This window comes from Bos taurus, chromosome 17, assembly GCF_002263795.3.
Source record: "Bos taurus isolate L1 Dominette 01449 registration number 42190680 breed Hereford chromosome 17, ARS-UCD2.0, whole genome shotgun sequence".
Classification (NCBI taxonomy): Eukaryota; Metazoa; Chordata; class Mammalia; order Artiodactyla; family Bovidae; genus Bos; species Bos taurus.
Genome location: NC_037344.1, coordinates 54,201,549 through 54,312,605, shown reverse-complemented (window position 1 = coordinate 54,312,605; position 111,057 = coordinate 54,201,549). Strand labels below are relative to the sequence as shown.

The following is a 111,057-nucleotide window of genomic DNA, read 5'->3' as shown; positions in this document are numbered from 1 at the left end:
CCGGACTCCCGCAGGTACTACACACACACACATACACACACCCCCCTGAGAGGAGGGGGCGTGGCACTTAGAGCTCGGGCGAGACCATTAAAGCAGTTAGGACTGTCCCTGGCGCCTGATTAAGATATTTAATTCCAACTGTTGGGGATTTTCCCTCCGCACCCTACTAGAATATTAATTTTTATTTATGATAAATGTTAATACATTTTAATTAATTTTTAAGTCTAATTTCAGTTGATCCTGAAGTGCCTTTTGTCCCCAGCCCGCTGTAAGCCCTCAGGAAAGGTTGCAACTTAAAATGATGTAACTTTTGCTAAAAACAAACAAAAACCCCAAACTAAACGGTACCACCTCACAGGGAACTTGGCAGGGAAGGAACGGAGGTTTTTGTTGTTGTTGTCGCTCCTCAGGCATTTCAGTAGTTGCCTATCACCCTGGGGGCGGGGCCGCGTGTAGACCCGATGGACCCGGGTGAGGCCGCCATTTTGGACTCTTCCCCAAGGAGCTTCAGCCGGCTTTTCGCGCTGCCGCCGCCGCTGTCTGCGGCCTTCCTGGGCAGAATGAATGTGATAGACCATGTGCGAGACATGGCGGCCGCGGGGCTGCACTCCAACGTGCGGCTCCTCAGCAGCTTGTTACTTACAATGAGTAATAACAACCCGTGAGTTGAGGCTGGGAGCGGCCTGGGGCTCGGGAGAAAGCGGCGCCGGTTTGGGAGCGGGGAATGTGGGGGCCTGGGCATTGGCGGGAAGGAGCGGATGCGGGCTCCCGGCTGAGGTTCCGAGGTCAGCAAGGGCCTCGTCGGGCGCAGCAGACTTAGGAAAGCAAGTTGAGTTCGCCGGGTCCCCGCGTTGTACACGGCGCTGGGACGCGCTCCCTGCGGGAGATGCGGCGAGCGGCTGCTTGGAGAAATGAAGGCGGAGGCTCTGAGAATGACCCTGGCTAAGATTTCCAGAAAGTTGGGAGCAGAGGGTTCGCTAAGGCACTGTCGCCGGTCATAGCGGCAGTCACATCTCTGGGCTGACTCCTCTCTTCCCGAAGAACGTCTTTTCTGTCGCCCAGGCTCAAAGAAGCCTTGTCCCCTGGCGCTTGATTAAGATACTTAGTTCTTAGTTTTACGTCCTCGTCCCACGTCTGAGGTTGATTTTTCTTTCCCCTTGAGTGTTATCAGTAGCGTTTGCTTTCTCGTTCCCGCAAACACGTAGACGGAAGACTTCCTGGGTGGGTGGGAGTGGCGCGTTTTTAAGGACCCGCAGTGACCCTTTGACGTTTTCTGATAGACCATAGGATTGCAAAGAGTCGGACACGAGTAAAGCGACTTAGCACACGTTGCGGATGAAGCGGTGGTTTATTTCTTGCCCCTTTGCTTAAATTTCTTCGTTGTGTTTAAATGAAAATTTCTTCCCACGGCCTGTGAAGCCAAAGAGCTCTCTCCCACTCAGTCTCACCTATTCTGCTCTCTGTACTCGCTTCCCTGGTTATGCTCTTCTGTTACTTGAACACCCCAAGGTCGTTCTCAGCTCAGGGTTTTTGCATTTACCATTCTGCTTGGAGTCCAACTCAGAGCTCCCTCCTTTAAGTTTCAACTCAGATATCCTTCCTAGAGAACTCTTGTTTGGCCATCAGAATTGTCCCTGGCCCTCAGCATTCTATCCCTTTACCCTGTTATATATTATACATCACTTTTTGTTTGTTTGAGATATCTTTGACTTACTAGTCTGAGATGTGCAACATGATGATTTGTTATTTGTATATACTGTGAAATGATCACCATAGTAAGTCTAGCTAACATCTAACAACCCCACATAGTTACAGAAAAATATTTTTCTTGTGATGGGAACTTTTCTATATTCTTTTTTCTGTATTCTTCCTCTTAACACCTAATGAAGTCTGCAGCGTGCCTGTTGATATGCAAACGAAAGTGCGTGCAACCTCAGAAAGTTGAAACATGGTGTTCAAGTTCACACATCTAGTAAGTGGAGGAGCCACAATGTCTGGATTTTGGTCCTTCTGACTTTAAAGTCTCATTCTGACCCTCCGTAGTCTACTGTGTCAAGTGGCATTACAGTCTACTCAGTGTGGACCCATTTGCATTTGGGCTGCTCTGGAAGCTGTCTGGGCCACTTAACTGTGTTGCAGCTGTTTTTCCCTGTTTCATTCCCACTAGTGTGCTTTTAGACCTCACTATGTGAGGCCCATCATTTTACCACCGTCCACTTAGTGTTGACAGTGAGGAGCCCTGGTCTCTGTCAGCCTACTTTGTTTATTCTGGAGCTTTTCACCTGGTTCTTAGTGATCTGTCAAAGTATACAGTGTCTGCCATTGGGAATTTATACACTGGTCAGTCATTATTCTTGGTTTTTCAGATGTTACAGGATAATTAGGAGGTTGGTCTTCTGATTAGATTTAGCCCATTCTTCTTTATATTAGGCTGAACTGGCAGTTTCCTTTCTACTTTCAGGAGGTGTTTAAATTCTGACCTTTATCATTTCTATTTTAAAGTTTATTACTTAATCTCCAGTATATACCATTAAAAAAAAAAAGCAGTACTGAAGGGGTATGCAGATAAGTGTCTGCTTAGGAGTCTTGAACTTCACCCCACCTTTTCCCTTCTCTGGAGGCAACAAATTAAGTTTTTCATGTATCATTTCAGAAATAACTTGTGGATGCAGTAAGTAGGCCTGTAAGTTACAATATATAAACATCTGAATGCTTTCTCTGAGGGTAATATCAAATCAGCTGTTTTCTTTCATATCTTCAGTTCAGTTCAGTCGCTCAGTCGTGTCCGACTCTGCAACCCCATGAATCACAGCACGCCAGGCCTCCTTGTCCATCACCAACTCCCGGAGTTCACTCAAGCTCATGTCCATCAAGTTGGTGATGCCATCCAGCCATCTCATCCTCTGTCGTCCCCTTCTCCTGCCCCCAATCCCTCCCAGCATCAGGGTCTTTTCCAATGAGTCAGTTCTTCACATGAGGTGGCCAAAGTATTGGAGTTTCAGCTTTAGCATCAGTCCTTCCAGTGAACACCCAGGACTGATCTCCTTAAGGATGGACTGGTTGGACCTCCTTGCAGTCCAAGGGACTCTCAAGAGTCTCTCCAACACCACAGTTCAAAAGCATCAATTCTTCGGTGCTCATCTTTCTTCACAGTACAGCTCTCACATCCATACACGACCACTGGAAAAACCATAGCCTTGACTAGAGGGACCTTTGTTGGCAAAGTAATATCTCTGCTTTTGAATATGCTACCTAGGTTGGTCATAACTTTCCTTCCAAGGAGCAAGCGTCTTTTAATTTCATGGCTGCAATCACCATCTGCAGTGATTTGGGAGCCCCCAGAAATAAAGTCTGACACAGTTTCCACTGTTTCCCCGTCTATTTGCCATGAAGTGATGGGACCAGATGCCATGATCTTAGTTTCTGAATGTTGAGCTTTAAGCCAACTTTTCCACTCTCCACTTTCACTTTCATCAAGAGACTTTTTAGTTCCTGTTCACTTTCTGTCATAAGGGTTGTATCATCTGCATATCTGAGGTTATTGATATTTCTCCCTGCAATCTTGATTCCAGCTTGTGCTTCTTCCAGCCCAGCGTTTCTCATGATGTACTCTGCATAGAAGTTAAATAAGCAGGGTGACAATATACAGCCTTGACGTACTCCTTTTCCTATTTGGAACCAGTCTGTTATTCCATGTCCAGTTCTAACTGTTGCTTCCTGATCTGCATACAGGTTTCTCAAGAGGCAGGTCAGGTGGTCTGGTATTCCCATCTCTTGAAGAATTTTCCACAGTTTATTGTGATCCACACAGTAAAGGCTGGAACTCTCTTGCTTTTTCCATGATCCAGCATGTCTCCCTAAATAGAATGTCAGAGCTGGAATAGATCTCAACTGTCTGAACTGTACCTTTCAATCCTTAACTTTTCTTTGTCACTTTATATCCAGTGTTTAGCCTATCTATCCTTTTTTTAAAATTATTTTTTATTAAGATAAGATTTGCATACCATCAGATTCATGCTTTTAAAGAATACATTTCTGTGGTTTTAAGTATATTCACAGAGTTGTACAACCATCACCAATGTTTGTTGTAAAGCATTTGTATTATCCCCAAAGAAACCCCAAATCAGTTAGTAGTCACAAATCCCACTTGCCCAGCCTTTGGCCGTTACTAATCCGTGGTACCTATTCTTGAGTATCCTTCATTTGCTGAGCAGTTAACCATCTACAGAGTTCTTGGACTATTCTTTCTTTTTAAGTGACAGTAGCTTGTCACTGGCACCCCACTCCAGTACTCCTGCCTGGAAAATCCCATGGAAGGCTGCAGTCCATGGGGTTGCTGAGGGTCGGACATGAAGTTGCTGAGTGACTTCACTTTCACTTTTCACTTTCATGCATTGGAGAAGGAAATGGCAACCCATTCCAGTGTTCTTGCCTGGAGACTCCCAGGGACGGGGGAACCTGGTGGGCTGCCGTCTATGGGGTCGCACAGAATGGACACGACTGAGGTGACTTAGCAGCAGTAGCTTGTCCCTGTCAAAGAAAAAATGTAAATTTTAACTAGATGAGGGATGAGATTGGGGATTAAAAATACAAGTTTCCCATTAAGATTGGTGGACACTTCTAGGCACCTATAACACTTGCAAGCAATATTCAAGATTGAAGGGAACATTCTGCAATGTATTTCTTCTGTTACTATGTCCTTTAACCCCTGAGACTCAAGGAAGTAATCTTCTAGTGCTAGTGAAGTTTACTTGCTGCTGCTGTTTACTTACTTGGTCGTGTCCAACTCTTTGCTACCCCATGGTTGTATCCTGTCAGGCTCCTGTGTCCATGGGGTTTCCCAGGCAAGAATACTGAAGTGGGTTGCCATTTCCTCCTCTAGGGATCTTCCAGACCCAGGGATTGAACCTGTGTCTCCTGCTTGGCAGGTGGACTCTTTACTACTGAGCCACCTGGGAAGCCCCGGTAAGATTTACTTACATATGGAGAGAAAAACAACTTCTGTCAAACACGGCTAATCCTCTCATCTGTTCCATTCTGTCCCATTGGCTTGTCCTAGTCTTTTCCTGTATTTCAGTATTCCCATTTTCTTCAGTATTTAAAGAGTTTCAAATTCCCTCCAAACCTCTTTTTGTTAACACTTAAATAAAAAAGATTCAGAGTGGTGAGTTTCTCTTTTCCAGTTTTTTAACCCTTCGGCAGTATTTGGTAATATTAAGTCATGATTACTCTCCTTTGTATTACCCTGAGAACTTGATGTTACTGTGGGAGTATTAACTCTTAAGGGGGCTTGGGTTAAAGAGGGGGAGGAAAAGATATACACCTGACCCTTGAGCAAGTTTCAGAGGAGGGTAGGAGGCTCACAGTCAAAAATCAGTATATAACTTATATTTGGCTCTTTATGTATGCATTTCCTTTGAGTTTGCAGTTCCGCATACACAGATTCAACCAAGATGGTGTATAGTACTGTAGTGTGTGCTGTTGAAAAAAGAAATCTATGTATTGGTGGACCCTGTAATTCAAGCCTGGTTTGTTCAAGGGTCAGCTGTATTAATATTTCTCTTTGTATATCTCTATATTACTGAATTTGATTTAGAAGTATCATTGTTTTCATAGTAAGTAAAGGAAAACAACAATTTAAGGTAATTTCCTACATATGTTGACAGTATTAACATGGAGTATGAGTCTTGGCTCTTTTTTTAGGGACTAGCAATTAAAGTACATTGCCTATGTTTTTCGGCTTATGTAGACACTAAGGAGGGCATTCTTTCTGACATTTCAAAGTAACCCATGTAGGGGGTATACTTTCTTTGTTTTTCTAGTGAGTTATTCTCCCCATCTCAGAAGTACCAGCTTTTGGTGTATCATGCAGATTCTCTCTTTCATGATAAGGAGTATCGGAATGCTGTGAGTAAGTATACTATGGCTTTACAGCAGAAGAAAGCCCTAAGTAAAACTTCAAAAGTGAGACCTTCAACTGGAAATTCTGCATCCACTCCACAGAGTCAGGTAATTGGAGATAGATATGTGATATGTTTTTAGTTTGTTTGTATTGAGAGCAGGAGAGGTGGAAGGAATTTAAGACTGCTTATTAGATGTAGAAGATGTAAAATAAAAAGTAATTTTAAGAAAAAAAAAAAAAAGTAATTTTAAGGACTTCCCTGGTGGCTCAGTGGTAAAGAATCTGCCTGTCAGTGCAGGAGAAATGGGTTCAATCCCTGATCTGGAAAGATCCCACATGCCTCGGAGCAACTGAGCCCATGTACCATAACTATAGAGCCTGTGCTCTTGAGCCCAGGAACAGTGGTTGACAAGATAAGCCACCACAGTAAGAAGCTTGTGCACTGCAACTAGAGACCAGCCCTGCTCGCCCCCCGCTCACTGCAACTAGAGAAAAGCCTGCACAACAGTGAAGATTCAGCACAGCCAAAAATAAATTAAAAAAATTTTAAAGTAATTTTAAAGGGGAGCTGACTGGAGAAACAAAGGTTAAAAACCACTTAGGTACAAGAATTCATCCAACCAAGCACAAAGGGCTAAAAACAAAATTCACTCTGGATGAATTGAAAAACAGAATTATCTGGGCTCTAACCAAAGTCATGTATTAGTCCTCCTTTTTATACAAACAATTAAGAAATCGAAAGTTTTATTTATTTTTTAATTTAATGAAAGTACACTTTCAAGATGTCACTCAGTTTTAGGATTGCGAATACCTGGGGAAATTCATATGAAATTATCTTTCGAGTTCTTGCTAGTTTTGGTTGCTTGATGATTAAATAAATGAAGGGTAAAAAACTAATTTCACCACTTGACAGTTATACCATTGCTAGATATTTACTGTAATAGTTGATTTGCAAAAGGTTTACAAGGGTATATAAGTAAGCTGCTTACTATAGCACTGTTTATAATGGTAAGAAACTACAAGCAAAAGTGTTTATCAGTAGGATCTAGTTACAGTGTAGCCCTAGGATGGGGTATTGAGGAAGTGAAATATAGCGTTGTATGTGCTGATTTGGAAAGGCCTGTATATATTAGTAAATAAGCTTTTAAGTAGTATGTTCACTACTCTTTCTGTTTAAAGGTGATAGTTATTTTAATTTTGTGGCCACACTGTGCTACTTGTGGGATCTTGGTTCCCCAACCAGGGATTGAACCTGAACCCACCTTGGCCCTCTTGGCAGTGAAAGTGTGGAGTCCTAACCACTGGACTGCCAGGGAATTCCCTAAAGGGGATAGTTTATAGACATATATCCTGGTATATGCCTAAAATATATATGGATAATATACATGGAAAATTTAGCATATGTGTGTGAAGAAAATTAACAAAACTTTAGAGGAGGGGAACCTTGACTTTCAGTTTGAACCTGTCTTTAAATTATACATGCAGTTTACATTTAAAAGGAATGTCAGAATGAACTGAAGTGAAATTATGAATCACATTCTGTATTTTTCCACATTAAAAAAAGACAAAGTAATATAATTGCTTTTTTTTTTTTTTTTTTAGCACCTGTACATTTTTCTCTTGTTTTATTTCTCTTTATGTAGAGCCTTTGTGTTTTGTTACTAAAGAGCTGATTGCCAGGAATTGTTTTCCGGCCCTGAATGGAAGTCATGTGTATTATCCACACAGAATAATTCATAGAAGTAATATTTGGGGGCATTCTGTATGCTAAGCACTATGCTTATTTAATCTTGAAGGAGTTTTTTTAAAAATTGAGATACAGTTTACAACATAATATTCACAGTTCAGGGTAGGATATTGAATAATTCCAGAATGTTTACATCCCTCTAGAAGAGCCTTGTGTTTTTTATTTCTGTAGCCCCTGGAAATCACTGACCTTTCTGCCTCTGTGGGTTCGCCTGTTCTGGACCTTTTATGTGAATGGAATCATGCAATGTGGCCTTTTGTGGCTGGCTGCTTTTACTTAGTATGTTTTCAAGGTTGATCCATATTATGGCACATAATAAAGAAGCAATTGTTTATTCCTTTTTGTTGCAGAATAATATTCCATTGTGTGGATGTGCCATATTTTAACTGTTCATTAGTTGGTGGGCATTTGTGTTTCTGCTTTTTATCATTAATGATGCTATGAACATTTTTGTGCAGGTTTTTGTGTGGACATATGTTTTCAGTTTTCTTGGCTGTATACACAGAAGCAGAATTACTGGGTCATATGGTAATCATGTTTAACATTTTGAAGAACTGCCATACTGCTGAAGTAATATTTTGAAGAGATGTTTTCATTTCCTCTTAAGTGTCTTCCATCTGAAATTGAAGTAAAATACAAAATGGCTGAATGTTACACAATGCTAAAACAAGATAAAGATGCCATCGCTATACTTGATGGGATCCCTTCAAGACAAAGAACTCCCAAAGTAAGTCGAATTAACAATTTGGTTACATATTTTTCTCTTCCCCAGTCCTTCCAGCTGTCTTCCTCTGTGTTTTCAGGGACTACATCTGAACATTTTACAAACCTTGTCTCTGATTCCCACTTTGTTCCCCTGTTCTCCCTGTTTAGAGAGAGGAGTGACTTTCTTATAAGACCCTGAAAATTCTGCTGAGGAAAATGGTAGCTGGAGAGTACTACATGTGTTTAATTATTTTGTTTTTCTTATTGTAGGAAACATGATTTGCAATATATTTCCAGGTAGCAACAGTACTTTTTAAGAATCTCATTTTTTGCATTCTGTAGGTATGCCCATTTGATAATGTGTATTCCTTTTATTTTCAGAATTAAAACTTCAAGATTCTTTGTACGTATTTGTGTATAGGATAGTATTTGTGTTTTATTTGGCAATAATAGTATATAGAACACCTTCAACTGAAATCGAAAGATCTAGTTTCTTGTCTTTGCATTTAGGGCATATAAGCAGTGTGTAGTGTGAACTTGGGCAAGTTAAAAATCTGGCTTTACTTTTTTCCTTATTGAGGATGATAATACTTTCTCCGGTATAAACTAAGTTTATGGATGTGAGAATACTTTTTAAAATACTATTCTATAAGGAGTATTATATTAGGCATCTGAATACAGGTTTTCTTTGAAGTCCAGTTTAGAAAAACAATGAAAATCTTAGCTCTTAGGAGTGAATTCACATCATTATTTAATATTCTAACACATACTTTCATGTCACCTACTTTCCTCTCTTCATTGAAAAACTGCAGTGTAGTTAACAATAGGAACTTGTGCACATCTTCCTGCCATTAAAAGAAAAGGAATTATAAGCAGTAGGAACCAGGTGTATTTAGTGTTTTTTCACCCAAGTGTTACTGAGTTTTAAAAGTAATCACACTTGATGAGAACATGTTTAAGCATGTCATGTTGAAGATTTATTTACTATTTTCTGAATTTTAAAAATTAAGCTATTTCTTCATATTTTATGGTGATAATTGTTATTTAAAACATTTGTAAGTGTATTATAGACTAACCTGTCTCACAACAAGCTGGGCACTGTATACTTAATTATATTCTGGTACGCTATGAAAGTCTTACCCTAAGAATAATTTTTTTGTATATATGAGGGTGTCTTCATTTGGAAAATGCTGCTTTGATTGTAAGCTTTGAAGGATACCTAGTCCTTATTGGAAACGTTCCATAATTTCTTCTTAATGACTTGAGGGATTTTGGGGGCATTTTTAAAAATGAGTAATGGCCAAGAAAGTGAGCCTTGTGGTATCCAACACTTTGGTGTTTACAGCTGTCGTTTTAGGAAGAACTAGAGGAGTCCACATACGTTAGGAGTACATATCCTTCATAGAGCTGTTGTAGCCAGGAGCAAACAAAGATGTGTGCCTCAAACATAAACCTATAATATTTACAGTTTTTCTTTCTTGTCCGTTAGGGAGTTAACTGGCTTCTCAGTCTGTGTAAAGGACAAGGAAGTGAGTCAAAAAACGTCTAAATGAACGTCTGTTAATGTATGGTAAACACCGCCACACATTCCTTCACATTTTAAAGGAAAATTCCAGTGTGAGATTATTATGTCTTGGAAAATCTTCAACTTTTAAGAGAAACATACCAAGAAACAATTTGTCACTCAGTTTTTAGAAAATGATGACTGCTTATATTTATAACTGGTGGAATGCAACTTTAATGATGTCCCCAAGTAAGGATCTGTTTTTAAAAAGAATTGACTTTCTAACTAGGTAGTTCTCAAAACTCAAAGTGTCAGGTAGTTTAAACGGAATATTTAATATTTGTTGAGATAGAAGGCCCGTCAGTCATAGTTCGTTAATAACAAGCAGTCAAGAAAGGATTTTAAATTTAATTCTTTTATTTTTTTCAAGTATTGACACCAATACTGGAGTTTTCCTTTAAGTACCTTTTTTTTTGCATTTCAACATAGCCTAAAATGGAAAACCTGAGGCCAAATAAAAAATAGTTTAATTTCTAGTATTTCATTATTTCATTGAATCAGTATGGATTAATGCCATACTAGATTGTTTTATATACTGTGAGTTCATAATTGGAACAGGTGTTTTTCATCTTCAGAGTAATTTTTTGAGTAAATACCTGGCATACCAAGTTACAGATGATTGAAGAGATCGGGGATTGGCTCTTTTTCTTTTGTGCCCTTGTGTTGACTGCTTTCTTAGGTTAATGATCTGGCAAACATTGTGTTCCATTTAAGATCTATTAATTTTAAATTGGAATATTGTGTACTCTTTGTACTATTAAGATCATTTATCTCTTCTCTGTAACATCTGTATTCTTTGGAAGTTTTAGGTTTTGTCAAATTTTCCCTGTTGCGTTTTTAGGAAATTGTCCTGCCCCCACCTCTCGCCTCCAAACTGAGTTACATATTTGAGTTGTGCTAAAAATGCATTCACTAGATTTAAATAATAAAGCTAATCTCTGGATCACTGTCACCTCTGGAGATCAGTTAGAGTTTGATTCTTGTAGCATTTTTTTGAGTCAGACAATACCTGTGAGTCAAAGCTTTAAGCATTAGAAAAGCTAAGAGTCTAGCTGCTAGACTAATTGTTAAAGAGGAGCCAAATGTTTTACTTTTGTGTCCATCATTTCCTTTTTGGGGAAAATTCATCTGATCTTTTTAAGCTAGCTTTGTTAAGACTTCCTCACTTTATTTTACTGTGATATTAAGCTTAAAAAATAAAATATGTAAACAAACATTTTTAACATAGTTCATCCTCTGTTTTAAAAATCAAGGTAATTAGAATCCTGTAACATTTCTCAAATGAATGTTACTTCCATTTCCAGAGGCAGCATCTTTGGTCCAGATATTATTGGGCCTTTTGGTTGGGTAAGTGTGAGGAATTTGGGAGGTAATGGGAGGACATAGAAAAGCAAAGGTAGTAATTTCCTCTTTGTTTGAAGAGTGGGGTTGCACTTTGTTTCCACAGGGCCTTGGGTAGATTTTTCAGTAAAAAGTAGAATAGCTAATAATGAAAATCGGAACTTATCAATGGTAAGATTGTATTTTTAAATACTTACCTTATTATCTTTTGTTTTCACTGCAGATAAACATGATGTTGGCAAACCTGTACAAGAAGGCTGGTCAGGAGCGACCTTCCGTCACCAGCTATAAGGAAGTGCTGAGGCAGTGCCCATTAGCCCTTGATGCGATTCTAGGTAAGGTCATTCTTCCCCTATTTTCATGGAGTGTTTACTCTCTAAGATAGTGATTCTTAATCTTGGCTGTACATTAGAATAATTTAGGTTACCACTGCTGTGTATTCTTTCACCGCTGAAAAACTACTGTAGTTGTTCTGTCATATGTGTCTTGCTTAAAATAGGGAAAAGGTTGCCTTACAGCCTTGGAGAAGTGTAGCCTATTGCTTCTTGCATTGTAGAAGGATGCTATGCCTCACCTTCTTTCTCCTACTTTCTGTTGGATTAGGTTTGCTGTCTCTTTCTGTAAAAGGTGCAGAGGTGGCATCAATGACGATGAATGTGATCCAGACTGTGCCTAACTTGGATTGGCTTTCTGTGTGGATCAAAGCCTATGCTTTTGTGCATGTTGGTGACAATTCGAGAGCAATCAATACCATTTGGTGAGAACCACAAAGTTAATTGAATATTCTTAGGACTCTTATATGGAAGTTGATGTATCTAAATTAGCAAAATGGAAAAATGAGATGCTTATCTCTTGTTGTAAAGCCTGTTGTCCCTGGGCTTTGTTAATCTCTTAATGTACTCAGTGGCCCCAGATGTAATAATCTTTGTTAAATGTAAACTTGGACCAAGTTTGACTCTGTGTGTCGTACTTGAACCTGAAAGAACATCTTTTTGGATGTCCTAGAAGCATGGTTTTTGCACCATCTGACCTGGGTTGCCTCGGTACTGGGGTTTTTCTTTCTAGTTAGGTAAAGTCCAGGGTCATCAGAGTGGGATTTGTATTAGGCAGAGTCATTTGGTTGAGTAATAAATAGCTGTTACTTTGAATGATATTATATTTAACACATACAGTATATATTATCTTTTGGAAAACTGTAACCAAAAAGTTCTTTCTAGGTAATGAGAGAGATTTCTGCTTTATTCTGTGTATTTACTATCTTATCTTGTATAACTTTAAATTACAAGCTCAGAATTAAGAAAATTAGTTACATGGTTTGTTTTTGAAGTCTTTCATTATGAAAAATGAAAAATCTTACATAAAATAGTACCCTTATGCCCATCACCCAGGTTCAACAACTAAGAGACTTAAGATATATTTTAAGGTTCATGTTTAATATTTTGAAGTTCACTAGAGAAAAAGTCCTTGTTGAGAGATAACGTGGACCTACTGGGAAGCTTAGCAGATCTGTACTTCAGAGCTGGAGACAATAAGAACTCTGTCCTCAAGTTTGAACAGGCACAGATGTTGGATCCATATCTAATAAAAGGTAAGTAATTCTTGGGACAGGATGGAGGTGACTGTATAGGGTCAAATCAGAAGATAGGGAGAAGATGTAGCATGGTCTTCTGATAACAGCTTTTCATAAAATATATGAGTAGCCTTTTTTTAAGGTCCTGACAATGTCTCTTAACACTGGGTAATTCCGTTTTGAGTAGTTGTTTTTGCTTGGATTCAAGTGTCATATCCCCACAGATCATTACTTGACTTTTTTTCTTTGGGGAGGGATCACAGCCCGTTCTTACGGTTTATAAATTTATGGTGTGTCTGACTGAGAATTTGGATGGCATCCCCAGAATCATAATATCCTTTTAGGGAATTTAGGTTCACTATGTCCTTAAATTTAGTTTAAAAAGGAGTAAGTGAACAGATACTAAGAAAGTGATAAGATGATTAAAAGAAGTAATTAGAAGTGAACAACAGTGTTTTAAAAAGTCACTGATGTAAAAGAAGATTGGTGCTAAAGAGGTGAGCCACAGGTCCACAGAGATAGCGTGGACCTACTGGGAAGCTCAGCAGGTCTGTACTTCCAAAGGATGGCTGTCTGGTGACTGGCAGTGAGTGAAGGAAATGTGTGCAGCAATAGTGATGGGAAATAATGTTGCATAAATAGGCAGAAGTCTGCTTGCAAAGGCCCAAAAATGGCCATCAGAAACATACGGCCTTGTGACAATAAACATGTAGACTCTTAAGCTACAAGAATGACAGAGCAGGGAGGGGACCTTCACAAGCATGTAGATAGGGAAACAGATTCAGAAAGATGAATTTGTTTGCTCAGAGTCCCTCCTGCCCAGTGTTTCTCCTCTTTACCAAACTGCCTTGTGCCCATGGTGAAAATGGCGTTTTAAAAGTACTAGCCTGACGGTAGTCAGCTACTTAAGATTGGAAGCTCAGAGCCGAGTCCAGGGAACAGCAGGGAATGTTGCAGTAATTTGATTTAAGAGACATTTTCATGTATAGTAAGGAATGGAGGAGAATGGTGGTAAGAGATGGGTGACAGTGAGCTAAGGCCCTTTTTTTTTTTTTTTAATAGAACATAAATGAGAATAAAGGGGATCGGGGGGCAGGGGAATGATTTTAAATGAAATAGACTCCAGAAAGAACTGGATGGCTTTTTCTAGAATAGACTAGCTTTTTTCTGAGACTAACTGGCATATGAAGTGTATACTCCTGATTGTGTCTAGACTTCTTGGAAGAGAGAACTTAATTTGATGCTTTTTTTGGGCCTTTTCTGGTTATGTGTTAGGATAACTATGGCTGTATTATCACGCCACAGGATGTAGGGACAAATAGTTCCTGAAAATTACAGGCTTTCAAATTGTGAGGTAGGTCCTTCTACTCCTTTGCTTTTTATTTTTATTTATTTGTTTTTACTTTTATATGTGTTTTGTCTTTTTAATAGTCATTCTGTAGGAAAATGGGAATGCTGGTGGGAGGAGCTTATGATATTGGAGAGGGCTCAGACCCTGCAGAAGCCCTTTTGTGGGCTCTGATGAAGGTTGTAGCTCTGTTAGAAAAGACCCCTGCTGCTTTAATGAGCCTCTTCCTCTGTAGGAATGGATGTGTATGGCTATCTCCTGGCACGAGAAGGGCGGCTGGAGGATGTGGAGAACCTTGGCTGCCGCCTTTTTAATATATCTGACCAACATGCAGAACCGTGGGTGGTCTCTGGGTATGTTTATGCATTCTCTTTTCTCTCTAGTTTTAGTAGATTCTTTAGGAAATTGTGGTTTCACCTAAATAGAACATAGATTTGAAAGCACTGGTTTAAAGAATCATCAGACTTGAATTCAAGTCATGGTCTGTCTGTGACTCTGAATGCATCATTTCTCTCAGTCTGTTTTCTCATTTGGAAAATGAGGATACTGCCCCTGCTTTGTGGGATAAGTGTTTACTGAGTGAATACATCATGCTCAGCTCTGGACCTGCTCACAAGAAGCCATCGGTGAGCAGGCCAGGAGCTGTGCTACTTTGTTATTGACCTGGCTTAACAAATTCTCTGAATATCTCTGATCTGATAACATATCCAGATCATCAGATTTCTTTTTGTAGTTTTCCCTTCCATATCAAGATTTTACCCTTAAAAATAAATATTCAGTAGATTTTTGTTGTTCTGTTGTTTTTCACTAATACCTTACGCTAAAGTTTTAAGGGGTGTGTAGTAAGGATCATGTAGAAGGCTGTCTCTTTGATTTTTCCTTTTGAATGAAATTTATTTATGGTCTTCTTTCAGATAACTTTGATTGTGTTTTCCTCCAGGTGTCATAGCTTCTATAGCAAACGCTATTCTCGAGCCCTCTATTTAGGAGCCAAGGCAATTCAGCTGAACAGTAACAGTGTTCAAGCTTTGCTACTTAAGGGAGCAGCGCTTAGAAACATGGGCAGAGTCCAGGAAGCAATAATCCACTTTCGGGAGGCTATACGTCTTGCGCCTTGTCGCTTAGATTGTTATGAAGGTAAGATAATTATAGATGGTGTGGCTCTATAGCTGTGGCACTCAGATGGAAGGTTTTGTTGGGCCAGCAATTTCCAAACCCTGTTGCACATTGGAGTCCTCTGTGGGTACTTTTAAAAATCCTGATGCTACGTCATTTCAGTACTGTGTAAGTCAGAATATTTGCTGTTGGGCTAGAGACGTCAGTACTTTTTTATGATCACAGGAAATGCCAACATGCAAACATATTTGCGAACCACTTCATTAGGCATTACACATTTATTTAGGGCTGGACTTTTCACTCCATACTTTCGTAATTCATTTTTCTTATTTTTTTGTTTTGGGTATAGTTTTGGTGTTTTTTTTGTTCTGTTTTGTTTCTCAGATGTGGCTCACTTGTTAATGTGAATCTCTCTGTGCCGGCACTATGCTGGATTGGTTGGTATGTCTTTATTGTTTGTTTGTTTGTTTTTACAGTTGTCTTACCTTGGGCTACTACTCATAGGATAACTCTACATCCATATGTCAGTGTTGGTTGTGGGAACTGGTCAGTTCATTGTGACCTCCAGAGTAGGCCTCATCAGGGTCAAGCTTTGTTTTGTTACATACTATTTTAGGTTCGTGTGAACTGACCCTAGGAGTTCAAAGCTGTGCCAGCTTCAGCAGCATTTGGTGACTCAGTCACAGACGTTAAAATAGATCTTACAAAATGCAGTTCCTCCAAAGCATATTTTTATAAGAATTTAAAAATAAACCCAGGAGTCTAGGAGTGATTTGCTCTTAACAGAAAGATGAGTTCAAATTTGAGAAATAAAAATTACAGTTTGGGGACTTCCCTGGTAGTCCAGTGGTTAAGACTGCCCTGCCAATGCAGGGGGCGTGGGTTCGATCCTTGGTCAGGGAAGTAGGATTCCGCATGCCTTGCAGCATGGCCAAAAGATTAAAAAAAGAAAGAAAATTGGAAGTTGGAGTGAAAAACAAATCTGCTTAGATACCCAGAGATCTATGCCTCTTTTGGATTTGTTCTTAAAGAAACTGCAGCAAGCCAAGCTTTTGGTTTCTGATTAAATTCTTGATCCTGAAAGTAGTTTCCCTATCCTCCAATTGCTTTTATCACACTAATTCCCTTCTGCTGTGTGCCTGTCTCACAAGAGCCCAGGAATGCAGTCGAGTATTTCCATTACCCAGATGAGTGGTTGGACACAGGATAGTTAGAGTTTTTCCCCAGTTGGCCTGTGAAGCTTTATGAGATGACTTCACTCAAGTTCCCATTTGGAGATTTGGATCAGGGTGACTTGGTAATGCCCTCCGATGTATCTTGCAGCCTTTAGCTGAGCTTCCTTTACTGATCGGGGCCCTGGATTAAGGGTAAAGTGTGTTCTTAACATTTCCCTTTGAATTTCCTATGGGGTTTTAGCAGGAAAGTAAAACTATTCAAGTAATTACAAACAACCATATTCCAAAGTCCACCATGTTGCCCTTAAGAGTTAGGTAATTTCTAGTTAAGTAACTGTAGTGTGTGGTAGAATGTGCACAAATGTTATAAATGCCACTAGGGTGGAGGAGTGTATATAGAGAAAATCTGCCAGGGAGTGTGTGGGTTTGGGGTTTAAGCTGTTTTTCTGTTTTGATGAGTGCTTTGTACCAAAGAGTACTTCCTCTGTTCTCTTCGATTTCTTGGCACGAAGATTTGAGAGTTAGAAATGTCCCCATGGAGCATCAGCCTCTTGCTGTGGGTTTAAAGGCAGAGCTGCCAGTCTCAGTATGTTTGATCTCTGTGATAAGCCCTTTTCATCCAGTTTAGGGAGACCCTAGGTTGCCCCCTAGTTCGGTGAACAGTAGGAACCTTCCCCCTTAAATTTAGGACTAAAGGTGACTGAGCAGTACTGGAAATTAACAGCTTGTTAAAAGGCAGCAAGACCTTGGGTTTTGTTGGAAATTTCATCTTTTCACAGTATCAATTAATGAGTTTGTTCTTCTAACAGAGAGCTGAGCTGGCTACATGCTTTGATTTACTTCTGCATATCTGTTAAAGGTGTCTTTGCACTACAGGCTTTTTCCACATTCATCAGGTGCTCTTGGGAAGAGCACCTCTTAGCTGTTTCAATAACATGCCCTTCAGTCTGATCTCACCATCAGAGTCTTCCCCTGACCTGCCTGTTGTTTGAAACTTTGAAGGTTTGCTGTTTAGAAGGCTGTCAGAATGGAAGCATGGCTTGGAATGGTAATGTGGTTGAACTTTTTGTGTTATATTTTTTCAGGTCTCATCGAATGTTACTTAGCCTCCAACAGTATTCGTGAAGCAATGGTAATGGCTAACAATGTTTACAAAACTCTAGGAGCAAATGCACAGACCCTTACCCTTTTAGCCACCGTTTGTCTTGAAGACCCAGTGACACAGGAGAAAGCCAAAACCTTATTAGATAAAGCCCTGACCCAAAGGCCGGATTACATTAAGGCTGTGGTGAAAAAAGCAGAACTACTTAGTAAGTATCTTGCTTACTTGCCTGTTCCTAGTTAATTGTGTAAAACCTGAGTCCAGTTGAATTCTCTAGTCCCAGTTGGTTACAGATGACCAAACAGGTGTGTGCTTTTGCAGTAGGTCTGAGCCTATTTGAATTGGTTTATATTTAGCATAACCAAACTTAATTGGCTTAGACCTTCTTGGATTGGCAGTGAATTACTTGTAGAGTGGCTCAAGCCAGCTATGCTCGGTTAGTACCTATTCAGCTCACTTTGTCCTGAACTAATTTGGGCCGAATACAACTGGTTTTAACCCATCATGATTCTCCTGTGACTTCCCTTTCAGCCTTGGTTTTTTTAAATCCTGATTTGTGAGGAACTGAGTTTGACCTAGTTTGGCAAATAAAATCCATTTTGGCTTTTTATATGAACTTTGGTTTAGAATAAGTTTTTAAAAATCATTTTTATATGAGCTTTGGTTAAGAATAAGTTTTTAAAAATCAGAACTCAAACTGCTGACTTCCTAATGGAATAGGGATTCAAATGAGCTTGGTCTTACTTCCTGCCACACCAGTGTTCTCTTGACATCTATAAATAGATATTTGGATTGTGATCATTTTTGTGGTTACATGTATGTGACCTGCAGTGGGAATATATTTTGAAATGTGTAAGGAGGAAAATGAGGGTCTTTTTCTTTTCAGGCAGAGAACAGAAATATGAAGATGGAATTGCTTTGTTGAGGAACGCACTGGCTAATCAGAGTGACTGTGTCCTGCATCGGATCCTAGGAGATTTCCTTGTAGCTGTCAATGAGTATCAGGAAGCAATGGACCAGTATAGTATAGCACTAAGGTAGGCACTTAGCCTCCCGTGGGGGGAAGCTCATGAGGGGTAGAGGAGGCAGGGATCAGTGTAACAGGAGTTCTGGAAACACACACACTATGTGCCCACAGTTGAAAACACAGTAACAATAGTAATGATAGTGTTCGTTAATTTATGACTTCTAAAGTCTTAAGTGATATTAACAACATTAAAGAACTGTTTCACTCATAACCAGCCGCACCACTATAACATCTGTTTTCATTTGTGTAGATCATCTTCCTGGCCTTGCCAACACATATACATATTTTTATAGGGTTATACGTAGTATATATTTTATATTCTGCTTTTTCAAATCAGCGTATTGTAAGTACTTTCCCATGTTTCTATCTACTGTAGTTAAGAACTTAAGCTCTGAAGAATACTACCTTTACCACCTGTTACCTTGGGAAGTTACTAACAAATTTCCTTGTCTATATCTATCTACCTTATTAGGTATTAAATGATTAAATGAGGATTAAATGATTATTTCATGTAAAGCTCTTAGCACTGTGCCTGGTACATAGTAAATACTAAATAAATAGTGGTATTCTTACTGCTTAATACAGAAGTGATTTCTTTGAGGATTGTCTGTGTGTCTATAAAGTTATGGTGAAGGCCTGTCTTTAATGGAGTCTGATCACATCCATTTACTTGTTCAGCAGTTGAGCACCACTCATGTGCTTGGCATCTCAGTAACCACTGGGGATGCTGTGATTCTGGGAGCTCACAGTCTCAGATGTGCAGGCTAATAGATACCATGTGCTAAGTGCTTTCAAAGCAATCTCTAGAAGGCAAGGTGGGAGTGCAGTGGGTGGGAATCCATGGATGTGGGTGAGAGCTGTATGGAAGGTTTCAGAGAAGAGATGATACAGATCATCTACAGTTACATAAGTAGGAACAGGATTCCAACGTGGGTTTCATCTCCTTTTTGAAAGCCCAGAAGCAAATAAATGAGAAAATAAGATAAAATATAGAGGTGGGATTTGCTTGAGATTGGACACCAGCTGGCCTTAGTGATGGTCACAGAGGCAAGCGGAAAGATTGTTTAGGAACCAAGTAAATAAATGTTCTGGACCCTCTGAACTTTGAGGGTTTAGATATGTGCGATCCTCCTAGCTCCTACAGTCAAATGCCCAGGTAGGGGTAACTTTGGGTCCTGGGGTCTAACCTAGGAGTTGACAAATCTGATTCATGGTAAGCATGATGGTTTTGGTTGCCTTCTGAAATGCTGATATGCTTAATTGTATTGTAAGAACATGGAACAATTCTAACGCACAGAAAAATAAGTATTTTTTGTAACCTTGTAACTTAGAAATCCCATACTCTTAAATTATATTTGAATTTTTCTGCTAATGATTGCTTGCTGCTTTTTCATTTATCTAGTATCTTCCTCTGGCAGAATGCTAGGGGTTTTAGGTGTGAAAAAATTTAAGAACTATATACGGAGAAAATTCAAATTGAGAATTCTAAAACTTAGGACAAGACGCCTTTTTCACTTCTAGTGGTGGACTCCCTCAATCCTGCCTATGGAACTGGAGTTGTTTGGAGAGGCCAGGCATTAGCAGATTCTCTGTGACTGGGTGGTCATTTCACTGCCGTACCAGGGAGATGACACATCAGCCAGCAAGAAGCAAGGCAGAGATTCAGGCCTCTCCTCTGTTTTGTTGTCCCCTAGTTTGGACCCCAATGACCAGAAGTCTCTAGAGGGGATGCAGAAGATGGAGAAGGAGGAGAGTCCCACGGATGCCACTCAGGAGGAGGATGTGGACGACATGGAAGGGAGTGGGGAAGAAGGGGACCTGGAGGGCAGCGACAGTGAGGCGGCCCAGTGGGCTGACCAGGAGCAGTGGTTCGGCATGCAGTGAGGCAGGCAGCAGCTCCGAGGCCACACTGGCCTGCCCTGCTCTGAGCACTTCCGTGGACTGAAGGAACCTGTAGGAGCCTGCTCTCTGGGAGGACAATGATTCAGCATGTGATTGCAGCAGGGGTCCCTGCCCCTTACTCCATATTTCTAGTAGTGACTTCATTTTTAAAAACCGAGCCTGACCAACCCTGCATCCTCCCCTGCTCCTGCCAGGGAGGCCCAAGTGAGTGCTCTGAGAGGCCCATGGACGTGTTGGGGCTTCTGGGACAGAGTGCTTTTTGTTTCAGAATCTGAAAGCTCGAGGACTAGACAGTGTTTTGTCTGTGATACTGTGGATGGGTTTAAAGGGGCGACCTGTCGTCCAGAGCAAGAGTCATCTCCCGGCGGCAGCATGGGCTGGCCCTTTCAGAGAGGGTTTCCTGTCCCAGAAATCATCATCCTGAGTTGTCCCAACTTCCCTAGTAACCTTGCTTCCTTCTGCAATGTTAGTAATGCCTTAAGCTGACAGTTGCTGTTTTGCAGAACAGTTTTCCGATTTGCTAACCTGGTAACTTGCCTATGAGCCTGGGCTGAGTCTGAGAAACAAGTGTGACCGAGAGCATGAACAGAAGCGCAGTTGGGGTAATTAATAAAACTGTTTTTTGTACAGTAATGGTGTTGGGTTGATCAGAATGGGAGCCCTTTATAGATTTTTTTTGGTGTCTTGTTTACAGTGCATTGATTCAGACGTAGAATTATTTGCCATAAATAGACTCCCTTTCTTCCCAGAGTGTTGGGAGCCAGAAGGAATGGGAACCTCAGATATACTGAGTTGGTTCATCTATTTGCATTTTCAACTGGTAAATTCCTGGGAAGAGTCTGGCTGGATTTTAGATTGATTTTGCCAGTCTCTGTCGGGTGCTGAGGTCGATGTCTGATTTCAACATTCTTTTGTGGGATCAGCAGGGGTCTCATTCCTGGGCTCGTGTGTTGGGAGACTTCACCCACCCTCTCCTCGTTTTAAAATGTGATGCTTTTAGAGGTCAAGGTAGTAAGGGGTGGTGCAGCTAATCTCAAATTCTCATTAAAATTAGTCAAAGGTAGTACAGAGTATTAATTTGACATAAATGGGAAGTTCTGTCTTAAACAGAACTATTGTACATGTCTAGGGTACAATCAGAGAAGGCAATGGCACCCCACTCCAGCACTCTTGCCTGGAAAATCCCATGGATGGAGGAGCCTGGTGGGCTGCAGTCCACAGGGTCTCGAAGAGTTGGACGCGACTGACCGACTTCCCTTTCACTTTTCACTTCCTGCATTGGAGAAGGAAATGGCAACCCACTCCAGTGTTCTTGCCTGGAGAATCCTAGGGACGGTGGAGCCTGGTGGGCTGCCGTCTATGGGGTCACACAGAGTTGGACATGACTGAAGCGACTTAGCAGCAGCAGCAGCAGCAGGGTACAATAGTTTAGGAGCTCAGAACATTTGGTTACTGCAATCTAAAGTGGGCAAAAAGTTACTGTTAGAGTATCAGTATGAGAACAAAAGCTTGAGTAGCATCATTTGACAGAGCAGTTTTTAAAGAGTCCAGCAGGCAGTTGGAGTCACACCAGGTGAATGTGCGGCCCAGAAAAGAAACTGCAGGCTCATGTCCTTCCTCAGCTTACCATGAGCAGCCATGATCAGTCAGTGCTTTGAGAGAAAAGGTGAAACCTCTTCTGGGGAGGAAGCCCAGCCCTACCTTCCTGATCTTGTTTCTGCATGTCAGGCTCATCACCGTGAACCCTGAGATTCTCTCAGGATCAGAATGTGCCTTGGAACCCAGGCCTGTACATTGCCTTCAGTCAGCAGCTTCACGAAGTTCCTCCCCTTTCATCTCTGCTGGAGGCCCCTGGACTAGCCTGGCCTGTCCACCCCAGGCCCCTCCACCCCAGCAATACCCTGCGCTGGATCCCTCAGGCCCTTCGCGCCTGCAGCTCCAATATATCCATCACACAGTGTTGGGGTGACAGTACCGTACCTTTAGAGCACCTGACGTAGGGTTGAAAACACCCTTGATCCACTTCAGAGAATGGGAAGAGTTTCACTTGGCATGAAGCGCTCTCTGCCACTGTTACTTGTTCTCCTAAACAAAAAACCTTACGAGAATGAGGAGCCCCAGGAAGCAGGGGCGGAATCAGGCCGCTCAGTTCTGACCATCTCACTGAGCCACCTGCGGGAGACCAAGCAGCCTGCTAAGGGATGGCCTTCCATGTGCCTGCAGTCTCCTGCTGCTGTCGGGATCTCCACACAGCCGACATGGGGATGTTTTAACCTGATGCGTGGTGTTCCTCCTGACTCCTTCCAGATTGTTTGATGCATGTGTGTGGAGCAGGCTGGGCTGGGTTCTTAGTCTCACCTCATTTCAACTCACCTGTCAGTGCTGTGGGTTAGGAGCCAGGTTGTTAGCCCACACACTCTGGGCTGCCTTATCTACCCCTGGACTGAGGACTGAATAATCCTGTGAGGAGTTCAGCATTGTCCCCATTATGAACATCATCGTGATCACCAGGGTAATGGAAATTCTAGAATGCCAGTTCTTTTCTGGGGAACTGGGGATTGGTGGACTCACCCTGAAACCTTGCTCTTCTCTCCTGGAGGTCCTGCTGAGCAGGGAGGCAGGGTCCTAAGGAAGGGTGTTCCGTACCCCTGGGCTTGGGCCATCACTCTTCACTTGTGAACTCATGCCGTGTGCCAGGAGTCGGGGATGTGGTCCATATAGGACTGTGTCAGGTGCTCTCCTTGCCAGCCTTATTAGAGGCCACACACCTGGCTCTGAACTCTTCCTCAGAGAATGAGGCCAGCTTTTGCCTGAATCTGTAATTCTGGAACTTGATTATGTGTCTCTTATTCAGATTTATGGGCTCAACACCAAACCTTAATCCAAGTCTGGGACCTGGACCGAAGAGTCTGCATCTTCAATCTCATCCCAGTTTACTATTCTGATACAGGTGTTTCTGTCCAAATACTGAGAAACCTGGGAGAAGGGAGTTAGAGGGCCCCAGAAGCTACAGGCCCGACTTTAGAGGGCCCCTGGGGGGCCTCACCGTGTAGTTGCTTGTGGGTGGGGGCATCTCCCATAACCAGGTCTCTGGAGCCCATGCCTAGGCCTGCTTGCTGACCCAGAAGCTGTGGGCACTGCCTGCCGCATAGTGACTGCATTATCTCTGCCGACAACAGGCGGTGAAGCCTGACTCAAGAAGAACCTCACCTCTGCCTCTGGGGACAGCAGCCACAACCAGGCCTGCCAGGAATCCCTGGCACTGGGAGGGCCTATTGAGGTAAGTGCCTTACTAAGGTTTTCCATTTCCCCCAGGAGCCTCCCTGCCCTAGGGTAGTGGAAGGGGGTGCCAGTCATGGGCTACAGAGGGCAGGCTTCTATTGTCTAGAAGTTCTGACCTGCCCTGCCTACACCTTTGGGGCCTGGGTGTGTGCAGGATATCAGTTGCCATCACAGAACATGTTACTTATTTCACAAACTACAGGGTACCAGCAACACCAAGAAAAGCCAGAAGATAACGTCAGTCTCCTTAGCAGCCATTAGAAGAAAACAGTTTAAAAATAACCACATACCCTCATGCATTGCTGGTAGGAATATAATACAGATGCTATGGAAAACAGTCTGACTGTTTCAAAAATTAAAAAAAAAAAACCATTTACTTATATGAGCCAGCAATTCCATTTCTCCTGGTGTATACCCAAAAGAATTGATGCAGCGTCTCAATTGCATACACACATTCATAGCAACATTATTCACAGTGAAAATAACCCAAGTGTCCATTGTTATATGAATAGAATAACAAAACCTAGTATATTTTGTTACTCAATGTTAAAAAGGAAGGAAGTCCTGCCACATGGTAAAACATGGATAAACCTTAAGGACATTATTCTAAGTGAAATAAGCTGGCTGCTAAAGGATGGTAGAATGATTCTGCTTCTTTGAGATCCTAGAAGAATCAGATTAATCGAGACGGAGTGATGCTTACCAGGGCCTAGAGGAAAACATTGAATGGGGAGTTTAATGAGTGTGAGTTTGGAATGTGGAGAAAACTCAAGATGGATGATGGTTGCATAACAAACTACTTAAAACTGGTTTAAAAAATACATATATCTTAAAGAAATGGCCTATAATTCTGCCATTCAGATAACCCTATTAACACGTGTTTGTATTATGTGTTACATAAATATACACTTGGTTAAAACTTCAGAGAGAGAGGTATAAAATTAAAAATACATCTACTTCCCAGTCTCTACTGAATCCCGATATCTCCACAAAATAATTTTCCAGTACTACACTTAGAAAAATAGTTCTAAAAGGAAAAATAGTTCTGTGCTTTTACCTAATGATACGTATATGGAAGTTCAACTGGTCATGCTGTAAACACAGAAATTGCCAGCATTATCACTCTGCTCTTCCTTGTCTTAACAGTTCCAAGAATCCCATTCTGTTCCTGAACCACTTCTGTAGCCCTTCTGTGGTTTGTAGACACCTGGTTCCAGCTTTGTATGTAATTATTACAGTCCGCACTGTCATGAGTGCAATTGTGCAGGAGTTTGAACATTCTTTGGTTTTGCCTTTATTTGGGACTGGAATGAAAGCTGACCTTTTTCAGTCCTGTAGCCACTGCTGAGTTTTCTAAATTTGCTGCACATTGAGTGCAGCACTTCAGCAGCAGCATCTTTTAGGATTTGAAATAGCTCAGCCAGAATTCAGCCATCATCTCTATTAGCTTTGTTTGTGGTGATACTTCCTAAGGACCACTTGACTTCACATTCCAGGGTGTCTGTCTCTAGGTGAGTGACCACACCATCATGGTTATCCAGGTCATTAAGACCTTCTTTGTGTAGTTCTGTATATTCTTGTCACCCTAATCTTTTCTGCTGTTTCTGTCCTTTATTGTGCCCATCTTTGCATGAAATGTTCCCTTGGTATCTCCAATTTTCTTGAGATCTCTGGTCTTTCTCCTAATGTTTTCCTCTGTTTCTTTGCATTTCCTTTATTTCTTTGCACTTAAGAAGGCTTTCTTATCTTTGCTTGCTGTTCTCTGAAACTCTGCATTCAGTTGGGTATATCTTTCCCTTTCTCTCTTGCATTTCCTTTTCTTGGGGGTGGTTTTGGTCACCACCTCCTGTACAGTACTATGAACCTCCATCCATAGTTCTTCAGGCACTCTGTCTACCAGATCTAATCCCTTGAATCTATTCGTCACTTCCACTGTATAATCATAAGGGATTTGAACATGTCTTGACGTAATATGCCAAAGACTTGCAGAGGCCAAGTCCTTGTAGTGAAATTTCTGGTCTCAGAGTATGTGCATTTAAGGCTTTCATAGATGCTGTCAGATTGCACTCCAACAATAGATTTTCCCCCTTATGGGGGACTCTGGTGAAGTCTGCTGAGGCCTTTGGATTGGGATCCCTTCCCCCATGAGACAGCTGTTGCTGGCTCTGGGTTGGGGGGTGTTTCCTGGACTGAGGTCGTATCTGTACTTTAGGACTGAGGGAGGCTGCTTGACAAGGCTTATTGTGTGTGTGTGTGTGTGTGTGTGTTGGGGATGGTGATTGCTAGCTACTTGTGTCCTCTCTGAGCCTCCATCCTTTCATTGCCTCCTCGGAGGAATTCCACTGTCCCTAGTAGGAAGCCTGAGCCTCTCAAAGGGAGGATGTCTCCCTGCCACCAGGAAGAAGGCTCAGGTCAATGGCTATGTGGCCCTTAATCTCTCAGGGGTCAGGATCCCTCTCTGGATTGTCTGGTTTGTGGGGTTTTGTGGTAGGGCTGTTACCTACCACAGGGAGTGCTTATTTCCTGAACCCTCACCAACACTTGTTGGTGTCATCAAGTGATTTTTTTTTTTTTTTTTTTACTGGTCTTGGGGGTGATAAAAGCTGTATCATTTTGATTTGCTGTTTCTTGAGCACTAGTCTGGCCTGAGGTATGAGGCAAGCCCTGTCTGTTCTTGTGTTATCACATCTTAGCCTCACACTTGTGAGGCATCATCACTAAATTGGCCACATTTCATAGATGAGCAAACAGTCTTCATCTGTCCAGAATTTCTCACCCTAGAGTTTTTGTGTGTTTTTGACTGTGATCTCTGTAGCTGTTAGGAGAAAATTGGCTCTAAGCGCTTCTTGCTGTCCATCCAGGCTTACTGGATTTAAGAGCTGCCAAACTGGCAGGGACAGTGCCATCACAATACAGCTCTCACTGCCACTTAAATCTTCCAGTGCCTGTCTCTTTATGTAAACAACACTGGTGACCTCCTCTGTGCTCACAACTTTTTCCTTCTTTGGGTAAATTCCCAGGAGGGGGATTTCAGCGCGAAAGGATACAATGACCTTTTTTTGAACTTTCGGGGAGGCTAACTAGCTGGACCTCTTTCTGTGAAGTGAATCTGTAAGCTCAGGCCAGCCCTGCAGCCTCCCTGTCTCTGGTTGGTGTGCCCCAGCTGCCCCAGTCTGCCTCAGGAGTCCATCCATGGGCTGCAAGTTAGGGGTGAACCAGGAACTTCCCAGTCTCTGAAACTCCCATCTCACTTCGCTTTGCTGGAGTGGGAGCTTATGGGGGACACTGGTGAGGTCTGCTGAGGCCTTTGGATTGGGACCCCTTCCCCCATAAGACAGCCGTTGCTGGCTCTGGGTTGGGGGGTGTTTCCTGGACTGAGGTCGTATCTCTACTCTAGGACTGAGGGAGGCTGCTTGACAAGGCTTATTGTGTATGTGTGTGTGTGTGTGTGTGTGATGGTGATTGCTGGAAGGCTTATTGTGTGTGTGTGTGTGTGATGGTGATTGCTGGAAGGCTTATTGTGTGTGTGTTTGTGTGTGTGTGTGATGCTGATTGCTGGAAGGCTTATTGTGTGTGTGCGTGATGGTGATTGCTGGAAGGCTTATTATGTGTGTGTGTGTGTGATGGTGATTGCTGGAAGGCTTATTGTGTGTGTGTGTGTGATGGTGATTGCTGGAAGGCTTATTGTGTGTGTGTTTGTGTGTGTGTGTGATGCTGATTGCTGGAAGGCTTATTGTGTGTGTGCGTGATGGTGATTGCTGGAAGGCTTATTGTGTGTGTGTGTGTGTGTGATGGTGATTGCTGGAAGGCTTATTGTGTGTGTGTGTGTGTGTGTGATGGTGATTGCTGGAAGGCTTATTTGTGTGTGTGTGTGAGTGAGTGAGTGAGTGATGGTGATTGCTGGCTACTTGTGTCCTCTCTGAGCCTCCATCCTATCATTGCCTCCTTGGAGGAATTCCACTCTCCCTAGTAGGAAGCCTGAGCCTCTCAAAGGGAGGATGTCTCCCTGCCACCAGGAAGAAGGCTCAGGTCAATAGCTATGTGGCCCTTAATCTCTCAGGGGTCAGGACCCCTCTCTGGATTGTCTGGTGTGTGGGGTTTTGTGGTAGGGCTGTTAGCATTGGAGTCTTGGAGTGGGTCTTGTGGGAGAAGACTGGACTCCCAGGGCTAAATTTTGGTCCTTTTGGGGTCAGCATCCCTGTGGACATGAGCCATTGCCTTCTGGCTCACAGTCTGTGCCCCTTTGGTGCAAGATCAACAGATTTGTCCTGAGCTCCTCTCAGTGCCAGGTCTAGTCCTATGTAGATCTGTGGCTCTGGGGAAATTAATTTTTAGATCATCATCCACTTACGACTTCAGTCCACTCTCCTCACTGGCCTATCTCCCTTGTCAATCCCCAGGGACAGTGAAGATTCTGTCCAGGAATTGAGAAGGAATGGTAGCAAAGCAGGAACCTTTCCTGAGAGAGGCCTCTGTCCTTCAGCCTGGGTGGTACCCAGACTGAAGCCCTGTCCTTGATGGACTAAAACAAGCTGATCCCCAAAGCGCCCACAGGTCCCCACTACTCCCCAGCCCATGCTGCTGCTTAGCTTAGCTTGATGCTGTTTGACAGGAAGGGACAGAGATGACCTCTGTCTGGAGCTACTCTAGCCAGCTGTGTGCTAATCAGGCAGGCAGCTTCTGTCAGCTTAGGGGAGGCCGGGTGAGCCACCTCAGAGGACAAGGCTGTGTGAAGACCCCTAAACAGATCTTGGAGAGCAGCTTCCCATGAAGAAGAACAAAATTGTGCCAGGGCACTAGGGCTAGAGCCTGCCCAGGGCCAGGTAAAAATTTCCTTTCTTTTTTTAAATAAGCATAAAAAATTTAAAATAAAAAAATTTTAAATATAGCATACATATAGAGGAAAAGATGTAGAAACATACATATATACTTTAACCAGGATAAGAACAGTCTCAGAAGACCCCTTGTGCTCAAACCTGATCACATCCCCATTCTCTCCCTCCTCCTGCCCTCTTCTCCCCGCTAGCCCTGCCAGAGGTAACCACTATTGCATATCTTGTTTTTGTACTATACTTTCTGTGAACCTTGAACAAAAAGCTCATTTTTCTCACCTGTAATACTGGTTTTCTATTGTTTTTATTTTCAGTTTTATCAAGTTTTTATCCTAAATAACATTTATTTGTTACTCTTGAACTTAAAGTCATGTTTTAATATTTTACCATGATACATTTACTTAACATTTTTTAAGTTGATTCATATTAATACTCCTATAAATTCATATTTTAATTACTAGACTTTTTTTTAGAACAGTTTTAGATTTGTATAGAAATTGAGTAGGTAGTACAGAGAATTCCCATATACCCTGCACAGTTTTCCCTTCTAAAAATCTTAGCTTTTTTTTTTTGGTTGCGCGGTTGCTAAGTCATGTCCAGTTCTTTGCAACTCCGTAACTGCAGCATGCCAGGCTTCCCTGTCCTTCACTAGCTGCCAGAGTTTGCTCAAATTCTTATCCATTGAGTCAGTGATGCTTTCTAACCATCTTATCCTCTGCTGCCCTCTTCTTTTGCGTTCAGTCTTTCCCAGCATTGAGGTTTTTTCCAATGAGTCGGCTCTCAAGTATTGTAGCTTCAGGTTCAGAATCAGTCCTTCCAATGAATATTCAGGCTTGACTTCTTTAGGATTGACTGGTTTGATTTCCTTGCAGTCCAGGGGACTCTCAAGAGTCTTCTCCAGCACCACAATTCAAAAGCATCAGTTCTTCAGCACTCAGCCTTCCTTATGGTCCAGCTCTCACATCCGTACATGACACAGAGTACAGGATGTGCTCTGTGCGTTCAGTTGTGTCTGACTTCATGACCCCTGGGCTGTAGCCTGCCAGGCTCCTCTGTCTGTGGGATTTTCCAGGCAAGAATACTGGAATGGGTTGCCATTTCGTATTCCAGAGGATCTTCCCAGCCCCAGGGACTGAGGCAGTTTCTTTAGCACTGAGCCACCTGGGAAGTCCATTGTGTAGGATGCTATGCTCACTCTCATTGCTATATAATATCCCACTGTGTGCATCTACCACTCCCGAATTAATTCTGCCAATGATGGATTCTGCCATTTTGGTTATTTCTAGTTTTTTTCAAGCAGTGCTGCTTTGTTATATTTTCATGTGTAATTCTGAGAATAAAAGCACAGAGTTGTATAGAGTTACACTTAGAGATAGAATTGAGGTATGTAGGGTATGTGCATGCTCACTTTTACCAGATATGGTGGAAAAGTGTTTTCCAAGAAGTTGTTCAAATTCATGAGCACACCTGCAGCCCTCTGTCCCAATTCCTCACTGACATTTGATATTGTCAAACCATAATTTTCTCCTGGAAGTAGGATGATGTGATTTTAACTTAAAAGTTTCTGTTTTTTTTTTTTTTTTAATATGTTTATTTTTGGCTGTGCTGGGCCTTCATTGCTGCACTCGGGTTTTTTCTAGTTGCAGCGAGCAGGACTGTGCTCTTGTTGAGGTGCTCGGTCTTCCTGTTGTGGTGGCTTCTCTTATTGTACAGCATGGGCTCTAGAGCGCTGGCTCAGTAGTTACGGTACTCAGGCTTAGTTGCCCTGTGGGCATGTGGGATCTTAGTTCCCAAACTAAGGATAGAATCCATATCCCTTGTATTGGCAAGCAGATTCTTAGCTGTTGGACCACCAGGGAATTCTCACAAGTTTCTGTAACAAGGTTGACCATCATTTCATATATTTAGGAATTATTTGTGCTTCCTCTTCTTTGAAAGTTTTTTTGACCTATTTTTCTATTGCATTGTTTATATTTTTCACAGAATTTCTTTTTGAAAAATATTCTGGATATAATTCAGAATATTAGTTGCATTTGCATCTTCTTCCAGTTTGTGACTTGCTTTGTCATTCTCTTTAATAGTATGTTTTGATTAACAGAGGTTCTTAATTTTAATGTACTTGAATTTACCACTGTTTCTTTCTTCAAGGTTGTATTTTCTTCCTTTTTATGTGTCTGTTGTTGTTTTTTTCTCAGTCACAGCCTGCAGGTTGCCAGATCTCAGTTCCCTGACCAGGGATTGCACCTGGGCCGTGGCAGTGGAAGTCCAGGGTCCCAACCAAGAGGCTGCCAGGGAACTCTCTGTGGCTATATTTCCTAATTCTTATGAAATCTTTCCTCATCACAAGGTCAAAGATAGATTCACCAGTATATACAGTGCAAGATAGAGATCCAGGTTTATTGATTTTTGAAAATTTATGTTTAAATGTGGATAACCACATATTATTTAAACGTTACTTGTTTTCCCACTGATCTATAATGCCAGCTGGGTTGCAGATCAGATGTTCATAGAGGAGCACCTCTGTTTTTAAGATCTCTTTTCCATACCATTGGTCAGTTTTTCTATCCGAGCGCCTATACCTCACTGTCTTAATTTTACTGCAGCTTTATATAAAGTATTGATATTTGGAAGAGCATGACCTCCTGATCTTATTCTTAGCAGTATTCTGGCTATTCTTAGTTCTTTGTACTTCCATGAAAATTTTTTAATTTAATTTTTATTTTTTTGACACCAAAAACATTTTCTATTGTGGTATAGCCAACTAAAAATCTTGTGATACTTTCAGGTGAACAGTGAAGGGACTCCTCCATACATATACGTGTATCCATTCCATTAAATTGTTAATATTAGATAGTCTGATATATCTATTAAGTTAGATTCATAATTTTCAAAAGGGTGTGAGGTGAAACTTCCCCGTCTTCTTTCTTCTAATTCCCTTCTCAGAAGCAATCATAATTACTAGTTCTTCGTGTACTTTTTCAGAAATAATTTTAAATTGCCTGAGTTTGTATATACACTACTGCCCCTCTTTTTGTACTTGGATGATACATCAGTAGAGTATATTTTAAAAAGTAAACTTTGCATATTCAGTGGGATCTTTCTTAATAGGTCAAATGTATAAATATCAGACATATAAATATTAAACTTTTTGTATTCTTAGTCCTGAATTAAAAGATTTCTGATTAGTTTCCAGACTTAAAAACATATTTTATAATTTCTACTGATTTTGGTTAGTCTTACCTCTATTTCTGTCAGTTCAGTTCAGTCACTCATTCGTGTCTGACTCTTTGCAACCCCATAAACTGCAGCACACCAGGCCTCCCTGTCCATCACCAACTCCCAGAGTCCACCCAAACTCACGTCCATTGTGTCCATGATGCCATCCAACCATCTCATCCTCTGTCGTCCCCTGCTCCTCCTACCCTCAATCTTGCCCAGCATCAGGGTGTTTTCAAATGAGTCAGCTCGCTGCATCAGGTGGCCAAAGTATTGGAGTTTCAGCTTCAACATCAGTCCTTCCAATGAACACCCAGGACTGATCTCCTTTAGGAGATCCAAGGGACTCTCAAGAGTCTTCTCCAACACCATAGTTCAAAAGCCTCAATTCTTAGGTGCTCAGCTTTCTTCACAGTCCAACTCTCACATCCATACACGATCACTGGAAAAACCATAGCCTTGACTAGATGGACCTTTGTTGGCAAAGTAATGTCTCTGCTTTTGAATATGCTATCCAGGTTGGTCATAACTTTCCTTCCAAGGAGCAAGCGTCTTTTAATTTCATGGCTGCAATCACCATCCGCAGTGATTTTGGAGCCCAGAAAAATAAAGTCAGCCACTGTTTCCATTGTTTCCCCATCTATTTGCCATGAAGTGGTGGGACCGGATGCCATGATCTTAGTTTTCTGAATGTTGAGCTTTAAGCCAACTTTTTCACTCTCCTCTTTTCACTTTCATCAAGAGGCTCTTTAGTTCTTCACTTTCTGCCATAAGGGTGGTGTCATCTGCATATCTGAGGTTATTGATATCTCTCCCTGCAATCTTGATTCCAGCTTGTGCTTCTTCCAGCCCAGCGTTTCTCATGATGTACTCTGCATAGAAGTTAAATAAGCAGGGTGACAATATACAGCCTTGACGTACTCCTTTTCCTATTTGGAACCAGTCTGTTGTTCCATGTCCAGTTCTAACTGTTGCTTCCTGACCTGCATACAGGTTTCTCAAGAAGCAGGTCAGGTGGTCTGGTATCCCCATCTCTTGAAGAGTTTTCCACAGTTTATTGTGATCCACACAGTCAAAAGCTTTGGCATAGTCAATAAAGCAGAAATAGATGTTTTTCTGGAACTCTTGCTTTTTCCATGATCCAGTGGATGTTGGCAATTTGATCTCTGGTTCCTCTGCCTTTTCTAAAACCAGCTTGAACATCTGGAAGTTCACGGTTCACGTATTGCTGAAGCCTGGCTTGGAGAATTTTGAGCATTACTTTACTAGCGTGTGAGATGAGTGCAATTGTGCGGTAGTTTGAGCATTCTTTGACATTGCCTTTCTTTGGGATTGGAATGAAAACTAATCTTTTCCAGTCCTGTGGCCACTGGTGAGTTTTTCAAATTTGCTGGCATATTGAGTGGAGCACTTTCACAGCATCATTTTTTAAGGTTTCAAATAGCTCCACTGGAATGCCATCACCTCCACTAGCTTTATTCATAGTGATGCTTCCTAAGGCCCACCTGACTTCACATTCCAGGATGTCTGGCTCTAGGCGAGTGTGAATGATCACACCTTCTTGATTATCTGGGTCGTGAAGATCTTTTTTGTACAGTTCTGTATATTCTTGCCACCTCTTAATATCTTCTGGTTCTGTTAGGTACATACCATTTGTGTCCTTTATTGAGCCCATTCTTTGCATGAAATGTTCCCTTGGTATCTCTAATTTTCTTGAAGAGATCTCTAGTCTTTCCCATTCTGTTGTTTTCCTCTATTTCTTTGCAATGATCCCTGAGGAAGGCTTTCTTATCTCTCCTTGCTATTCTTTGGAATTCTGCATTCAAATGGGTGTATCTTTCCTTTTCTCATTTGCTTTTCGCTTCACTTCTGTCTACAGCTATCTGTCATTTAGTGTTTAGGAAATAGCAAGTATCTACCTCTGGAGCTAGCCAGTGACTTTGCCATGCCCCTGGGTGACAGAGGCCTGCGCTGCTTACCCCTGCCCCCATCTAGAGTTTCACTTAGTGTGAGTCTGCTGGTGAAGAACTCTGTCAGAAAATATCTTTATTTGAGTTTGATTCTTTAATTACTGTATCTTTTCTTCAGGTTTAGATCTAGGCTGCCAGTGATTTCAGCACACGTGGCTGTCATCTTGCTGTTTTCTGGCCTCCACTAACTGTTGAGAAGTCAGCAGTGTGCTCTCACTCCGTAAAGGCAGTGCCTTTCCCCGAGCTCCCGTCCCCCACCCCACCATTGGGATTTTCTCTGTCTTTGGTTCTCTACAATTCAGTATTTAACTGTATTGAACTGGCTGTTTTGTTATTTACCCTTTTGGGAATTTGTTGGGATTCTCTCATCTATGGATTACCAGTTCTAGAAAATCCTCAGCCATTCTGTCTTCAAATGCCTCTCATAGGCTCTTCTTCTGAGACTATGGTAAAATGTGCATTCACTTTGTCACCTTTCTCTGTCTGTTTTCCAGGTATTTTAACCTTTCTTCTATATTTTCTAGCTTTTTTTCCCCTTTGTCTGCTGCACTCTGGGTATTTTTTTCTCATCTATCTTCCACTTTGTTATTTTGCAGTGTCCACCCTGATACCATGTCCATCCATTAAGTTTTTAATTTTGGTGATTGTACTTTTCATTTCTAGGGTTCCATGTAATTTTCCTCTGCTATGTACACCTTTTTAAAAATTTAGTTTGAGCTTCTCTCTTTTTTAAAAAATGTTTAAGTATTTATTTATTTTTTGCTGCACTGGGTCTTCGCTGCTGCCCAGAGGGTTTCTCTGGTTGTGGAGAGCAGGGGCTGTTCTGTAGTTGGGGCGCTCAGGCTTGTCATTGCAGTGGTTTCTCTTGTTGCTGAGCATGGACAATGACTTTCTTTGGCCTTCAGTAGTAACAGCACGTGGGTTTTAGTAGTGGCAGCTCTTGGGCTCCAGAGCAAAGGCTCAGTGGTTGTGCTCAGGGTTAGTTGCCACGTGGCATGTGGGATCTTCCCCAATCAGGGATCAAACCAATGTCCCCTGAATTGCAAGGTGGATTCTTAACCACTGGACCTCCAGGGGAGCCCTGCTGTGTTCACTTTTAATAATTTCCTGTGTCCTGCAGATTTTCGTCTATTTTTCTTTAAGCAAAGTAAATGTGGCTGTTTCGTATCTAATACTTCCCATATGTGAAGTCTAGATGGATCTGTAATGTGCATTTCTCCAGGCTCTCATGGTACCTTGTTTTATTATGTACTTGGTTGCTTTCTACTGTGTGCTGCTTTGAAAAATAATTGTGCAGTTATCTAAGGCATAAAATGAAGGTGCCTTCCACAGGATAGGATTTACATTTATTTCTGCTTGGTGCTTAGGATTACTGCCTGTGACTAAACGCATTGAGGCTTCATAGATCACTGCCAGGACAGAGTCTGGGCCGCGGAGCCGCAAGAGTGAGTGTTTACTCTCTCAGGGGTGTACATGTGGTTTCGGCTCTGCTGAGCACCAAGGCACTGCTGCATACAGTCCTTTGAGTTTGGGGAGGGTGTGCTTATGCCCTGAGATGTCAGCTCTTCAGGGGTCACAGCTGAATGTCCTTTGGGATTTCTCACTTTTGGTGGGCCCTGGACTTGACTTTCTCTTTTTCTGTGAGCCCTCAGAATCCCTGCTTGCTTTCACAGCTCAGTTTATTTGCATAGGTAGATGCCACTAGGAGAAACAGGTAAAATTTTCTCCTGGTGGGTGTTCTGTTATCTGTTTCGCTTTCTTTTAGATTTTTGCCTGGAAATTCAGGACTATCTTACAGTTCTTTGATTCTTCTATGAGGATTTTTTTTAAAGTTTGAGGAGTGGCCAAGATGGTGGAATAGGAAGACCCTGAGCCCATCTCCTCTCATGGGCACACCAAAACTACAACTGTTTACATAGCAGCTATTGCTGGGAATGACCCCAAGAATAGCAGAAAAGATCTACAATTAAAGATAAAAAGGAACCATGAGACAGGAAGGGTTGAGATGCAGTATACTCAAGACTTACAGAACCATATATGGGAGGACAGTCACAGAGATATTTCTCCCAAGGAGGAAGGGGTCTGAGCCCCACATAGGGCTCCCTAGCTCAGATCCCACAGTAGGAAAGTGAATCTCCCAAACATCTGGCTTCGAAGATCAGTGGGACTTCCTTTTGGGAGAGTCAGAGGGCTGTGGGAAATAAGAGACTCCACTGTTACAGGCCACACACAAAATCACGAAACCAGCTTTACAGTGGATGAATGGATAAAGATGTGCTGTGTGTATATTATGTTTCTGTGTGTGTGTGTTATTCAACCATCAAAAAGAGTGAAATCTTGCCATTTGCAACAACATGGATGGATCTAGCAGCTAATTATGCTAAGTGAAGTAAGGCAGAGAAAGACAAATACAGTATAGTTTCATTTATATGCGAAATCTGAAAAACAAACGAAACGTAACAAGAACAGAGTCAGAGACACACGTGGTTACAAGAGGGTACGGATGTGTTGTGAGGAGAGAACTAGGTGAGGGAGGTTAAGAGGTATGAACTTACAGTTACAAAATATTGAGTCACAGGTATGAAGTATACAGTGTGAGGAATATGGGCAGTACTAATAATCTCTTTGTACAGTGACAGATGGTGACGAGACTTACCGTGGTGATCCTTTTGAAATACATAGAAGTACTGAATCACTATGTTGTGTACCAAGAACTAATAAAGTGTTTTGGGTCAATTGTGCTTAAAAAACAAATTCATAGAGAAAAAGATTGGATTTGTGGTTACCTGAGTTGAGGGATGAGGACTGGTGTGATTGGACTGTTTAGTCACTCAGTTGTGTCCACTGCTTTGTTATCCTGTGGACTGTAGCACGCCAGGGCTCCACTGTCCTTCACTATCTCCTGGAGTTGGCTCAAATTCATGCCCGTTGAATTGGTGATGCTGTCTAACCATCTCATCCTCCGCCCCCTTCTCCTTTTCCCGTCAATCTTTCCCAGCATCAGGGTCTTTTCCAATGAGTCAACTCTTCGCATCAGGTGGCCAGAGTTGGAACTTCAGCATCAGTCCTTTCAGTGAATATTCAGGGTCGATCTCCTTTTGTATTGACTGGTTTCATCTCCTTGCTGTCCAAGGGACTCTCAAGAGTCTTCTCCAGCACCACAATCAGAAAGCATCAATTCTTTGACGATTAGCCTTCTTTATGGTCCAGCTCTCACAGCTGTACGTGACTACTGGAAAAACCATACCTTTGACTACATGGACCTTTGTCAGCAAAGTGATGTCTCTGCTTTTTAATACATTGTCTAGGTTTGTCATAGCTTTCCTTCCAAGGAACAAGCCTCTTAATTTCATGGCTGCAGTCACTGTCTGCAGTGATTTTGGAGCCCAAGAGAATAAAAACTGTCACTGCTTCCATTTTTTCCCCTTCTGTTTGCCATGAAGTGGTGGGATTGGATGCCGTGATCTTAGGGACTGGTTGAAGGTGGTCAAAAGGTACAAACTTCTACTTATCTAATTAGTAAGTCCCAGGGATGTAATGTACAATGTGAAAACACTGCTGTACGATATATGTAAGTTAAGAGAGTAAATCCTCAGTTCTTACCACAAGGAAAAAATTTTTTTCTATTTCTTTAATGTTTGATCTAAATGAAATGATATTCACTAAGCTTATTGTGGTAATCATTTCATGAGGTAAATAAGTCAAATTATTATACACCTTAATATATGTATGTAAATTGCATCTGAATAGAATTGGAAGAAAAATAAAGTTATTAAAATTATCCCCAAATAAATATTTATCCCAGCATTTTTAAAATAAACTTTAAGAATGCTTTTAGATTTATGAAAAATTAAGCAGATGCTACAGTGTTCTCATAACCCCAGACCTAGTTGCCCATTAACATTTTACAACAATATGGTACATTTATCATAATGCATACATTAACTCATCTCACACGCTGGTAAAGTAAGGCTCAAAATTCTCCAAGCCAGGCTTCAGCAATACGTGAACCGTGAACTTCCAGATGTTCAAGCTGGTTTTAGAAAAGGCAGAGGAACCAGAGATCAAATTGCCAACATTCGCTGGATCATAGAAAAAGCAAGAGAGTTCCAGAAAAACATCTATTTCTGCTTTATTGACTATGCCAAAGCCTTTGACTGTGTGGATCACAATAAACTGTGGAAAACTCTTCAAGAGATGGGGATACCAGACCACCTGACCTGCCTCTTGAGAAACCTGTATGCAGGTCAGGAAGCAACAGTTAGAACTGGACATGGAACAACAGACTGGTTCCAAATAGGAAAAGGAGTACGTCAAGGCTGTATATTGTCACCCTGCTTATTTAACTTCTGTGCAGAGTACATCATGAGAAACGCTGGGCTGGAAGAAGCACAAGCTGGAATCAAGATTGCAGGGAGAAATATCAATAATCTCAGATATGCAGATGACACCACCCTTATGGCAGAAAGTGAAGAGGAACTAAAAAGCCTCTTGATGAAGGTGAAAGAGGAGAGTGAAAAAGTTGGCTTAAAGCTCAGCATTCAGAAAACGAAGATCATGGTATCTGGTCCCATCACTTCATGGCAAAATCGATGGGGAAACAGTGGAAACAGTGTCAGACTTTGTTTTTTTGGGTTCCAAAATCACTGTGGATGGTGATTGCAGCCATGAAATTAAAAGACGCTTGCTCCTTGGAAGGAAAGTTACGACCAACCTGGATAGCATAATTGAAAAGCAGAGACATTACTTTGCCAACAAAGGTCCATCTAGTCAAGGCTATGGTTTTTCCAGTGGTCGTGTATGGATGTGAGAGTTGGACTGTGAAGAAAGCTGAGCACCGAAGAATTGATGCTTCTGAACTGTGGTGTTGGAGAAGACTCTTGAGAGTCCCTTGGACTGCAGGGAGATCCAACCAGTCCATTCTGAAGATCAGCCCTGGGATTTCTTTGGAAGGAATGATGCTAAAGCTGAAACTCCAGTACTTTGGCCACCTCATGCAAAGAGTTGACTCATTGGAAAAGACCCTGATGCTGGGAGGGGTTGGGGGCATGAGAAGAAGGGGACAAGAGAGGATGAGATGGCTGGATGGCATCACTGACTCGATGGACGTGAGTCTGGGTGAACTCCGGGAGTTGGTGATGGACAGGGAGGCCTGGTGTGCTGCGATTCGTGGGGTCGCAAAGAGTCGGACACGACTGAGCGACTGAACTGAACTGAACTGATAAATTAACTAAAGTCCGTATTTATTCAGATTTCCTTAGTTTCCCTGTTTCTATCCCAGGATCCCATTCAGGATACCACGTTGCATTTAGTCATCGTGTGTTCGTAGGCTTCTCTTGGCTGTGAAAGTTTCTCAGACTTTCCTTGTTTTTGATGACCTCAATAGTTTTGAGGAGCATTGGTCAGGGATTTTACAGAATGTCTTTTGGGACTTGTCAGATGTTTTCCCTTTGACTAGACTGAGGTTATGTGTTTTGGAAGAAAGACCACATGCCATTTTCTTCATATCAAGGATACATGCTCTCAAGATGACATCACTTAGCTGAGGTAGTGTCTGCCAGCTTTCTCTACTGAGTTACTCTTTCCCCTGTCTACATTGTATGTACTCTGGAATGAAGTCACTATTTGATTTAAACGCATGCTTAAGGGATGGGGAGTTATGCTTCACCTCCTTGATGGCAGGTTTTCTATAGAAACTACCTGGACTTCTTGTACATTGGAGATTTCCATTTTTTTCCCACTTATTTATATCAATAGGAACTTATGGATATTTCATACTTTGGGTTATAATCCAATACCACTTTGTTGTTCTAATTATTTTGGCTTTGGCCATTCAAAGCTTCTTCACTTGGCTTCTATGTCCCTTTGATATAACTTCATCTTTGATCATTGTTTTTGAGCACTTCCTTACTATCTCGCACTCCAGTGTTCTCCAGGCACTTGTTCATTTTCTGCCTCAATCCTAGAGTCAGCTACTTAAGGAGCTTCAGGATCAGTCCTTTCAATGAATATTCAGGACTGATTTCCCTTAGGATTGACTGGTTTGATCTCCTTGCAGTCCAAGGAACTCTAAAGTAGTCTTCTCCAACACCACAGTTCAAAAGCATCAGTTCTTTGGCATCAGCTTTCTTTATGGTCCAACTCTCACATCTGTATGTGACTACTGGAAAAACCATAGCTTTGACTAGATGGACCTTTGTCAGCGAATGTCTCTACTTTTTAATATGCTATATGTGATCTAGGTTTGTCTTAGCTTTTCTTCCAATTTCATGTCTGCAGTCACCGTCTGCAGTGATTCTGGAGCCCAGGAAATCTGCCAGTTTCCATTTTTCCCCCATCTGATAGCCATGAAGTAATGGGACCAGATCCATGATCTTAGTTTTTTGAATGTTGAGTTTTAAGCCAGCTTTTTCACTCTCCTCTTTCACCTTCCTCAAGAGGTTCTTTAGTTGCTCTTTGCTTTCTGTCATTAGAGTGGTGCTATCTACATATCTGAGGTTGTTGAATATTTCTCCCAGCAATCTTGATTCCAGCTTGTGATTCGTCTAGCTTGGCATTATGCATGATGTACCCTGCATATAAGCCGGTGACAATATATAGCCGTGACATACTCCTTTCCCAATCTTGAACCAGTCCATTGTTCCATGTCCAGTTCTGTTGCTTCTTGACTTGCATACAGGTTTCTCAGGAGTCAGATAAGTTGTTCTGGTATTCCCATATTTTTAAGGATTTTCCACAATTTGTTGTGATCCACACAGTCAGATGCTTTTGCATAGTCAGTAAAGCAGATGTTTTTCTGGAATTCTCTTGCTTTTTCTATGATCCAACAAATGTTGGCAATTTGATCTCCGGTTCCTCTGCCTTTTCTAAATCCAGCTTGTACATCTGAAAGTTCTTGGTTCACTTAATGTTGAAGCCTAGCTTGAAGGATTTTGAGCATTTTGAGAATATTGAGTCTCCACGTTTTCCTTTTGCTGTTTTTTTCCCCCTTATAGTTGATTTCTGGTCTGATAGCATTGTGGGTCAGAAGAGATACTTGCTATGACTTGTTTTCTTAAATTTTGGGGGTTCCTTGGTAGCTCAGATGGTAAAGAATCTGCCTGCAATGTGGGAGACTGGGTTTGATCCCTGGGTTGGGAAGATCCCCTGGAGAAAGGAACAGCTACCCACTCCAGTATTCTTGCCTGGAGAATCCCATGGACAGAAGAGCCTGGTGGGCTACAGTCCATGGGGTTGCAGAGTTGGACATGATTTACCAGCAACCCTTGGTTTATTACTCTATCCTGGAGAATGTTCCATATGTACTTGAGTGTATATTTTGCTGCTCTTGGGTGGGACGTTTTTATATATGGAAGCAACCCAAATACCCATCAGTAGATAAATGTATCAAGATATGGAATATAACAGTAGAAAATTACTCAGCCATAAGAAAAGAATGAACTTTTTCCATTTGCAACAGCATGGATGGACCTATATTCATTGAGCAAACAATGTATATTGGATATCACTCCTTGTTGACTCATATATCTAACCCTGGGTTTTCTGAAGGCTGTGTAATATTCCATGGTTAACAGCTAACTTGTTTATTGATGGGCATGCCGGTTATTTCCAATCTTTTGCTAACAGTAGTGTAGCAGGATTGTGTCTGTGAACACAGGGGAGGATTTCACCAAAGTGAAGTGCTTGGTCAAAGGGTCTGGATGTTTAAGAATGTCATTGAGCATGTATGTGTTGTTGCTCCAGTTGTGTCCAACTCTTTGTGACCCTGTGAGCTACAGCCCACCAGGTGTTCTATCCATGGGATTCTCCAGGCAAGAATACTGGAGTGGGTTGCCATGTCCTCCTTCAGATCTTCCCAACTCAGGGGTCGAACCTGCATTTCTTACATCTCCTGCATTGGCAGGCAGGTTCCAGGCAGGTTCTTTACCACTAGTACCACCTGGGAAGCCCTTAAAAATGTCATAGATATTGTCAAACTGCCCTCTGGATGTTGGGCCAATTTATATTTTTACCATCAGCACGAGCTGCTTCCTAATGGCAGCTGCAGAAGAGAGAACATCAAAGTTTGATCTTTGCTAATTATATGTGAGAGACTTCCCTGGTGGCTCAGTGGGAAAGAATCCTCCTGCCAGTGCAGGAGATGTGGGTTGATCCCTAGGTTGGGAAGATCCTCTGGAGAAGGAAATGGCTACCCACTCCAGTACGCTTGCCTGGAAAATCCCATGGACAGAGGAGCCTGGCAGGCTGCAAGTCCATGGAGGTCAGAGTCAGGCATGACTTAGTGATTCAACAGTGAACTCCAGAGAGGTCTATTCTACCCCCAAAGTTTACATTTTTATGTGATCAGTTTATCACTCATCTGGGATTTTGTATTATGCTTCGAGTCTTTCCATTTCCATGTTTTCTCCTGTTTTTTTCCCCTCCTCCTTGGTACTTTTATATTTAAAAACACAACTCGGACTTGCAGACAGGCACAATGAACCCCTATGTATGTAACATCCAAGCATTACTTAAATGAAACTGCTCTCCCTCCCTCTCGGAACCACTGACTGCTCACTTCCTGTTCCTGTGGCTGTCTGTGAACTTGTAACTGACCTGTTTACTTCCAGGCCACAAAGGTGAGAAGCTTGCACTGAGTGAATCCACCACCTGGCTGTTTAGCTTTCTGTGCGCTGGACTTTATCATCAGGGAAGCTAGTGCACATGGCTTGGCATAGAGTCTGATATGGCTATGGACTTACCTGGTACTTCAGTGGTTAAGGCTGTGCTTCCAATGCAGGGGACACAGGTTTGATCCCTGGTTGGGAAACTAAGATCCTGCATGCTGGGCAGTGTGGCCAATAACAAAAAGGCTGATGTGGTTTTTGTTTTGTGTATCGTAATATACACTGTACTTGATATTAGCTCTTGATGCCGGGGTTTATTCAGTTTCATTGATGCAGAGTGATTTCAACATATCTCAAGCATGCTTCCTTATTTTCCTATTGTTGGTCATTTAGGTTGTTTCCAGTGCTTTTAGAAACATCTTAGTATGGCTCTTCCAGCACTTGTGAGGAATTCTCTAAGGTAAGGACCTGTGAGGTTATATGTTAACAGCATCTGTAAATTTACCAGATGACATCCCCAGTCTCCCCGTCCTTGGTATTAGAAGACCCATTTTTTTTTTTTGGTCAGTCGATGGGTATGAAATGGTATCTGATTGTGAATTTATGTAAGTTCTTTTGTTTATATGACTTGCCCATTTTTCTTTAGCAGTGTAACTTAATTTTTCAAATCTTTTGATCCATTTGATTGAGTCTAAGGGAGACATGGTCTTTTTCCCCCCCAGAATAAACACTGACAAAATGGATAGCCCAGCTTTCATGTACTAAGCTAGACAATGCATTTAATGATTATAGCTTTATTGCTGGGGTTTGGTACTGCTTCCTTGCTATTCTTACATTTGCTAATCATTTTCATTAGAATCAGTCTAGCATCAAAACGCATGACTTGCGTACATTCCTACATTCCTACAAGTGAGGGTTCTCATTGATCCCGGAGGACCACTGCTCCCTTTTGTTTGCCCCCAGGCGTTTTCCCTTCTCTTGTCTGACTGTAGTGACTCTCCAGGACAGCACTAAGCTGTGGGCAGTAGTAGATAGTGAGTGTGTTCTGGAAGTCAGTACTTCTGGGACATCAAAATAGATGTTAAGTCAAATATCCCCCCATCCCCCCAAAATCTTTTTTCCCCATGTATGTGGAGTTGATTTCAGTTATTTAAAAACTGAGTACAGCTGAGTTACTTAGTTCTTTTCTCTATCTAGTGGGTATGTACGAAATTTTAATTTTGATATGAGTAGTATTACAAGCATCTCTCCATCATTATAGTTCCCAAGCTGCTGACAGCTTTTAAATCATGATCATTCTCTCTGAAAACCCCACTGACGACACACATACTTCTCCTCATACTTGAGGTAGTGGAGCCAGGACAGGAATATTCTATAGCTCTCATGTCACACAAGCAGACCTTCTACCACTCTGCTGTCCTACTGGCATAGAGTCAACAGGAACTTCCTGTCCCTTTTATCTACCCAAGGGCACAGGGTGCCAGGGTTGGAGGCCCTTAGTGCCCATCACCCACCCGCGCCTCCCACAGGAGAACAGTCAACAGCACACTGTGAACTTATCGTAGAATAGATTTATTTACCTGAAACCATGTCTGTGCAATGCTTGTTACCAGCACAGAAATAAACTGATCTCTATTTACAGCCTAAAGTCAAACATGCGTTGTGATAAACTGACGTTTAGCATTTTATTGATATAAATGCATCACAATATTTGTATTGCACCAACATCTGTCTACTGCTTCTGATTTCATTAAATAAATTACATTTAATACAGTGCAAAATAGCTGTTTGCACACTCAGGAAAATAACTGAAGTTATGAACTAGAAGCCTACATTTTTAACCACTCAACACCTGCAGTGTTTTCAATAAATTTATAAATAAGCAAACTGTACAGGGCCAATTAAAAAGTAGCATGTTTCAATGACACCATAGAGAAATCTGGCTACTTACAACTGAAGGCATGCATTACAATTGAATATTGTACATTTATTTAAGCTATGATACTTTGCACAGAGAAATACGGAGACTTGGCTGATGGCTTCTAAGTTCTTGGATAAGGTTTCAGAACCTCATTCTTCTTGCAGCAAAGAAACCAGACTTCTCTGGAGAGGCTTTCTGATTCATTAAGTTAAATTGTACATTTGTTATTATTTTGATTCAAAAGCTAAAACCCCACTGGTAATACACGTTTCCTCCACATAACACACAACAAGTTGGGGACTTTTTTCTAATTTTCTTTTTCCCCCAACATCAATCATGCAGAGGGCTGGTAGATGTGTTGCTAAAAAACGCACATGCACGCAACTGAACACCCTTAAATTTCTGCAAAATGGTTTAGGAAGCGGTTACTCCAGTATTGCTGAAAAGGAAAGAGAGAGGAAATCAGCTTTATGAAATATGGGGAGGAAATGTTAGAATAACTAATTTAAGACTGGGATTAATAGTGACAGATGAAAAGGAATGTTCAGTTTGATCTTTTAAGATTTCAGACCAGCATTTCTGATTAACTCACAGGCCCCTCCTGTCATTTGGCTACAGAGTATCCCACCAGGCAGACACTTAATCGCTTCAGGTTTAACAGAAGTTGAGAAAGTCCTTGGTTAGCAGTGCAGGGGGTGAGGAAGGCCAAGCAGAGTGAGCAGTATGGTAATCAGCGCCAAGCCTCTAGCTCCTATCCCTTCCTTCCCTCGGGACCAGCCTCTGGGCTGCAGGCCCAGCCAGACCCAGTCCTTGAAGGGGAACTGCTTATCACTGTTCCCTTTCAAGAAAAAAGGCTGCAGATTACCCTCAATTGTTAACTGCCGGGTGGTGGTTTTTCAGTGTGCTGTATGCACATTGCAAACACAGCAGGCCTGGCAGACACTGAGCTAAGGCTTGTGGTCTCAGATATTCCTGAGGTCTGCCCACCACATGGACATGCAGGGGTCTGGGCCCCAGTCTGAGGTAAATGGAAGCAGCCACTTGTGAGGGAAGGTGGCAGTTGCCCTGCTTGTGTCTGAGCTCGTGCAGCTCTTCCTACCCAGCGTGCCACCTGCTCTATGGAGATGCAGAATGAGTTGCTGGCATGGCACCCCATTTAGGGAACATGTAAGAATGCTATTTCCTGGGCAAAGGAAAGAGGTCAGTCTGGGTATGGGGTGGCAAAAACCAAAACACTGAGGGGATGGGCCTTCAGCCCACTTGCTGATAGGAAAGAACCTAGAGCAAGTTTCAGGCAAGAGCTGCCTGTGAGTCCATGGGCAGGGAGGATGAGGCCGACACTGCCTTCCTTGCAGGTACCTGGTGAGGATGGCTGGACTCCTCCTGCTCCCCACAAGTTCAGGGGCCAGGGATGTGCCCACAGCAGCACCAACTACTGAGGAGGTGCCAGTGTGGACATGGTTTTTGGTGGCAAAGCCTGAAGCAGAGCAGCTAAGGGGCTCTGTAGCACCAGGTCTCCCTGACTCCCAGCTGTCTGGGTTGAGGGAAGTGGGTGCCCAAACCACCTGTGGATTGGACAGGCCTGAAGCTGAGAAACCACAGGGCAACAGCCACCCATACCATTAAACAACTTCTGTAAAGGCCAATAAATCATCAAGGAACTGAGTCAGGAAAAGTTGACCATTGAATAGCACCCCACCCAACAAGCTCAGACATCCTGGTTTGGTTTGCAGCCAAGACACACTCCTTGCATTTGATTTGCTCAACTTGTTTCTTTCTGCAATTCATAATGCTAAAGTTGGCAAAACGTACCTCCTATAGTCTCTGCCAAGCAAACCAGCTTCCCTTTCCTCTGAGGCCTCAGGGAGCCAGACCAGGACTCTGCGTTAAGAATCCGTCTCCATGTGCCCTTTCTACCCCGTACACGGAAACCTCTTAAACTTTGGCAGCACCCTGTTCTGCTTGATACCTGTTAACCTTCCTCATGCTCGCAGCATTTACATGTTATTCAGCTGGCCCTGTATCCGGGTCTTCAGGTACCCACAAGAACACGAGGGGCTTCACACGGAGGGAGCTACCAGCATGAATATGTACTGCCTAGGCCCTTCACTTTGGCTAATGCTCGGCTGTGGTCTAGTAACTGCTTTAATGTACCCTGGAGAGAAAAGATAAGTCTTAGCTACAAAGGATATGACCCAGAAGGTAGAAAAAGATGGCCTACTTAAAAATGAACCAGGGAATTCCCCAGTGACCCAGTGGTTAGGACTCTGTTCTCACTGCTGGAGCCCTAGTTCAAAATATCCTGCAAGCTGTGTGGTGTGACCGGGTGGGGAGAACAAAATGATGCATGAGTTTACTGGTTCAGTTACTTGCTTTCGCTTGCTTTTTGCTTTTTAATGATCCAGGTAGCAAGATTCTGGGACCAGTCCTTGCCGCTAACAAAGATCAAAGAAGCTGACAAGTTTTCCTGTGATCTGCATCTCAGCGTTTGTGAAGGTACCTGTCAGTCTGACCAAAGCAGAACTACTCTGTCTTCCCCCAGGTCCTCCCTGACACCTGGCTGTGCCGCTGTCCAAGGTAGTGGGTGGCATCTAGAGCAGCCACTCCAGCCCACAGGTGCCATGTATCGTGTACCCGCTCCTCTCAGGGTGCCTGACTCATCAGTGTCTTATACAGCCAGCTCATTTAGTGGCAGTCACCTTTAGGCTAAAGCATCCAAATTCCAGGGAATACTCACGTTAGTTGATGGATGTTGGAAGGCATTGGAGGAAAACACCACAGTTAGGACTGTTAATGACTTATACACTGTTGGTAAGACTGATCTCGAACATGCGCAAACATTTATCATAGTAACAATGGTGGTGGTTAGTGCCACATTCAAATAAAAATAGTTCTATACAATATGTTCATTTGGTCATGTGCTATTTACAAATTTTACAAAACACACACACACACACACACACACACACCCCCTTATGTCCTCTACACCAGGCTAAAATAGGCCAGCAGAAACTTGCATAAAAATGTATCACAAATGACAATTAGCGCCTATACACCAAAAATAAAATTCCTACAATGACCTACGCAGCAGAACAGGATCCTTCTTCCCCTCGAGCACAGTAAATAATTCTGAGCTAAGAACCTAAGAGAACTAAGCCACTTAATAGTTAAAAACAAGACGGTTATTTTTCTCTGTCCATTTAAAATGTTTTATTTTTCTTTTTAAACTAGATTGTGAAGTGCCACTGAAATAGGCAATGTTGGCAAAACAATGTCTGTTACAATAAAATACATTAGACCTTTAAATAAATAACCTTAAAAACTATGTGAGGGGACATGAACCCAGTCGATTGAATCTGGAACAATGTTTTCTGCACAAGCGAGAACAAGCATACCTCTTGTTAAGACTGATGTAAACAGAACCATCAAAACCCTACAGGAGAAGCAGCGAGCAGGGTGGGGGTGGAGGTGAACACAGGGCTGAGGGGTGGAGGGGTGGCAAACCAAAAAATACTGACTGAGGTAGCAGTACTCTGCTCAGTGCAGAAAAATTGGCTTATGAATAAAAATTAGACTGTGATCTCAGATTAAATCCAGATGATCATGCAAAAGACACAATACATGCTATTTAGTTTTAGAAAAAAACCACACACATTCACTTCCTAAAATCTGCTGCCAATTAATTTGCTGACAATGTCTGCTGGCTCAACTATTTTTTTTACAAGGATGAGTATTAAACAGAACACTGTACATGCTTTTTTTCATCTACAAAAAAATATTTGCATAAAATAGTGTTAGTTCTCTGTACATGTCAATGGACACTTTAATTATGTGTATAAAAAAGGAAAATCTTGCCCCACTGAAGTCAGAAAAAGCAAAACAAAATCTAGAATATGAAACTTCCTTCACCAGCCAATATGTTCATGTGAAAGTTCAGCAGAAATAGACAGTTGCTTTAAACAATAAAAAATTAATTGATTAAGTTAAACATCTTCTTTATGCAAAACTGTCAGTCAAGACCAGAACATATCACTAAAGTTAGTGTCTGTGCTATAGACCCAGACCACCAGGGGCATTATGAGCAGCACAAAGGGCCAGGAGATCCCATCGGTGCATGCCGAAAACGAGCAGGGTTTGGTGGCAGGCTGCACACACTCTTTACCAGGTTCTAGGTAGTTGCGGGCCACAAACTTGAGGGTCTCATCCATTAGAATCACAGGCAAGGAGATTTTCAGCACCATCAGCCATTGGGTCACATTCAGCGGTGTGATCTGGAAAATAAGCTGAAACACAAAGAAACCTCATCAAGCTCCCCAACTTGCTGGACAGGCAGACAGGCCCCAAACGGGCTCCCCACACTGCTTACTGGCAAGGGTTCCACGTAAAGGATTAGGAAGTGGAGTGACATCGACAGGCAGATGGAGCCCACGAGCCATATGTTCTCCCAAGGGGGCATCCTCAGCAAGGACTGGTTTTCAGACAAGCTGTGGAACAAGGAGAGGCAGGTGAAATATGCCCACCAAAGGGCAAAGGCATGTGCCCTCACTGACAGAGTCTGTTCGGAATCACACTTCAGTAAGGTCGACGGCGGCCTTGGCATTGCCCACTGACCTAATTGTATTAAGTTTCTACGGTGGCAAAGTTAAGGAATAACATTCAGATGTAGGACAGATTTCAACTTAAATCTAGGCTTCGGCAGAGTGATCTTATTTCAGTGGGTTCAAAGCTGCTCTCAATTGCCCTTGACACTTAGGCTATTTTGAAATTTCCATTTTTGTCACTGGCATAATTAGATGATACCGTCTGTCTTGATGCTAAAGGGCAACAGCTCCTTCCCTGTGGGCACTGAAGTCCCTATTTTTGGCCTCTGCTGTCTCTTAAGGAACATGTGGCTAAGCACTCCCACTGCTTCCTGGAGGCGATGATGACTTAAGCTCTTAAAACCGGTGCTGCTTGTTCTTCCTTTTGGGGAGGGCAGAGCTTTCCTATGACTCTAAATCAACCATGACACACACAATCCCCCGGCATGTTAACAAGAGTCACGGACCTGTTGAGGGCGTTGCACATCTCTATAGTTACTAGAACAGAGAGCGCCATTGTCATTGGATATGGGGATTCAAAGACCGCACAATCCACGCCTTCAAAGTCCGGGTTGTCCTCTTTGCACTGTAGGAAATGACTCTGCAACAAAAGCCCGACACCAAGTTCCCAATCAGCCAAAGACATTTCCAAGGTCCACACACATTCCACACTAAGCCCAGAACACAGCCCCACACACGACCTCACCCCATTTCCCAGAGAAGCCCTGGTCTTTCAGAACAATCTTAGATGCAACTGCTTATTGTTCAGTTCTTAAGAGTATTTGACAGACATCCAAACCACAGAAAGCTCAAGGACACCCTTGTACGTGAAGGCTTACAATGCATCTGCATTTAAGGTACAGAAAGAAAGATGGCTACGTACCAGCTGGTAGAAGGACACTCTTGGACCACCCTCGGCAGCAATGAACCACCACGCGGCAGCACCCACCGTAGCAGCGCCAACGTAACCTGGAACAAATATCACGACGCTAATACACATGGGGTTCACAGCTTGCAGCATCTCTGCAGGTACTGCTTCATGGGCCAACCCCCGGGACGGAGATCAGAGACGTGGAGTCACTGAGCCTGTGCCGCCACCAGCACCTGCTAACTCGCATCAGCTAAAGCAGTTAGAGGGTCTCCACAATGAGGGGATGTCTGTGGTGCAGAAGAACTAGGCAGCTTCTCCTTTGAGAATCTGTGAGGAAAGAACCTGCTAGAACTACTAGAATTGGGAGGACCTTTACACCAGTCATGCCCTCTCTAACCAGCAGCCAGTACGTTAAGGCTCGGGTACCTGTCGTCCATGTGATGCCACACTGTGCTAGAGCACCAGATCACCCCTCCATGACTGCTTGGCAAACTTAGGTTTCCAGTGACACTCTAGTGTCTTTGCTCCATCAGAGTCCTGGCAGAGCCCCCACATGGAAAGGCCACTAGAGCAGTTAGTGCAGAACACTAAGCACACGACAGTGCTCAAAGCCACTTCTGGGACTATCCCCGCCCCCAATTACTTTTGAATTCAAATTACAAAGAAGCAACAAAGGGTAGCAGAGAACACGGGGACTTGCGAATAGACTGTCCCAGTGCAGTAGTAGCCACTCAAGGTCCAAGCGTGCATACCCTCTAGCCCAGCAATCGCAACAAAACCGTGGGCAGGTGGTGTACCGACACAGAACTACCCAACAAAGAGGGAGAACAATGCAACGACAAGGCTCAGACACAGCCGCTTACAGCACAGCATCACTTGCGGAAGTAAATACGTAAGACAGATCCGTTTGCTGGGAAGCCACATGAGAGACTGCTGCTGGGGCACTGGCTGGCTGAGAGTCCTCCTGTTTTACGCTCTGAGTGTTAAGTCACGTCAATTTACTGAAAGAGTCTCCTATGGGACCCTGTGGGTGTGCGGTCACTCAGTCGTGTCTGACTCTGCGACCCTTTGGACTCTAGCCTGCCAGGCTCCTTTGTCCATGGGAGTCTCCAGACAAGAATCCTGGATTGGGTTGCCATGCCCTTCTCCAGGGGATCTTCCCAACCCGGGAATCAAACTTGCGTCTCCTGTGTCTCCTGTATTGTGGGCGGATTCTTTACCCACTGAGCCATCAGGGAAGCCCTGTGGGATCCTAGGGACGTCATTTAGCCTCTCTGGACCTCACTTTCCTAACCTACGAAAAGAGAGAGAGAGAAGCAGCATCCTGGGTCAGGATGAGGTGGACAGTGACAACACATGCAGAAGAGCCAACACTGCTGATAAATGCACAGGACCCTGCTCTCACTCAGGGAAAGGGAGTCTTGGTGAGGTAAGGCCTGAGTTGCCCCTGTTATTTCCTTTGCCCATGGGTTAAATCTGAGAACCTAATTCACAAAGGCCAAAGGAAGAACAAAAGCCCTAAAACGAGGGACTAACCTTACTGTAAACTGGATACATAGCTCATTAACCTGAAAGAGGACAGCTGCCATATTGTGCTACCCTAATATGGGGATAGAAAAAAAAAATGTGCTTTTAAGGGATGAATTTATGAAATGTTTGGACTCATAAACGTTTTGTTTAAAAGTCAATAATATAGTGGCTAAGGCTCCATGCTCCCAGTGCAGGGGCTGGGATTCGATCCCTCGTCAGGAACTAGATCCCACATGCCGCAAGAGTTTGTATGACGCAACGAAAGATCCTGTATGCCGCAAACTAAGACCCAATGCAGCCAAATAAATAGTATTTTTTAAAAAATAATATAAAAAACCATACTCACAGCCAATAGCCAGGTAACGGAAAAAGAGCCACCCACTGATCAGTGGTTCCTTTGGGTTCCGGGGTGGTTTGTTCATAATGTCCAGATCAGGAGGGTTGAACCCCAGGGCAGTGGCAGGCAGGCCATCTGTCACCAGATTGACCCAGAGCAGCTGGACAGGAATTAAAGCCTCAGGAAATCCAAGGGCTGCTGTTAGGAAAATACTGTGTCCACCCAAGGAAAGAAGAGAAAGACCCCAAATTATTTTTGCCCACTATTTAACATCAACATCCCCTCCTCTCCCATAAAAATTGGTGGACAGCAACGATTACTTGAAATAACTTTTCCCCTGAGTAATCATAAAACGTTTATTATACCCAAATTCCAAATTAACTTTTAGAAGGCCAAGAATTTGATGTCATATTATACAGTTAATTCAAACCCCTTTCTCTGTTCAAGTGTGTCCTCTGCACACTGCGGTAGTCGCAGGCAGCCCTCCTGGGGGCCAGAGGAGCACCTTTACCTCCACTAGGGCCTCACCCTCCACCTGCCGCCCACCCCTCCCACTGCACCGAGAGCAAAGCTGCTGCCACATGAACCACCAGCCGAGGGAGACGCACAGTCTGCCACGGGTACTCACCAGACAACCTCCCCGACATTAGATGAGATGAGGTAGCGGATGAACTGCTTCATGTTGTTGTATATGGCCCGTCCTTCCTCCACGGCAGCCACAATGGTGGAGAAGTTGTCATCAGCCAGGACCATCTCAGAGGCTGTTTTAGCTACGGCGGTGCCAGAGCCCATAGCAATGCCGATCTCAGATTTCTTCAGAGCAGGAGCATCATTTACACCGTCTCCAGTCTGAAAGGCCAAGAAACCCACCACTGATTTGCACACCTGTTACCTAATACACACATTGCCAACAATCACTTGGCCATCCCGAAGCCAGGGAATGAATGGAGCTGTTGGGCCTCTGGGCAGCTAAGTTTTCTGGGAGAGTTTTTGTTTTTGTAAGCTGGTGTCACAGAACACATTTTAACCTGGGAAATGTGAAACTGCCAAATGAACTTACAGGTGACACTTCAGAGGAAGTAGAACAAAGGGGTCTTCAAACTGTTATTACTTATTTTACCAAACAAAACAACAAAATACGTGTATCCATATGGATAAATCTCAAATAGAGCAAATGCAGACAAATACATAAACTATAATATGCCATTTATGGCCAAAAATACTTAAATATTGTCTACAGATAGAAAACTATCATTCCCGTGTATGTTTTCTATACTTTCACTGAACACCCAGTACTGAATCCAGAATGGTGCTTTCCTTGGAGAAAGAATGGAAGGGGAGGAAAGAGGAAGACAACTAGAACAGCTGGTTTTTAGCAACAAAATTGTTTTAAAAACTGAAAAGTTTCATAGACAAGCAGCAAACGCAAGCATGACACAATGTTAACATCTTGGTGAAAAATCAGATGCAAGGAAGACTATGGGAGATGCTTCATCAACAAGCTGTTCTCAGAGAACACATCACCAGTACCATCTCACTTCAGGCGAGGTTTTCCAAGTGTGTGATAGAGTACGGCGTAGTTAGGTCCTAAATCGGCTTTTAGAAATGTGAGATACAACACATACATTTTAACCATGGCAAATACGTCCCCTGTGACTGACGCAGGCTTCTAGGTCTTAAACTTCCCCAGAATCTTGCATGCCAATAGAATCCTTGAGAAACAGCCCAGATCATGACAAAAAAAGAATTTCCAAATATGGGACCTATTACTAAAAATTTAATGATCAGAATTAGAATCTGCTGTGTTCGTGCAGTTTGTTACCTGTACATGTCTACAGACACTCACCATAGCTGTAATCTCATCAAACGACTGAAGAAATTCTACAATTTTAGACTTGTGGGAAGGTTCAACTCGAGCAAAACAGCGAGCATTCAAGCAGGCTTCTCTCTGGGCTGAAGGACTGAGCTCATCAAACTCGCGACCTGTGAAGGCCTTGGCTGTCACGTCCTCGTCCTGCCTGAAGATGCCAATGCGGCGGCAGATGGCCACAGCAGTGCCCTTGTTGTCACCCGTGATCATGATGACTCTGATGCCTGCCTGCCGGCACAGCTTCACAGAGGAGGCCACTTCAATTCTCGGAGGGTCCAGCATGCCCACACAGCCAACGAAAGTCAGATTGGTCTATGGTGAAATAATCACCTTATGTCAATACAGGAAATTCTGTTTTTCCCCCCTTAGTGCGGAGAGCAAAGGTTTCTGCATTTTCTTATGGCAAAATTCACACCACTGATTGTTAATCAGAAGCAAAAATATCACTACATTCTTGACACCAAATAATTCTTGAGCTTTCATTAATAATATTCTTAAAGAAAAAATATACTGAAGAATAGGAACATATTGACAGCAGCCAATCAGTGACCCATAGTATCAAATTTGAACTTGAAACTTCCTTGTTCAAGACTTCAGGAAGCCACATACCCGAAAGGAAAGAATTCCAAGAGCAGAAGTAGACAGGATCTTTCCACTTGAACAATTTGAGTCACTAATTAATGAATATTTTGAAAATGTCCCCAATTTTTAAATTATCTTAAGGTACATGAGAGCAGCAAAGCAGGTTTTTAGCCTTGATTGTACTTTGAAAGTAACAGGCCTGTATTAAACTGTTAACTGTGTGTGTTTGAAGCAGCAACTTAAAATTATAAAGATGATACGTTCGGCCTGCAGGAAAACAAATAACCACACCCCTTTCTCAGCAAAATCGAAACTCATCTGACCTTTTATTGAAGGAGTGCTACCTAAACACAGTGAATGTGCAGGGTGCGGGTGAAGCTTTTCATGAGCGAACCTCGTATTTGATGAAGTTGGCAGAGTCCTCAAGGTTCATTTCTTCTCTCCTTAGTGGGTTGTCGTGAGTGGCCAAGGCCAGGCATCGCAGTGTGTCACTGCCACTGCCCCATTCCCGAATGACAGACATGATCTTCTGCTTGACTCCAGGAGTCATGGGCACTTTAGTACTTCCGACTCGAATGTGGGTACACCTGTCAATGACACCTTCAGGAGCACCCTGGAAATGTTAGAACAATAATTTTACTTACTGGCTCACTCGGGATTCTAATCCTGGTAAGAACGTTTAATTGCAGTCTGCTGTACTTGCCTTCACAAACATTTTGCTCATTGATGTCCGACTTGGTTTGTTTGGTGTACAATAAACTGACATTGATTTTCTATCACGTGAAAACTCTAGAGTAAATTCCTTTTTCATCAATTGTTTAATGACCTATAAAGAGAACATATATGGAATATTATTGGATAGCAATTTCTATAAACTTTTGACTTTTAACAGTTAAACATTCACTAAATACTTATTATGTGACAGGCAATGGAGATGTAGCAATAGACAATAAACAGACAAGTTCCCACCCTCATAAAACTTACCCTCTAGTCTGGGAAAGACGTACCAGAACGTGAAAGTAGATTATAAGTGCCATGGAGAAAAAATTTTAAAATAAGCAAGGAAGAGAAAATTATGTATGTCTAGGTTACAATTTTACATACAGTACTGAGAAGGCAATATTTGAGTAAAAACATGAACGATGTGTGAGTGTGAGCAGAGAGAACATTATGCAGACTGACGTGACCAAGCAGTTCAAGGAGCCTCCAGGGCAACATGGCTAGAAGCGAGTTTGCAAGAAAGGTTCGGGGTTAACAGCAGGGGTTGCAGAAGCAGGCTGTAGCATCCTCAAAGTCACTGTAAGGCATCTGGCTTTTTTAATAACAAGTAAAACGGGAAGACAAAGGAGAGTTTCATGCTCTGGCAGTTATGTTAAGAATTAACCGAAGGAAGGGCAAGGGACACCACACCACTTCAATATTTTAAATACTTTATAGACAGCTAGTGGCTATATTAGATGTCAGCATAGTGACAATATCTAAAGTCATAAGAAGAGAAGAGTTCAAGGGAGTATAACTGCAGACAGAAAAGCCGAGGCCTGGGCCCTGGAGCCTCTTGGAAGATACAGCCAAGGAGATGGGGTTGGGGGGAGAACAAGTAAAGGACTCGCTTAGGGAGGGAGAGACTGAGAGGATAAACTGACAGCTCAGGTTAAACAAAAACTGAGAATTAATCTTTAGATTCAGATTCCATTGGTTTATCTCTATATATAGCCATATTACCATAAAAATCAACATACTTTATTTATCCTTTCCAATTTTTTGTTGGCTTTCTTTTTCTTACCTTATTACATGAACTAGGGCTGCCAGGACTACACTGAATAGAAATGTTGAGAGTAAATTCTCTGAGCCCATTAGGAATGTTAACTTTGTGTAATTACACCATCAGCCAGAAGATGCTTGCTTAGTTTTTATCATAAACTGAGATTAAATTTTATCAGATGCCTTTTCTGAATTAAATGATCTTATGATATTCTGCCTTTATTCAATTATGTGGTGAATTACATGGATTTTCCCCTCATTCAGACAAACATTTAATAACTGTAAAAATCCCAAAGAACCTCAGCATCCAACAGAGGCAATTATGAGTAGAATAAAGCCATCCTCTCAGCCAGAGCAATAAAAGGACAATCACTAAGTTCGACATTATCTGACTATTATATATCTATATGTTTATTATTTTTTTCAGGGTGGGGCTCGTTGGTGGCACACACCACACGGCCATCTTACAGGGATCAAGCCAGTGCTCCCTGCAGAGGTAGCGCAGAGTCTTAACCACTGTGCCACCAGGGAATGCCCATGTATTTAGTTTCCATTAAGCGTTTGTACCAATGGCTCTGGGAAGACTGCAAGAATGTGAGTGACTCTGAGAGAGGTGTGACCTTGGCACCAGATACATCCTGTGTGCTCGATCACTTCAGTCTGACTCTCTGTGACCCTGTGTATTGTCTGCCCATGGACTTTCCAGGCAGGACACTGGAGTGGGTTGCCATGCCCTCCTCCAGGGGGTCTTCCCAATCCTTGGACGGAACCTGCATCTTTTACTTCTCCTGCACTGGCAGGTGGGTTCTTTACCACTAGTGCCACCTAGATACATCCTGGGTGGAGAGAACAAAGCCACTGCTTCCAGGACCAGGGCTGTGAAATCCAACAGTCCTATCCAAGGGGCCACTCGGCCTTAAAAGCTGGTCCTGCTCTATTGCTGCTAGTTGTTTCCCTTCATGGAGTAGTTACAGGTCATCAAGCAATTCCAAACTTCAGCCTTCAGGTTGCCTCTGAAGGGTTTAGTCAAACACCAACTAATAATAGAGCTATCAGACAATGTGGCTTTGCTTACTGACAAGTGTGGTGAATTCCCTAAAATAGAAACAAAGGACCCGGACTTGTTTCATGGAAACCATGAGTCTGGGCAGGATGCCACAGGAGAGGCCTGAGACCCTTGTGGCTGCGAGACTGTTGGTTGTGAAGCAGGAATCGAGTCACTGTGAAAGACTCTATACTTCAGCTGAGGCACCCTCCATTCTGGCAGAGTTTTGATTTCCCTGGAAAGTATCAAAGGGGCAAACCGACATAAAGGGAACAGAGTGCTAGAGTCTCATTCTCCCTCACACTGTGAGACGGCAAGTCACTGAGGGCCTGTTTCCCTGCCTGCAAGTGTGAGACCGGACTGGATGGCCCTAAAGTCCTTTTTACAAGCTGAGATTTGGCGTGGGACTAAATGTTTAAATAGTCGATGTCTTTAACAGGTGCACTGCTGCCCACCTTAGGCTACCTGTGCCGTGAGGTGCCACCCTACTCCCCCAAAACACTGCCTCATCTGCTCTCGATACCCAGGGAAGGATGAAAGAAAGTCACCATATATATAACTAGGAAGGCTGTATTTATAACCTCCTGTTTCTTTCTTCTACCAGAAAACCCTGACTGAAGGAAGAGTTGCACTAAAGTGCTACGACGAGGAGCCTCAAGCCCTGACTGGCTGCCCCTTGGAGATGACAGGTATATAGGTCTGACACTAAGAGCTTGTGTGTAGCAGAGCCCAACTCTGAAGAAACCTAAACTCCAAGGCTGGGAGGCAGTGGGTACTGGGAACAGGTCTGGAGGACCCACTGCAGACCGCGCTGACACCCCCCGCATGCACTGCAGGGAGACGGCGTTCACCCTGTTGCAGAGCGGCTCTGTGCTTCCAGGTCTGCAAGGGCAGGACCAGACGCAGACTCCAGGGCCTGACTTGTTTCCTCCTGGGTCTCTTCTGCTCCTGCTTGTCCTCATAGTCTCTTCAACCCCTATTCTCTGGCTTCTGCAGCTTCCATTTCTGAGCTTCCTTTGGTTGCTTCTGGGCATCTAGGCTTCTTCTCTTCCTCTTATTCTAATTTTACCTGCCGCTGCCTGTCACCCTGACCTTCGTGTATGGTAACATCTTGTTCGCATGTTGCTTACTCTGCTTCTCAGCTCAGCAACCACTCACCACTCTGGCTAGAACAGAGGTTATTGCTTAGGTCCATTCAGCGGGCATCACCATGACCACAAGCGACAAGTCGGTCAGCAAACACTAGGCCTGAGCCTGAGCAACCTGAACAAGGTCCATGTCATGGAGCTGCCAGCTCTTTCTGGGGCCACATGCTGGATCTGTCCTGCAATGAACTGTCACTGGGTTCTGTGACCTCACACACTTGGTGCAGCTAAACCTGAGTAAAACCATCTGCAACAGCTGCTGGCAGACACTGACCATCTGGTTGGCCTCCAGCACCTGGGTCTCCTCAACAGGCCAGTCCACCCTGCCTGCCACCCTGCTCAGCCTAAGAGAATCCTGGCTCTGGGGCTCCGACAGGCAAGGGAGAATAGGTGAGGGACCACACATTTGTCTAGTGTTCGCACACCTAACAAGACACACCTGCACCCCCCCGTATTGCTACTCCACTCACCATAGTTGTAGTAATTCTGCTCAAATAAATACAGCATGTCAAAGTTTTAATTACTACTAGATTTAATTTGCTAACATTATGCTGAGAATCTCTACTTCTGTATTATGAAAGTTACATCAATGTCAGGTTTTGCTATCAGGGTTATGCTGGTGATAAAGGTTTCGTTCTCTGCCATTTTTGGTGTGGCCACACTGTACAGCTTGAGGGCAAGTGTCAAGTCCTAACCACTGGACAGCCAGGAAACTTGTATTTCCTGAAAACTTGTATTTCTTCAGTTTGGCACAACTGGGCCTGAATAATTTGAGGGGAAGTGTAGATTTTGAATTATAGATCCAGTTAATTTAACAGTTTATTCCATTTTTCTTAGAAAAATGTCAGCTTAGAAAGCTGTGCTACTGAGAGGATTTGTTGATTTCTTCTATGCTGTCAAATTTACTGATATAAAAATTTTCAGAACAGCTTTCTGGTCTTGTCGTTATTATTTCCTACTTCCTTCTACTTGTATTTGTTTTTCCATTTTCTTCAGATGGAAACTTATGTATCTTTTTAATTGATTTCTAGTTTAATTCTATCATGGTCAACAACAGTCTGTACAATCCTTTGTAATTTGTTGAGTCTTGCTTCATGGACCAGCAATATTGTGTATTCTGGTAAACTGTTCCTTATGGATCTGAAAAGCATATTAGGAGCAGCACAAGAGAAATAAGGGTTAAGTATATTATAAGTGTTGCTCCATATCCTGATTTTTTTTCATCTGCTTGTTCTATCAATTTTTGAGATAGGTGTGTTAAAATCTCCAACTCTAATTGTAAATCTGTCTAGTTTACCTTTTATTTCTGTCAACTTTTGCTCTGTGAACTTTTAGTACTACACTTGCATAAACAATTAGACCATTTAACACAAGGTCATGGGCAACTTTGATAAGAAGTTTTGATAGACTGGAAGGAGGCAAAAGCGTGACTGGAGTGGACTCAAGAAAATGGGAAAAGTGAAATAATACATAAAAACGGTTCTTTGAGACATTTTACCATGAAGGAAAAGAAGCAGGGTGCTTAAGTGAAGAAGTTTTAAGATAAAAAACAACTATTATTTCTCTACTGAAGATCCAGTAGAGACAGGAGACTGATAATGCAGGAGAGATGCTGGGGCTTATTGGACAAGGAGCAGCCGGGTTTTACTGGGAGCAGAAAGAGTACATGTCACAGCACAGGTGGCTGCATATGGAAACTGTCCATTGACAACTTTTATTTTCTTAGTCAAATGGCCAGATCAATTTATCTTATAGCGAAGATGGAGGAGACACTGAGAGAGAGTTTGAGGAAATAAAGTATAGAGTAAGTTGTCTAATAAGAGAGTGAGTGGGTGGACTGAGGACAGATGGTAGGAGCGATGGGCAGCATGAACACCACCAAGCTCAAATACTGACCGAGTTGCAGGCATTTGCTCGTTCTATTTTAGAAAGACCCTTCAATTCAGTATCAAATACATTCATCTTCTCTACCAGGCAGGTGAGAGCAGTCTCTGTAGCTTCTCCAACTTTTTCATACACACCCTTTGCCTGTAATAGGTGAAAGCATACAAATTACAAAAAGGGAAAAGTAGTAAAAACAAGGAAATTTCCTTTAATAATGACTTTTTTCCAGAGAAGGACACTCTGTCCTCCATTACATCATTGTTCTTTGGGTCATTTTTATCCTATCCTGGAGCACATGATCCAAATAATTACAAATGAACTCAAAGGACAGCTGTGTGTTTGTTCTTCTTCTAATAATTAGGTCTTTCATTCCCCAGAACTAGAAGCAAATAATCACAGTATTAACTGAAACATGAGAGCCTGCAAATAGTATTTGTAATTCCATGTCATTATTTATCATTCTATAGAATTTATATTCTGTTTCTGTTGGGGACTGGCTTGTCTTTAGAAACCAAAAAATGTATCTCACTGTTTATAATTTAAAAAGGAAGGAAAGAAGGTTTTCTGTTGGTTAAATTTTACATAATAACATCATCAAAACAACCTTCTAAGCCTCAACCTGTCCTCAAGGATGCAATGATACCCATCTTAAAAAGCCAAGATCAACACCCTATACTTTCAGGAAAAAGTATCCTGGGTTTTACTCATTTATAGTAACTAAGCTACACACAGAAGAGAACATCATGTATGCTACAACTCCTAGGTGAGTAACTGCAATGCTCAGCCACAGAGAATATTATGAAAGGCTCCCAGCTTTCTTTGGGTAGATCATGCTGGCTCTGATAAGAGACAAGCTCTTAATGGAAAGGGCAAATAAAATCAGGAACTCGTACTTTCAAAAAGGGAGGAAGGAAGGCTAGATTTTCATCCCACCCACCGCACCCTTGAACTAGAAACAGCCAGGTCTAGTTTCTCATTTATGAGGAGGCTCACCTCATTGTAATCCAAAGCAGAGTCATTACAGAGAGCACAAATTGTCGCCAGTTCCACAAGACCATCATACTGATGACATTTCACTGGTTTATCATCTTTATGTCTGTCCGAAGAAAAAAAATAAAGCGGTCAACTGTGGTCATTTTATTTTTTTACTAATAAATAGAATTTTGTGTACTCTAGATTGGCAAACATTCAAAAGAATTCAAGTGATGGCTCCTAGAAATCCGATGCTGGAGACGGTAACAGAATGTGTCTCTGATATCAGTAAAGACCAGAAATTCTTAGTTACTGAAATTCCTCCACCACTGGTATCCATCCATAAGGAAAAATCAGGAATTCCCTGGTGGTCCAGTGCTTAGGACTCGGTGCTCTCACTGCCAGGGCCTGGGGTCTGATTCTTGGTTGGGGAACTAAGAGACCACAAACTGTGTGGCATGGCAAACAAACAAAAATAAAAAACCACCCCCAAAACTCACCTAAACAGAAACCCCACTTGAAAATTTAGGCTTCAAAAGATGAAAAAGGTTCACTGGCTTAAACAATCGATTTCAACTGTGTATCAATTTTCAGGTATGTGTTACCAATTTTATTTTTTTTTAAAGTAGGCCATTTTGATAACCCACATGAACTACATCAGGAAAATTATCTGAACATTTCAGAGACACTACAAGTCTGTACAGTCACCAAACTACCAAAGTGGAGCCTTTAAAAGACAAGGAAAGTTTACTCACATTTCTCCAATAGGTGCATATGTTGATCCAGTTATGGTAAACTCATTAAGGGAACAGGTATCACCTTCAACTTTGTCCAGAATGAACATCTACAGAAAAAAAAAGCCTAAGTGTTTAAAAGACATTAAAAAAAAATATGCTAGAAGCACATAACCTTTGCTAAGACAAAAGGCCCTTCTGACTTAAGCGTCGAAGCTCAGCATGATAAGTATTGTTCCTTATTCTAACTAGACACTATTAAGACTGCCTCCCCATTCATCTAACAGTCTGAAAAACAGCATCACTGAGGTGCTAAATAAATAAGCAGCAATGGCACCAAGCAGAGGAGAAAGAGAACCTACATGAAAACCAAGTTATGAGGACTCTGGGCCAGTCAGTTCCAAAGACTCAGTAGTACTTTTTAGAATACTCAGAATTCCAAATGGTAGGCTGAGAAAGTGACCTAGGTATCCCTGCTTTAGAGCTAAGAGTAAAAGCCTAGGAAGAATAAACTCACATATCAGAGTTGCATAAACATTCCCCAAGTAAAATAAGACAAATTGCTTCTCTACTCCTTTCCACTTACTTTTTATTGTGGCAATAGCTCATTTTCTATGAAGCTGCACAACCACATGGCTATAGTAATGAGCCCGCAGAGCTGAATGAACTGATGTTACCAAGACGATAACACATGGAAGCGTGCTCTAGGAAGGAATTCTTAAGTTTACAGAATAATAAAGTGACATGAGCCAGTTTTTTAAGGTGAGGGTATTTTTTCCCCCCTCTTGGTTTGCTTTTCAATTGTAATTCAGAAGTCCAGTTTGGAATCATCAAACCATTCTACAATAAAGAATTTTTAACATGTTAAACTCAAGTTAAAAAAAGAGCCATGTAATGCTTTAAAAAATCTTTTCAGAGCATTCCGACTCATACTCTGTAAGAAAATCTGATTTTGTTTTAAAATAACTTCCCTTCCCTCGTAAGATTTGTTTATCATATAGCATATACTTTTAAATTCCAGAAGCTTCATTTCAAAAGTATACTCAGAACTAAATCAACCTGGGAACTGAACTAAAGCTGTGAGATAAAAGGATTAAAAAAAAAATTATATACAATGGGATTTAAAACTGTGATGACTCCTGGTAAAAGGCTCTAGTTCAAACACATATAATTGGTGTGTCAAATGAGGAAAAGATTCATGTCCAAGGTCACACGCAGCAAGATCACCAATTCCTACAGTTTTTTTTCCTAGCAGATACAACATCTAAAAAAGGAATTTTGGCAGAAAGCTCCTTCCAAAAATGTCTGACATTTACAGAAGAGGAAAAAAAGGAATAGAGAGGTTAAAGGACGTGCTCAAGGTTACACAATTATTAGGTGGGAGAGAGAAACAGATTTTACCGATCTCTCCTATCAGAAAACTGAACTTTACCTTACTATTAAAAGTTGTGGGACCCTCAGCCATGGCACAGTTTCTCAGAGCCTAAGTTTTCTAACCTCTTGAGGAGTATACCACATGATTCAGACAAAGTCAAACGTGAAAAACTAACTGCACTAAGACTTATCAAAGCAAGTTGGCATCATTATGACTACACCATGTCACTTCTTTAATGACGCTGTTTATAAAAGTGAAGCTCTTTGGGTCTATACCACAGTACAAAATATTCTAAGACATTCAGAATTCTAACCCACACAAACTAAATCTGAATGCACACAGGCATTTTTAGACTGCAAGCCAGTAAACCATTTAGAAACTGCATGATGAAAGTACCCCTAAGTCAAGGGCAGTTATGCAACCCACTGCAAGAAACCTCCTGTGGAATACTGATTAGCATCCGCTTTCTGTCCCCAAAAGGTAGAAGAGAACAAAGAGGCAAGCTGTTTCTTTAACAGTACATTTGAAATCAGATTATTTAAGGGAAAATACAAGGAAAAAATCCAACATTTTTGGGGACCAAGGAAAGAAAATTTAGGTAGCTCAGTTACAATCTACATCTACTTAAGACAAGTTAGAAGCTTGCCACTTGAACACCTGTCCATTATTTCTTTACCAACTGGGCTATCAGAATCTGGGTTTTGGACAACACAAAGAGTTGAGGGTACATATATCAAAAAATTACCACAAATTTAAATTCGGTAAGTAAAGAGTCTGAGGGTTCAATGTATTAAAACAAGAACAATTTCTAATGCTAAAAAAACCCATTATCTAAAACCCAGAGGGCCAAGGGGATGATGGCATGTCCTTCGATGTCATTCAGAAGCATTACTTAACAGGCATTTATTTTAAGATTTAGTGTGCTGGAAAATTTTAACATTCTTTCACTGTGCTATTATAAAAAAGGCTCATGTTTTATGAAGTTGTGGCTTTTTGTCCTCTATAAAAGATAAACTTAGTTTTATTTCCCTGTGTATTATTAACCAGTTTTTATAATCTAACACACACTAAGTCCTATTCTAATACTGAGCACTTCCTCACATGTTCCTGTAACCAGTTTTACCATCTTACTGATTTTCTTTCATTGAACTAATGACCCAAACAGAATCTTTGACATGAATTTCATTCAACATTTGAGTTGTGTCTCTTTTGAAAAATTACTTTGACTTGTACAAATGATGTGACTTACAATCATCATGAAATGACTATCAGTTAGTGAATATACATCTTCTAATATAGATACAAAATAAGAAAAAATTGTTTCTTTGCGATGAGAATTCTGAAGAGTTACTCTCTTAACAACTTGCACATATAAGATACACCAGTGCTGACTACACTTATCATGTTGTACACTGACATTCCCTACTATTTAACTGGAAGTTTGTACCTTTTGTTCACCTTCATCTAATTTCTCACCCTCCAGACTAATAACCACAAATCTGCTCTTTTTCTATGTTTGTTGTTGAAGTATAATTGACCTACACTATGTTATTACTTGCTGGTACGTGGGATAATGATGTGATATTCCTATCCATTTCAAAATGATCGTTAAGTCTAGTTATCATCTGCCACCATACATAGATACTACATTATTACTATCTGTCCCGCGCTGTACATTTCATACTGATGACACATTTATTTTGTAACTGGAAGTTTATACTGTTTTTCTCATCCTTCTACCTCAAAGTTGTTTGAATAAAACCTATGGAAATTGAATTACACGAAAGAACTTCATTTAGCTGTATCTTTACATTATTTCCTTATTCTGCTTAGGGCAGGTTTAAACAGTTTATTTTATCTTAAAGTGATAGTCAAAACAACATCAGAAAAGGAAGGATGAACACAAAATGAAGCAAGTTAAACACAATTATTTACTTTTCAAGAAGAAAAACATGTTTCATTCAATGTGTTAAGGAAATACCAATTAGAATTTTATGTAGGCAGATAACTAGCTGGTTTTAGACAATTCTTACTTTGAAGCTTGTGTTAACATACATACACTTAGAAGAACAGGGAAATAAAGGAAGCATAGTCATCTAACACACTGACAGACTGCTTATAGTTACTTCCCCAATACAAGTATATCACTCATGTAGATAACCTCCAGCAGATACAATTCAATTTGCTTAAAGCACATAAAAGGTATCAAACTATAAATCAAAAGTTTTATGATCCAGCAATCCCACTTCTGGGCATATATCCAGAAATGAGAAAACTAATTTGAAAAGATACACGCACCCCAATGTTCACAGCAGCACTATTTACATCAGTTAAGACATGCAACCAAGTAATTGTCTATTGATACATGACTGGATAAAGATGATGATTAGGGTTGACATATACACACCATTATATAGAAAACAGATCAACACTCTTGTAATGCCCTATATGGGAAAAGAATCTTTTAAAGAGTGAGCATATGTTATGTGTATGTATAACCGATTCATTTTGCTGTACACCTGAAACTAGCAACACTATATAATAATTGCTTTAAAAAAAGAAAAAAATAGCAACATGGATAGACCTAGAGATCATACTAAGTAAACTAAGTAAGACAAAAACAAATGTGATACCACTTGTATGTGGAACCAAAAAAAAAAAAGATACAAATTAACTCATTTAAAAAATAAAAATAGACCCATAGACTAGAAAAGAAACTTACAGTTACCAAAGGGGAAAGGGAAGGGTTAAAATTAGGAGTTTGAGATTAACATATATACACTACTGCATACCAACAAGGACCTACTATATAGCACAGGGAACTATACTCAGTATTTTTTAATAAGCTACAATGGAAAGGAATCTAAAAAGAATATACATATATATATCTCTGAATCACTATGCTGTACACCTGAAACCAACAAATCATTGTTAACTACATTAAAAATAAAATTTAACAAAACAATAAAGCTCTTAATGATATGAGGGCATATTCTTATGATGAATCAACAACCATAACTCAGAAAAGATTTTTAAACTACTTCCACTTACCCTGCAGACTGACATCTGGTTCGTTGTCAGTGTGCCCGTCTTGTCTGAGCAGATAACAGAAGTACAACCAAGGGTTTCCACGGAAGGGAGACTTCGAACAATGGCATTTTTCTTTGCCATTCTGCGAGTTCCAAGCGCCAGGCAAGTGGTGATGACAGCAGGCAGACCTTCAGGAATGGCTGCTACAGCCAGGGCTACTGCAATCTTAAAGTAGTATATAGCACCTCTGATCCAGGAGCCCCCATGAACTGGGTCATTGAAGTGCCCAATGTTTATGATCCAGACCGCAATGCATATAAGGGAGATGACTTTGGACAGCTGTTCCCCAAACTCATCTAGTTTCTGCTGGAGGGGTGTTCTCTCCTGTTCTGTTGCTACCATCTCATCTCGGATCTTGCCAATTTCAGTGTTAACTCCAGTTGCCACCACCACTCCCATCGCTTTGCCAGCAGCAATGTTTGTACCCTAGGACAGAAGGAGAGAACTGGTTAAGAGATTAACACTATATCCTACTTAAATCCTGACTAGTAAACTCAGACTTGTGTGGATTTTGATGAGGGCACCCAGACTCTCTACTGGGCCTCTCTACGCACCACATTCTACTGGGCCTTCGAGTGGCTACTACTCAGGTAACCAGCCTTCACATTTTGATGATGAGCAATACCTCAAGGCAGGTGGTGTAGTATATCTCTCTGTGATTCTCCGTAAATGAAAATGGTACCCACTTGCCCCAGAGTCCTTTACACTGGCCCACCTGAAATCTCTACTCACTGAGTCTGGCTTGCAGAGAGCTCTGGACCGGAGCAGAGCTTAACCCCTCTGTGTTTCTGACTTTTCAAACATTATACGGCTCTCAACCCTAAGCATTCTCTACCTCTGGCTCCAACAACCCCACCTCTCCTTTCATCCCCGTAATAAGAAGGACGACCAGGACCAGGAGCTGCCCTCGAGGACCTCCACTCAAGCACCGGTATTCAAAGTGCAAGGTTTCCCTCCCCGCTCTATTGTAATTCCTAGTTCATTATTTTCATTGTAGCTCTGCAATACTTTTTAAAAATTTACTATGGGTGGTTAGATTCCCATGTTAACACACAAAAGCCTACTACTTGAAATACCACTTTAAATTCTAAACAAAAACTATAAATTTCCCAGCTTTATATTTCAAAAAAAATTTTAACACAAAAATTGGAACAGTGCAATAAACATCTATTTTACTTTTCACCCAGACTCACCAATTATTAATGATTTGCCACATTTGCTTTCTTTCTAAACACACACCTTTTAATTGTGAGCTATACACAGTTATCATCCACGTCATTTTAAAGGAAACACCCCTTTAAAGGTTAAATCTTATCCAAAGTACTTACAGAAAAGAGCATGTTCTTCTTATCTTGATTGACAGCCCGCGGGTCAGGGACAGGGTCAGTGTGCTTGATGACAGAGACAGATTCACCTAAGCAGGGGTGATACAGAAGGCTCACACTTAGAACCCTCGTACCCTCGTTCACTCGTGCCAATACCACTCTCAGGAAAAGGGAAAAAAGCCCCAATTCATTCAAAACGGTATAAACTAGTAAAATGCAGTAACAGAAACTAATACAGTATTGTAAAGTAATTAGCCTCCAATCAAAATAAATAAATAAAAAAAAAAGAAACTAATTTATCCAAGAAAAAAAAATCAAAATAAAGGAATTTAATTTTGAAGTAAAATTCGAGTCAATTACCTTTATTTTCTTAACTATTCAAATTTAGTTCATTTTCAAGTATCATTTTATACTCTAATATAGCAGGTGTAGATTTATTGTATACTTATATATACACACATATTGTGTGTATATAATAGTTAAAAAGCTGAAAGTGTATTTACTTTTAACAAAATGAATGAACTGTAGATACAGATATGAATACTGAGGCTCATCCACTGTAAAGCCTGTTTTTGTTCAATAATGCCAAAGATGAGAAATGAAAACACTGTTCTAGATAACATTTGCAGGTACTTATCAACCATTCTACTTTAATAAACCAAAATGAAAAACAGCCATCAGCAGCACTAAAAAAGACCACATGGAGTAAGAGACCACTTCTTAGAACTTTCACAATGTCTCGTTGAACCTGGTTTCAACCTAACAATCACCTATGAAATGCAGCTGGCCCTTGAACAACGCAGCAGCAGTTGGGGGGCCAACCCCTCTGCATTCATAAATCTGCACAGAACTTAGGCCTGGCCCTCTGTATACATATGATTCCTCTGGATGTGCAGTTCTGCATCTGAGGATTCAACCAACTGGTTTATTAATGAAAAAAATCTGCAGATAAGTGAACACATGCAGTTCAAACACACACTGTTCAAGGGTTAATGGTATATAAAGAGGGTGAAACATGGCCCTAGCTGTTAACTCAAATTTCAGGAAGCAAATTTCTCTCTCAGTATTTAACAGGAGACTCTGGTTCTTCAGTCTAGCCTAAAACTAGAGTATGATTTTTATTTAAAATGGAAATTATTTTTGTACGCACAATTTGAGAATTTTATATACAATCTGATCAATTCCCTACCATTTTATGGCTTAATCAGCTTCCAGGTTGTTGCTGATAACAGCAGTTTTAGTAGATAAGCTATTCATAAAGAAACAATAAAAAATACAGAGTCCAGGTTACTCATGTCCTACTTCGAAGACATTTAGTTACTTTTCAAAACTAATCATCAGATAAATCTTTGAATTTTGTATTTACTATTTAATTCAGGTTAGCATTGTTTAAGTTAATCTTCTGACCACCTTACTTCCAGTTAATATGAACCCTCCACCCTAGACTGTGCCTTTATCAAACAAAAACGGGAAAATGTTCCGAACAATCCCAAATCTAATTAGTGTTCAAATTTTAGGCAGTAGACGTTCACCATTTTGGAGGGTGCTGACTTTTGTTAATTGTACATTTTACTATTGCAAAGTATGTCAGGTGTGAGATCAGTATTCCCTGGAGTCTATTTTTCCTGCCTGGAAAAAAAACACTAGGTAATTAATTCACTTTCCACAAAACAGAGAGACGACAACACTGCTTCAACTTTATCTCAGGCTACTGAAGGAATTTTCAACCTTTAAAAAAACTTTTAAATTCAAAACTAATTTCTAATAAAATTTAAATATAAGAAGGTCTTATGAGATGAAAGCCAACTGTTTTAAAATCATAGCTTGGCATCTATTGGCAAAAAGACTGATAAAGCTTTACAAAACAAACATCTTGGAAAGATTAGGGTGGAACGCCATCAATGGACAGTGGGCAAGAGTCACTTCAGTCATCAGCATAGAATCTGAGGGGCCTCAGGAACCAAGCAGCCTGCCAATACATGATATTTACCTGTGAGAATTGACTGGTCAACTCTTAGAGTAGTAGATTTGATGGAAGTTAATCTTATATCAGCAGGAACTTTGTCACCAACTAATTGGGGAGAAAAAAAGCAGCTTAAATAAGGAACTTTTGAAATCATGTTACATAAAGAAGCTGTCTCCAAATCAAACACACCATTTAAAGAAAATAGAGAGTCTGTATACAGCACAAATTTAATGTGCTACAGGGACTGCCTTGGTGGTTCAGGGGTTCGGACTCTGTGCTTCCAGTGCAGGCGGCATGGGTTCAATCCTGGGGAACTAGGATCCCACAGGCTGCAGGGGACTCACCCCCCACCCTCAAATCTGCTACAATAAGCAATATAAGCAACTTGTCCTCAGGGTCATAAAAACTCTTCCTGGATAAATACCAGATATGAAGTACACAAGCAAGAGAATAATGATGCTTGGGCAAACAGCTCTAAGTACACATTATTTAGTCATACTCACACACACACGGCATGGCGAGGGGGACCGAATTGTAAACTGATTTTTTCCACTGGGAAAGCTAAATTTTCACAAACAGGAAACAAATACCTCTATAAAAAGATGCTCAATTACTCTCACTCATAAGAAAAAGGCAAGATAAAACAACACAGAGAGACCACTTTTTAAACTATCAAATTGACAAAGGAGTTGAGGAAAAAATGCACTAAGTTTGAAAGAATGTACAGAAACAGGGCTTCTTTATACAGAGTGACTATAAGATGTGGAAAATTTAGTTTTAATAAGCAAAAAAAAAAAAAAAAAAAAACCCAAAACCCCTAAAACAAACCAAAGCTACAAATCACTTAGAGGCAAGTGCATGAAAAGTCAAAGCCAAAGTCACTCAGTTGTGTCCAACTCTTTGCGACCCCATGAACTAAATAAACAGTCCATGGAATTCTCCACGCCAGAATACTGGAGTGGGTAGGCGTTCCCTTCTCCAGGGGATCTTCCCAACCCAGGTCTCCTGCACTGCAGACAGATCCTTTACCAGTTGAGCCACCAGGGAAACCCAAGATCCTTTTTCCAGTGGATCTTCCCGACTCAGGAATTGAACCAGGGTCTCCTGCATTACAGGCAGATTCTTTACTAGCTGAGCAAGTCCATGAGCAGGTATTAATGAAAATTCGGTGCTTAGTGCACTGCTAATAAGGACAAACTGAATGTAACGTCAATAAACATACCATATAATATTAGTATTCGTTTAATATTTTTAACTCAACTAGGCATCCAGACTTAGTGACGATCCTACATACACCGCTGAGTACAAAGAAAAAAACTTACAAAATCTCTGGAGGGCAAACTGGTAATACATATCAAAAGTGCAAAGCACAGGGGTTCCCTGGTGGTCCAGTGGACAGGACTCTGAGCTCTGCTTTTGCTTTCACAGCCAAGCGCATAGGTTCAATTCCTGGTTGGGGACCTGCGATCCCTGTAAGCCGCATGGGATGACAAAAAAGCAAACAAAAATGGACAAACACAATCTTTTTACCCCATAAATTCCACTATAAAGAATTTATTCTACAGATATGCTTGTAGTACATAGTTAAGTTTTTTTTTTTTTTTTTAATCAGCAACAGAAAGAAGAGACAAGTCTATTCATACTGCACATTAAGTGGAGAAAACACAAGTGCACAGCACTGTGCACACGGAGCTCCGCATGAGAAAATGCCTCTGGCGGGGATAACAGACTCAGAACACCAGACAGCAGGCCATGAGTGGAAGGAGACTTTTCACCTTATATGTATGTACCCTTTGGTACCTTCCGAAATTTGCATTATCAGATAAATGAAAAACCTCTTGTGTAACCTCTGGGAGATCTTTAATTCAAGTGAGTCTTCTTTTCTGGGCCAGAGCTCCTTTAACAGCTCTTAAATGGACCATGTCTTAGCCCCTTTCCTTGACAGTATTTGAAATAAATGCCACAACACAGACCAAGGAACAGGTAAAGCCTGTATTTCACCTGTACCCTGAGAACAATGCCCAGAATACTGTAGGCGTTCAAATATTGTTAGATGAGTATGTTTTAGTATCAAAGCAACTGAACAGTAAACATAAGTACAAAACAGCTTTCCCTGACTCTCTGAAAGGTACTAAGGTGTTTTTAGGAGTCTTAAGCAAGGACGGCTAACAGAACAAATAAGCACCATTTCCCCTACAAATGCATGTATTAAGTTAAATCTTAATTTTCCAGACTTACGCTACCATACAGAACTGTTAACTCTGTCACTGGTTATACATAAACTGTCTTAAGAGGTAGATGCAATGGATTCAGTCTACTTCTTAGACAGAATCCACTTCTAAGTAGTAGATTGATTTCATTTGTTAAACCTTCTATTTAGTTCTAATATTTCTGTAACTCACAGCGTTTAAACTCAGGCAGAGTATAGTTCATGACACAAACCCTACAACCTATATAAGAAATGCGGTCACACGGCGGCACAGAACAAGACTGCCAAGATCTACCCCCAGGAGGCAAAGATCACCCTCGCACTCGACTGCAGGGACACAAAGTTAAGGGGAAATTCCTGCTGGAAATGCTTATGCAGCAACCGCAATACTCAGATGGAAGACACTAGAAACTTTCATTTTATTCATAATACAATTCTGCTCATACAACAACAGTAAGTAACTGAATCTTAAAATTTAGTGGCCTTCACAACCTAAAATACCCCATCAAGATAAAACTTTAAAATAGCTTAGGGAATTCTCTGGTGGTCCAGTGCTTAGGACTGCGCATTTTCACTGCCGAGGGCATTCGATCCCTGGTGATGGAACTAAGATTCTTGCAAGCTGCTAGTGCAGCAAAAAATAAACGGACAAAAACCTCAAACAACCTAAAAAACTTTTACTGTGTTAGTTCTGGCTGTCATAATTTGACCCTACATAACCTTGAACATGAAAAGGATCCAAGTTCAATGTTGAGTGCGTGACCCTAAATGGAAAAATTACCTGACAATGTTCCTTTAACGTCTGAAGCAATTTATGCCATGACCCTACAGGAGCAGAAAACTTCTAACATGGCATAGCAGTCACCACCATCTATAGGCCCATCTGCACTGTAACAACTGAATGGAAACCGCCAGTCTAAAATCAGAATGCCAGGAATTCTCTGTGGTCCAGGGGTGAGGACTCCGTGCTTCCACTGCAAGGGGCGTGGGTTCAAAGTCTGGGAAACTAAGATCCCGCAAGCCACATGGTGCAGCCAAAAAGGAAAAAATAAAATAAAATAGCACAAGGTGTCATTTTATACTGGAGCTGAATCTCTTTTAAACAACTTCATATATTAGCTCTAGCTTGTACTCTCATATACCTGGCCACAATTTTATTAAGGTCAGCAAATCTAATATTCGAACTGAGGACCCAGAAGTTGTATCTTGCCGTTTATTTTGCTGTGTTTCAGTGGCAGCTCAGAGGATTAAAAATGAATGAAAAATGTGTTTTTGAGGCAAGAAATACTAAGATTAATTTTTTTCCTCAGTAACACAGTCAACATGTAAGTTACTAGTTTAAGGCGGGATTGATACTATACATGCAGCATTTAAAATTATGTTAAAGTTTAAACTTGCATTACAAAGAAATCAGCTTATTTTTACTCCTGCTGCTGCTACTGCTGCTAAATCACTTCAGTCGTGTCCGACTCTGTGTGACCCCATAGATGGCAGCCCACCAGGCTCCCCCGTCCCTGGGATTCTCCTAAAAGTCTGTTTTAAATATATGAAGGCTATCTCTGTTGTACAGAAATTATACTGATATACGTTTAATTATTGGTTAAATATTCAAGAACGAGTCAGATGTAAAATGCTAGTGGAAACAAGTGACTGGGAAGTCCTTAAACACTGATGTCATGCCTTTTTAAACTTTTGTTCCCTCTTGTAACCACCATTCTAAATGGGAGGCAACTACATATGTAGGAACTCAAAGATGACCTGGGGATCTAATTCCCTGACCAGGGATCGAACCTGGGTCCCCTGTGTTGGTAGCATAGCGTCTTAGCCACTGGACCACACAGGAAGTTGTTTAAAAATTGATCTTATGCTCTTATTAACTTTTCTTCCATCCTGTAACAGCCATTCTAACTGGAAGGCAATTATGTATTTAGGAACTAAAAGATGACCTGGGGACCTTTTATAAACTACAGAATCTTGGGGCTTGCTCTTTAAGAGCCTGGTTCAGTGCATTTGGGATCCAGGAATCCTTTATTTTAAAGAAATTCTCCAAGCACACTAAAAAATTAATACAAGGGGAAAAAAGGCTTAGTAACTGGTATCCCAGATCCTGTGAAGAGCCTGTTTAGAACAGTCTTTCCTGTGTGCTGTTTCTCATGTGCCTTGTATGCGAAGCTCTAGGCCAAGAAGACCCTAAGTCCCTAACACTTGGGAAATGTACTACCTTAAAAGTTTCACATTTATTTCCATTACAAAATGATCTCTCTGTGGAAAAGGTGCGCATGTGCTTAGTCGCTCAGTCGTGTCTGACTCCTTGTGACCCCATGGACTACAGCCCGCCAGACTCCCCTGTCCATGGGGATTCTCCAGGCAAGAACACTGGGGTGGGCTGCCATGCTCTTCTCCTGTGTGGAAAAGGTACTAAGAGCATAAATCCAAACTGGCCTTAAAAACCTGCCAAGTTCTAGTATTCTCTTAGCGAGAAAGACACTCCCTTGCATCATCTTGACCAGACCAACTCGTCCTCATTCTAGACAGGAAACTAAAGGTAGCAATAGGAGTCTTGCCTAAAGAACTTCAATTAATGAAAGACTTCCTTTAATTTACTGTGTGACTCTGCTTTTTGTTTGGAGGAGTCAATTCAGGATTAAATCTACGAGGAAGCTGGTTGTCTAAAGAAGCAAAAGATCCATGAAAACAAAGATTCACTTAGATTTCAACTAAGACATAATTTTCTTTTGTCTGCAGGCTTCTGTGAATTCCAGAGAGGGTTTTGTGCAAGAGGAGTAGGCAGCCTGTTCCGATGATCACATCCAGTGATATTTCCCTGATGGGGCATGTCAGTGCCCTCAGGGCAAGTGGTAGTGGAAAATTCTTACTCTTGCCAACGGGATGCTCTGCAATTTTTTCCTCTGAAAATTTTTTTGTCTCTTGAGTTCAGGCAGTGTAATAGAAGAGTAAACTCTGTTATAAACTACTTTCTGTTTAACATCTGACACTTAAAATTCAGCTCTTGGCTCCTTAAGTCTGTAGCTCTTTAAAACCCGCTATCACAACACAGATTTCCACTCTGAACAAATTCTACAATGCACACTTTATGATGAGTTACCAAGAACGCAAGTAAAAGCCATTTAAAGGAAAATACTACTTGGCCACATTTTAGAACCGAATGAACACAAGCTTTCTTAATCTTAAAATTTGGGAAAGACTATTTATAAGGCCAGGATGATTTAACATTGGTTATATTATTATGTCAAAAACACTGACAGTTAAAATCAGCACAACTCAGAAAAGGCCTTTTTTGAACTGATTATATGTAAGGAAAGAAATCTAACGTATTGTGGCAAATTCTACCAGTTTATTCAAATCTTTTTTTTTTTTTTAAAGTTCTACCAGTTTATTGCTACCAACCCGTCACCCTCCACCCTCATGCACACATGCTCAGTCATGTAACCCCATGGACTGCAGCCTGCCAGGCTCCTCTGTCCTTCGACTTTTCCAGGCAAGAATACTGGAGCAAATCTTTTTTTTTTATTTTTTAAAGAAAACTATATATAAGATCAGAAAATTACCTCTTAAATACCACTATTGTTTCTGAGTTCAAATGGCTCTGAGGAGAAGCCAGCCATAATAGAATTAACCTAAATTAGTTAAACATTTAACTGTGACTCCAACACTTTCACTCCTAATTTGAGTCATAAATATTGTAGTTAGGAAAAAGAATGAATGAAATTCTTCACTTGAGAAGCTCTACCTGCCTACTTAACACTATTTCCAGGCCTCAGGGTGAGCACGGAAGAACATTACAAACTACCATAGCTTATACTATATTTGTTCCCAGTCCAATTTGTTGGATATATTATCCATGATGAAACACATCTTTTAAAAATGCAGACGTATCATTCTCTTTAAAACCTTTCAACAGCTTCTTCCTACTAGACTTGCTTCAAACACAATGATCTTCAGTTTCTCAAAAGTTCCGAGTCTTCACAAACAGCCAGGCTTTCCTCGAACCTTCAAGATCAGGTTGGTATCCATCACAATGTGCCCACAGAATATGCCCATTTCCTGATACTCATCACATTACATGTTTGATGTGTCCTCCCCACTGGACCCACCAGCTCCAAAAGGCAGTCACTCAGTCATCACTGATTTGCCAGGCCTGGTACTGTGCTGGAACATGGTGCACACTAAATAAAATACCTGCTATGGACTGAAGTACCTGTACACACATCATTTTCTTTAAAAAAGAAAGGGGGGGGCACCAGAAACTTATGATAATTATCAAGTTGAAGACTGTCACAAAGTTAGAAACAATGAAAAGTCAGGATCAAAGAGATCTTAGCCCTGGTTGAGCTGAATGAAGTTTAACAGTGATTACTGTTTAAGATACAGACTGAAAACAAGACATGTATGCTAGCAGAGGACTAGAGATATAGTAGGGAAAGAGAAACATGAAAAAGACGCATGGGCACCAAAGAAAGCCATCAAGATGGTAAAACAGGCCATCACAGGATGAGGAATCAGACTTCTATGTGCCTCCACAGAGAAAAACTAAGGTACAGAACAGACAAGTGTGTTTTAGCTCCTTATAAGGGACTGCTGCTAAGTCACTTCAGTCGTGTCCGACTCCTAGCGACCCCATGGACTGCAGCCCACCGGACTCCTCCATCCATGGGATTTTCCAGGCAAGAGTACTGGAGTGGGTTGCCATTGCCTTCTCCCCGTTATAAGGAACATTTTATAATAAAACTGGCATAATACATAATTGCCAATAAAAAGTAGCACAGCTGTTCCTAGGCAGGGAAGTTTTTAGCTGCTAGAGGTGGAAGCTAACTGGTTCCTTAGATGCTGTGGAGGCAGCCCACAGCAAGGTTACGCAAGGTTAGAGTACACAGGATCTGGGATACCAACATGCATTTCTCTTTATTACAACAGTAAAGCATGCTCTTTACAAGATGAAAACCCATCCCTCACTTCCCTTGTCCAAACATCTATTTATCTGTTAACACTATTTACCAAACACCTTTCTCTATAGATAACACTTACTAAAATTTCATTAAAATAAAAATTACAAACCTTTAACATTGGTATGTACTTACCTGTTTCACTCTTTTTTAATGGCTACATAGTAATACCTAAAGCAATCATCTCTAAAGCGCAACTTTGGAGAATGCTTATTCTATACTAAGCACTGCTATAAGAGTTTTATGAATTCTATGATTATCTTCATTCCCTGTTTACAGATAAGGAAAACGAGGCATGTAACTTGCTTAAGGTCACAGGTATTTCACAGCCATCCTGTGATTAGTCAGTCACTATTTTCACAGCCATCTACATGTTTCCAATTTTCCTTTTGTGTACTTCAATTACTTCTGGAGAAAAGATTCACAGAAAACAGAGTTTTCCTACAAATGTATACTTCCACCAAATTAATTTTCTTGCCATTTCCCCATACTCTCAATCTTGTATTCTGACTACTGCTAACACCAAGCAGGAGAAGGAAACGGCAACCCACTCCAGTATTCTTGCCTAGAGAATCTTGTGGACAGAGGAGCCTGGTGGGCTGCTGTCCATAGGGTCGCACAGAGTCAGACACGACTGAAGTGACTTAGCAGCAGCTGCTAACATGAAGCACTTTTATCTCTTAAAATGATTTTATCATCTTCAAAGTAAGTTATTTAATATTTTTACACAGTCAAATCTGGTGATGTTGGTAGTTTTGTGTCACACTTAGGAAATGTGTTCCCTACACTATGTGGTTTCTTCTAATTTTCCCCAAATCTTAGTCACAATAATAAGGGTTGGAAAGACTGGCACCTACTGTACTTTAACTACCACTGAGTCACAGGGAGAGGGGAGGAGGTGATTACAGGAAATGAGGAAATGCCAGCTCTGTGAAATTCAGGTCAGGCTTCAAGACCAACTGGTCCTTCATGATCTGATGACTGGGAATACCTTTCTGAGTTCCTCAGAACTCATGGTTCTTAGTGTCTTAGCTGTTCTCACAGCGATGAATAAATTATTGCTCTAGGTTTCAAAACCCTCTGCTTCTAAGAGCATCCACGCTGATTTCTGTTTTAGACTGTTGATCTGCTTATATGCGAGTTAAGATTAAGAACTTACAGCTCTATAAAACAGAGATATTCCTTACAGGAAAAACTAAAATAATGATTTCTACTGTTTTTTGGTTACAGATGACTCAGATCTGCATCTCTAACTAGTTCTGTTCTCTCATCCTTCTCACTGTGAAACAACTCCGTATGGGGAAAAGACAAAAGACAACAATCCTTATTTGGTCACGTAGTTTTGCTTCTACATCTCTAGCGATGTTTATCATTTTAGGAACAGGTGAAAACTGTTTAACAATATTCCAACAACACCATGCAGACTGCTTAATCAGACAATATTTTACAATTTAACTGTAATGACTTTTCCCATTTTGTTGAGATAAAAACCAACCTGTAACACAGTGTTTAGGGTACAAAACATTTATATATATACTGTATGAAATTACTACAATCAGTTAATATCCATCAACCTCACAGAGTTACAACTGTTTCCTTATGATGAAAACTTGAGATATACTCTCAGCAACTTTCCAGTATAGACTATAACTCTGTTACCTACAGTCACCATGCTGTACATTATACTCCCTGAACACATTTGTCTCACAATTGGACTTCATACCTTCTGACCACCTTCACCTAATTCCTGCACCCCCATGCCAGAAACCACCAACATGAGTTTCTAAGTTTGCTTTGCATGTGTGTGAGAGTGAGTTTCCTTTTTTAAAGATTTACATGTAAGTGAGATTACATGGCATTTGCCTTTCTCTGACTTCTTTCACTTAAGGTGATCCATGTTGCTGCAAACAGAAGGACTTCCTTCATTTTTATGTCTCAATAATACTCGTGTGTGTGTGTGTGTGTGTAGACACATTTTCTTTGTTCATTTATCCACTGATGGATACTTAGGTAAACAGTGCTGTAATGAATGAATGCAGGGGTGCAGACCTCTTAGGGAGACTGATTTCATTTCCTTTGAATATATACCCTAGAAGTGGAAATGCTGGATCATATGCTATACAGCCATACCTTGAGAGATATTTTGGGTTCAACACCACCACAAAAGCAAAAGCAGAAACTACCCTGACTGAGAACCCACCTTCCAAACCAAGGGATGTAGGTTAGATTCTTGGTCAGGGAACTAAGATCCCACATGCCATGGGGCAGCTAAGCCCGCACCAGAACTACAGAGCCACGTGCCACAATTAAAGTGAAGCCCGTGGGCCGCAACAGAAGATCCTGTGTGCCACAACTTAGACCTGACGCAGCCAAATAGATAGATATTAAAAAAGAGAGCAAAAGCGAATACAGCAATAAACTGAGTGATACAAAGATATGTTTATACTGTACTATAGTCTATTAGTATGCAATAGCATTATGTAAAAAACAATGTACATACATTAATTTTATGAGATTTTATTGCTTAAAAAAAAAAAAAAGCTAATCACTTGAGTCCTCAGTGGGTCAGTCTTTTTGCAATAGTAACCAAAGATCACTGATCATAACAATTATAATAATGAAAAGTTGAAATATTTGTTAAAAAAATGCAATATCTGTGCAGCACAATAAAACTAGGTATACGCTTATAACTTCATTTTTTAAAACCAATAGCTAGAATCTTGGGGTGGAATTCTGGGGAGAAGGACAAAAGAATCCCCTGAAATTGCATACAAGATTTCTGCACGTGTGTATTTGGAAAGAGTCTAGATTTCATTAATTAATTAATTAATTAATGGAACTGTGTTCTAGACATGATTAAGAACTACTGCTGTAGAGTTTTGCTTCTCAAAGTGTATAGTTCACCAGGGAACTTTGTAGAAATGGAGAAGAATGAGGCCCATTCCAGACCTAAGTACTCAAAATCTACACTTTAACAAAATCTTTCTTGCACATGAAGTTAAGAGAAGCAGCTCTAAGCAGCTGGACAAACTTAAAGGCCTGTTTTTCTTTTAAAAACAGCCCTTAAGCCAAGGATGATTTTTACATTTTTTAAACTCTTGTTAAAAAAAATATTTTTTTCCCCTACAGAGACTGTTTGGGGCCACAAAACCCAAAATATTTCTAAGGTAGCTCTTTTAAAAAAGTCTTCCAAGCCTTCTGCTCTACAGCACAGAATTAACTTTCTGATATTTGTGTTAGGGAGCTCAACAGGTATGAATTAAGTGTTTGCTGACTATTCATTCAGGCTGCTCCAATTTTTTTTTTTTTCCAAAAGCAAAAGAAAAAAAGCTCACAGCCCTAGGTAAAGAAACGCCAAGGCTATGTTATCTGAATCTTACATCTCGAGCCAGAAAGCTCCTAAGAGTCTGCTTCAATCACTAGATTCTGTAGAGGTTAGGTTAACTTACTCTGTCCAGTGTCGTGTGGAATTAGGATAATAATACAGGTTCTTACATGAATCAGTCATCTGTCTATTTTACAACTTTGTCTTTCTTTTTCCTCAACTGCTTGGAAATGCCACTTCATATGTGTTACTAAATCTCATTACTGCAAGGTGACTATCAAAGTGAAACTTCTCTTCCTTAAATAGTTACCAAGTTTAAGAATTATTCTTTTTTAATAAGTCCTAAAATTGCTGGCACGACTGCTGAATATTTATCCTTCAATTTAGGAAATATAAAATCAATTTCTCCAGAAGCTAAGTAAAGCAAATACAGTTTTACGTTGAGACTGTGTCATTTCTAACACTTACATAATCTTAAAATATGATTTACTCCAGAGTATACTACAGGACAGAAGTCATCTGAGGATATTTATGTCCTTGTGCTATTCATCAACTCTGGGTTACCAAGATACAAGAAGTTTGTTTCAAACAATTTCGAAAACAGTTGCCTTAAGAAGTCAATTATACCCCTCCCATGCAAATGCTGAACGCCCCCCAAATTCTGAAGTTAAAGACTTTCATGACTTTGAAAGTTTGATTCACCTTGATATTAGCAAATAATACAGAAAACGCAAACACTGATGTTCATTTCTTATAAATTATACCCATATTTTACTACTTTTGGTTTCCATTTTTCCAGAGAAATATTTTCCTGACATTATAATAATACAAAGTTACTGTAGTTTCAGAAGATGAACACACGGGTAACCACATGTTTACCTGCCAGATCTATTCTATTTGGTCCCCGTAGTCTGGATACTCACAAGTATACACAAGGATTTGCTGTGCATGCTTACACAGTGTCTTCTTGGAAACGTTATTAGCTGGCATAGCAACATCAAAAATACAATTTCCTTAGCTCTCTCCATCTCCCCCTCAAAAAAAAGCCACCCAGACTAGACTTTAGTAAGTACAGCAGAACCATTCTGCCATGTATCTTCCAGAAGTTAGCAAAAAGTTTATCATCTCAAGTCAGATGATTCTTACATCCAAACAATGACTACAAAAAGGTCTCTTAATTTCTGCAAATACTCGCTTTGATCTTCAAAACAATTAGCAATATTCTCTAGTTTTTCAATTCATCAGAAAGAACCTTCACAGTCAATTTCATAATTTAAATAACAGTATAAAAGTTACCGTGTCTAAGAGCACAATTTACGCCATTTATCCCTTCAGGCCATGTACAGAGTAAGACTTTGACAAGAAATAATTTAGATCTATGTTTAGAATTGAAATTCATTTCTACAGTTTCACAGAACTGAATTATTGGGCTAAATGTCAAATCGCAGGGTCAACTACATTACTAATCCTAAAAGTAGAAGTTAAAATGCCTGAACTTTTATAGTCTTAGTAAGTTTGAATAAAATAAATAGCTATTTATCTGGCCCAGGTCAAGCAGTCACAAAATATTTTTCCAAAATGTTCCATCTAAATCAATTTAAATGCCTTAGGTTACATCTTTCCTGGTTCAGTGACCCATTGGTTCTAGTAATCTAACTACCATTTCTAATTTGGATCTAAATATTTAAAAACCATGAAAAGTCACCAGAACAGATCAAACAAGAGTATATTGACAACCTAAAAATTAAAACTGTGATTCAGGCTTCCCCGACATGGTAAAGGGCATCTATGGAACTCAAAGCTAACACCATACTTCATGGTTAAAGACTGAATACTATTCCCCTAGGATCAGGAACAAGACAAGGATGTTTACTCTGGCCTCTTCTTTTTAACATTCTACTGAAGAATCCAGCCAGGGCAATTAGACAAGAAAAAGAAAAGGCACCCAGGCTAGAAAAATTATTTCTGTTTTCAGATGACATGGTCTTACAGAGAGAAAAATCTTAAGGAACCCATGGAAAACTATTACAGTAAGAGTCCACCAAGATTGCAAGGCAATGTACTGGTTGTAAATCAGTACACAAAAATCAACTGTATTTCTATACACTAGAAAAGAACAATCTGAAATTGAAATTAAAAAATCAATTCCAATTACAAATAGCTCCCAAGAAAACAAAAAATACTTAGGAATAAACATAACAAAAATAGTATAAGACTTGTACACTGGAAACAGAGTGTTAAAAGAAATGAGATCTAAATAAACAAAGATACACTCTTGGTCAAGCATCAGGAGACTTAATATTGCTGTGATGGCTATATTTCCCAAATTGAGCTACAGAGTCAACATAATTCTTATCAGATCTAGGCAGGCTTTCGGGGCAGAAATTAACAAGTTAAACTTAAAATTCATATGGAAATGCAAGGGACTCTGAATAAACAAAATAAAATCTAGAAAAACAACAAAGCCAGGAGACTCAAATTTTAATGATTTCATAACTTACTACAAAGCTACAGTAATGAAGATGGTGCGGTACTGGCAGGAGGCTAGACACACATATCAATTGAATGATAGTCACTTTGTAGTAGGAAATGAAGTCAGTTAATTTTTGACAAGGGTGCCAGGACAATTCAACAAAGTCTTTTCAATAAATGCTGCTACTGCTAAGTTGCTGCTAAGTCGCTTCAGTCATGTCCGACTCTGTGTGACCCCATAGACGGCAGCCCACCAAGCTCCCCCGTCCCTGGGATTCTCCAGGCAAGAACACTGGAGTGGGTTGCCATTTCCTTCTCCAATGCATGAAAGTAAAAAATGAAAGTGAAGTTGCTCAGTCATGTCCGACCCTCAGCGACCCCCTGGACTGCAGCCTTCCAGGCTCCTCCATCCATGGGATTTTCCAGGCAAGAGTACTGGAGCGGGGTGCCATTGTCTTCTCCGTTCAATAAATGGTGCTGACACAACTGGGTATCCAAATGCAAAAAATGAAACTGGACCCCTACTTCACACCACATACAAAATTTTGGTGACATCAGATCACAGAACAGCTTCTTTGGTATGACACCAAAAGCATAAGCAATGAAATAAAAAAAGACAAATGGGACTCTTACCAAATTAAAAACTTTTATGCTACAAATAACACCATCAAGTAAAAAAGAAACCTACAGAATGGGAAAATTTTGCAATTTATCTGATAGACCAGCACATATAAAGAACTCTTACAACTCAACATTATAAAGACAACCCAATTAAAATAGGCAATGGATTTAGACATTTCTTAAATATGACATACTACTGTATTAGAACATAAAGACATGAAAAGATGCTCAATATCATTACAAAATTAGGGAAGTACAAATTAAAACCACAGTGAGATAACACTTCATGGCTAAAATTTTAAAAGGCAAGTGTTGATGAGGATGCAGAGAAATTGGAACCTACATTCATTGCTGGTGGAATGTAATATGATGCAATCACTTTGGACAATGGTTGGGAAATTCCTCAAAATGTTAAACAAGTCCCTCTTATCCCCAACAATTTCCTGTCCAAGTACATATCTGAGAGAGAGAAAGCATATGTTCACACAAAAACTGTACTCAAATATTCACCCTAGCATTATTCATAATTGCCGAAAAGGGGAAAACAGCCCAAATATCTGTGAACTGATGAATGAATATACAACATGTGGCACACCTGAACAATGGCGTACTACTGAGCCATGACGAATACAGTATTATACACACAAGCCAAGTATACATTTATGCCGCAACATAAAGGACGCCTGGCAACAATACTAAGTGAAAGAAGTCAGTCTCAAAAGGGCATTTGTTGTATGATTCCATTTATATGCAATACCCAGAATAAGCAAATCCCTAAAAGCAAAGTAAACTGTGGTTGCCAGGGACTGGGGAAAGGCGGGCAGAGGAAGTGACTGCTAATGAGTATAGGATTTCTTTTGGGGGGGAAGATGTTCTGAAATTAGATAGTGATAAAGACTGTACACTTAATTACACTTAATTCAAAACCCACTTAATTACACTTTAAAGGAGTGAAATGTTTTGGCATGTGAATTGTATCTCAATAAAGCTGTTTTTAAAAAATTATGAATTGGACCACCAACAAATTAATGTGTGAAATACGTATACATTTACTAAATATACTGTATATTCTCTAGTAAGTTAACCGTAGCTGAAGACAGAAGCAATAAACCACAAAGACTCAGTTTCAACTGTGAGTTTCAAAATGTGACTAACAGTACATACACCCATAGGGTGGCTGACAATTAAAAAGCAAACACTAGGAAATGTATCACTGTGTCTGGCACACACTTTAAGCTCAGCTATTACTGAACTCATGCACAGAGACGTCAAATTATCTGTTCTGCACAAAAAGCAGATTTACATTGCTAAACCTACTCCATACTTCAGACTTCAGGTTTTATTTATTATGGAGAGCTTTTTACATGCTCAGCAAGATTACAATGATTGGTGTGACAGTTCTGCCCTTGAAGTGCATGTTGCCTAGTAGTATGACAATAGTGTTTAATAAAATGTTCAGTATCTGTCTAAAACTTGTGATCACCTCTGTTCAACATCCTTTGGAATGGTCAAAATTCAAGAAAGGGTAGTATACAAGAGCCCAACATCCCAGCACTGTGTATGTTTTTAGCAATTAGTATACAGTGGGGGAAGTAGTGGAGGAAAAAAGTGCTAACTCTCAAGACCTGTTAAGACTCGTCACATAGGAATTAGAAATAGGTGAAATCAGAACTGGGTTTAAGTATGTGTGCTGCTTAGAGCAATTCTATTAGTAATAAGTATATTCACCTAAGATGAAGGATTCAAACTCATCTTAAAAAAAAAATTTTTTTTTTTAAATATTAAAAGAACGGCAGTGGTTGCCAGGACCTAGAGAAGGGAGGTAAAGAGAAATCACTGTTAGTTTTCAGTTTGGGATGATGGAAAAGTTCTGGAGATGAATAGTAGTGACAGGAGCACAAGGTGAATATACCTAATGCCACAGAACTGTATACTTACAAATGGTTAAAATGGTAAACTTTATAATATGTTCATTTTACCACAATATAAACAAGAAAGGATTACTCCTATGTCACACACACAAACTGTGGGTAAGTCATCTGTCCTTCCTAAACTATCAAATGCAACATATAAAATGCTGCATTATAGGGAATGGAATTTCACAGTGGTGAAAGTCAGGTAGACACAGGTTATAACGGAAGTTTTGCCACTGTGAGATATGTGCATTGGGAAAACCAATAAATTATATAAAATTTGCTTAACTATCCAAAAAAGGCCAGGTAAGCTTGGTGGTTGTGAAAACTAACAAGTCCTGTATGACTAGAGCACAGTGAGTGGCATTAGACGAAATCACAGAAGTAGGAGCTATACAATGCAAGGTCGTTCAGGGTTTCTTTTCTTTAAAGAAAAATTGTATTTCTGATGCGTGAGAAGCCACTGAAAGGTTGTAGCAAGTGAATTAATATAACCTTTAGGGAAGTCTAGCTTCTGCGTAGAGAACAAACTGCAAGAAGACAATAAAGGAAGCCAGAGCCTAGTTAGGACATGACACGATGATGATATGATGCCAGTCTAGTCAAGGTTATGGTTTTTCCAGTGGTCATGTATGGATGTAAGAGCTGGACTATAAAGAAAGCTGAGCGCCGAAGAATTTGCTTTTCAAAATGCTTTTGAACTGTGGTGTTGGAGAAGACTCTTAAGAGTCCTTTGGATAGCAAGGAGATCCAACCAGTCCATCCTAAAGGAGATCAGTCCTGGGTGTTCATTGGAAGGTCTGATGTTGAAGCTGTAACTCCAACACTTTGGCCACCTGATGCAAAGAGCTGACTCATTTGAAAAGACCCTGATGCTGGGAAAGACTGAAGGTGGGAGGAGAAGGGGACGACAGAGGATGAGGTGGTTGGATGGCATCACCGACTCGATGGACATGGGTTTGGGTGGACTCCGGGTGTTGGTGATGGACAGGGAGGCCTGGCGTGCTGCAGTTCATGGGGTTGCAAAGAGTCGGACACAACTGAGCGACTGAACTGATGATGTCAGTGTGAGGTGACGGTGTGACTGAGGAAAAAACAGTAAATGTGGGCGTGTTTTGGAGACAGAATCAACTGGTCTTAGAAACAGAATAAGAGAGGAAAGAATTAAAACGATTTCCAAGTTTCTCTCAGTTAACTCTGTGGTTAGAGTGACTTAGATGGGAAAGATCGGTGAGACCCCAAATTCAGAGAAAAAGAAATCGAAACAGACAGAATAGATGTAAAGTCTATAAGGACGTGGGGAGGGGAGGAGGACGTGGGAAGGGGAGGAGAGGGTTAGATGTACAGAAAGAGTAACAAGGAGACTGACATTACCATATGTAAAATAGACAGCCAATGGGAATTTGCTGTATGGCTCAGGAAACTCAAACAGGGGCTCTGTATCAACCTAGAGGGGTGGGATGGGGAGGGAGATGGGAGGGAGGTTCAAAAGGGAGGGGACATATGTATAGCCATGGCCGATTCATGTTGAGGTTTGACAGAAAACAACAAAATTCTGTAAAGCAATTATCCTTCAATAAAAAAATAATTAAAAAAAAAAAAAAAACCACTTCCATTGAAGAGAAGCTGGTCTTAGTTTATTTCTTCAAAAGGGAAGATGATGCCTTGAGGATCATGGTGTATCTGATGCTGTAAACCACTGCCATCTACTGATGCAAACCAAGGATAAATGCTTTGGGGGTAATTTGGGGGTAAGTTTTCAAATATATTGAACACACTGAAATAGTCTATCCAGGATAAAAACTCTTATAATATCTTAGTTTGAGAGGCTGAAAGTGTATTCCCAGACTAAGCTGGAGAACTGGAAAATATACAAAGTCAAACAGAATCTTGTGCAATACTTAGGGGATCTTTAAGTACACCTGCTAAGTCACTTCAGTCGTGTCCGACTCTGCTCGACCCCATAGATAGCAGCCCACCAGGCTCCCCGGTCCCTGGGATGCTCCAGGCAAGAACACTGGAGTGGGTTGCCATTTCCTTCTCCAATGCATGAAAGTGAAAAGTGAAAGTGAAGTTGCTCAGTCGTGTCCGACTCTTAGCGACCCCGTGGACTACAGCCCACCAGGCTCCTCCATCCATGGGATTTTCCAGGCAAGAGTACTGGAGTGGGGTGCCATTGCCTTCTCTGTAAGTACACCTACCACATGACATAATTGTGGAAAGACAACTATCTTCCTCCAGCGTTTCCTTCCTCAGTTACGAGGCACCATCACATCCCAGTCACCTAAACCTGATATCCTGTCAGTATCTTTGATTGCACACCCTACTCCCACCCACCCCCAAACCTATCCAGTTATCAAAACCTGTTGCTTAGCACCTAAATCTGAGGCTCACTTTTCAAACTATGTATGACTGTAATTCCATGCCCAAGAGAGATTCCTAATTAATATTTTGGATTGAGACCTGGTAAAAACTGTTAGTGTCCCCAGATAATTCTGATGTGCATCCCTGCTTAAAAACTGCTACTCATAAACTCAAAATCCTTTCCTCATTATTCGTAATGCTACAGCCCTCGATAGCACTTGCTCTCATTAGCTCCTGCCTATCTCCAGCCTTCCCACTGTGCCCTAATTCCTACATCAGCACCAGAACCCCCCTCTAACTCGTGTTTTTGCTGTAAAATCCATGGTGACAAATGGTTAAATCTGACTAAGGTCTACAGATCTATAAAATAAATACTAAGTATTTAGGAGCAAAGAGGCATCATTTCTCAATTTACTCTCAATTCAGCAAAAGTGTGTGAATGTATATAGACTGAAAGGTGATAATGCAAGTTATCGTGATAACAAACATTTTCAGAATCTGGGTAAAAGCTAAATGGGAACTCAGACTAGTCTTGCAACTTTTAAGTCTGAAATTACGTCAAAACTAAGTTTTAAAAAATCCACTGGCCAAAACATTTCATTCAGAGTTGTACTTCTGTTAACATTAATAACCTAGCAAATCTTAGGTCATTTACACAAACTTTGCTGTCCTAAGTGATCAACGTGTGGGTAGACAGACAACACTATTCTTTTTCTGGAAGACCTATGACAAGGTAGCGGGTTTTTGTTGTTAGCCACAGCAAGCAACATGCAGGATCTTAGTTCCCCATCGCCTGTATTGAGAGTATGGAGTCCTAACCACTGGAAGTCCTGGAAATTTACTTTCAAAGGTCAAAACGGCAGAGCACAAGCCAAGAAATGCAGCACTCTGAATTCTCACTAGAGTTGGTAAGACAATAGAGACAAGCACACTTTCCCCACAAGTCAATGTGAAAGTGTTACTGTAAGACCATTCACAAAAAGAAAACAAGTATGCTGAGCTCAGAAGGGTGTGAAAAACCACAATGATTTGAAGAACCCAATGTAATGATTCGCCTGCAAAAAGATTAGCTGTTCTGACTGGCTCCAGGGGCATTCTGGGCTGTCTGAAAACTTGGCACTGACCTACAGTAAGGAGGACCTCTGAGATCTGTGAAGAGCTCTGGCATGGCAGAGGATTCACTCTTTAAAAGCCCAAACTCGGATCTCTGGCTAACATCCCTGGCTCAGTGTTATGTCAAAATATTTTTAAGTAGAGCTTTTAAAGTCATGAAATTACCCTTAACCATCAATTTGGTTTGATAGTTGCAAGTCTGACTTATTATTTGTGCCAAGAACCAAAACAGGAAAAACCATGTGCTCATTAACTAGTATTCTAACAAACTGCTCACTACAACTGTCAAATCAAGATTAAGTTCATCTCACTAGCACTAGATTTCTAAAATGTACTGAAAATAAATAAGCACAGTAATTCACCTTTGTTTTTTTAAAAACAGAAAAATCTTCTCAACATGAAGGGAGGTCCTAAAACACTTTGAAATTTTACAAAAAAACCGTAATTTGTTTGGATAGCACTAAAAATCTGTTAATCTAGTTGATACACGTGAGCCTAATTTCTAAAACCTCTAAGTATGAACCCTGAGGAAAGGACTGCATTCAAATATACAACCTTAAAAAATGACCAACTCAACTCACCAGCAATTTCTACAATATCACCAGGAACTATGTCTTTAGCTTTAATCCGCTGTACACTCTTCCTATCTTGTCGATACACTTTGCCCATTTCAGGCTCATATTCCTTAAGGGCTTCGATTGCATTTTCAGCATTTCTTTCCTGTAAAAAAGAAAACAAAAGAAATTAGTAAACACAGCCTGCCACTGCTAAATGTTTCTAGCCCTAGGAATCAAATTTTAGCATTCTAACCTAAAATATAAATTAAAAAAAAAAAACCCACAAGAGACACACATTAATAACATTAATAGTAAATGATTCACATCTTAAGATAATAAACACTAGGCCCTTTTGATTTTATATTAAAAATGAAAAAACTAAGCACCCTAAGAATAAGGATAAAATCAATGGAGAAAAGCAATTATTAGAACCTGCTGTCCCTAAGCACACCATGCAACATGGCCCTCACCTTTAACCTCACACACTCACACCATTAAATCAATCTTGTCTCCCATGAAAGCTGATGGTCTGGGTCTGGACTGCCCAGGCTCAGCCCAGGCTTTTCCACTCAAAAGCTATGTTGCCTGTGGATAAGTGACATGACAGACAAGGTTTACTGCCTACAAAACCAGGACACTAACAGTACCCACCCACTCTCAACGGGTTTGAGAATTTACAAGCTATCTGTAAAACGCTTAGGTTGTGCTTTGGCACATAGTAAATGCTTTGAGTGATGAATTAAGAAAACCAAGTTTTACGTCTCCTCACAAATTCTAAATCTCTCTCCAGTGGCAGAGACCAATAAATGGCTGGAAGCACTGCCAGTCACAAACCATATTCACCATAATATTATATATGAACATGTCAAGACTTAGTCACACACAATTTTTCTTCCCTAATTTCAAGATGAAAGATGTACAATTAAAATGAGTCATGCTGAAAAAATGCTAAGGGAAAGTGGCTTTAAGGGGAGGTGGAAGTTTATATGCCAAATTTGCCTTTTATTCTCTTAGAATAATAAGCAATTAGAAGGAGAAAGTCTACAAAGCAAGTGCCCAAATGAGGTTACTCAATTCAATGGACAAAGGAAAAAATTTCTTTCACTTCTTTCACATCTTTGCCCTCTAAACTAAACATTTTCAATTTAACTTTTACGTAGATAAAATTTATACTCAATACCATGTAATCTCATTTTTCACCTTGTGGTAAAAATTAAGTCCCCAAACCTGCTTAAAAGAGAATTCAGATGACAGAAAACAAAGCTATTGGCATGCGTGCCTCACTTTTTACATATGCATCCCTGAAAAAGTATAGGAAACCTTAAATTTGGGAAGTTCATGACAAAAATAATTTAAATCCCTATCATATCTACTTAAGGCTAAGTTCAAACATTACTGATACTGCAGAAAAAATAAATTCTGAGCATTGCTGCTATTCAATTAGTCAAATTTGAAATCACTTTTTCCTCAGGATTTTCCCCCCTGAATGTATGAAATATGGCAGTTTTACTTTTTTCTCCTTCCTCAAGGTCATGTCAGGTAAAGTTTAACTGGACTGATCAAGGTTAAGATGTCCAGGAGCACTATATTTTGCTTCTATTAAAAATCAGCAAAGGTACATTTAAATTAGAAGCATAAACTTAAAAGATAAACTATCTCAGACCCCAAGGATGAAGATGCCAATTAAAATCACTTAAAGAGCCTCCCCTGCCGCCCACCAACCCAAACTACCAAAAGGAATATTTATATAGTACAGAGGGTGGAAAAGGGAAGCAAATGACCATGGATTCAGATTACATCAAAAAACAAGTCAGCTTGGGGAAAGACAAATATACCTTAACTTACTACAAACAAAAACTTAGAAGACCGTCTGAGGTCTCCTTTGTTCTAAAAGTTTTAACTCCTACCTACTCCACTCAAACAGGTCTAAATGTCGTTCCTCAAACACACTCTGTACTTCTCTGCTCATGCCATTCCCTCTCTGGAATATTCTCCCCAGCCTCCACCCAGAAACTCGACTTCTCTATGGTTCCCCCAATTGCTTGTCAGCTGTCCTTGATGACACTAATCAGAAATACACGCCCAACCCCTCCCAAATACTACCTTACACTATAACTCCCCTTACTTTCAGAAAGCAAGAACACTATAATACTGGCACATACCCTTCTGTATATTATGTAAATAGGATTAAGATGTAACAATGTTACTCTTTTAATTTAAAACATACATAAAAGTCCTGTAAAAAATGCTGTTTTATTTTACTTCTATCCAGTCTGGCCCTGGATATAAATCTCAGATACTCTATGTATGTACTACCTATATGGCCTTTGATAAGTCAATCCCTCTGAACTTCAATGTCACATCTGTCAAATAGTACCTGTCTTATAAAATCACTCTTGTAGCTCAGCTGGTAAAGAATCCACCCACAAGGCAGGAGACCCTGGTTCGATTCCTGGGTCAGGAAGATCCGCTGGAGAAGGGATAGACTATGCACTACAGTATTCTTAGGCTTCCCTGGTGGCTCAGCTAGTAAAGAATTGCCTGCAATGTGAGAGACCTGGGTTTGACCCCTGGGTTGGGAAGATCTCCTGGAGAAGGGAACGGCTACCCACTCCAATATTATGATCTGGTGAATTCCATGACTGTATAGGGTCTCAAAGAGTCGGACACCACTGATCAACTTTCACACCTACTATGTAAATGGTGTACATTTAAAAACATGCACTATTAACTTAAGGACAGTCTAATGCTGTGTATTGTTTCTTTTGCCTAAATAATGCACAGAAGTATCATATCTACTTAACTACAAGCAATTTTTTTAAAAATCAAGAGGAATATGGCACATTTCTTCTAAGGAGGCATCTTTCTAAATGATAAATGAGCTCATTACCCAAAGGCCTTCATATTTACTAATAAGTTTACAATTTCAACAGGACTAAGTATGTGTAGATATTTGCACTTTTAAGAATGACAGATGCACTCTATTTCAGTCCTCAAAGAGGTGACTATATCCGTCAGAAATCTAAAAGATTAATATTCAAAAGATGACTGTGAAATATTAGTCTGAGTCTGTTAAACTATATAAAAAACAAAAATCAAACAGACCCACAGTCCTAGAAAAGCTAAAATTCTTAAACTAGCTATTTGCAGGAGACGAATCATGCAGACATGCGGCAAAAGTGTGATCCCATGATGTTTCTGTAAGAAAATTATCTTCCATTATGGGAATAAGGCCTGGGCACAGGACAATTAAGGGAAAACAGCCAGGAATATGCTCTGAACGTGAAATTTTTAGGATTCAAATAACTTTTACAGCTAAATCCACACACACACAAATCCAAGGATAATAAATATGACACTGGTTTTATGAAGTCTTTCATAGGAAGCAACTAGAAAATATAAACATACTGGTTCTCAAATTTTCTGGTTTTCCTTAAGTAGCTCCTTTAAACACTGTTCTTGATTCCATGCTACCACAGAGCATGAGCAATTTTAATAGATTATATATGCAGGAGGTCTAAAATTTTGCCATTAAATAAATTAATAAATAAAAAACACAAGCAGTTCCACAGCTATTTTTAGTCAACACACCAGAAAAAACAGATAATAGAAAGACTAACAGTTTAAATATCTTACGTAAATTACCAAAATTTAGCACTGCAGGAATTATTGCTTACCTGCCATACACCCACAATTGCATTGGCTATTAATATAAGTAAAATTACAAAGGGTTCTACAAAAGCTGTAATTGTTTCTTCACCTTCTTCAAACCAAGCCAAAACCTAAAAGAGAAATGACATTTATTAGAACTGTAATGTGTTCGTACCACAAAAGTGGCTGGCACTAAAGGAATTATTATGATACATAAAATCTTTTCTTATCATCCTTAGAAACAAAAGGTAGCAAAATGTAATGACATAAATGACAAGCTCATATCTTGTTCTCACTAACTCTTAACACTCAAAACTATAAACTTCTTAATAATTTAAGAACTACTTTATTTTTCATGTAGTAATTGGTTTAAAATTCAAAAAAAATACTTTGGAGAACTAAACCCCATCCATTTCCTATGTATATTTTTCAGAAGAAATAAAATAAATTCCTAAATTTAAAAGGCAATCATCAGACTTTGTTAATTTGGTTAATACTCATATGAGATAATACCTATGTGGCACAAATGCATAGTAAAAGTAATTTAACCACTGACTTTAATATTAGTGTATATAAACTGCTAATGTCCCACATATTTTCAGTGGTGTTACTGAAGATCATCACTGCAAGGTTGTTCTGAGATCAGGAATGTATTCTAAAGGTTAACCTCCATATGACATCTAGTATAACACAGCATTTCAGAGACTATCTAAGCCCAAAAACGTTACAACTGGCCACAGAACACTGTCCCAAGAAAAATGAGCAAAGAATTAACCTCTAGCTCACCCAACCATAACTCTCAGATTTAAAAGTTAAAAGAGAGCCACATTGTACTTCATAATTGAGCATCTGTAATAAGAGAATCCAACACAATGATAAATAAAAAGTAAAAGAGGCATCTAAATGGTTAAATTTTTAACAACAAATTTTTGTGGAAAACTGCCAATCCAAAAGGATGTTAAACACATCTCATGATTCAATCTGGGAAGTAAGATTTGCCTTTGCCTTTTAACACTACTTAAAATGTTTGCATATTCCACAATGAAATCTTTTCTTTAAAAGATCTATTCAGTAAACAAAGAAAGCACTGTTTTTGATACATTGAATATTGTCAGATATGATTTATGGCAATAGTGAAGCCAGTGACTAAGTCTGTACCTAGTGAACACCATAAGATGAGCTTTGACAGGAACAGCAAACAAGCAGAAAGATGATTAAGGCAAGATCCAACATGAATTTTGCAAGTTTAAAAGAGGGCAACAATGAATTAACAACAAATATCAATTTGTTAGACAGGTAGTCTCACCACCATGGCACCAACAAAAGAAACAGCAGTTTGAGCAGGAAAAAAATCCATGAGACACAAGGACAAGGTCCTGAAAGATTAATCAGGGCAGGCAAAAACACCAGAATGAATAGAAATTGTTGCTGCAAGCTTTCGACAGGGCATTCCTGGTGTTAAGGCCAGGCCTAATGCCAGAATGAAAACTTCTCTAGGAAGTTATAAATTTTGATAGATGCAAGATCACAGCTGCTTTGATACTAGCCTTTCAAACATTTGCCAAGGAGAGCATATCAGAAATAAGAAACTTAATTAGCTCTTGGGGGAGAAAAATGGCTCAACTTGAAGAGTAGCAAGGACCTTTCCAAAAGGTCAGTGAGGCATTAGCAACTGTAAGATAAGCTTCACACCTTGTTAAAGTGAGTATGAATTTCCCTCTTGGCAGCTAGGCCTGAGGAAAAAACTTAAAGCAATATTCCACATCCACTGGAGCAAAGGAAAAAAGACTCAGGCAAGCAAGCAGCTTCTACTTTTCAAGAAATGTGTGGTTCCTTTGCACAAGTGGTATTCATCAGTAATGCAACAACCGTCATCTGTATTATGCAGTAGCCTTTTCTTCCACTATGTGACTTTAAATGTTTATGTGTAACACAGGCATTTGGTTATTTGAAGGTTCTGTCAAATGTATGATTACTGACTGATAAGAAACTAGTGGGCAAATCTCTCAATGTGGATAGTGCTGGACTATTTAACGTTGACAACCACCAATTTGCTAAACACTTCAAAAAATATTTAAAAAACCCAAAGAATTAAGTGCTATAACTCACTATAACTCACAATTAAGTGCTATAAAATAAAGATGAACCATATTTCATTTACTCCTAAGAATCAATACAGTCAATCATGTTCAAACCACACTGTGTAGTCCTTCATGGTTTTGTTTAATTGAAAAGAAAATCTCTCATGTAAATGGGAAGATGCTGCTGAGAAATGAAAGACTTCCTGAGTTTGGGAAGGGGGTAGTGAAAAGAAGAGGGAAACTGGATGACACATTATTATGTCTTTTTAGCATTATAGTACAGTCAGTTCATAATTATGGTTTACTAGAAATTACACAAAATATACAGAGGCAGGGAGAGGAAATGTTTCTAAAAACTCTTTATTGAGAACAGGTTGAATATAAAGGATTATCTGTTTGTATTTCCTTTTGTTTACTGTTCTATCCGCAGGGTCCTAGAAGAGTCTCCGGTATATAGGTGATGCTCAACCATATATTTATTGCATACAGATGCATAAATAAACAAATCTCATACACGTCCCTACCTAGCAGTATATAAACTAAACACAGAGCAAAAAGGTAACTAACTCATCAACAGTGTCAAAAGGAATTGGAAAGACTGCTGTAGAATCATTTTAGACAGTGTTTCTTCTTTCCCTGCTTTTCACTATTAATACAGTAAAAGTACTTCTGGGGCTTACATTATCCAGACCCAACAAGATCAAAACTTTCAAACTTGTCAATCGCATTCAAAGTAACCACTTGCTAGGTTACTTTATTTATTTAGTTCCCTGACCAGGAGTGGAACCAGGCCCTAGCAGTGAGAGCACTGGTTGTGTTGTGTGCGCTCAGTCTCTTAGCCATGTCCGACTCTTTGCGACCCCATGGACTGTAGCCTGTTAGACTCCTCTGTCCATGGAATTCTCCAGGCAAGAATACTGCAGTGGGTTGCCATTCCTTTCTCTAGGAAATTTTCCTTACCCAGGGTTTGAATCCGGATCTCCTGCATTGCAGGCAGATTCTTTACTGTCTGAGCCATGAGGGAAGCCCTAAAGTGCTAGACTGCCAGGGAAAGTCCCTAGCGAGGTTAACTTTAGATAGGATTGTGTACCTTCTCTTTGCTATCTATAAGACTGATCTCAACAGTGACTTCTGATGGTAGAGCCCAAAATGTCAGAGAGAAGGATTTAATTAAGCAAAATTTAATCCAAGGTAAAAAGACATGTTCTGGTATAAACTAGATCATGGTACTGTGTGACTCAATTATCTACATGTCAGAGTAATATGCAGAGCTCTTAACAAGACTGTAAAAAGAAAGTGAGAGATAAGCACATTCCTAGGACTGAGGGTCCTAAAGCATGTACCAGGTCTGCATTCTTCCTTGTCTCCTTAGAAATCTGCAATGCATTTGAGCACTCAAATACTTGTTAGATGAAGGAAAAATTTATATCAAAAATTTTAGAAAGAAAAAATAGAAACACTTAAAGTATCACCACTAAGTGTTACAACAACTATCTGGGGAGAGAAAAATCAGCCATTATAAATAGTATGGGGGCTTCCCTGGTGGCTCAGTGGTGAAGAATCAGCCTACCAACGCAGGAGACGGAGGTTTGAATCCTGATCCGGGATGAGTCCACACGCCACAGAGCAACTAAGTCTGTGCTCTAGAGCCTGGGAGCCGCAACAAGAGAAATAACTGCAATGAGAAGCCCTTGCACGGCAACTAGAGAGTAACCCCGGATCACCACAACCAGAGAAAGCGCCCCACCCCCAAGTCCCTGAAGAGCAACGCGATACACTCAAAATAAATAATTTTTAAAAAAAAGAATGGTATGGATTAGACTATATATTATCTTCCAATCCAAAGTTCATGTGAAAACACTCAATATTTTCAGATTTGAGAATATAATCTTTTTAAAAACAAAACAAAACCCCCAGACATTCACCTTTCAAACCATCTTTTAAACACAGGCTCAAAATAAATTATTTGAATCAATCAGTAAACTGCCCATTTTATCCTTCAAAATAATTAAACCACAGGAAAAATTTAAAATCACTACATTACCAAATACTTCTTGAATACATCTTATTGAGAAAAGCAAAGTAAATCAATTTCATGTATTCTGAAAATGCTACCAACATAAACTCATCCAGGTATTTCTTTTAACAAAAGCACTAACCTAGGCTCTAAAAGGAATTAATAGTCCCTTCAAAGGTTTCAGTAGGAAAAGACAAATTATTCAAATATAAACCAAAATTTGAGAAGTGTCTTAGTCTAAGAAAGCTTAATTAGCATTTTAGGGTCAATCTAAGTAGCCAAGATGGGGTAATAGGGGTGAAAGATAGAAAAAATTATGCAAATTGGGTTACCACAGAGGACATGAGTCAGACAGATGAGACAAATAGTCCTCACGCTCACTTCCCTCAGGTACCATCACCTTAGACACCTCTCCTGACTTCCCAATTTGAAAACTGCACTCTTTCCACATGGCCCCTTATTCCGCCACCACCCTCCTCACCCACTTTTTCTCCACAGCACTCTCTCCAATCCAACAGATTATTAAATATTTTAATTTTTTAATCTGTCCCCATTAGAATGTCAGCTCCACGTAGGATACCGTATTTCCTTCCAAGCTGTATCCCCAGTGTTCATGCTATGTACCTAAGATGCTCAATTCCTAACAAAGCAGTGAAGGGAGAAAAGAACAGGCAGTCCAATTAAGCAATCATGATGTGTTATATGAAGGGCAAAGTTGGTGAGCAAGGGGGATGGAAAGAAAAAGTGAAAGGAAAAGAAGGTACTGAATGTCAAGGAATTTCTAATGTTACTTCATATGCAACAGAGACACACAGCTCACTTCTTCCAACCCAAAGGGACAAGTTAATTAAACTTTATCCCTACAGGTCACAAGTGTAAAACATTAATGCTGTTCCCTACTTTTTGCATCAGCAAAATATTAACTTTGGTTAACAGTTTACTACTTAATTTGACATTTGAAATATGTCACTAAAGCCTAGTATTTCTTGAGTAGAACCTGATAATGCATCATGTATTGATTATAAACCTATTTGCTTCTCCAAAAGAACATGTACTTTTTACTGTTTTGCCTGATAAACGAACAGGAATCAACAAAATCAGATTCTTCACCGTCTGAGCCACCAGGGAAGCTCATAGGAATCAACTGATTATCACAAAAGATTCAGTGCTCTTTTCACAGATAAAGAAATGTGGAATGAAAAGGTCAAGTACAATGCAGCAATAGTCCCAATCCCCATGAAGAAAATCAACAGGTTTATATCCACACTGTCTTCAAACAAATCAAAGCAAATTAAAGTTACAGTACTTCCTAAACAATAAACGTTTAAACTTTCCTGTTTCTTTAGTCACTAAGTCATGTCCGACTCTGCAACCGCATGGACTGTAGCCCACCAGGCTCCTCTGTCCATAGGATTTTCCAGGCAAGAATACCAGAGCAGGTTGCCATTTCCTTCCTCAGGGGATCTTCCCAATCCAGGGATCAAACCTGGGTCTCCTGATTGGCAGGTGGACTTTTTACCACTGAGCCACCTGGGAAGCCCAGACTTTTTTGTGTTTAGCAGCCCATAAAATAAAAACATAACACAGTTCACTTCCTAAGCAATAACTCCATGTGGTTACCTAAAAGGTAACTCAAACTTCAACTGAGAAATATAGACCTATGAAGCTATAAAAAGTCAACATCCTACCTTACAGCAAAATTAAAGCATGTATTTAAAAACCCACTTGAGGGAATTTCCTGGTGGTCCGGAGGTTAGGATTCGGCACTTTCACTACCAGAGATGGATTGGGGAACTAAAGTTCCCCCAGGACTTGAGGCACAGCCAAAAAAACAAAGTAAAGCAAAAACTACATCATAATGCAAAGTATTAGTATAAAGTCACTCAAAACTGGCCACTTGAGATTCTATGTAACTCAAACAGTCAATAGCCTGTCTACTGGAAATAATGCCACTGATGTTCCAACACTGCCTTAAATCACACACACAAAATATCTCAATAAAAATTTAATCTTTGGCTTGTATACAGCACCTGATTAACTTCTAAGAGGTCCCTAATGACCTCACTGAAGCCCAGTATCAAAACTGCAAAACTTGAGATTATTTTAAAATTATGTAGCCAGTTTAAACATAAGCATTATACTAGCTCAAACACATTAGTTGTTTTGTCCCATGACAATGTAGAAACTAGCCAAACAGCACTATTCTTTGAATTGGTAAAGCAGCAGCCACTAACAATTTTGTAACTAATCAAGAAAAAACAGACACATATAAGATATAGAGTGATTAAGTCAGGATGCTGCATGAGTTGCTATGATACTCTCTTAATTTTCTTCAATGAAAACCATAGAAGACATTTGTGAGGAATTATTAATGGGTACACATCACTTGGCTAACATGGCGTGATATATGGCAGTCTCATGGCAGAATTTGAGAAATTTCAAAAAAGCTCACCTCTTGCCAACTTTTTTCCTTCACCTAAAGTAAACAAATGCTCACTGCTTCATGTATTTAGTTCTCAAAATAGCCCTCTGGGGTAAGGTTGTCAATAAAGACTGAGGTAGATCCCTGAGGCTTGCACGCGTCTTTTGCAAACACACAAAAAAGAAACCTTGAAGTTGCGTCAAGTTTGCAAAGCCTGAAAACAGTTATTGCATTTCTCATCCTGGTTTTTATAAGAATAAAATACTGCACTTTAAAGAACAAAAGGCATCTCTTGTTAGGATTAAGAACATCTGTGTCCTATTCATGACCATTTTTAGGAAAACTTGGAGGTCCACTGCTCATGAGAAAAAAAATGCAATAAAACGTTAATGCTGAACAGGAAAAAAAAAAAAAAACTAAGAATCTAGAATTATCCTTTTCAATGCCCATCACCTTTCTTCTGCTGTTTGCATTTCACCAGTTTCTTAGCAACCATATAGGACTCAAGCGGGTAAGCACACACAGAACATGAAAAAACAATGTGTTTTTTTTTTCTTTTAAGATCTAGAACCAATTGTACTAAACCTTGTTCTCTCAACCTAGGAGCCACTCAAGACGGGGGTCCAATTTAGATAAATATACTACCCTAAAGGTCAGTGACCAAATTTGGTCAACAGTGGTGCCATCACTGCCGTCATCATTCTTGTCACTGTCAGAAACAACTGTCACCTTGCCATTACCAGGAAGGGAGAGCAACTGGAATATTCCTTTTGTAAGTTCTATTTACAGACTACAAAGAGCCCAACATCATCTTAGTATGATCTTACACAACGGAAGAACCCAAAACAGAAAAAGCCTTCCAATAAGCAACTTTTTGGTATTAAAAACTGATAAACCACAAGAATTTATAAAGACCCTGCCTGCCACATTTGGCAACAATTTCTAAATGGACTGCAAATGTCAGGCATTCATTTATTTTCTGTATAGGAATGGCGTGTTCTATTTATAATTTTCAAATACCTAGAGTATTAAAAAAAAAAACAAAAACACAAAAACACAAAAACCCAAAACCAGAAACACGAAAATGCAGCTTAAATATCCAAATAAAATGTTCTCACTCAATAGACAGCTGCTTCCTGCTTTTTCATCTAAGGTATAGTCTCAACTTTGGGGAAATAGAAGAAATTTCTTTATACTTACAAAAGATATACATGCTGCCAACAATAAAATTCTAACTAGTAAGTCTTCAAACTGCTCAATCACAAGTTCCAGCAAGGTTTTTCCTGTTAGAAAGAAACATATTTGTTGTAAATGTCATCTTAAGATCACCATACGGGGGGGGGGGCAGAAAAAAAATGTTGAGCTTACTTACCTTCTTCAGCCGGTAACTCTGTAGAAATTCATCAGGCAACGTGTCAAGAGAAGGAAAAGAAAAAAAAAATTAGCACTCTTTCCAAAAAGAATTACTAAATTATCACTGGCTTTGAAAGATGCACCTAGATATATGAACATTCAACAGTATTTAATAGAAACCATACCAAAATGCTACCCCAAAAAAATATGCAGTACTTGCTGTACTGATCTACTCTGAAACGTGGAATCTTATCAATACCTAAGCAGGGTTTCTGAAACAAGGAGTCATTTCAGCCCTGTCATCACTTCTGCCAGATGTGTAACTTTGGGTAGTAGAACGGTCAGAGGCATTCTCAACTACAGCGACGCCTCATAAACCGGCTAGGGACGAGAAAATGTCTCGCAGGGCTCAACCCAGATGCAGGAGGCTCATCCCTCCCTCTGCCGGGGCCAGCTGCTGCTGGTGAAGAGCCGCCGAGCTAGCTGCGAGCGGTAGAAGGTCAAGGGCTGGAGCCACGCGGGTGTCGAGATGAGGCGCAGACCCGACCTCGGTGCACCCCGCCTGCAACCCCTCTCCCGCGGGGCGGGCGCGCGGGCTCAACCCGTCGCCTGCAACCCTCGGCGGGCGCGGAGCCGAGACCCACGAGGTGGAGCCCGGTCAGCCATCTTTCCTGGCTCTCGGGCCCGCGCCGAGCCGCGCGGGGTCCCTGCAGCCCCGGCGCCGAGCACCTACCGTTGGAGCCCCATCTCTCCTTGAGCTTCTTGACCTGCTCCAGGCTCAGGCCGGTGCTCTCGTTGACGCCGAAGTGGCCCAGCACTTCCTCCACCGTCTTTGTGTGCGCGTTCTCCATGGCTGCGGGGGCCCGGCCGGCCTCGCCTCCAGTCCCCGCGGCCTCTTCGCCTCCGCCTCGCACTCGTGCCGCGGGCTCGTGCCACCCCGGGCGCCCAGGCGCGGACTGGTCTCTTCCCCTCCTTCTCCTCCTCCGGCCGCTTCCGCCTCGTCGGGCGCTGAATCACCCCGCGCCCCCTCCCCCAGACAACCGCCCCTCTCGCTGTCCGGCCCTCGCCGGTGCCCGCCCCGGGCACAGCTGGACGGTGGGCGGGGGGAGGGGGGGTCCTGACCCTCCCTCCCCTCGTCAGAAGGGAGGGCCTCCTTCACTCTCAACCGCCCGCCGGGAGTGCAGGCCGCGGCCCCGAAGCCCCCTCCCCGTTCTCCAGAGGTGATTCTCAGCCCCGCCCGGGCCGGAGGAGGGGGTGTTCTGCCGACCCTTGAGAGCGGAACGGAGCGAGGGAGGCGAGCCGGCGGGATGGTGCGCAGAGCGCTCGCCTAGTCCCCTCAGCTCTGCACCCCCGACAGTAGCTGAGGAAACTGCGGCGGAGGAGAAGGAGGTGGCGTCGGGGACGGCTCCGCGGCGGCTGCTCTAATAGCATTTATCCGCGGCTGCCTCCCCTCTCGCCGCCGCCGCGGCATGTGGACGCCGCTCATTGGCCAAGAGGGCCCAGCGCGGCGCGGGAGGCGCGGCCCCGCCCCCTCCCTCCGGCACCCTCCCTCCCGCGCTACTGGCGCCCACGCGTCCGCGCAAGCCCCGCCCCCTCCCGCGCACCGCCCCCAGGAACCCGGATCGAGGCCTGAGCGCGCCGCGCCCGCGCACTGCAGCCTGCGGTCGTCTTCGGCGGAGCCCTATCCCACGGCCTCTTTTTGGTTCATGAGGATCACGATTCCTACCCGGCTCAACCACCTGCAGACGTAGAACCCAGGAGGGTAGAGGGCTCACGGTGCGCTTGCTGCATTCGCTGCCCCTAGGGAACTGCCTGTTCTTCTGAGTCGGTCTCGGGTTGGGGGTGGGTGACGGGGAAGGCGAGGCCGAAGAACCTACGAACTCGGTCCTCGGAGAGCTTCCGGAAGCGTGCTAGGGTTGGTGTCCTTGGTTCGCTCCCTCGCCCTCCGCCCCCAGGGTCGCGCTCAGCGTCCCTAATCTTATATCTTTCAGAGCCCCTCTCAGGAACGGAGGAGAGGAATTCCGCAGTTCACATCCCACGCGGCCAAAATCCCTCATCTGTCGCTTCGGGAACACCGCATCCCACACCCCCTGCCGAGAGCTCCACCGCACGCAAATAACCAGCCCTACCCCAGCGCCTTCTGTGCTCAGAGGGAATCCCACTCTGGGGAGAGGAAGAAGGAGGTTTTATTTTATCTTTAATACCCCACACAGCTTTTTATACGTAGAAGTCACAGATTACACTACTGTAACTTAAATAAGCGAGAGTTGTGTTAGAAGGTGCGTTTCTTGCACATTAAGATCAGGCTATTTTCTAGACTCCCACTTTCGTTGGTAGCAGAAAAAAGGGACTTTAATCCAAAATCTGCTCTTAAACCACAGATATTTGCTGTAGAGGTCTACAGAAAACCTCCATCAACAAAGACCTACTGTATAGCACAGGGAACTCAATAATCTGTACTAACCTATATGAGAAAAGAATGACAATAAAGCTATAAAACTGAATTACTTAACTGTACACCTGGAACTAACAGAGCATTGTAAATCAACTGTATTCTAGTTTAAAAAGTAAATGAAAAAAATTTTTTAAAAACTATGTAGCATCAAGATAAAGAGAATTTTGCTAATATAAAAAAATTAGACTATTGGGACTTCCTTGATGGTCCAGTGGCTAAGTAAGACTCCATACTCCCCATGTAGGCAGTCCAGGTTCCAATCCTGGTCAGGGAACTAGATTCCCCCACGCTGCAATTAAAGATCCAGAATGCTGCAAGTAAGACCCGGTTCAGCCAAATAAATAGACTGTTTAACAGAGAAAAAGACCTTCTCATTGAGTTCAGGAGCAAAAGGTGAACATATTTGCATCACAGAGCAATTTTCTTAAGGGACCCTGTGGCAGGATGAAGCATATAGTCCGCTTTTGTGTTTGGCTATGATGTACTGTCCACAGCAGCCAAAGCAGAACAAAAATCACCTCAGCTGTCCCAGATGGCTCAGCCTCAGGACCTAAGGAAGTGTTAGTCACTCAGTCGTGCCGACTCTTTGCGACCCAATGGACTGCAGCCCACCAGGCTCCTCTGTCCATGAGATTTTCCAGGCAAGGATACTGGAGTGGGTTGCCATTTCCTTCTCCAGGGGATCTTCCGAACCCAGGGATCAAACCTGGGTCTCCTGCACCGCAGGCAGATTCTTTACTGACTGAGCTACAAGGGAAGCCCTAAGATAAAGTCCTTTAACAGATGCAAATCACAGTGCATTACCGGATTGAAAAAAATCAGGCAGGTCATTTAATTATTTCCAAGGTGTGGAGGCTGGTATGCAGTTTTGATTGATACTTGGAAAAGGACCAGCAAAACCCTATACCAAACAAACAAAAATTCTAGTGTATGGCAGTGCACTAAGAGAAACAAGGTAGAAACTGGTTAGGTCACAGGAATGGAGCCTCTTGCAGGAGGAACAGGTGACTGCATGGTGGGCGTGTGGTAATGGAGGGCTGAGGGTTCTTTTCCTTCTCAGACCAGGTCTGCTCCACTTCTTACACATTCTGCCTCACCCCAGTGAGGGTAGAAAGGCAAGAGGATTGTTAACCTCAGTCTGGAAATTATCTCAAGCATTTGACTTTGGATCTGCAGCTGGGTCTCTGCTTGGAGTTGTCAGCACTTCTGCTTCTTGAGAGATTCCTGAGCAGGGCTTTTGTGCTGAATGCTGTTCCCCAGATCTTCGAGCTTCTTGTTCCATGTTATCTTTTGGATCTCAGCTTACATGTTAGCTCCTCAGAGACATCTTGACTGACAAAGGACTAGGGCTACCCTTCCCAGTCAAACTGGCTATCACATTATTGTTTTATTTTCTTCATAGCACTTACCACTGATGTGTTTTCTGCTTAGCTGTTTACTGGCTGTTTCCTCCTACTAGGATGTAAGCTCCATGAGAACAGGAGCTTGTCTAGCTTGTCCATCATTAGGATGCAGAAGACCCCTGGTATATATCATTTATAGAATGCCTACTGTTTGGGTGAATGAAAGAGTTCCCACCATCCCTGATCAGTGACTTGCAAAGGGCTGGGCTATGGAAGGGCCCCAGCAAGTTTTTGCTGAACTCAAGTTTATTGATTTCCAATTAGTGAAATAAACAGGTTGTGTTAGTCACTCAGTTGTGTCTGACTCTTTGTGACTCCATGGACTGTAGCCCACCAGGATTCTCTGTCCATGGAATTCTCCAGGCGAGAATATTGGGGTGGGTTGTCATGCCCTTCTTCAGGGGATCTTCCTGACCCAGGGATAGAACCTGGGTCTTCCGCATGTCAGGCAGATTCTTTACCATCTGAACCACCAGGGAAGCCCTGTCGCCTCATGTGAATGACTGTGAAGCTTAGGTTTAAAGCAAACGAAAACAGCGAAGCAGCATTATAGGTTTCTCAGAGACAAGCATATGTGTAAGTTCACATTGGTAGTGTTATCAGACTGTTCTTTGCAAGTCTTCTATTTCTCGGAGGTTGGAATACAGATATTCCTCAACTTACCATGGGATTATGTCCTGATAAACCCATCATAAGCTGAAAATGTCGTAAGTCAAAAATGCATGTAATACACATAATATACTCCTGGGCTTCATAGCTTAGCCTTCAATGTGCTCAACACACATAGCCTACAGTTGGGCAAAATCACCTAACACAAAATCTATTTTATAATAAAGTATTGAATATCTCGTGTAATTTATTTAAGGTGAAAAACAGAATGGCTTTAAGTGTATCAGTGTCTACTCTTCATGATCTATGTGGCTGATTGGGAGCTGCAGTTGGTTGCTGCTGCCCAGCATCTTAAGAGAGTGTGATAGTGTGTATTGATGGCTTGGGAAAAGATCAAAATTCAAAATTCGGTTTTTGCTGAATATGTATTGCTTTCACATCATCATAAAGTCAAAAAATTATAATTCAAATCATCATGAGTCAGGAACTGTCTGTATTCCCTTAAACTGAAACAGTGTGCTTGGGCTTGGCCCTTTCTGTGTCACATACCAATTATGCCCTTGGTTCCTCAACCCATTGGTGTCTCTAAAATATGTTGTTTAGAGGTTGCCAAAATTTAGCAAAACATAGCCTTCCAAAGGCAGACAGATCCACTTACTCTTATGTAGAAATCAACTTAAGCTCAATGGGTTTTATACACATACTTCTTGTTAATAAGGTTAAGCAAAATACGAATGGGTTTTAGAAATAGTTGACCCTTGAACAACACAGGTTTGAACTGTGTGGGTCCACATATATTCAGCTTTTTTTCCTATAGTGAATACTGGAATACTACATTATCTGTGGTTGGCTGAATCCTTGGATTTGGAACTACGGATTTGGAGGAACTGTGTATGGGGACCAAGTCAGATTTTCAACCTCATAAAGGGAGGGTGGACACTCCAAACCCTGTGTTGTTCAAGAGTCAACTGTACTATATATATATATGTGTATATATATATATATATTTTTTTTTTTTTTTAACCAAGGGCTGCAGGTATATTCAATCAGTTGGGGGCAGGGAGAGGAAAGAGAGAAACTGATTCAGAAAGATGTATGATTTGATCAAAGACCCTCAAAGGAATTAATAAAGGGCGATATTAGCTGGTAGTAGGCATGCATGCTCAGTTGTGTCTGACTCCTTGCAACCCCATGGACTGTAGTCCGTCAAATTCCTCTGTCCATGGAATTTTCCAGGCAACAATACTGGAATGGGTTGCCATTTCCTACTCCAGGGGATCCTCCCAATCCAGCGATAGAACCAGCATCTCCTGTGTCTCCTACATTGGCAGGTGGATTCTTTACCACTGTGCCACCTGGGAAGCTGGTAATAGGCAGGCTGGTTTAAAAAGCTAGGTAGAGACTTCCCTGGTGGTCCAGGGACTAAGACTTGAAGCTCCCAATGCAGGGGGCTCAGATTTGATTCCTGGTCGAGGAACTAGATGCCACATGCCACATCTAAAGATCTCACGTGTGCATTGTAAGTCTTTTCAGTCATGTCCGACTCTTTGGGACCCTGTAGATGGTAGCCCCTGGCTCCTCTGTCCATGGGATTCTCTAGGAAAGAATACTGGAGTGGGTTGCCATTTCCTTCTCCAGGGGATCTTCCTGACCCAGGGATCTGCTGCAACTAAGGCCCAGCACAGCCAAATAGATAAATATTAAGAAGAAGGAAAAAAAAAAAAAATCTAGGTAGACAGAAAAGGCCCAATAGAAAAAAATGACATGCCAACTTCCCAACGCTCTACAACCCTCCCATAAGACAATGGAGATGGTAAAAGGCAGTCTGTTCCATATTTGGACAGCTCTAATCATTAAAGCAGTTTCATTCTGGGCTGAATCCACCTCCCACTAGCCAACTTCATTGGCTCTTGTTTAACCCTCTGGAGTAACTTTGAATAAGTTTAGTCTCTCCTCTGTGTGAGATCCCTTCCAGTATTTCAACGTATTTATCATGCTCTGTGAGTCTCTTCTCTCAGGTAAAAAGAACTGCTCAGCCTCTGAGCTGTGATGTGTATAGCAGGAGTCTGCAGCCCCTCAGCATCCTTGTCATCCTGTTGTAGAGACACCCAGCACTGAAGACAGGATCTCGCAGTGGAGTTATCACTGTCCACCTTTGTTTCCACGCTTTCTCCTGCACATTGTTGATTTGTGCACATTGTTGATTTGTTTGATTTGAACAATCAATTCAAAATTGAGTCCTGTGTATATAAACTGCAGTCATTTAATCTTCCCATCGTCTAATTACACTGTTGATCATTTTAAACCCAGGTACTGAACTCCGACTGTAATGGAATGTCTTCCTGTTCACTTTGGCCCATCTTTGCAGTCCAGTGTGGTCTTTGGAGTCTTCATCTTCAAGGGATGTTTTAGCTGTATGCCCCAACTTGAGTTACACACAACTTTGATAAGCATGGCTTCTGTCAACTGGTGCAAATCAACTTGACTACAGGTTCCAAAGTCAGAAAAGTGAAAATCTTATAACACACTCTCTTGCCTCATTTTGCATACCATGTTATTATACAGATCATTCTTTTGGTTGTACACCTGATGTAGTCAGCTTGACTTGAGGATCATGACATATGAAAAATACATGTTTACATACTAGATCAGAACTGGTACACTAAGGTGTTTACACTGAAAGGTAAGTGGGAATTAAAGCCATCCAACTTCGTTACATCTGCTGTCTCTTAGTGACTCTGGAACACAAGCTCACGGAGTGGAATGCCAGGCAAAATCGCCTGTGCTATTACATTTACATTCTATGTTATGTAAATTGTTAAGCAGCCCACCATGGGCTTACAAGGACTGCAGTTGCCCAGATTTACAACCAAAGAAAGAGCCCAGAGTCAGCAACAGAGACATCTGTGGTTTAATGGATGGGGGAGCTTACACATCTGAAGCAGGGTCCTAGAGCGACACCCTCACTGTGTGCCACAGATGGTAGGCAGGACGTGGTGGCAGTCTTCACTCCCAAGGGGAACGAGAGATTGATGTCAGGTTGGCTTATTAGTTACCAGGGAAACCAGCAGAGGGACATGTTCTTCACCACCCCTTTGATAAGCCAGCACAGGCTAGGGGCTCGGGCAACTACATAGGAAGGTCAGTCCTATACCTAGGGTTTAGGTGAAGCTGGTGCTCGCTGGACAGGAGACGTGCAAAAAGCAAGAGAACAGACATTGTGAGCGGCCTGACCATAAAGTCTCTCATGGTAATTATGGGATGTTAGTCCACTGTATTATTATCTAGCCCACCTTTCTGGTCCATAAGGACTTGACGAGAGGACTCTGTCAAATGCGTTGCTAAGATCTACGTAAATTTTCTGCAACAGTCCACAGTCTAGTGATCTTTTCAGCGAAATGTGTCCAGTTTGGTGTGGCTTGTTACTGATCATATGTCAGTGCCTAGTGACCACTTTTTGTACATGCCCACAGACTATAGCTTTAACATCTGAGACTTTGCCAAACTTAACAGACTGTCTTTTCCAGAATTTGGCCCTCTCCCATTAATAAGCATTCTTTTGATGGCTAAGTGTCAAAAAAACTCCAACTGATTAGCTTATGCTTATGAAAAAAGAACTTATTGGGAAGTAGATCCAATTCAGAACAGTTTGATCCAGGTGCTCAAATAAACTAACAGAATCTCTCTCCATCTCTTGACTGCTGTTTTGCTTTGCTTTTTACTGTCTTGAGAGCTCTCTCCAGGTGGTAGCAGATATGAGCCCCAGCATCTTCAGTTTATAGTCCACAAGTTTAGCAATCTCAATGGAAGGACAGGGCTAATAGTTTCTCTGGGTCACGTGTCCACCCCTGGAAGCAGGGACTGTGGACAGCTCCATCTGAACTACATGGACAGAGAGTGGGGGAGAAGTGGGTCCTCAAGGCTGTGGTTTTCAAGCTTTGGTGTGTATCAGGGGGGTGTGGGGGGGCAGGGGCAGTGGTGTGGGTGGTGTGCTCCAGAATTCTCAAGTCATTAGGTCTGGGATGGAGACCAAGAATTTGTATTTCTAACAAGTTCCCAGGTGATGTAGACGCTGCAAGTTCAGGACCCATACCTTGAAAAGCAATAGCCCAGAGGGAAGTCTTGGTGCTCTTACCAGAAGGAGAGGAACAGATGTTGGGCTAGCAAAATGAAAGATGTCTACTTCACTGAGAAAAGTCAAAGATCTAACAGGTTGGGAGGAATCGGAGGTAAAGAGCATGGAGCACTGGAAATCTTGTTTGGAGACACCCTGTATTCTTCCATGGAACCTTTCAGTTTCATCTGCCCTATGTTCACCACAACCTCCCCTCCAATTCTAAGCTCCGGTCACACTGGACCATTATCTGCTCCTCCGAACCTTTGCTCAGGCTGTTCCTGCTGCTTGGGTATGCCTGGTGAACACCAAGATGAAGGCTCAGATCCCACCTCATTGGGGCGGGCTTCCCTGATAAGGATCCTCTCCATTACTTCCAACCTCACCACCTAGAAAATTAGTTGTGCCTTCTTCTGTGTCCCTCGGGGATCACTCAACTCTACTACAGTAACTTAGGTTTACTTCCTATATCTCTGGCTGATCCTTTTCAGTCCTCTTTTCATGCACTTCCCCCTCTCCCACTCAACCTGAGATGTGCAGTGTCCTGTGATTGAGTACTTAGCATTCTTCCTCACCTGAATCTTGCCATAGGTCCACTGGTTTCAGTTCAGTTCAGTCACTCAGTTGTGTCTGACTCTTTGTGACCTCATGAACAGCAGCATGCCAGGCCTCCCTGTCTATCACCAACTCCCAGAGTCCACCCAAACCCATGTCCATCGAGTTGGTGATGCCATCCAACCATCTCATCCTCTGTCGTCTCCTTCTCCTCCTACCCTCAATCTTTCCCAGCATCAGGGTCTTTTCAAATGAGTCAGCTCTTCGCATCAGGTGGCCAAAGTATTGGCGTTTCAGCTTCAACATCAGTCCTTCCAATGAACACCCAGGATTGATCTCCTTTAGGATGGACTGGTTGGATCTCCGTGCCATCCAAGGGACTCTCAAGAGTCTTCTCCAACACCACAGTTTAAAAGCATCAATTCTTTGGTGCTCAGCTTTCTTTATAGTCCAACTCTCACATCCATACATGACCACTTGAAAAAACAGCCTTGACTAGACAGACCTTTGTTGGCAAAGTAATGTCTCTGCTTTTTAATATGCTGTCTAGGTTGGTCATAACTTTCCTTCCAAGGAGTAAGCGTCTTTTAATTTCATGGCTTCAGTCACCATCTGCAGTGATTTTGGAGCCCAGAAAAGTAAAGTCAGCCACTGTTTCCACTGTTTCTCCATCTATTTGCCATGAAGTGATGGGACCGGATGCCATGATCTTAGTTTTCTGAATGTTGAGCTTAAACCTCACCAAAATATTGATGTCCGTTTGTATGTCCAGATCCCTAAACCCAGTTATCTCACTTTGACATTTAACTGGGACTTGTCATCTGAGAATGACAAATGTGGTGGATGGGGCAACCCTCTCTCTGAGAAGTGAGCCATGAATTATTAGTATTACATTCATTTGCATATTCAGAGCTGAGAAGAACAGCATCTAGGGCAGAAAGAAAAGCAAAGGGGACACAGAGATGAACAGTACTCTGACAGCACTTACCACTAGCATTTATTCATCTGCTTATAAACTCCAGGAGAGCAGGGATCATATGCATTTAGGGTATGTGCACAGGGACTTCCCTGGAGGTCCAGTGGTTAGGATTCCATGCTTCTACTGCAGGGGCACAGGTTCGATCTCCAGCTAGGGGACTAAGATTCCATAAGCCATGGCATGGCCAAAAAGAAAAAAAAGGGATATACGCAGTGATTGGGCTTGCCTGGGAACTCAGATGGTAAAGGATCCGCCTGGAATACAGGAGATCCCTGGGTTGGGAAGATCCCCTGGAGGAGGAAATGGCTGCCCACTCCAGTATTCTTGGCTGTAGAATCCCATGGCAGAGGAGCCTGGCGGGCTACAGGCCATGGAGTTGCAGAGTCGGATACACCTGAGCAACTAAGCACGCGTGCGCAGTGATGAACGAATTCAGACACTTGCTTGCCTTAAGGAACTCACGATACTTACTTGCCTTAAGGACTCT

General features: G+C 41.3%; 2 protein-coding genes and 1 long non-coding RNA gene across 9 annotated transcripts; 2 read left to right on the top strand and 1 right to left on the bottom strand.

Annotated features, from left to right (window-relative positions):
* The first annotated feature begins 461 nt into the window (after positions 1-461).
* Positions 462-66,528, top strand: ANAPC7 (anaphase promoting complex subunit 7). Of its 5 annotated transcripts, XM_059876093.1 has the most exons (13): positions 488-661; positions 5,823-6,009; positions 8,257-8,376; positions 11,483-11,594; positions 11,863-12,016; positions 12,705-12,847; positions 14,413-14,530; positions 15,118-15,314; positions 17,554-17,778; positions 18,457-18,607; positions 20,292-23,779; positions 42,799-46,822; positions 57,507-66,528. In XM_059876093.1, the coding sequence occupies exons 1-11, from the start codon at positions 561-563 to the stop codon at positions 20,479-20,481; spliced, it is 1,698 nt and encodes a 565-aa protein (XP_059732076.1). In that variant the 5' UTR covers positions 488-560; the 3' UTR covers positions 20,482-23,779; positions 42,799-46,822; positions 57,507-66,528. The 5 variants fall into 5 exon arrangements, with proteins under 5 accessions (NP_001179774.1, XP_059732076.1, XP_059732077.1 ...); NM_001192845.1 differs by lacking the exons at positions 42,799-46,822; positions 57,507-66,528 and having other exon boundaries at positions 462-661; positions 20,292-21,132; XM_059876094.1 differs by lacking the exons at positions 42,799-46,822; positions 57,507-66,528 and having other exon boundaries at positions 5,797-6,009; positions 20,292-21,132.
* On the bottom strand, positions 43,962-101,413 carry ATP2A2 (ATPase sarcoplasmic/endoplasmic reticulum Ca2+ transporting 2). 3 transcript variants are annotated; one of them, XM_005217907.5, is made up of 21 exons: positions 101,189-101,413; positions 100,475-100,492; positions 100,303-100,385; positions 92,609-92,713; positions 88,956-89,094; positions 69,418-69,498; positions 67,431-67,516; positions 66,064-66,528; positions 61,659-61,747; positions 60,925-61,027; positions 59,944-60,075; positions 54,800-54,922; positions 54,491-54,709; positions 53,491-53,826; positions 52,273-52,493; positions 51,654-51,856; positions 49,790-49,875; positions 49,374-49,507; positions 48,693-48,810; positions 48,489-48,609; positions 43,962-44,765 (listed from the first exon to the last, which is right to left on the bottom strand). In XM_005217907.5, exons 1-21 carry the CDS (start codon positions 101,304-101,306, stop codon positions 44,752-44,754), a joined length of 2,994 nt encoding a protein of 997 aa, XP_005217964.1. In that variant the 5' UTR covers positions 101,307-101,413; the 3' UTR covers positions 43,962-44,751. The 3 variants fall into 3 exon arrangements, with proteins under 3 accessions (XP_005217964.1, NP_001178359.1, XP_024833179.1); XM_024977411.2 differs by lacking the exon at positions 43,962-44,765 and having other exon boundaries at positions 47,522-48,609; NM_001191430.1 differs by lacking the exons at positions 43,962-44,765; positions 69,418-69,498 and having other exon boundaries at positions 47,250-48,609; positions 101,189-101,396.
* Positions 101,414-102,103: 690 nt separating this feature from the next.
* On the top strand, positions 102,104-102,959 carry LOC100300938 (uncharacterized). Its single transcript, XR_238134.5, has 2 exons — positions 102,104-102,231; positions 102,447-102,959. It is a non-coding gene; the product is annotated as an uncharacterized lncRNA (long non-coding RNA).
* Positions 102,960-111,057: the final 8,098 nt, after the last annotated feature.

Coding starts and splice junctions, on each gene's coding strand:
- ANAPC7 (NM_001192845.1), top strand. CDS start 462: ATGGACCCGGGTGAGGCCGCCATTTTGGACTCTTCCCCAAGGAGCTTC. Junction 12,848..14,412: donor GGATCCATATCTAATAAAAG/GTAAGTAATTCT, acceptor CTTCCTCTGTAG/GAATGGATGTGTATGGCTAT. Junction 17,779..18,456: donor GAAAAAAGCAGAACTACTTA/GTAAGTATCTTG, acceptor TTTTCTTTTCAG/GCAGAGAACAGAAATATGAA.
- ATP2A2 (XM_024977411.2), bottom strand. CDS start 101,306: ATGGAGAACGCGCACACAAAGACGGTGGAGGAAGTGCTGGGCCACTTC. Junction 67,517..69,417: donor TGACCAGTCAATTCTCACAG/GTAAATATCATG, acceptor ACCCCTGCTTAG/GTGAATCTGTCTCTGTCATC. Junction 51,857..52,272: donor AATGTCGGGGAGGTTGTCTG/GTGAGTACCCGT, acceptor GGGTGGACACAG/TATTTTCCTAACAGCAGCCC.